General features: G+C 35.9%; 2 long non-coding RNA genes across 2 annotated transcripts; one reads left to right on the forward strand and one right to left on the reverse strand.

The window, feature by feature from the left end:
• Positions 1–37941: 37941 nt before the first annotated feature.
• On the reverse strand, positions 37942–103980 carry LOC104008471 (uncharacterized). Its single transcript, XR_683068.5, has 6 exons — positions 103884–103980; positions 91309–91379; positions 89963–90078; positions 88342–88408; positions 39011–39121; positions 37942–38243 (listed from the first exon to the last, which is right to left on the reverse strand). It is a non-coding gene; the product is annotated as an uncharacterized LOC104008471 (long non-coding RNA).
• A 64-nt stretch (positions 103981–104044) lies between these two features.
• On the forward strand, positions 104045–112193 carry LOC107967326 (uncharacterized). Its single transcript, XR_001707671.3, has 5 exons — positions 104045–104755; positions 105922–105979; positions 107895–107992; positions 108547–108608; positions 112079–112193. It is a non-coding gene; the product is annotated as an uncharacterized LOC107967326 (long non-coding RNA).
• The last annotated feature ends 31986 nt before the right edge of the window (positions 112194–144179 follow it).

A 144179-nucleotide genomic window follows, 5' to 3' on the forward strand; every position in this document is an offset into this window, starting at 1 on the left:
TAGGTTTTAAACTAATAATATAATACATTGTAAAGAATTAAAATATACAGGCTCGGGTACCAGTGTTCACTGTGAAACCTTGTACATGTCTTGCACCCTGCGTAAGTGTGTGTATTTGTGATGTGGAAAATAGTAATAATGATGATTACAATTATTATGATTTCACCAAACTTTACATGAATGTTGTAAGAAACAATAAAATTAGAGTAATTGAAAGGATATCAATCACATAAAATATTAGCAAACTGTAGAAAGTATGTAACAATGTTACACCTATTTATTACTGAGACGTGAAGAGTAGAAATCTAAAGTAGTGGTTTAGAGGTATGAAGAATAGAATATGTCAGTCTAGCATACATCCAATTGGAGTTCTATGAGAAAATATGGAGTGACAATATTTGAAGAAATATTACCTAAGAATTTCCAGAACTGATGAAAGATACTAATTATCATATGAAGAGCTATAACAAATCCTAAACAAAAGAAAGAAAAAGAAATCCACCCCTAGACACATGAAGATGAAAATACATAAAATCTTGAAAAATTATTAAAGCAATCAGAGAGGAAACATACATTATTTATATGATTCAGGCTGAAAACTGACTTCATATGGCAATTTTAGAAGCAAAATCTTAGCAGAATAATATCTTCAAATAACTGAAACATAAAACTGTCAACCTCAAATTCCGTACTTATTAGAACTATCTGTTGAGAATGAAAATGTGATATATATGAAAAGCTCTTGACATTTATTCAACCTTACTTCTAGTGTGTCTCCTTGTGGTACAAACTGGAAAAAATTAAATAAAGAATACATTTCCCAGATTCTCTAGTAGCAAGTGTTTCAGATGTGACTTGAGATTAGCCAATCAAGAGCACATACACACGCTATAAAAGGTACAAATGAGGTTCGGACTTGACCTTTTCCTCTTCTGTTGATTTTTGGTAAATTTAATTGTGGAGCCATTGTATTTTGGTTTTACATTTTCAATTTTTGTATTTTCCCTAGTGGTTTGATTGTTTCTGTAGAAAAAGTAGTAGAACTTTCCTTTGATTCCTAGCATAATAGAAGGTAATCAGCAACATTTGAGGGAATTCATATTTTGCTAAAATGATTCAGCAAGAATAGTGTGAACCTGGAGTCAACAGTTATAGTGACCATTTCCAGATCTGTGAACAATAATTACAGTTATATATTTCTGGAATCAGTCTTGTCCTCTGGTTGTAGTAGTCATTCCTGGAAGTCCAGTTGAAAGCACATTCTTCCAAGGCATCTTATAAGCACATATTTCCCTACAGTAAGTCCCTTTCTCCTTAAAAATAAAAAAAAGAACAACAACAACAAAAAAAAAACCTCAAGTGTGTTCTATTATTTGTCGTGGAGAGAATCAAGACTGAAGAATAATGTACAGAGTATCAGTTAGCTGTAGGAAAAATTCAAGAAGTTTAATCAACATATAACTGCAGCCTCTGAAAAAACAGAAGACAGACTGGGCAGAAAAGGCATTGGGATAAATGTCAAAATATTACAAACTTGATAAAAACTATAAATATAGTTTACACACTGAGCCAAGAAACTCAATGAACAGGAAGCAAATAATAATAAAGAAAACTATGGCCAGGTGCGGTGGCTCACGCCTGTAATCCCAGCACTTTGGGTGGCTGAGGCAGGTAGATCACGAGGTCAGGAGATCGAGACCATCCTGGCTAACATGGTGAAACCCTGTCTCTACTAAAAATATAAAAAATTAGCCAGGTGTGGTGGCGTGCGCCTGTAGTCCCAGCTACTCGGCAGGCTGAGGCAGGAGAATGGCGTGAACCCAGGAGGCGGAGGTTGCAGTGAGTCAAGATCGTGCCACTGCACTTCACCCTGTGCAACAGAGCGAGACTCCATCTCAAAAAATAAAAAATAAAAAATAAAAAAATAAAGAAAACTATATCAAATCATATAATTATCAAACTGCTTAAAAATCAGTGATAAGAAGATTCTCTTAAAAGCTGCCAGAATAAAGAGACACGTTATTTACAGAAGAGCAAAGATGACAATGACAGAAGATTTCCTTTTGGAAATGACAGAATCCAGAAGAGAGTTGAACAACATCTTTAGAATCAGGAAGAAAAGAAAATTTGGCCAAGAAATCTATAAACAATTAAAATAGCTTTCAAACTGAAATGATAAAAGGATTTGTAAGGCATTGAAAATTTGAAATAATTTGTCATCAATAAACATTTACTAAAAAAATTATAAACCAAGGTTTTCAACATAAAAAATATGAAACTACATGGGAAGAATCATCTATATAAAAGATAAAGAACACTAGACTATTTTAATTTTATGTATAGATATAAAATATATGTTTATTTTTTTATTTTGAAATAACTATAAATTTACAGGAAGCTGTGAAAGATGTACAAGAAGATATTACGTTTCCCATTGATCATCCCTCATCTCCATAATTATAATCTCCTAGTTTTGTCGCTTAAAAATGTAACATAAATGGAATCACATATTGTATGGCTTTTTGAGATATTTTTCTAACCTTTGTTTTCAAACAATAAAACTTAATTGAAGTTTATGTAAATTGTCATATGCATGAACAGTTTGTTCCTTTTTATTGCTGAGTAGTATTCCGTATTATGGAATTGTGATTATTAAGTTTACGTGTCAAATTGACTGGCCATAGGGTTCCCACATTAAATGTTTTTCTTTTTAGTGTTTCTATGATGGTGTTTCCAGATGAGATTAGAATTTGAATTGTTGAACTTAATAAAATAGATTGTCCTCCCAATGTGAGCAGGCATCATCCAATTCATTGAGAACCTAAATAGAACAAAAGATGAAGAAATAAATAAAGCACTCCTTTTTGTTCTCTGATTTCAGACTTTGACTCAATTATACCACCAACTTTTCCAGATCTCCAGCTTGTAGAGGGAAGATTATAGGACTTCTGATCTCCCATAATCATCATAATCATGTGATCCAATTCTTCATAATAAATTTCTCTCTAAATCTCTCTCTTTCTCTCTTCGTGTGTGTGTGGTTGTGTGTGTATGTATAAAATATATCCTACTAATTCTATTTATTTGAAGAACCCCAAATAATACAAGGTGCACTACCATTTGTTTAACAACTCACATAATGGTGGACATTCGGGTAAGTTTTCAGTGTTGGGTTATTTATCAATAGACCTGCTATGAACATTTACATATAAGTTTCTGTGGGAATATATGTTTTTATTTTTCTGGGTTAAATGTCAAACAGTACAATTTCTGAGTCATATTCTAAATCCATTTGTAGTTTTAAAATAATTGTTAATTTTTTTCTAGACTGGATATGCTATTTTGCATTCACACCAAAAATGTGAGCGATTTGGTTTCTCCAGATTATTGCAAGCATTTGCTGTTATCACTATTTCACATTTTAACTATGCTGATAGGTGTGTAGTGATATATCACTTTGGTTTTAATTTTCATTTCCTCAATAGCTAATAAGGCTGAACACCTTTTCATGTAATTATTTTTAATCTGTATATTATTTTTTAGAGTAATTAACAAAACTGAAAAGTTTTATTAAAAATTATAACAAAATAAGCAAACTTTGAGTGAAACTAATCAAGCAAAATTGTAGAAGGCAAAACCTTAGAGAAATAAAAATAAAACGTTGACACAGCTATAAATAAATACAAAAGACCTAAAAAAGAAAGAGAATAATAAAATTTAAAAGTTTGTGCTACTTAATAGGAAAACTTAGACATTACAAACAATTTTCTAGGAAGCAATTACAACTAATCAGACTCAAGAAGAAAAGAAAATATGAATAGGTTCAGTAAAAACAAAACCATACAATGGGGATACTACTTCACATTCACTAGTATAATCAGAAACAAATAATCAGATAATAATGTGTTTGTGAGGAAGTGCCAAAATTAGAACCCTCATACACTGCTGGTTGGGAATATATAATTGTACAGCTGCTTTAGAAGACAATTTGAGAATTGTTAAAACAGTAAAATATAAGGTTTTCATATAATCCAGAAATTCTATTCCTAGGTATAATCACTAGAGAAATGAAGGTACATGCAGAAGCTTGTACATGAATGCTTTTAACAGCATTATTTATTATGGCCAAAAAGTGCAAACAATCCAAATGTTCATCAATCAATCTGTATATTATTTTCAGTAAAATGCCTATGTCTTTTTCCCACTGTCTATTCAGTTTATTTAACTTTTAATTGAATTTTTTTATGTTCTAGATACAAGGCCTTTGTCAGATATATATTTGCCAATACTTTCTCCCAGTCAATATGTGGTTTATAATCCTCTTAGAGACGTTCACACAGCAGAAGTTGTTAAATTTAATCAAGTCCAAGGTATATATTTTCTCTTTCATGGATTATATTTTGGTGTCATCTGAAGGATTCTTCATCCAATTCTAGGTCCTAAAGAATTTTTTCCTATGTTTTCATAAAAGTGTAGATTTATGCTTTATATTTAAATCCATAGTTCAACATGAGTTAATTTTTGTAAAAGAGTGAGGTTTAAGTAAAGGATTATTGTTTGTTTTGTTTCTCTTTTTCTATTTTTTTGGTTTTAATGATTTTTTGTGTTGTTGTTGTTGCCTATAGATGCCAAATTGCTAGAGCAACAGGTGTTGAAAAGACTATCCTGTCTCCATTGAGTTGGCTTTGTACCTTTTTGAGAAATTAATTAGGAATATTTTACGGCTCTATTTGTTTTCTTTTCTTTCTTTTTTTTATTGTTATTTTTTGACAGAGTCTCACTCTGTTACCCAGGCTGGAATGCAGTGGGGCAATCTAGGCTCACTGCAACCTCCACCTGCTGGGTTCATGCCATTCTCCTGCCTCAGCCTCCTGAGTAGCTGGTACTACAGGTGCACGCCACCATGCCCAGCTAATTTTTTGTGTTTTTAGTAGAGCTGGGGTTTCACTGTTAGTCAGGATGGTCTTGATCTCCTGACCTTGTGATCCACTTTCCTCGGCCTCCCAAAGTGCTGAGATTACAGACATGAGCCACTGCATCCAGCCTGTTTTCTTATTATTTTATTTTTTTTGCAAATAAAATTTCATAAAACAAAAAATAATAAAAAATTATGAGATTTTTAATACATGTAAAGATAAAATGTGTGATAAAATGCTCAAAGATAAGGAGAAAAAATAAAAATATTTTGTTGAAAAATAATTTTTACATAACATGGTAAAATATTGACATAAGGATTATACTGTGAGAAGTATAATCTATACATCATGAAGAAGCTGTTAAAATTTAAATACAAAATTATCGCTATTAAGTCAACAAAACAGATGAAAAGGGAATAAACAAAACATAGCTATCTAAATAAATAGCAAAATAAAATGTAAAATTGACAGGAAAGTGGAATACAAATAATAATATGGTAGATTTAAGCCACTTATATCAATGATTATATTAAATGTAAATAGTCTACACAATCCAGTTAAAAGGCAATTATTTTCAGATTAGATAAAAATGCAGGACCAACTCTGTACAACCTAAAAGAAATCTGTTGAAATATAAAGACATAAATATGTCAAAAGTAAAAAGGTAGTACAAGGTATATCACACTGTCATAAATAAAAATGGGTAGAGGCTATATTTATATCAAAGTGTATTTTGGAGTAAAGAATATTACCAGAGAAAAGAACACTCATTTTAACATTAAACAAGCCTATTAATTAAGAGGACAAACAATTCTAAATATTTTTGCATTTAATAATAGAGGTTCAAATGCTGAAACGAAGTGTGAATAAAGTGCTAGACTAGAAACATTCAAAACAGTGATGGCAAAACAATTCTCCTCATGATAAATAGAAGTAGACAGAAACTTTGTAGAATACACAAAACTGAAAAAACATGATTAACCAACTTTACATAATTGACATTTACAGGGCACTTCACACAGCAGTAGTAAAACATATATTCTTTTCAAGTACCACAAAATATTTGCCATCCTTGGCCATAGAACAACTAACATTTAATTTTAAAGGAGTCAGTGCATACTCAATATGCTTTTTGACCAAAATGAAATACAGTTAGAAATTCATTACAGAAATACATCTATTAGGGCTGGGCACGGTGGCTCACGCCTGTAGTCCCAGCATTTTCGGAGGCCGAGGCGGGTGGATCACGAGGTCAGGAGATCGAGACCATCCTGGCTAACACGGTGAAACCCTGTCTCTACTAAAAATACAAAAAAATTAGCCAGGCGTGGTGGCGGGCGCCTGTAGTCCCAGCTACTTGGGAGGCTGAGGTAGGAGAATGGCGTGAACCCAGGAGGCGGAGCTTGCAGTGAGCCAAGATGGCGCCACTGCACTCCAGCCTGGGCAACAAGGCAAGACTCTGTCTCAAAAAAAAAAAAAAGAAAGAAAAGAAAAGAAATACATCTATTAAAACTTCAACTATTTGGAATCCAAATTAGACATTTCTATATAAAAAATAAAAAGAGAGATAGGCAGTACTGTGAAGTAAATGCAAAGGAATACAAAACAAAATTAAATATGTAGTTATAGATCTATCTTGGGTTCAGATGACTTCACTGAAAAATTTTACCAAATATTTCTGAAAGAAATAATAATTGGACACAAGCTCCTTCCAAAAATTAAAGATGAATGGATGTTATTCATTCATTCTCTGAGGCAAGCACTATGTTAACATTAAAATAAGACAAAGACAGTACGATAAAAAAATCTACTGACTAGTATCACTCAATAACATAGATGTAAACGTTTTTAACAAAATTTTAGAAAATCAAATCAATATAACAATATTTAAAAGCAATAACTCATCATGACGAAGTGTGACTTATTCTAGGTATGCAAGGTTAAACATCCAAAAACAAATTAATGTTATATATCATATTAGTAGACAAAACAAGAACAAATATTAATTATTTTATGAAAAACAAAATGAGTATTTATAAAAAACCTAAAATTCTGTAGAAAGCTGAAACTGGATCCCTTCCTTACACCTTATACAAAAATCAATTCGAGATGGATTAAAGACGTAAACGTCAGACCTAAAACCACAAAAACCCTAGAAGAAAACCTAGGCATTACCATTCAGGACATAGGCATGGGCAAGGACTTCATGTCTAAAACACCAAAAGCAATGGAAACAAAAGCCAAAATTGACAAATGGGAGCTCATTAAACTAAAGAGCTTCTGCACAGCAAAAGAAACTACCATCAGAGTGAACAGGCAACCTACAAAATGGGAGAAAATTTTCACAACCTACTCATCTGACAAAGGGCTAATATCCAGAATCTACAATGAACTCAAACAAATTTACAAGAAAAAAACAAACAACCCCATCAAAAAGTGGGCAAAGGACATGAACAGACACTTCTCAAAAGAAGACATTTATGCAGCCAAAAAACACATGAAAAAATGCTCACCATCACTGGCCATCAGAGAAATGCAACTCAAAACCACAATGAGATACCATCTCACACCAGTTAGAATGGCAATCATTAAAAAGTCAGGAAACAACAGGTGCTAGAGAGGATGTGGAGAAATAGGAACACTTTTACACTGTTGGTGGGACTGTAAACTAGTTCAACCATTGTGGAAGTCAGTGTGGCGATTCCTCAGGGATCTAGAACTAGAAATACCATTTGACCCAGCCATCCCATTACTGGGTATATACCCAAAGGACTATAAATCATGCTGCTATAAAGACACATGCACACGTATGTTTATTGCAGCATTATTCACAATAGCAAAGACTTGGAACCAAGCCAAATGTCCAACAATGATAGACTGGATTAAGAAAATGTGGCACATATACACCATGGAATACTATGCAGCCATAAAAAATGATGAGTTCATGTCCTTTGTAGGGACATGGATGAAATTGGAAATCATCATTCTCAGTAAACTATCGCAAGAACAAAAAACCAAACACCGCATATTCTCACTCATAGGTGGGAATTGAACAATGAGAACACATGGACACAGGAAGGGGAACATCACACTCTGAGGACTGTTGTGGGGTGGGGGGAGGGTGGAGGGATAGCATCGGGAGATATACCTAATGCTAGATGATGAGTTACTGGGTGCAGCGCACCAGCATGGCACATGTATACATATGTAACTAACCTGCACATTGTGCATATGTACCCTAAAACTTAAAGTAAAATAATAATAATAAATTTAAAAAAATTCTAAAAGCACAACCGAGTAAAATAAATAAATAAATAAAAAACAAACAAAAACAAACAAATAAAAAAAAAAACCTAAAATTCATCTCTGATTTAAAAAGAAACTCTTATCAAAATGGAGGGATAAAACAGTAGAACTATACAGCCTGATAAAGAGAATCTTTTAAAAGTCTATAATTAATATCATACTTGATAGGTAAAGATAAAATATTTTGCACCTAAGACTATAAAAAAGTAAATATACCCTCACTATATCCAGTCAGCATAGTTGGGGTTGTAGCCAGTGTAATAAAGCAAGAAAAAAAAGTGTAAAATAAATCTATGTTGAAAAATAAGAAAGATTTCTATCAAGATGGGATTATAACCTGTGAAGAAATTTCACACAATTTACTGAATAGCTCCTAAACATAATAAATGAATTTAGGGAGGCTGCAGAATATACAAAAATAAGAGAAATAATAAGTTACTGACATTAACAAACACATGACAATTACATTAGCATCTAAATTCAAGAATATTTTGAAGAAAATCTGACAAAACACTTCCAAAACACAGAAGACCACAAAACATTGCTTAGTGAAATTAAAGAAGACATAAATAACTATATACACATATTTATTATTAAATAACCAGCTAATTTAATATCATTAAAGCATCAGTCCCCCCAGACAAATTTTCTACAGATTCAATGCAATTCCAATCAAAATCTCAGTAGTATATTTTGTAGAAATTAATAAGGTGATTATAAAAATGATATGGCCTTTCAAAGGACATAGAATATCCAAAACAACCTTGAAAAAAAATTGAAGTATTTACATTACCTGGTTTTAACGCTTATGATAAGCTGCAATAATCAATAAAATATTTCATTAAATATTTCAATTAAATATTAATTGAATTAAATAAATAATTATTTAATTAAATATTTCATTAAAGATTTCATAATCTGGATTATTGCAGCTTATCATAAGCCTTAAAATCAGGTAATGTAGTAATATCTTGATTATTGTAACATCATAAGCCTTAAAACCAGGTAAAATCGACTCACTTCACTTTTAAGGACGCATAGACTGAAAATGATGGAATGAAAAAAGATATTTCAAATAAATTGAAACCAAAAGAGAGGAAAGCTGGCTACATTTATGTCAGACAAAATATCCTTTAAGTCAAAAACTGTAAAAAGAGACAATTAGGGCATTTTATAATGATAAAGGGGTCAATTTATTAAGAGGCTTTAACAATTATAAATATACATATACCCAATAATAGAGATTCTAAATATATTTTTAAAATTTAAGGACTCTGAAGGGAGAGAAAGATTGCAACACAATAATAGTGGGGAATTTAATACCTCATTTTCAACAATGAACATATCATTAGAACAGAAAATTAAGAAAACTGTGGACTTGAACTACACTTTAAATGGAACTAACAGACATATGAAGAACTTTCCATCCACAAACAACAGAATATCTGTTTTTCTCAAGTATACATGAAACCTTCTTTGGGCTAGATCATATGTTAGGCCACAAAACAAATCTGATTAAATTTAAGAGAATTCAAATTATATCAACTATATTTTCTGACCACAATGATACAAAACTAGAAATCAGTAATAACAACAACAAAAAACCTTTAAAAAATCACAAATATGTGGAAATTAAGCCACATGCTTCTGTACAATGATGGGTCAAAAAAATGAAAAGGAAAATTTTTAAAAATATCTTAAGACAAATGGAAATACAGTATACCAAAACTTATGGGATGCAGCAAAAGCAATTCCAAGAGGGTCATATAAAGCAACCAATGCTTATTAAAAAAAAGTTCAAATAAACAACCTAATGTTAGATCTCAAGGAACTAGAAAAACAAGGAACAAACTAAAGCTAAAGTTAGCAAATTGAAGAAAATAATAAAGATCAGAGTAGAAACAAATGAAATAGAGACAAGAAAGACAAATTAAAATTCAATGAAATAAAAGTTTTTTGAAAAGATGAACAAAAATCAACAATAGTTAGCTAAACTAACTGAGAAAAAAGAAAGAAGTCTTAAATAAATAAAATAAGAAAAAAGAGGAGAAATGACAAATGATACAATAGAAACAGAAAAAGATTACTATGAAAAATTACATGCCAACAAGTTGTATAACCTAGATGAAATGAATAAATTCCTAGACACCAAAAACCTACCCAAACTAAATCATGAAAGAATAGAAAATCCAATCAGGCCAATAATGAGTCAAGACATTGAATCAGTGATGATAATTTATTCTATCAAATAAATTCTCAGTGGCTGGGTTGCGGTGGCTCATGCCTGTATCCTAGCACTTTAGAAAGCCAAGGCAGGTGGATCACTTGAGGCCAACAAGACCAGCCTTGCCAATATGGCAAAACTCTGTCTCCGCTGAAAATACAAAGATTAACTGGGCATGGTGGCATACGCCTGTAATCCCAGCTACTCAGAAGGCTGAGGCACAAGAATCATTTGAACCTGGGAGGTGGAGGCCACAGTGAGCCGCGATCATGCCACTACACTCCAGCCTGGGCATCAGAGAGACTCCATCTCAAAACAAAACAAAACAAATATTCCCAGGGCCTGACGGTTTCACTGCTGAATTCTATCAAACATTTAAAGAGGAAATAATACAAATTCTTCTCAAACTCTTTCAAAACATTGAAGAAGAGGAAATACTTCCAAACTCTTTTTTGAGGTCAGTATTATCCTGGCACCAATGCCAGAAAAAAAGACATTAAAAGAAAAGAAAATTGGAGGCCAACACCCTTGAGGAACATAGATGTAACAATCCTCAACAAAATAAAAGTAAACCAAATTTAACAATACATTACAAGGATAGTCAAAATGATCAAGCAAGATTTATCCCTGAGATGTAAGAATGGTTCAAGATATTCAAATGAGTAAACGTAATAGGTTATATTAACAGAATAAATAACAAAAAACACGTGATCATGTCATTAAACACAGAAAAAGTATTGTCAATATTCAACATCTTTTCATGATGTAAACTCTCTCAAAATTAGGTAATCATGTAATGTGTCTCAACACAATAAAGACCATATATGAGAAGCTCACAGCTAACACTATACTCCATGGGGCAAAATTGAAAACCTTTCCTCCAATATCTGGAACAAGGCAAGGATGTCTACTCTCATCAATTCTATTCAACATAGTACTGGAAGTTCTTGCCAGAGTACTTAGACAAGAGAAAGAAAGAAAAGACATCTAAGTAGGAAAGGAAGAATAACGTTTTCACTATTTCTTGATGACATGATTTTACACATGAAAAATCCTACAGATGTCACCAAAAAACTGAACTACTAAATGAATAAAGTTGCAAGATACAAAATCAATACATAAAAATCAGTAATGTTCTATACACAAACAAACAATTTGGGGAAAAAGCCAAGAGAACAATCCCATTTACAATAGCTCAAAATAAATGAAATGCCTAAGAATAAATTTAATCAAGGAGGTAAAAGATCTGAACACTGGAAACCATAAGATATTGATAAAAAATATTGGAGAAGATATATATTAATGAACAGCTGCCCCATGTTCATGGATTAGAAAATATAATATTGTTAAAATGATTATACTACCTGCTATAGGTTGATTTGTTTGATGTGTCAAACCTTATGTTGAAATTTGATCCCCAATGTTGGAGGTGGGGCCTAATGGGAAATGTTTGGATCATGGGGAGAGATCTATCATGACTGGGCTAGTTCCACATTTGTGGTAATAAGTGAATCCTCACTCTATTCATTCCCACAAGAGCTGGCTGTTAGAAAAGAAACTGACAAATCCTCTCTCTCTTTCTCATTTCTTCTCTCAACCTGTGATCTCTGCACATACTGGCTGCCCTTCCCCTCCATTTCTGCCATGAGTGGAAGCAACTTGAGGACCACACCAGATATAGATACTGACACCATATTTCTTGTATAGCCTGCAGTATCATGAGCCACCTAAGCCTATTTTCTTTTTAAATTGATCCTTTATATCAACATAAATGGACTAAGACAGACAATTGGTACTGAGGAGGAAGTTGTGGCTATAAAGTTACCTGAAAATGTGGAAGTAGCTTTGGAACTGGTAATAGGCAAAATTTAGAATAATTTTTCAGGCTCAGAAGAAGACAGGAAGATGGGGGAAAGTTTGAAACTTCCTAAAGACTACTTAAGTGGTTGTTACCAAAATGCTGATAGAAATCTACACTGTAAAGGGCATGCTGAGGAGATCTCAGATGAAATGAGCAACTTATTGGGAAACGGTGAAAAGGTCACCCTTATTACACTGTAGCAAAGAAATTCACTACATTGTTTTCATGCCCTGGGAATTTGTGGAAAGCTAAATTTAGCAGTGATGACATAAGGTATCTGTCAGAAAAATATTTCTAAGGAACAAAGTGTTCAAGAAGTTGCATAGCTGCTTTTAACTGCTCATGGTCAGATATGGGAGCAAAGGAATGATCTGAAATTGAAATTTATAATTAAAAGGGAAGCAGAGAATAAAAATTTGCAAAATTCCAGCCTGGCCATGTGGTAGAAAAGAACAGAGGTTTTCAGGAGGAATCCAAAGGTGCTGCGGAGAAACCACTTGCTAGGGAGATTTTTCAGAATGGCTGTTATCAAAATCGTGAAAGATAACAAGTGTTGGTGAGGGTGATAACCCTCATATACTGTAGGTGGGAATGTAAATTAGTATAGCTATTCAGGAAAACAGTATGGAGATTCACCAAAGAAATGAACAAATAAAATTACCATATGATCCAGTAATTCCACTTTTGGGTATATATCGAAAGGATTTGAAATCAGTATGGTGAAGAGAAATCTACACACTAATGTTTCTTGCTGTATTATCCAAAATAGCTAAGTTATGGAATCAACCTAAGTGTCCATCAACAGATAAATGGATAAAGAAAATGTGGTGGCTGGGCATGTTGGCTCATGCCTGTAATTCCCGCACTTTAAGAGGCCAAGGTGGGCAGATAGCTTGAGCTCAGGAGTTCAAGACCAGCCTGGCAACATAGTGAAACCTCATCTCTACAAAAAATTTAAAAAATAAAAAACTTAGTCGGTTGTGGTGGTGTGTGCCTATAGTCCCCACTAAATGGGAGGCTAAGGTGGGAGGATTGCTTTAGTTTAGGAGGTGGAGGTTGCAGTGAGCCGAGATTGTGACACTCAACTCCACCCTTGGTGACAGAGTGAAACCCTGTCTCAAAAAAAAAAAAAAAAATGTGGTACGTGTACACAACAAAATACGATACAGACTTAAAGAGGAAGTTATGTAATTTGCCACAACATAGAATAACCCAAATAAGCCAGGCGCAGAGACAAATACCATATGTTCTCACTTACATATGGAATCTAAAACAATCAAATTCATAGAAGCAAAGAACAGAATGGTGATTATCAGAGGCTGGGGAGTGGGGTAATGGGAAGACAATAGTTAAAGGATACAATGTTTTAGATAGGAGAAATAAATGACAAGTGTTTAAGGTGCCATATATATTAATTAACTTCAATTATTTCAAATTGTATACATATATCAGAGCATCACTTTGTACCCCATGAATTTTTACAAGCATAATTTATCAATAGTCAATAGAAAATAATTAATTAAATATCAGTGTAAAAATAAAACATTTAGATAAAAATTCAGTGAATCTGTTTTTGGAAAATACTTTTAATACAAAACAAAAACACAAACTATCAAATAAAGAACAATAAGTTAGACTTTTTCACAATTGAATCTCTTGATCTCCAAAAGTCACTCTTGTAAATAAACTAAAAGTAATTATTTGTAAAATATATATCCAACAAATGATCTGTAGCTAGAATATATCAATAACTCATAGCCCAATGATAAGCAATCAACTATTTTTAAAGGGTAATTATTTAAAAAGATATTTTACCAAAATAATGTGCAGATGATGAGTAAAGCCATGAAACAGTAATTAACATCATTTTTCATAGGCAAATGCTAATTAAAATTGCAATGAGATATCACTACATACCAATTAGAATGGCTACAATTAAAAATACTTACCCTATCATGTCTGTTGAGGTTATGCCACAAATGACTCTTATCCCCTGTTGAGAGAAATGTACAAAGAAAATAAATTTGGAAACACTTTAGGAATTTATTAAAAAGACAAAAATAAAGTACCATTTGACCCAGTTAGTTATTCAATTACTAAGTTTCTACACAAGATAAATGCAAGTATATATTCACATAAAGATGTGTACACAAATGTTCATAGCAGCATTTTTTAAAATAATATTTCCAAACTGGAAACAAGTCAAATATCAATCAACAGGTGGATGAAAAAACAAGTCATGGTATACCCATATATTGGAATACTACTCAGCAACAAAAATGAAAAACAATGTATTTATACACAAAACAATATGGGTGAATCTCAAAATAATATGCTGAGTGAAAAAAGCCAGATAAAAACAAACTACTGCCTTCCTGATTAAATTTGCGTATAAAATTACAGGGAATAAATCTGTATGGAAATTCTAGAAACTACAGTGACAGAATGCACATTAATAACATTGCATATGACAGAGAGAAAGAAGGAAATTCAACAGGGCACAAGAAAATTTGAGGGGATGTCATGTAAATTTTCTTGATTTTGGTTTTAGTTTCATGGATATATACATGTGTCAAAATTCAACAAAAAATATATACACACACACATACACTTACACACATATACATACATACATATGTCAAAACTCAACAAATTATACACACACACACATATACTTACACACATATATGCATCTGCCAATAAATTGTAAGTGCACTTTTAAAAATTAGAACATAAACCGTATGCTTTCTATATAAGATACACAATTCAAAAATAGAAAACAAAACATCTCAAAATCAAAATAATGAGAATATATACAATGCAAACACCAATAAAAATGATCATATTATATAAAGCAAACACTATTTTGAGGTGACAAATATTAACGGAGATAAAACATTCCATAATAGCTAAAGTGTCAATTCAACAGAGAAATATAACAATACTAAATTTATAGGTTTTATAATACAGTTTTAAATCATATGATGTCAAGCTAACAGAGCTAAAAGTGAAAATAAAATAACCCACAATTAATTTTGAGATTTGAACATAGCTTTGTGAGAAACTGCTAGAAAAAGTTGACCAAAAATCAATAAAGAATGGAAGATCTGTAAAACTTCACAGTAACATTTTTCTCAAGTGCATGTGAAAGATTTCCCAAACCATCTGTTGAGCCATAAAACAAGTATCTGTAATTATCCAAGGTGATATCATGTGTTTTGTTTTATGATCACAATTAAATTTCAGTGAAACTCAATAATAACATTATAACTAGACAAACTCTGAATCCTGGACATTAAGAAAGTTACTTCTAGATACTTACTGGGTCAAAGAAAATTATCAAAATGAAAATTTGAGAATATTTTTCAAGGAGTTACAATAGTGTTATCGCATGCCAAATGTGTGCAATTCAGCTACTACGGTGTTCAGAGGAAAATGTATATACTAAACAACAAGATAGTTTGATAAGCAATGAGCTAAACTTCTTTCCAAAAAGCTGGCAAAGAACATTGAATTAAATCCAAAGCAAGTAAAATGATGTAACCAAGAAATAGAAAACATTAAGTAAGAAAAAATCCACCAAATGAGAAGCTTATGTTTTTAAACATAAATTGATAAACACCCAACTAAACTAATTAAGGGGAAAAAGTAAAGAATGGACCGATAATATAAGAAATGCAAATGTTGCCATTATTTCATATTCCACACATGTTAAAAGGTTAAAAGAGGCTTATCATTAATAATTCCATGCCAATAAACCTGACAATTTGAAAAACACAGCTTATCAAAATTGATATTAAAAAAGCCAAAATTTGAGTAGCTCTCTACTTACTAATATATTAAATTAATTCAAACCTTCCCATTGAGACAGCTCCAAGAGCAGATGGTCTCACTGGTAAAATTTTTCAAACATTTAAGGAATAAGACAATCTTCCACAAACTTTTCCAGAGAATAAAAAATGTTAAAGTGCCTCAATACACATTTTATGACCTGGCATAACTAGGTATCAAAAACCGTAAGGAATATTGCAAGAAAGGAAATTTACAGATCAGTATCTCCCAAGAATAAGGACACAAAAACCCACAATGTAATATAAATTATTATAATATTTGGTTAAATAAATATTGTATCTTATTAGCATTAAGTAAAAATTATGTCAATAAGCAAATGTTCATTCCAGGAGCATAAAATACCAATTAAAACTGAAAACTCATGAATACTATGCGCCATGTTAACAGAATAAAGAGCAAAAAATTATATCAGTATCTCAATAAGTGTAGAACAACCATTTGATAAATTCCAATATCTATTCATTAAATAACAACAAGGAATATTGTCAGAAAACCAGGAATAGAATGTTTTCAGTCTAGTAAAATGTATATGCAAAAAAAGCAATAGACAAACAGTAAAAACTCTCAGAAAAAAAAATACAATAAAACATTGAATGTTTTCTTTTGCAGGATAAAAACAAGATAAAAATGCCCATTACCTCCAATTCTATTAAACATATTATTAGAGATAATGTAGTAAATGTCAGTGCAATAGAGAAAATGTAATAAGGCAACAAAATAAAATATATGAGAAAGTCCAGGCATGGTTGCTAACACGTGTAATCCCAGCACTTTGGGAGGCCGAGGCGGGTGGATCCCTTGAGGTCAGGAATTCAAGACCAGCCTGGCCAACATGGTGAAACCCCATCTCCACTAAAACTAACAATAAAAAAGTTAGTCGGGTGTGGTGGCATGCACCTGTAATCTCAGCTACTAGGGAGGCTGAGACATGAGAATCACTTGAACCCGGGAAGCAGAGGTTGCTGTCAGCCAAGATCACACCACTGTCCTCCAGCCTGGACAACAGAGCAAGACTCTGTCTCAAAAAAATATATATGAGAAAGAAATAAAAATTACTATTATTTACAGATGACATATTTATGCACACAAAAAACAAAATGAATCTGAAAATAAACTGTTAGAAATAATAAAGATTACTGAATAAAATGCTAATATAGAGAAATCAATTGCATTTCTAGAGATTAGTACCACACAATTGTTTATACATTTTACAGGCATTATTTTCAATAGTACAAAAGATATGAAAATCTCAGGATAAATTTAGAGAAGGAATATATCATATACCCTGTTCATGAATTGGAAGACATAATATTATGAAGAGTCAATTTTCCCCAATTTTATTTATAAATAAATCTAATGCAATCTTAATTAAATCTCGCCAGGACCTTAAGCAAAAATGTATCACTAATTTTAATGATTAGCAGTGAAAATGACCTAGGATAACCAAGATGATCTTAGAAAAGGAGTGCAAAGCTAAAAGACTTACAGTATTAAATATCAAGAATTATTTTAACACTAAAATGTCTAAAACAGTGTGGTATCCATGCGAAAATCTAATGGAACAGAATAAGCAGCCCAGACACAGATACATATACAACAACACTTGATTTTGAACCTAGATGCCACTGAAATTTGGCATGGAAAGGATAGTCCTTTAATCAGCACTTCTTGCTCCACTGGATATTCTATTAAAAAATGAACTTTTTGGCTTCTACTTTACAGCATACAGAAAAATTAATTACATATAGACTAGAACACAAATTGGGAGGTGAATTGTGGCAGGAAGTTAAACTGCAAACTTTAAAGAAACAGGTAAAAATCATGTTTATGCTAAAATTTCAAGGAAAAGTGTTGATTCTTGTTTTTTCAAAATTCATAATCCCTAATAACATGTAAATAGGCATTACATTTAACATAGGTTTCTCAGAATCTGTATTTACTACATATACCTTTATTAACATGCTAACATAGAAAATCATTCCTTGACACAATGGCCCAAGAATGAAACTCAAAAAATGGGAATGAAAACACCCTTATTTTCAACATACTGAAATTTGTATGTTTTTTTAACAGTAAATTTTTAATGTATGTTTCCTTGGGCAATATCTTTAAGCCTAAGAAATTTAATTTCATCTGATTACACTTTAAGGAGGAAGATATCCAGTTTTTGTGTTTTATCTTTTAGTTGTAAAACTTTTATAGTCTTAACATAGGAGGACAGAAAGAAAAGAGGAGAGTAGATGAGTGAATGAAGGCAGGAAAGAAAGAAGAAAAAGGAGAAATAAATAAAGGGAGAGAGAGAGGGTGAGAAAAAATTGTTAAGTAGTAGAGTTCCTCTTAGGATAAAAGAATAGTTTGTATTTAAGAATCCACTTTACTGGTTATATTTATTAATTCAGATAAGGCCCTTTGTGAATAGTTTTTGTACAATGTGACCAGAAATTATTTAATTAAGTTAAAATAAATTGAATAATTTTATGACGAACTAGAAGGAAACACACAGAAAATTGAGGCATTATAAAGAACTATGAGAAACTAAGAAGGAATTTTAAAGCTGGGGCAATTTTACTTTCTATTTAATTTTTTATTTGTATATTTTCTTTTTTAAGTTGACATATAACCGTTGTACATATTTTGGGTGTACATATAATATTTTGGTATCTGTATACAATGTGTAATTATCAAATCAGGGTAATTGGAGTATCCATCACCTCAAAGATTTCTTTCCTTTGTGTTGGGAACATGACAAGGCTTTTCTTATAGTTATTTTGAAATATACCATAAAGTATTATTAACTACAAATTTCTTTTTTTTTTTTTTTGAGACGGAGTCTCGCTCTGTCGCCCAGGCTGGAATGCAGTGGCGCGATCTCGGCTCACTGCAAGCTCCGCCTCCCGGGTTCATGCCATTCTCCTGCCTCAGCCTCCCCAGTAGCTGGGACTACAGGCTCCCGCCACCACGCCCGGCTAATTTTTTTTTTGTATTTTTTAGTGGAGACGGGGTTTCACCGTGTTAGCCAGAATGGTTTGGATCTCCTGACCTCGTGATCTTCCCACCTTGGCCTCCCAAAGTGCTGGAATTACAGGTGTGAGCCACCTTGCCCGGCCTATTAACTACAATTTCCCTACTGTACTATCAAATAGCAGAACTTCTTCCTTCTAACTGTATTTTTGTAGCCCTAACCAGCTTCTCTTTGTCATGCCCCCTTGCTGGTTGTGTTGACACACAACTTGCATGAGGTCTTCAGTAAAGTTTCGTATACCCACAGATGTCCTGTTCGACTAGTATTTGGAGAAAATCAAGGGAAAAGAGAAGAATACCATGCCTCACTGGTGCATGGCTGAGAGAAGGGAAAAAAATGGAATTCAGATAGGCAGGTCATTGAGAAGAGAAGTGAGGAGCTAATATAAACATGTGGAAAACTTGCAAAAATCTATGGAAGATCACTACTTTCACAGGATGAGGGGTAAGGAAGTTCAAACCAATTTTCTTTAAATATCAAAGGACTGAGTGACCTTTGATACTTTAGTTGCAATATAACTAGAAGGTAGAATAAAGAGTAGAAGCAAATGACCTCTAAGGCCTCAACTAACTTCGAAATGCTTTGATTCTAAGAGAAGCATATGACTGTTTAGCAATATATCAAAGACTTGCCAGTGTGACTGTGGTTTGGGCCAATTATTACATTTATTTATGGTTTGGGAACTTCATTTAGGGCTTGAGGTACAAGACTGAAATAACTCAAGTTCAAAGAAATAACAATGACATTGACATTTCACACGATCAGCAAGTCTTTCAGGGAGTTACAGAATGGCAACATTTAGAAGTAAGGGATTAGTAGAGAAAACTGTCCCCAAAGCCTCACTACAGAGTAAATCAAACCTGACCTGCTGGCCCAATGTTGCTGTCACATCAGGAGAGAGACCAAACCACTAAAAATGGCAAATGCAGCAAATCCCTTATTGCTTCTTTAGGGTAAAATAGAAAGAGAGATAAATAAAAAGCCTAAACCAAGCCATTCTGCAAGTTCTTAAAACTGGGAGGCCCTAGATTCTGCCAGTTTTTCGATTGGATTACCCAAGATAGTTTGTAGTTAATTATCAAATGCAAAAATCAATGTCTGCTTATTAACTCTGAACAAAGAAGTTTTAAGTGTTTGTCATAAAACTCTGAGTCTAGTTATCTGAATCAAAAGTCCAATGATATGCAAAAGGAGTCACTCATGCTTAGCTCTTTACATGCTGACATTTTGAGACAGCAGAGAGAGGCACTATATTAACCATGATGCTAATATGAATAACAGAGGGACTTCTCAGTCGCAACACATTGACGTATCCATAGTGCCCTTATGAACATCATTCTATGATTATAGAGGACTGACTTGGTTGGGCAAGATCATATATAACATATGAAAAGGAAAATGTATATTTGTCATTAGAATCACTACTTGAACTCCAGGGAAGTGCCAATAATTAAAAACCAGAAGGTATCATACCCTATGACAGACATATTTTATTGTGAAGAAGGTAAACACCTTGCTTATAATTTCTGTTTCTGCATTGCAAACTATAGATTATACAGTAGGATGAAATGCATAAAGCTAAGGTTTAGGAAATTCAGGCTCCATTTCTAGTTAGGCCACTAACTAGCTGGGTGACATTCAGCAAGTCACTTCATCTCTTTGGCTTACACTTTCCAACCTGTAAAAAGAAAGAGGTAAATTTTGTGACCTCCCTTCCAGATGACAAGGTTTAATGTTAATTTGCTACTTTTTCTTCATCTCTACATTTATAATATAGAATTCCATTTTGAATAATCAGAGGAGATACTTTCCTGGGTCTAAAGACCTAAGGCATATCTAATCATTCATTTACGTCTCACAGAAACATGTATATCTCTCTTTTTCCAACTTTAAATGCCCCACTGTACTCATTGAACTTGAAGGAGTGTTCCCACTGAGCTCTGTGTGAAAAGAAACTGCCATCACATGAATATTTACTCGTCCACATTAAACTAGACATGAAAATATTCCAACCACTCCACTCATCCTATTAATATTCCAGCCTGATGGATATGGAAGAATCACTGACTCATGATCTCTTTCCCAGCTGGTCTCTGCAGAAAGAACTGGAACAATGTGTACATACATTTCGCTTATTAATTACATAACTGGATATTTCAAGATTACTCTGACCCTCTGCAGAGCAAGATAAACACTGTAATAAAAGATTTCTATATGGAGAGGTTACTCTAATTTTTCAAGATCCAAGGATTTATAAGTTAGTCTTTTAAATTGCAAGAGACAGAATACCACCTTCTAGTTGCCTCAGAAATGAGAGTAAGGATGCAAGAACATTTTAGCTCTTATATATGAAAAATTATATGAGTTTCATTTAACTTTGTGCAAGTTATCCTATTTTCATCCCACTCCCCATGCATTTTCCACCTTTCTTCAGCCTTCTCCATGGCACTGGAGGATGATTTCTGTTAATTGCCTCACTGACTTCCTTGAAGTTGAGTGATGACAAAGGGAGGTACCAGCTAGAGACTGAAGAGCTAACTGAGAAAAATACCAGAGCATTTCCTTTCAACTCTCTCCATTCTTCAGGGCTGTGTCCACCTCTCTAGCACTATCTGACACACCCACAAGACACATCATGACTATTGCAGCTTTTATTGAGCTGGAATAGCACTATTTCTTTCCCTGGTTCCTTCAGTTCCAGAGATGGTAACAACTTTTCATTTTCTCTAGACTTTGAGTGTCTCATCCTTTCTTATTTATTACTTTTTTTTTTTTTTTTTTTTTTTCTGAGATGGAGTTTCGCTCTTGTTCCCCGGGCTGGAGTGCAATGGCGTGATCTCGGCTCACTGCAACCTCCGCCTCCTGGGTTCAAGCGATTCTCCTGCTTCAGTCTTCTGAGTAGCTGGGATTACAGGCACGGAATTTTGCTAGTCCTTTCATAAATAATTGTACCATTAAAATATGCTTTTTTTTTGTATAAACTGTCTGAAGTGAATTCTGCAGGCCTTGGCTGACATAAGCTAAGGTCTAGAGTTCAAACTATGTTACAAAGACCTACTCTCTATTGCTCAGGTTTATGCTCTTTCATCGTGGCTCGGGTGGAAGCAAGATAGTTACTAGTAACTCAAGACATACACCCTTCCATGTTGGTGTCTAGAAAAAGAACATTTTTTTCCAGAAATTTGAACAGGAATATTGAAGGAGCACTCATTAGGCCAACTGGGGGCATATGGCCATGTCTCAACCAATGTTGTGGCCAGGGAAATGAGAAGCAACTGGTCAAACAAAAATCCTTTCCATATCCCCAGAAATATGGGGTGGAGTCAACAGCAGCCAAAGTCCTTCGACTGAGAGCAGGAGAGATGGATTCCAAGAGTACTCTCTCTGTGTCATTTGGGGAAAAAAAAGGAAAGTAGATAAAGTGGCCACAAATTATTAATTCATTTAGTTGGGACCATGAAGGCAGAGCTTGAAAAAAAAAATGTGTTGTCCATTATTTGAGCTCACCCTACTTCTTCTTTAGGTCCCAGATCTACCTTTAGTTTACTTTCTATCTCTTGGGTCCCCATATAATTAGGATGCCATAATTGGGTCACTGCTTCCACCGATGAAATATTTTCATAATCCTTTTTCATATGATGTTAGGAAAACTCCGTCAATTTTCACTTAAAATTTTTCTGTATTTAATTTTATTAAAATTAACATACTCTCAGGATAAAGTCCAAGGATCTTGCCATGATGCAGAAGACTATACTGAATCCAATTCCCTTCCTATTCTATGATCTCATTTTGCATCAAGATATCCTCATTGCTCTCTCTGTTAAAACTTCATTGAAGTATTTTAATTTCTGTAACACACTAAGCTTGCTTCTTCCTCAGGGATTTTGCATTTCCTGCTACCTCCCCCTGGAAGGCTCCTTCCCACATGTTCACAGGCTGATTCGTTCTGATCATTTGGGTCCCAGCTCAAACGTTATCTCCTAACTGAGACTGTCTTACACCCTCTCACTTTTTCTTAATCCATTTTTCTATTTTATGGCACTGCCATAAAATTTATCTTTGTTAAAAATTACCTTATTAATTTGTTACTTTTCTCTCTCTTGCCAGATTGTCTACTCCTCCTGTCTGACACATGGGAGGCGCTTAGTAAACATTAATTGAATGAATAACCATGGTAACAAAGCAATGCAAAGAAATCATATCTTTTTACTCAAAAGGAATGGCACAATTTTAGATACTAGAGGAAAGGAGGTTGGGGGAAGGTCCCTTGACATCCAAGACATCTATGTTTTATTAGATATATTATTGAAATATATAAGAAAATAAAGTTTTAGAAATACAATGATAAAAACATATTTAATGGTGCTTAAAATAGGTTTGGCAAGTATTTTTATTTCTTTCCCAATTAGGTAAAGAAATTGGATAGTGGGAGTAGAGACCATATTGATAGGGTAGAAACATAATTGTCAGCTGCCAACATTGGCAAATACTGTTGTCCTTAATAGACACACACTGTCTAGTGAATTGGAAATTGATTCAGAAATGGGCTGCAAGATGTCTATTGCAGACCACCTGTCTTCAGATTTTCATATTTTTAGTGCCAACCACTCCTTCCCCACATGCAACACTGAGAAATAGTGAAGATTTAACAGAGATTGATAATTATTATGAAATGGAGGTATACATGAGAACAGAAGGCTGAAATAAATATGGTGTTTTTGTAAATACTGTGTTGCAATACGAACAATATGTAGTAATGCATAATTGAAAGTCTTGGATAAGTATAGCAGCACTCGCTTGATTAGGTTAAGATTAGCTTGGCTGAAATTCTGTCTCCACTTTCTGCTTGACATTGGAAAAATCTCTTTGCTCTTCTGAGCCTCACTTTTCTCATCATAAAAATAGTAGTAAGAAATAAAATGCCTAAAATATTATACATGTATTATTGTGAGGGACCAATGTTATAGCCCATGTAAAAAAATTTAGCATACTGTCTCATACAGACAGTAAGCTCTCAATAAATGTTGGCTGTTATTAATACAATGATCACTATTGCATTCATTAATTACTCTGAGAATGCAAGGGAGTTATCAATATCTATTTTCAAAGCCAAAATTTCTCCCACTTTAGGATTTATTCCTAAGTATATTATTATCTACCTAAAAGAAATATCAAAAAATGAAGATTTTTTAATAAGTACAAATATTACTAGTGTTTATATTTGTACATCTTAGAAAGAGTTTATCTCTTTGAAATTCAGTTTCATTATTCGCAAATTATAAAAGTAAGAAAAATATAAATCTCTCAGGGTAATTAAGATGATTAAGTGAACTAATAATTATAAAAGAGACTTCGCAGGGTGGATATGTAGCAAACACTCAGTAAATGGCCATTAATATTACTATTATTACACATTAAGATTAATTTTTATGTGGGGCTTTTTAGTATTTGTGACAAATTTTGTAATTCCTTTTATCAGTATGAGGCGACTGAGACTCGGAAGCTAAAGACTCACTTAGGTAGAAGCTAGAAAAATAGCATCTTGACCTTAGATCTTTTCAGGTCAATAGCTTTCTTCTTTCCACCACACCTTGTCACTTCTGATGTTTGGTTTGTATTTAAAGTCTCTAGCATAATAAAGAAAAATGGATCTATTATCTTTCTATGGCTTCATTAGAAGACAAAAGCAAAGGAGTATACTTACAAGTATTGCTAGTATAACTCAGATACAGTTCCTGAGTTCAAAACTTAATAAGTCTAAATTTATTCAGCAGAAAAAGAAATTCTGCAAAATCCAACTGCAAAACGACTTCTAAGTAGTAGACTTTGGTCCATTTCCCATCTCTGAATACAAATGCTCCAGGACTCAAAAGTGGTAAAACACATCCCCCGCAGTCGGGTGGATATGCCAGATCTCTGAATTCCTAATTCAAACAGCGGTGGCATACATTTTAGGGAAGCCCTTGACATAAAGTCATATTTTATATGAGCCAGAACTAATATTTTTAAGCTGAAGGAAATGCCATTTTTACTAGTTCTTTGCAACACAAGTCATTCTCCTTTACCTGGCTTATGGTGCCCCCTGTCCTTTTAAATGTAAGTTGCTTTACATCATCTTCTGCATCTTCTGTAAACCACTTTCCTTTTCAGTACCTATCATTCTCTTTCGAAGTTCCATATATTTGTACACATTGTTCCCAGTGCTGGGAAAGTTCCATTCTCCCAATCTCAGTTCTCATTTTCCATTCCACACCCTCCCATATGGCATAGCACCACCGTTTAGAATATTGGCTCTTCTTGCCTCTATGAAGTCTTCCCCCAGGGCCTGTTATCTCTTCCACCACAGAGTTCATCAGAGTATGGCTCCTTGAATATGATCCTATTTTTTATTTATACCATCCAATATTGTTTTTAATCTGCCCATGAAATATTTGCAGAAGCTTACTGTCTCAGGAACTATCCCAAAGACTCACAGAGTGAACATATCAAATACATTCACTGCCCTCATGGTTCTGCCGAAATAGTGATTATTTTTAACTACTGATCTCTCCTGGATGTATCATGGGTACCATGAAAGCAGAGTGTATCTCATTCATCATCAAACCCATAGTGGCTAGCACAAGGTCTGGCACGCATCAGTTGCTGATTAAATATTTGCTGAATCATAGTGGTTAACAACCTGAATTCTGTATTATCATAAATATTTGTGATTCAGAGTCAGACAATTCAGTCTAAGATTTGACTTCAGCTTCTTCTCTGCAGATTCCCAAAGGACTGGTTTCTTACATTAGAGGCAACTGAATCTGCCCTTCAGCACAATTTGTTGACTTTGAGAAGTTATTCCCCAAGTATTGTACCAAGTTTTGCTTAACAAGGTGCCAGAGGTGCTGGAATCATTGCAGACAATATTTACTCGCATGCTCATGGCCCTTGCAGCTAGGGAAGGCTGGGAGGACATACAGGGAACATTACAGATAAGGACAGCCTAGTTAATATTATAAAAGAAGCAGGGATAAAGCTCCTGTTTCAGAAAGTGTCTTGGCACGAGCTTTCCCTTTGCAAAAGGCAATTGAAAATGGGCAAAGAAATCTTTTAATTTTCTGATTGTCTTCATAATTTGACTAGAGTATCTTCACTTGTGGTGAAATCTGAATCCATTCTGATCCTGTCCTCTCTGGCTCTTACTGTGACTGTATCTTTGAACACATATATTATATAACTTATACAACAAGTACAAATAATACAACTTATTTATTTAATCAACTAGATAAATAGGTTTACCAAGAACCTACTACATGCCAAAGCCTATGATAGACACAGAGAGTATAAGGAAAAATAAGACATAGTTACAAATTCACCAATATTTGCTGTTTTCAGAATACAGGGCAGAAAAACATAGTATCAATATAATAGGTGCCATCTTAAAGGTTTAAACACATGCTGGGAAATCCAAGAGGAGTCAGCAATTGAGTATTGTCCATGAATACAGGCAAACATCCAGAGGAGGTGACACTGAGCTGCGATTTGAAAAATGAGGGAAGAGTAATTGGAAACATCTCCACAATAACCTCTTCACTTTTTCCCTGCCTCCATTCCCACACACTTTCATCAGTTACCACACAGCTGCCCAAATGATCTTTTATAATGAAAAATGGATCATACCGCCCACCTGCTTTTCAACCCACTTAGAATAAAATCCAAACTCCTCACCATGGCCCACACTCTCTTGACACTTGTCTACCTCTGATATCACATCACATAAAATTCACTCCTCACTAAAGATACTCCAGAAATAATATGTTCTGTCTGTCCCTGGGACAAGCCAAGCTCAATTTTATTTCTGTACCTTTACACAGGCTGTCTCTTCTGCCTGAAACTTTTAGCCCACGCCACCCCCGGTGTGCATGGTTGACATATTTTTGTCATTTAGTTCTCAGCACAAAAATTGCTGTTCAGAGAGGCTTTTTCTAAATGCCCAATATGAATGAAGTGGACTATTCACTTCCAACGTATCACTTTTTATCCTGTTGTTGTTTTTTTTAAGTGAGAATTCAAGCACCAGGAAATAAGATTCATGCATTCAATCTGTCTTGGACATTGTCTTATTCCCGACTCACAGAATATTTCCTGGTACACAGTAAGCACTCTTAATGTTCTTACATGATTGATTTCTCATCTGTCATCTATTTCATGATGATGTATATATTATAATTCTTACGAGGATACCTTACTGAACATATTTGGGAGTCTTTAGGAGACTCCAAACTTTTCCTATATATTTGCTTAAGCTACCATAACAAGGGACCACAGACAGGGTGCCTTAAAGCACAGAACTTTATTTTCTCACAATTCTGGAGGCAAAATATACAAGGTCATGATTTCAGCAGGATTAGTTCATCCCAAGGCTTCTCTCTTTGGCTTGTAGATGGCTGCCTTTTGCTGGTACCTTCATACAGTCTTCTCCCTGTGTGTGTACACAGCCATCCCTCCACATCTGTGAGATCTATATCCACACATTCAATCAACTGCAGATCAAAATGTTCAAAAAAGATAACAAATAACAATAAAATAATATGTAAGTTTTACAAAGAAATAGCAATGCAACAAAAAAACTATACAACAATATAATACAAATAAAAAACTACAGTATAACAACTATCACATTTACATTGTATTAGGTATTATAAGTAATCTAGAAATGTACAAGAAGATATGGATAGGTTATATGCAAATACTATGCCATTTTATAAAAGGAACTTGAGCATCTGTGGATTTCTCAGAGGGTCCTGAAACCACAGCCCCATGGATACCAAGAAATGACTGTATTTGTTCCCTAATCCCATCTTTCTATAAGGATACAAGTCATATAGGATTTGGGCTCACTCTAAAGCTTCCATCAATCTTAGTCACCTCTTTAAAGATCTTATCTCCAAATACAGTCATATACTGAGATGAGACGTCAATATATGAATTTTGGGGGTCCACAATTGAGCCCACAAGGCCATATAATATGTCACTATGAATCTACTAGAAAATATAGAGTTCATTATATAAAATAATTTATAATCCATAAAACTTTCCTGATTTAGACCATGGGTCTTGATTTGTTCTTTATTTCAGCAAACGCTGGTATAATATGATACTGATATGCTTAAGCCCATGTAATGGAGACACAAAATACAGTAACTCAAGAAAGATACATGTTTATTTTTCTCTCAGTTCAGACATAAGTGGCTATTCTATGGCAAGTGGGCAGTTTTCCTTCAGGAGGTTGTCCAGGAACACAGTTCCCTTCTAACTTGTTATCCACTATTCACTAAGGTGGTTTTCTCATGTCTGCATGGCTGAATCTACCCCCACTAGTACAACTTTCTCCTTTAGACCAAGAGAAAGGGCTAGAGAAGAAATGGTGAACAAGCAGTTTTCTTTTCAGGACATGGACTTGAAGTTAAGCCCTTCACTTCCTCTCACATTCCATGGAATTAATTTACTCATATCATCATACCATTTGCAAAGAAAGCTTGGAAATGCAGTCTCAATCTGGTTGAGTATGAGATCTGTCACATGATTATACCATATGTGGTGGTTGAGAAGTTCTAGTACTAAAAGAAAGAAGAAGGAACAGATATTGGGGAACAATTTCTGCTACAAGAATGGATATTGAGGGACAATTAATCTCTGCCAAATTAATTAGATTTTTAACTATATCCAAAATACTTGCAGCAGTATTTTGGACAGAGAGTAGCATAAGACATGGTCTTTTCCACTTATGTAACATTCTTATTTAAAAGTGTAAGATTAGCTCAATCTGTTATAATTATCATTGGAACCTGAGATTATTTTTATACCAAGTTTGACAAAAATTCCATTCACCATGGTCATATTTTTTTTATCATCCTAGCATTACCTATGATAAAAACTTAAGTCAAAATATTTTGCATAATTTCATGCTGTTTTATACAAGCAGAAACATAACAGAAAGGCACAATAAATAAAACTATAAATAAAACAATAATATATAAAAAATAAATAAAACAATTAAATAAATAAAGGCAAAATAAAGTAAAAATAGAGGCATCTATATGACACAGTTTTGGAAGGGCCCTCACCTGTGTAAGCATCAGCCAATGAACAAAAGAACAACCATAGGCAAGGTACTTAATGCTTCCAAATCTCTGTTTTCATATTGCTACACTTAGAATAATACTTACCTTGAGGGTTCTTCTAAAGGCTTAGGCTAATGTGTGAAAATCAACCTGCAGAACTCAATAAACAGAAATACAATTTGGTGGTTTTCTTTACTTAAGAACATGGTTTCTAGATAAGATTATCTGATATTTGTTAATCATTTGTGACATCAGGTAATACTCTTAAACTCCCTAAGTCTCAGTTTTCTCAACTTTAGAACAAAAATAACAATAGCACCAGATTGACAGTAGTGTTACTGTCAGATTTGAGTAAAACAATGCATGTAAACTGCCTATCAAGGTGCTTGGTGCATCCTAAGTGTTTAGTCAATATCATTGCCATGATTTTTTCTCTGCTGAATATTGTGGCTTAGGTCATTAGACAAGAGTCTTCCTCCAACCCCATCTAAGGCCCTGGTTCTTTATCAATTGTCTGCGCTGCTGCTGAGTAAAAAGTGAAGATACACAGCACATCTGTTTCCCATTTAAGAGGGCTTCAGGCTGGGTGCTTTAAAGATTAAACTGCATTATTGTCATTATCCATGTGAAGACTTCTGTTCATGGTGAAGCTATTCATACTTAGAGTGGAAAATTACAACTTCCAAAATTGTCTCCCCAGGGGAAATCTAATGGGTATTTTTTTTTAATGTCTTTTGTAAATGATTGCTATCAAATGAAGAATTCTGATTAAGGTCATTGAAACTTTTTAACAGATAGTGAGAGGAAAATCATTGGGCATATTCCTAGTCACATTCATTCCCCCATTACCCTTTGACCCATTAATTCAACAGGACTATTTAGCTGCCCTTTTTATGTTAATGGAAACACAAAAAAGTTGGAAAATTTCTGACTAAAATTTTAATTGCCCATTTGAGGCAATTAACATTTTACCATCAAGTAATTGCCCATTTGAGGACAATAAGTTCAAGTCATAAGAATAAACACCAGGGGACACCATTTAGTTCTAGGAAGATTCAGAATTGACATCACTCCTTCTCGCAAGACTTATTATTTTCTAATATAGAAGACATGTTATTGGAATATATCCCAAGAACACACTCTTTTCAAGCACTAGGAGATAAAAACCTTTCTTGCATAACACTACCTATATGCTAGTCATTACCATGTCAGTTCTAAAAGTCACATTGGAACCAGTTAAAATAATTATTTAAGAAAAAACTAAATCAACTTAATTTGCCACCTGTATGGGAGCCTGTGTGTTCCATCAGTTGACTAGACAAACAGGTAGCTTGCATAGCCTAAGGAAGGAAAAAAATCAATCTTCTAAGAGTAAAGCTAGTGTCAAAGTAACAGGTATCCTTGAAGCTTGATTTAAGATCAGTGAATTACAAACATTTGTTGTGGTGGAATGAAACCATAACAGAAAAAGTTCTCCTTGACACGGAGGTACTTACTACTTAACAATTAGAAAATCAGATCTTGTCACATTCTGAATTTGTTGATTTCCTCATCATTAGATTCAAGTTAAGACGATTGTGGTAGGAAAACTACATGAAGATGTTTACTTCTTTCTGCATCCCACCAGGAGGCATATATGCTAGGGTTTTCCCACTATCAATGATGCAAAGACTGAGAACTTGATAAATACGCCAAGTGAATCATTTTATATGAAGGTAAATTCTTCTTTGGAATTATTAGGTAAACTGTGGAGAGATACTTTGAGACCATGTTAATATCCTGCTCCCTAAAAGTATTTCAGAGACAGGGGAAATACTTTCTAGTATCCTTTGATAATGCTTGTCTATATCAGTTACTGCATTGGCTGTCAGAAAATGGTGACTTTGTAATTTTATCATTCCTTTATTCAACCGGACTTGTTGATTTTGGCTTACACATATTGAGGATCTTCTAAATTTGCTTTGTTATGGGGCAGCTCACAGAAAAAATTCAGCAAAATTAGAACTGAAAGTTCTAATCATCTTTCAAAAGCTTACAGTACTAAAGTTCCCAACCCTTCTTGTATCTCTCTTTACTATTTCTGCTATTCTTATTTTGTTCTGATTTATTCCATGCCTTTCCATTCTGCCTCAAAACCTTTTTGAAAGAAATTTATATAAGAAAATACTTATTTCTGGAATCTGAATAATGTCTTTCTGCTCTTGAATGGCCAGAAAGGGAGAGAAGAAGGGCTTTTTATGACTGTGTCAGAGATTCTTAAACTATATTAAAGAACTAGCAACATGCTTTCAGAAGAGGTTTTCTGCTTATACACAAACAAAGAGGAGGGCAAGATTAAAGAAATTAAAAATTCTGAAGAAACACACATTACACTGATTTCCAGTCAATGGGACCTGGGTCTGGCATTTGTCAATTTTATACATAAACCAAGTACTACTGGCTTTGTGATTTGTTTAAATACATATCATCTTTAGGAGTAGATATGTCATTTCCTTTCAAAAGGTTGTAAGAAAAGGAGCAGTACGGAGAACTTACTTGAAAATGCAATTCAAAATGTATATTCTTTTTTAATTACTCAGTGTATTATTTGAAAAAAAAAGGACAACAGCTCTCATCATTCATCCATAGGTCTGTGAATCTTTTCTCAAAATAAGTTTGCCATTTTTTGCCAGCAAAATGCATTCAGTTCCAGGCAAGTGGTTCCACATTAACGTGCCATTTCTGTTAGATGTTAAGCCAAATTGTTACACACTCCAAGAATGATTTTGTGAAGCACTTGTGTGAAGCTTTCCAATTGTGCTTCTTTAAAATAGTTCAACAAACTCCCTGGGAGAAGGTTGAGAAAGCTCTTTACCAATTGGCCAACCACAATTATTCTCTAACCCAGAAGTCTCGTCTGTTGACCAAATGGTTGAGTGGTTTACAGGAGAATGTCAATAGGACCAAACATTTTGACCATCCTGAATGGCTTGCATCTTAAGCCTTTAATCAAAGCAGCTATTCATTCATTTTAGAGCAACATATCTATAAGAGCAGCAGTGAGATATTGAACTCTTACTTATTGTTCCCATACTGAGCTGAAATGCTGAGGCATAGATATGGAAGGCACCACAGATACTAGGCACATAAATGCCACTTCACCTGCCAGATGGATAACCCTGAATGCCTTTTGCAAGACATCTCAAATCTCTTCACTCAGTGCACAGGCTTCACGTGGTTATACAGTATAGCACCACAGATATTCAGGGCCAACAACTCTATGAAAGGCATGAAAATGCTTTGCCTCCCAGAAGATGTTAGGCTCCAAGAGGTTTGTAAATTGAGACTTATCTGAATGTTCACTTCAAATCAGAGAGGAACAATTTTTTTTTTTCAAAAATTGTTGATCTGAAACTTGTACAATAAAAATAATATAAAGCTTATATGTTGATCGGTGTCATTGTATTGCAACTCCCTACTATGCTTCACCTCTCTGAGAGGTGTACAAATTCCTAGACAGTGGTAATAATGGGGAAACCCACAACCACACTGTAACTTCTCTCACTTTCTCTTTTCTTTGTCTCTCTTTCACTCAACTTTGCAAGCAAACTTGATATGGTAAAAATAATAGTGGGAGTTAGAATTTGAATAATTTACCATTATTGCTCAAATCTTGGGTAAGCTATTTTCTCAATATACTTTCATTGGTAAAATTAAGTCAGTTGTTTCCACATTGTATGTTTTTTGATGATTGAGGATAAAAACATGAAAGACACCAGATACAGACTCAAAGTCAATATGATACTGACAGTTTGATAGAAAACAATCTCTGAAACATAACCCACAGAAGCCTCCCTCATCAACCACCAGATTTCTAATTGCTATTCACTTATTCATCCATCAACATATACTGAGTACTTGTTATGTGACAGGCATTGTGTTAAGAGAAACATAGTCCTAATTCTGAAAAAAAGGCATTCCTTAATGACCAGCATGGACAAGTACAAGGATGACTGCCATTTTGTGGAGCTATAGATAATGAAAGCAGTATTTTAAGAGTTGATTTCAGCTTTCTATATGAAGTTCACAGTTATATCATAAATTGTCTTTATAAGAATACTTTAAAAATGATTTAAGAACTTAGAAGCCAAACATCTAAATCCAAGACCTTTTCTTTTCCTGCTCTCCACTCATTAAATTGCATGAACTTGAAATAGTTATCTAACATCTTAGTTTTATCTAATTTTGAACTTTATAACATAAATGAAATAATATGCAATGTGCAACTTTAGCTTCTTTTGCTTAACACAGTTTTTTAGATATTCTTATTGTTTTTATAAATTAGTAGTTCATTATTTTTCATTGCTGGCTAGTATTCTATGAATGTAGAATTATTTATGTATGCATTTTCTTATTTATGAGTATTCAGATTGTTTAAATTGAGGGTATAAATGAATAAAGTTGCTATGATTATTCATATACAAGTCTTTTTGAAGAAATATGTTTTTATTTCCCTTTGATAAATAAGATTGAAATAACTGGCTCTTAGGATATGTGTATGTTCAACTTCATAAAAAACTGCAAAACTGTAAAAAAAAAAAAGAAATAGTTATCTAACATCTTTTACATCATTTCTTCATCTGTGATATGAGGTAATAATTGCATTTATTGGTTCATTAAGATAATTTAAGATAATACCACTAGAACAGTTTGTGGCATGTTTAAATCCTTGACATGTGGTAGCTATTGTTAGAAAGCCACTAACACATATATTAAAAAAATTATTTAATGTCTTTTATCTTGGAATTCATTCGGTTATGGTAATCTAATAGGACAAATAATACAGTTATGAATCCCAAATTTATAGAACTTTGATTCTTGGAAGAAGAGAAAAGCAGATAACAGGATTTTAAGAGATCATCTAGCCATTTTATTGTGCAGATAATAAAACCAAAGCCAAGAGAGATATAAATAGTAGTTTTGAAAGCTACTGTGCACATACCTCATACTTTTTGAAGTACTTTAAATATTTTAATCACAATAAGTCTACAGCATATTTACTGTTAGCATTTTCATTTTACCAGTAAAGAAACTAAGTAACAGAGTTTTCAAGTCAATTACCCCAGGTCACATGGCTAATAAGCAGCAGAGATGGAAATCTGATTTGGACAGTCTGGCTTTAAGAGCCAAGTATTTAGCCAGTAGGGCACACTGCCTTTTAATGTAGAGGACTTGCCTAAGGGTAATAATCATCAACACTTATGACAAATGAAGAGCTAGATGAAAGTATATCAGATTCAGAGCAATATGGCATCACCACAGCACACACCCCCTAATTTGTATTTAAGTACTTCTTACAGAGAAAGCAATTTGAATTTCAAACTCCTTTAAGAGTTTCTAAATATCAGATCACCATTCAGAAAGTCCAACTTAATATCTGCATTAATAATCAGGCACCAAATAAAAAAAATTACTCTAAATCAAAATGCCTAGTCTTTTTAAACAAGATCAGAAATTATCTGAACTGAATTTACTCCATAATAATTTTTTCAAAATACCTAAACTCTTTATCACTTCTTAAAATTGTATTGTCACACTCATGCTTATCAGGTTCACAGAGCAAGAAATATTTTATTTTTATTGCTATTAAAGTAAGTAGCATACTTTTCTGTTAGTCATCAGGAAATTATTGTCCATAAAAGTTTCCTAGGAGAAAAAATAATTAAAATTCTTCTTCCTCTGAGAATCCATATTTACTACTACTTGGGTGTATTAGTCAGCTTATAATAGATAAATGGAAAAGCAGCAGTGACAAACATCCCTAAATTTCGTACACTGAAAATGTGTTTCTTTCTCAAATAAACCTCAGAGATTAGCTAGAGTTCTGTTCTACTCAGAATCTAAGCTGATAATGCTTCCATATTTTTGTAGTTACTGTATCTGCAAAAAGACTTTAGTGGTCACAACAGCAGGGGAAGAGAGAATTGGAGGGCCACCTACTGGCTCTTTTGTCCTCTTGCCTATATATGAAACACATAGATTCTGTGCACAGTTTACTCACAAAAGCTAGCACTTTTCCCTGCCTAATTGCAAGGGTGTGGGAAACTGTAATACTACTTCAGAAATGCAGAAGGAAAAAGCATAAGATTTGAGTAAGCACTATAAGTCTATACCACAATGAATCTGTACATACTTCTTGCTGGACAGATAAGGATATAGAATGACTGATGTTAAACCTTCCATCGCAATGCAACTGTTACTACTATTATTACTAAAGCTGCTATACTACTCATATACCATATAGAAAGCAAGTATTATGTGCTAAGTACTATGTTAGCAAATTTTATAGAATATCTAATTTCACAAAACAAGGCCATGAACTATTATTATTTCCAGCTAACAAATAAGAAATCTGAAGTTTAGAAAGTTTAGCATCTTGTTCAGGATCCCACAGATAAGAAGTGATGGAAATACTTTGTTTGCATATAGTTCATTATGACTTCAAAATATTTGCTATTTCCACAGTGAAATAAATTTAAGAGAGCAGGCTGGGAATTCAAAGCAAAGTATATTAGGTAAATCTTCTATGTGCTAAACAGAAGAAGGAAGCATCTCTCTGCATTGAGGAATGTACTACTGTATTAGGTAATTAAGGCTTATACAGAAGTAACTATTCTTTGATATTTTTTTCATTGATGACAACCACATTGCTACTGTATTTAGGTTTTATGCACCAGCCAAAGTGTTAGAGCCTATCTGTCTAACATCTGAAATGTTTACTCAAACCCTACAAAGTAGGTATTTTTATTCCCTTGTTATGGATGAGAAAAGAGACCCAGAGAATTCAGGTGACTCGAACTAGACTACACATTATACATAGAAGATCTGAGATTTGAATTTATATGCTTTTGGCACAGAATTCACGTTTTGAACTATGTTAGATCAATTTCACCTGCTAAACTTCTCAACATTCAAGGCTTAGCTAAAGCATTACTTGCCCTGTGAGTCATAGTAGAAACCCCAGTTACAGGTAGGAATGTTCTCTGCCCCACCTTCCAAAAATACTGAGTGAAAGCCACTATGGTAGCCATTATCACATTCTATTGTTACTGTCTATTTACATCACTATCTTACAGACAGACCGCAGACACTGTGAAGTAAGCCTAGGCAAATGAGGTGCTTGTTGTTAGCCTTAAAAAGAGGTGGGAGGATTTTCACAGAGGTCCCCTTGTCCCAGGAAAGCCTCAAAAGATACCAGCCTCAAATTAAATGGACCATTCTATACTTTGGTAGCAGGTAAACTTCAAGCCACTTATGCAGTACCCGCTTTTCTGAACTGGCATAGCGAGTGTCTGGAGTCAAGGACTTGAAGTGTGAACCATCAGCAGAGCTCAACAATGCTCAATTAGTAAACATATATTGAGTGTGCATTTACTATTGTAGGACCTATGCTAGGCACCGGCAATGCAACACTAAATAAGACAGGCATGGTCTATGGCTTCATAGAACTCATTTTTGTGGGAGTTTAGATAACCAACCAGAAAGCAAATTATCAAAACAAAATTTGTGGTACGTAGTGCTTTGCAGAGAAGTTCACAACAGTGGCTCATGCCTGTAATCCCAGCACTTTGGGAGGCCGAGACGGGTGGACCACGAGGTCAGGAGATCAAGACCATCCTGGCTAACATGGTGAAACCCCATCTCTACTAAAAATACAAAAAATCAGCCAGGCGTGTTGGCGGGCGCCTGTAGTCCCAGCTACTCGGGAGGCTGAGGCAGGAGAATGGCGTGAACTCGGGAGGCGGAGCTTGCAGTGAGCCGAGATTGCGCCACTGCACTGTAGCCTGGGGGACAGAGCGAGACTCGGTCTCAAAAAATAAATAAATAAATAAAATAAAATAACAATGATAAATAAATATAAAATGATAGATAATAGAAAATAGGGAGATAGCTAGCTAGACAGCTGGATAGATAAACTCAAACAGGGTTATATGACGAAGTGGATAAAGAAGGCCACGTTGTATAGTGCAGCCAAGGAAGACCTTTCTAAAAAGATGACAGTTAAGCAAATACCTGAATAATAAAAAAGAGCTAAGTAGATAAGATACAGGGTAAAAATATACAAGGAATATATGTTTTTACATACTTTTGCACTCAAGGTGGAAGATAGTCCTCAAGGTGGAAGATCAGATATATCTGACAACTCCCATGTATAACTGCAACCCTCAATTTCCCCCTGAATTCCAGATGGCACATGGACATTACTACCTGGATATCTAATACAAATGTCAACTTAAAAAAATGATTTTCCCCAAATTTTTGTTCCCCAATATTGGCAAATAAGACCACAATTCACCTACTTGTTATTGCCAAAAGTCTTAATCATTATTTCTGGGGTAGAATCAAAAATCCTGTAGGATCTAACCTCAAAAGATTTCCCTGATCCAACGACTTCTCAACACCTTCATCTCCACCCAATCACACTACCATCATTTTCCACCTGGACAATAGCAAATTCCATATATTGTCTTTCTGATTCTACTCTTTCATTCTGTCATTTTATTTTCTGTTCAGCAGCCAGAGAGTTTGCATCCATTTTCTGCACAAAATATCCATTGCTTCCCTCCATCAGTTAGAATTAAATTTTGAATTTTTACCAAAGACTTGGGGTTGGAGTGAATGGGAAGATATTGGTTAAGGGTATGAAGTTGAAGATAAACAGGAAGAATAAAATGGTAAGTACTGAAAGTGAAAAAAAAAAAAAATCCTTACCATGAGCTGGTCTCTCACTCCCTTTATACCTGTTTTCTTACCTCTCCCTTTATCTGTCACTCTGCTCCAGTAACTGTGACTTCTCTTGCTGTTCCCTAAACAAAGCACGAATATTCTTGTCCCAGAATCTTTGTACTAGATCTCAAGACATACGAAGGGATAGCAAATGCTATTGTGTCCATTCTTCCATCTTCAGCATCTCTCTCTGGAATATAAAAGTTCTCAATAAATATTTGCTGAAAAAATATTTGCTCTGTTGCCCAGGCTGGAGTACAGTGGCGCCATCTCAACTCACTGCAACCTCTGCCTCCCAGGTTCAAGTGTTTCTCCTGCCTCAGCCTCCTGAGTAGCTGGGATTATAGGGGCACACCACCATGCCCGGCTGCTTTTTGTATTTTTAGTAGAGACGGGGTTTCACCGTGTTGTTCAGGCTGATATTGAACTCCTGACCTCAGGTGTTCCACCTGCCTCGGCCTCCCAAAGTGCTGGGATTAGAGGCATGAGCCACCGCGCCCAGCCCCTCTTTCTTTTCTCTACTGAAAAAGTCTTGGTTTTCCTGGCTACTTGAGTGAACTAATCAATTTCATTCCATTCAAACAGTTGAACATTATATTTAACATCCTCCTAAACACAAATAACTGATAGAAGGACACATATGTTGCCTATTTTAACTGCAATAAAGTATATAAGTGCCAGAAGGAGTCACTGAACAGAGCCTGATGTAAGAATTAGGTTTATTACAGTTATTTCCTGCACTAAGAAGACACACGGACCTAAGAATGACAAAGACTAGAGTTCAACGTTCAGCCTTGTCTTTGGCTGGGTGACATTAGTTATATAACCTAAACCTCAGTGACACTCTCCGAACCTCAGTGTCTTCATCTCTAAAACAAGAATACTAAAAACCACTACTAAACTTTGCTATGACTAGTAAAATAAAATAGGATACAGAAAGAACATGCAACAGAGTACTTCTTTTTCTGCTCCCAGTGAAGAGTCAAAGAGATCAGCCTTAACTATTGAGTACTTGCTTAAAGGACAAACCACCACCTGTTGTGCTTCTGCTTCATGAACTTCTATCTCCTGCTGACAAACCATAGAAACAGTGAGATATTAATTCATTACAACCATTGGAGAATTATGATATCAGAAGGCAAAGCAATAAACTACAAATGTTATGCCAACATTTGGTGCTGAGACTAGACTCCCTGCCAGTTCAGAGAGGTTGCTTAATAGGAGCATACTTCATAAGGAACCTGAATGTTTGTTTGCTTTTGAGAATCAGAGAGCCCAGGTTCTAGTCTGTTAGCTTTCCGTAGTAATGATTTTTCCTGTTTTCAAATAAAAATGCCAAGCTGAGTGGCTGGTTTCCCCTTTGGGCTATAATGAAGCAGCTTTTGAGAGTTCCAGAGGCCACATTTTCAGAAGGAAGCTGCAAAAGGGTGTCCTACAGCTTTAAGAGGAACCCAAACAAAGCCAATTAGAATAGCTTTCTGTAACCTTTCCAGACCTTCCTAATTCATTTTCTTAACAAGCATCAAATTTACTTACATGTAAAATCTGGTCACGTCTACTTCAGCAATAATGAAAAATGGTTTGGTTGGACAGTTACAAATATTTATTGGACAGAACTAAATGTCTTTCAAGATTATCAGGTGTTGCCAGTGTTTATGCCCAGAGAAGATGTAATCATTTTGTTTTCATCACCTGTTGCTTTTTAATTTCCTCTCTCATTGAGAATCCTATTGCCACAGAAACAATAACATCACTGTCTATATGTGTATATACAAACTGCACAGGAGCTTTGGTGCTGGGACAAGATATGCTAAAATAATAAAGAAAAGCAGATTATGCCTTCCAAAGGCTTTGAAAATACTGAAAATGATATGTTATCAGTGGCCACATTTACACAGTGAAGATCATGAGAAGAAAAGAATTATAAATTTTCTGAAATTTATTTGATTATCTTTCAAGGATAAACTAAAATAATCTAATAAAATTATCATTACTATTTAGCTTATTATGGATTACACCAAAGACATATCTAACTGAAGAGGGATGCAGACTCAAAAGAACCTGGGTCCAAGATTCAAGATGTTGACCACAAAATTGCTATGGGAATTAGGCTGTTTGGTTGTTTGTTGTTTTCTATGAGCTCCAATCTCCTCAGTTGGAAAATGCGGTAGGAAATACTTATTCCCAGGGTTCTATGAAATGTCACATGAAATCACTGAGATGGAAGCTCTGTGAATATTGCAAATTAGAGTGCAAAATATTGGTTATTATTGTATATTTTACAGTAATATATATTTAATAAAAAACAAATCTGTGCAGAAGACCAGTGGGGATTTGGAGCCCCTCTGCTGCTTGAAAAAATAGTTTCACATTGTGTTTGTTTTCTAGAGCTTATACTAGTAAGGTGGTTTTTTGTTTGTTTGTTTGTTTGTTTGTGTTTTTTTGAGATGGAGTCTCTGCCACCCAGACTGGAGTGCAATGACATGATCTCAGCTCACTGCAACCTCCGCCTCCAGGGTTCAAGCGATTCTCCTGCCTTAGCCTCCCAAGTAGCTGTGATTACAGGTGCCCATCACCACACCCGGCTATTTTTCGTATTTTTAATAAAGAGCAGGTTTCGCCATGTTGACCAGGCTGGTCTCAAACTCCTGACTTCTGGTGATCCACCCACCTTGGCCTCCCAAAGTGCTGAGATCACAGGTGCAAGCCACTGCACCCAGCCCATACTACTAAGTTTTAATCCTGTCAGGGACATATGGCTCTTCACATAAGTAGGAAACATTATCCTAAAGTAGCCTTGGATGAAGCCAAGCTCAAGAGGCCAAACCTGAGTAGGAAAATCCAATCGCATATTGTCCCTTAGAGTTTACAGTCCTGAATACATCTGAAAATAGGAATCAAAGACCCTCCCACCCCCACCTGCCCTAAGGAAAACTGACTAATTACCATAGAATAATGTAACTTCTCATCCCTTCCAGAGTGTGCTGGTGCTGAAAGGGCAATCAATGGACTAGGGAGATCTGCAGGGCTACAGCTGTGTCTCTGGGGCTTCTTTGACAAAGAGCATGATGCAGGGACCTATAATCCAACCTCAGATTTGAAAGAGTAATTTGTATCTAAGCAAAAAAATATTTAGTGGGAGGAAACACATACTATGTGAGCTGGTTTTCTAACCCTTTGTGAGTACAGACTAACACGTACTATGACCATGGAAGGTTGGTTTGCTTGCTTGCTTTCTTGTTTACTGTCCACTAAGACTGAGACCTTTCCTTCAAAAACAAAGGCAGGAAATTCTCAAGAAATCTTTCTCTAACCTCTGCATTCCCTAACCCATCTTTGGTTAGGTACTTCTTCTCTAGCCCACATCTAAGTTACTATTTTCTATTGATTTTTCTCTCATCTCCACTGAACTCCTGGTTCCTTGAGGGCACAGGTGGAATCTATTCAGTTCCTGTTGTTACTATAGTGCTGAAGAAGCTGCTGGTCTATATAAAGCATTCAGTAAGTATTCTGGAAGAATTAAAAACACATAGGAATCTGCTGGAAAGAAGTATTTAATACAACCTTTGAAGTTTTCAGAAATGTGATTTTATTATGTTATTGATCAGAACAGGATGATGTGAGATATTCTTTCCCTTTCAAAAACAGACAGCCAAAAACAAGAAAACAACAAAATTCCTCTTACCATTTTAGAAAGGGAATCAGATACCGCGAATCAGATTCTAGCACCTCAGGAATTCAGTCACATGTCTTAAGTAGTAACTGTCTCGACTTTGTTGTTTCTGTCACACCATCTTTCTAAAGTAATTGCTAGCAGTATCTTTCTAAATGAAAATGTCTGTGGAGAAGTAAAAATGATGTTAAAAATATGATCTTTGCCAGAGTGAAAGAAAAGAAGATAAAATTTGTTCATACCATAAATGGATGTACGGGTGGATAGATGGATAAATGAACCATTGAGAATAATTCAAGCAGGAAAAATAAAAAAAAAATATTGCAATGAACAGGAAGATGATCCATCCCCATACATACACACATGCATGTATACATGCATGCATATACCTATTATATATGTGTTTACAAATATAATTATGTATAGTATACACACATATAAAATAAAGGAGAGACATGGAGCAATATTTAGACTTAAGTTACATGTTCTAATATTTAGTGGGAAAGCTTAGCGCCTATTCTGATAGGTTGAAATGAATGGTTTCCATGGTATTCAGATGCCATTTGAGGTCAGGAGAGCAAGAGATATTTGCATTTATTCTATGCAGTACAGAATAAATTATCTGTGTCCCTATGGTGTTCTCAAAATAGGAATATATAGGGTTGAGGGCAATAGAAGCACTCTATCATTATCTAGGTTGTCCTATGAAGAACATTTTGGTAAGCCAGGATAGAGTCCAGGTCTAGAGGTTCTATCCTTTCTTCTGGGTATATACACAAATATCAATACATTACAACAATCAAGGGGAATAAATGGACATCAGAAGAAAAAAAGAAAGCTGGACAGTTAGCCTTTGTGAAAGACAGGTATAAGTTGGGCACATGCAAAAAAATACAAATATCTTCACATAGATATGGTGACTATATATTCGGATATACCTGAGATAATCCCAGTTTCAATTGTTGCTCACTATAATTTTTAATCGTGCTTCTTTTCCTTTTAAAGGTGTCTTGGTTTAGATGATAAAGACCAAATTTATAGATCATCTTATTACCCAGGACACATGCATGGAAAAGGAAAATGAGCCAGAAGATTTTAATTTTAACATAGACAACCACCCTTCTGGTCAATAAATGTGTCAAAGATTTGCCTAGATTTTATTTTCTTTTTATTAGGAATAGCTGCAAAGGAGATAGAAGAATGCTCAAGAATCTCTATCCCCTTGGCCTATTCCAATGTACACCTAAAATTTTAAATTCCTCTAAAATTTTAATTCCTTTACAAGTTTGCTTAGTGCATATGTACAACTATATAGAGAGAGTGACAGAGATTGTGTGTTATGTATATATACTAGATGTGTGTGTGTCTATATATATATATATATATATAGACACACACTCATGTCTACACACACACACACATATACCAGTCCTATATATATAAAGTTTATTCACTCTAGATATGGTACTTTTCCATTCCATACCCTTCATTTCTATCCTTATTTGTTGTGTGAATGAACTGTTTTTCTTCCCTCCTTTATCATAGGGGAAATGTAGAGATAATACAGAAACACTAATGGCAACATTTTTAAATTTTCTACTATAAGCCAGTCATGGATAGTTACATGTACATACATTATCCCTGCTATGGTCTGAATGTTGTATACTTCCAAAATTCATGTGTTAAAATCTAATCCACAATGTGTTGGTATTCAGAGCTGGGGCCTTCAAAAGGTGACTAGGTCATGAGGGTAAAGCCCTGGCAAATAGGATTAATGCCCTTATAAAAGAGACCAGCGGGAGCGTGGCCACCACCCCCAACCATGTGAAGACACAAGAAGAGACCATCTATCTACAAGGAATGGGCCCTCACCAGCCCCTCAACCTCTGGATCCTTGATCTCGGAGTTCTCAGCCTCCAGAACTGCTATTAATTGAGCATTAAATTGCTATTGTTTACAAATTGCCTAGTCTAAGGTATTTTGTTATAGCAGGCTGAAGGAACTGTGACAGTCTCTTTGATCTGCTTAGCAAAAGGAAGGAGGCAAGAAGTCAAAGAAGAAAGTAGGAGAGGTAACAATGGGGGCAGGGGGTTGGAATGGTGTGAAGCAGAGGTCATGAGCCAGCAAGGCAGGTGGCCCTATAGAAGCTGAAAAAGGCATGGAAACAGATTTTCCCCGAGAGCCTCCACGAGGAACCAGCCCTACCAACACTTTGTTCTTAGTTCAGAGAAACTGATTTTAAACTTTTGGGCTCTAGAACTTTAAGAAAATGAGTTTGTTAAAATAAACAATTTTACAGGATTTTCTATATAATTCCCATAGATATCTAGGGAAATGCATAGGATTAAAAGACTCCTGTGATTGTATCAGCCTTACTCAGATGATCCAGAAGAATGTTTCCACATCAAAATTTTTAAAGTAATCACATCCAAGTCCCTCATGCCATGTAAGGTAACATTCCTAGGTTCTTGAAAATAGAATGTGGATATTGTTTGGTGGACAATTCTTCAGCCTACTGCACCACATATACTGTACTTCATTTGCTGTCTCCGTGGTTTGCACTTTACCTGTAGTGTGAGTTGCTGTTTCTCAACATCCTCCTCAATACCCAAATAATCATAAATGTATATTTTTGATAAACTAGATGAAAAACCGCCTCTCATATTTTTATCTTATTTCCAGTAAGTTTGAATATTTTTCATACATTTATTGAACTATTTTTTAGCCCTTCTGTGTATTTCTTGTTTAAATAACTTGTGCTTTTCTATTGAGCTGTTTGCTATTATTTATTTGCACTACATGTTCTAAATACCAATGTTTTGCCTGTTAAAGGTTTGCAAATATGTTATCCAAAATTGAGTAATCGAATCTGTAAATCCTTTCTTTCATGCTCTACGCTTTCTGCTTGTTATTCAATGAATGCTTTCATATCTGAAGTCAAACATAAGTTCTGTTCCAAATCTTTCTAAAAGTTTATAAGGTTCTGGCTTCTTTGTTTGTCTCATTTTCCGTGCTCTGATTTTTAACCCATCTGAAATATATGTATTTTTCTCATATGTAAAGTAAGTACCAATTTAATTATTTTTCCAAAATTGAAAGCCAAATTTCCTAGCACCAGTATTTAAATATACCTGTTCCCCTTTAAACTGTTGGATTGCTGCCATTATATAGCAAGTTTCCTGATACATGTTGGTTCTCAGTTCTCTACTTTGTTCCAAATGGAGTCTATTATTGTATCAGCACTACACTGATTTCATTCACATATGTCAGCATTTGGGGGTGGAGGGTATTAGGGAGTAGTTTCTACATCTTTTATATCATACTACTAATTATGAAATTGAAATTACATATCTGTTTAGTGATATTGTTTTCTGCTTGATCAGGTTCCCAAGGAGTGTGTGTTTAATCCCTCACTGTATCTGTTAATTTATCTTCATGTGTCCCGTATTTGTTTCTTTAGGTTTATTTGATCTTATATTAAGTTTCAGATCATTTTGATGATAAACTAGGCATTCCTTTTGTCAGTATAAAATATTGTTCCTTGTGCAAATACATTTCCTTTTAGTTTTATTTTATCTATTATTAATATTGCTATAGCATATTTGTTTGGGTTATAATTTTGCTGGCATATTCCTCTCTACCCTTTATTTCCAATGCATTTGGGTTATATTGTTTTCATATTTTCTTCCAAATTACTTCCTTATTCTTTCTCTGAACTTCTTCTACATAACTTCCATTATTTCACATTGGCTGGCACATATTTGGCATTTCAGCTATGCACAATGAGAGAGAAAATAGAAAATAGATGATCATTATGTAAGTATCTATTAATACACAGAAGGAACCTAGTTTTGTTTGGAGACAGATCAGGATGTAAGAATACAACCTTTCACCATGTTTTTTCATTAGTTAATTTCAGCTAATATGATATGTTAGGATGACACATTCCCCTTCATTCTCCTCTCCACGGGCTTTCCTCCCAATTCTTAGTTCACAGAAGAGGGAGATGTGAGCCTTACCAGGCTTGGTAGCAGATACATGCATGTCAGTGTAATCACTTCCCAGTTTTATAATCCTGTGTATGGTATTTAAACACTCTAAGTCTTAGTTCCATCATTGCTCAACTGGAATTGCTCCCCACTATTTCAGGATATTGCTCTCCAGATTAAATGAAATGCCATCTTTAAAATACCTCATAAGGCTCATGAGGCACAAGGCATGAAGTTGATGCTCTCTGTAGCACCTTCTACGTAGTGGATACTAATGAAATGCATGTGAAATGATGTGAAATTATGTTGGGTTACTTGGAAAGAAAAGTTATTTCCATGTTTCTAAAGGCATGTAACACTTATCTAATATTAATTACATAAACATCTTAGACTTCTTTTGTAGTCTAACCTTCATCCCCAGGGAATAAGTTTAACAAACATAAATCTCTGCAGTCAGATCAAAGGTCTAATAAAATAAATCACACAGATCTGTTTTTCTCAAGTAACAGAGCTAATATCATAAAGGCATCATTTCTCAAAAGAAAGAAAAAAAGACGCTGAATTGATTTAGGATCTCTCTGTCAGTGCTACCCCAGCACATCATCAACAAATCTCTCTTACAAAACACTAACTTGTTTTCTATGTCATTCACAGAAATATCCCATAGGGAAAAACAGTAAGAGCGATAGAAATACAACATTATTAGGGGAGTCAGACCATAGGCCTTCCTTTCTCTTTCTTTTTCTCCCTCTCTTTTCTTACATTCCTGTTAACACTCATGCTTGCCAAGATTCCTTGTTAGAATGGGTATAGAAAATTGGTAAGTTTCAGCACCAAGGTAGTGGTGGAAAACTTAAAATTTACAGACAATGGAGAGAAAGTAACTCTGAAACATTTCTTAGGTTATTTATCAGGACCAATGACTGGCAAAACTACACACTCCACAACATGTATTTTTCAACACTCTTACACCTCCCTTCTGAGAACTTCCTTCTCACCATTTGACACATTCCCCATCAGAGCTAAGATTCTCTTGTTCACAGCACAAGTTCTGAAGTCAAGAAACTTGGACTTGAAAGAAATGAAAAACATGGCTTTTATACAAACATATAGTGAGCACATGTCAAAGGTTTATTTAACTCATAAATAGGGTGAGTAGCAGAATATTGTAAAGCTTGCTCGAAGGAGACTTAGAGAAAATAAGGAAATACAGACACTGAAAAACATTGCTGAAGTAAGATTACTGCAGAGATTACATGTGCATGATGCGCAAGTTTGTTACATAGGAAACGAGTGCCACGGTCGTTTGCTGCACAGATCAACCCATCCCCTAGTTATTAAACCCAGGATGCATTAGCTATTCTTCCCGATACTCTCCCTGCCTCCCCCCGAACAGGCCCCAGTGTGTGTTGCTTCCCCACCCCACCATGCATCCACATGTTCTCACCGTTCAGCTTGCACTTATAAGTGAGAAAATGTGGAGTTTGGTTTTCTGTTCCTGTGTTAGTTTGCTAAGGATAATGGCTTCCAGCTCCATCCACATCCATGCAAAGGACATGATCTCATTCCTTTTTATGGCTGCATAGTATTCTACTGTGTATATGTATCACATTTTCTTCATCCAGTTTATCATTGATGGGCATTTGGGTTGATTCCATGTCTTTGTTATTGTAAGTATTGCTGCAATGAACATACACATGCATGCCAGACCTTAAAATAAAAGTTGAAAAAAAAAAAGTCAAAAATAACAGATGTTGGTTAGATTGTGGGAAAAAAAAGGGAATGCTTATATAGAGCTGGTAGGAATGTAAAGTAGTTCAGCCCCTGTGGAAGGCAGTTTGGAGATTTCTCAAAGAACTTAAAACAGAACTATCACTCAAAGCAACACCCCATTACTGGGTATGTACCCAAAGGAATATAAATCATTCTACCAAAAAGACATACACATTCAATTTTCATCACAGCACTATTCACAATAGCAAAGACATGGAATCATCCTAGATGCCCACTGACAGTGAAGTGGATAAATAAAATGTGGTACATATACACCATGGAATACTATGCAGCCATTAAAAATAAAATTACGTCCTTTGCAGCAACATGGATACAGCTGGAGGCCATTATCCTAAGTGAGTTAATGCAGAAACAGAAAACCAAATACCATACATTCTCACTTATAAGTGGGAGCAGTACACAAGGACACAAAGATGTGAACAATAAACACCAGAGCTTACTTGAGGGGGAGGATGGAAGGAGGGTAAGGGTTGAAAAACTACCTACTGGATACTATGCTCACCACCTGGGTGACAAAGTCGTTTGTACACCAAACTCCAACAACGTGGATTTACTCATTTAACAAACCTGCACATGTACCTACTGAACCTAAAAAAAAGTTGGAAAAAAAATACTACAGGGAGAATAAATCCATAACTTTTACAGTTATCATTTCTACTGAACAGAAGTAATTTGCATGCCTACCAGAAAAATGCATCTCAAAACATATAATTTTACAGAGCCATGGTTCTAATCAATAGAAAATAGTATGTCAATCAAAAGTGCATTAAGCTAGAGAACTAAGTAATCCTTAAGCAGACCAGTTAGACAATACTCCAGTAAAATTTTGAAAAGACATAGAGTCATCCTTTAGTGCATTTTTCCTCATTTTAGATAATATTTCTTAACAGTACAAAATATTTGTCAAAGTTCTTTAATGTTGTTATGCTTTTCCAGATATTCATTATTACTGTAATTTCTACTACTACTATCAACACAATCATTAATTATTTTGAGGGAGCTTATATGCCCAGAAGCCTTTGGAAATGTATTATTTCTTTCATTAGCTTTTTCCCCTTATTTTTTGTTCTAAGTGGTTCAAATAGAGATGAGGAAAAACTTCGAATGTTTTCTGAAGCTTTTAACCTAAAAAGGAAATATGCAAGAAAATAAAAGGGTAGAATATGTTCTGCAAGAGTTATGTACATTATGAGGATACAATAAAGCTAGCAACTTTATATAATTTTGCCCAAAGGAGACAAAAAACCTCCATGGATAAAATCTTACTTCGGATGTATACCCAGGCAGCCAATGGGCAGAAGAATAAGACTTTGAGCTAAAGAATTATACATATACAATTGTAGCTGAAAAAACCCATAACCCACACTTACATAACTGAAAAGAGTTTATTGTGGCTAAAACACAGAAGGTATGGGGAAAAGTGATAAGAGATGAGAGTGGCAAGGTAAGATATCATTAACTTGCAAAGTTTTCTAGTTTTAAATCATGGAAGTTGCAAACAAGTGGACATATTCGCATTATAAGCAAGAGACTGAACTGGGGGCCAAGGTACCTCGATTCTATTTTTATTTTATTTATTTATTTATTTTTGAGATGGAGTTTTTCACTCTTGTCTCCCAGGCTGGAGTGCAATGGCAGGATCTCAGCTCACCACAACCTCTGCCTCCCAGGTTCAAGCGATTCTCCTGCCTCAGCCTCCAGAGTAGCTGGGATTACAGGCACCCGCCAACATGCCCAGTCAATTTGTGTATTTTTTCTTTTAGTAGAGATGGTGTTTCACCATGTTGGTCAGGCTAGTCTCGAACTCCTGACCTCAGGTGTTCCACCCACCTTGGCGTCCCAAAGTGCTGGGATTACAGGCATGAGCCACCTAGATTCTAAAACCTGTTCAGCCAATAGCTGAATTTCAAAATTTTTTCAAAGTTATTTCAAAACTTAGATTTTCTTTCTCAGCCTCTATTTTCTATCTGTAAAATGAGGGTTGCTGGACCACATGAGCTAAATCCCATAAATTGAACAATGCTTATAACATGCTGAGTGCCCTTGGGGTCAAACCTTTGAAAGTGAGGGAAAAGGAGTAACAGTGGGCAGAGGGAGTAGTTGAGCCTAACGTAGAATGCAGAGAAGTCTCAGCCAACTCCATTAGAAGCTCTGGAGCTAGAATGGCCCTTCAGAGTAGTCCCGAGTTGGGTGGCCACTTGGGCTACTCCAGGACTTTGGACAAGGTGGCTCTATAAGTGATTCAATCCTTGAAGGAACTGACAGTGAAGGCTATTGGCCAACAGCACTCTCAACACTGGGAAAAGAAGTCACTGGAGGGAGGCCTGGGTCACACATCACAGTATCCACCCCAAAGAAGCTTATGATTAATCACATTCTGTCCTGCTATTTATCTTCCCCTTCTTCTCCCTACCTCAACACTGTTTTACCTATGTAAAATTATTTACAGATCCTCAAACACGACATGAAAGCATTTTTTTTTAACAACCTCCAGCATTACCATCCTGACCTACTACTTCTGTGTTCTCAACTTAGGGATCACTTTCTTCTGAATGCTTTCCAGGACATCCTGGTATTGTCCAAGTTTCTTACTCTGTGCTCACTATTGGCCATTAGTCATTCTTTCTTCATGCATCTGACTACCCTTATAAATGGAACCAACTTGAAAGTATTTAATGGGTCTTCTTATATCTAACACATATGAGGTACATATAGTAAATACCAGATGCATCTTTGTTGAAAACAAACAGAAAAGTAAATGAATGCATGAATTTCAGAGATAGTAAATTAAAATGACAATGCAAGTACATCAATCTAAAAATCTGAGAAACAATCGGAAAAATTAAAAGCTAAATCCAATACCTCATGTTCTTACTTATAAGAAGGAACTTAATGGTGAGAACACGTGGACACATAGAGGGGAAGAACATATTCTGGGGCCTGTCAGAGGTTGGAGGTTGGGAGGACGGGGAGGATCAGGAAAAATAACTAATGTATACTAGGCTTAAGACTCGGGTGATGAAATAATCTGTATAGCAAACCCCCATGACACAAGTTTATCTATATAGCAAACCTGCACTTGTACCCCTAACTTAAAACAAAAGTTAAAAAAAGAAAAATATATATAATTTATAGTGGCTTATGTTAAAAAATTAAAAATTGTAACGTTACCAATAACAGAAAAAAACAGGGTTGAGACAGAAACAGAAGCTAAATTTCTCTGAATATATCTTGTTTTGATAGATTCAACTTGAACTAAATAGTTACATAATTATAAAACAAAATACAAACTTTGTAAAACTACAAAAAACAAAATTAAAACAAATTATGAAAAGAGAAAATACCAATTTGACATAGGAGCTTTTTTCGTCATGAAATGTTCTGCATAAAGTGCCCAGGAGTGCATCTGCATTAGCAGAAGCCTGCGGGAGAGGCGCGGAGCTGTCTATGACTCACGGTTGTTTCCCTAACTGCGTTTCTTAGTGTTATCTTCTAATTTTGAGGTTTGATTTCTACTACCCCTTGGTTATTGGTCTCTTTTGTCTTCAGACTTCAAAGAAAAGAAGAAAAAACAAGAACCTCCATGCATGTGTACACTGTTGCACAACCTATAAGCAGCAATTTTAAATCAATATTCTTGGCAAAGCTGTTAAAATGCCTTCATTCCTGGTTCTTCAGGTATTCTAATCGTTTATTTCCTGGATTTTTTTTTTTTTTTTTTTAGATGGAGTCTCTCTCTATCGTCCAGGCTGGAGTGCAGTGGCAAAGTCTCGGCTCACTGCAAGCTCCGCCTCCCGGGTTGACGTCATTCTCCTGCCTCAGCCTCCCGAGTAGCTGGGACTACAGGCGCCCACCACCACGCCCAGCTAATTTTTTGTATTTTCAGTAGAGGTGGGGTTTCACCGTGTTAGCCAGGATGGTCTCCATCTCCTGACCTCGTAATCCACCCGCCACAGCCTCCCAAAGTGCTGGGATTACAGGTGTGAGCCACCATACCTGGCCTTTACTGGATATTTTAAATGGCATTTCATATAACTTATCTTTAAATCAAATGCTTTTACATTTTTTAATCCATTTTATCATTAAAATAGTCCAGGGTGGGATATATCGGAGTCAATATTTTTCACATAAATTACAGGAGACTCAGAGAGGCCGCAGAGTTGCTTAAAGTCACACAGTTAGGTAGAATCTGCTCCCAAACCCAGTTGTTTGAATTCTACCCTGCGTCCCCTTTATATTACCGTAGCTGAAGTGAGAATCTTACCATATTGTCTCTAATACCAACATTAGAGACATATTTATTTGGTACTTACAGGTCTTGGTGCTCTAAGAAATAAAAGACGAATATTCCTAAGAAGGGAATATGTGTCTAATGATGTAAAAGTAGAAAAGCAGCAGCAACTATTGCCTAGTGATTTAAAGTTGCCATCTCCTTTACTTTTTCAAAAACCCCAGTATACACATTCCTTTTACAGACAAAGAAATCAAGGCTCAGAGCGGTTGAACTACTTGCTTAAGATCCACAACCAATTATGGAAAAATTATGATTGGAACTCAATTATTTCCGGCTCCAAAACCTCTTGTCTTTTTATTATACATTCATTTACCCTCCAGGTTTCAGACTTTCATCCTCCTTCACACTTAGAAAATAGCATCAACAAGTTTAAATCAGTCCAAATTGCTCTGGTCCCTTGTGGGAACTGAAGTTCACACCCCCACCTGCAATTCTGAGTGAGACTGCTAGATCCAGAGCTATGCATCATTTAAGATCATTAGTGTAAAATCAATAGCTGCAGGAAATAATTGTAAGTATCCCTGTGACCTTGCCCCCTGTGATACTTCATCTTTGAAGGTTATTTAATTAAAGTCCAAGCAAGATGGGTTAGCTCTGGAGTGTTACGTAAAGTGGAATTGACATGACCCAACAGGGAAACGGCCTTCACTACTAGCCTTGCAATGTGTGGCTCAGGAAGAGAAGGTCTCAAAATATTTGGAGCCAGAAGACCTAAGATTCTGTGAAGGATCACTGCCTTGTAGCTGATTAGATTGTCTCTGACATTATAAGACATAAGCTGTGTACCATACGTAGGCAGTTATTTAGTAAATATCTACGGAAATGCTACTGTATGCTAAATTTTCATGCTGTAATGAAGCTGAATATAATATCAACCCTAATTAGCCTCCAGGAGATCATATTTGAATGGAGGCAAATGTCCAATAACTATCTTAGTTGGTTCATGCTGCTGTAACAAAATGCTATAGCCTAGGGGACTTACACAAAATACATTGATGTCTCACAGTTCCGGAGGCTGAAAGTTCAAAATCAGGGTGCCAGCATGATTGGGTTCTGGGAGGGTTATCTTCCAGATTGCAGATTGTTGAATTCCTCTTGTATCCTCGCATAGCAGAAAGAAGGCTCTCTGGGACCCCCTGTAAAGGGCCACACACTAATCTCATTTACGATGGGGTCGCCCTTATTACCTAATTACCTGTAAAAGACCCCACCTCCTAATACTATCATATTGGGATTAGATGTCAACATTTGAATTTTGGGAGGAAACAAATATTTCACTTTGTAGCCCAATGTCTTCTGGTGTATGATATCTGCATAGACATAATTGCAGTATATACCTTTCAACAATCTAGATTCTGTCAAATCTTGTAAACATTTTAAGAGGGGGTAAATTTGAATACAATTGACCCTTGAACAACACAGGTTTGAACTTCATGGGTCCACTTCTATATGTGGATTTCCTTTTGCCTCTGCCACCCCTGAGACATCATTTTCTTCCTCCTTTTAAGCCTACTCAACATAAAGACAATGAGGATGAATGATCTTTATAATGATTTGCTTCCACCTAATAAATAGTAAATATATTTTCTCTTCCTTATGACTTGTTAAATATCATTTTCTTTTCTCTAGCTTACTTTATTGTAAGAATACAGTATATAGTATACATAGCATACAATATATGTGTTAATTGACTGTTTATATTATAGGCTTCTGGTCAACAGGGGAGTTAAAATTGATCCATAGATTTTCAACTATGTGTGGGTCAGCACCTGTACCCACTGCATTGTTCGAGAGTCAACTGTGTTTTTGTTCCATGTTGATACAGGAGCTAGAAAGAAATTACTTAGGCAGTTATTGAGGGTAAAAGAGTCCTCAGTAAGACTTTCCTTTTAATAAAAAGCAGCCCCCAAATCATTTCTTTTCTAACAATGATCAGCCTGAAAAATCAAGCTGCAGACATAGATAAGCAAGCTGGACACTTGCATAGGTAAATGCCGGCAGCTGTGCCAGTAGAAAAAGGCTACCTGGGGCCAGGCATATTCAACATGGAGGCTCCATCTTTCCTTTTCTTTGTCAAGCACATGTGCATTAAAGAAGCAGGCAACATGGCACCGGCCAGGTGGAGAACCCATCTGCATAGTAAAAGATTAGGGTGGATCGGCCAGCTTCTTTGCGTGCAGAGTAAATGGCACACCCTGTCCAACCAATCCTTTGCCCCCTGTGTAAATCAGACACCACCTCATCAAGCTCATCTATAAAGCCCTGTGCATTTCACCACAGAATCAGAAGACCCACTCGGGAGCCCCTCTCTCTCTGCAGGAAAAAGACCTTCTCTCTTTTTCCTATTAAACCTCTGCTCTTAACCTCACTGCTTGTGTGTCCACATCCTTGATTTCCTTGGCATGAGGCAACAATCCTCATGTGTTACCCCAGATGAATGATGCCACTTCAATGTCACCTCCCTTTGGAATTCAGACCACAGCCTGAATCTCCACGAGAGCATCTCCAATTCCCAGACTGCTGGGGTTCACACTTCCCTTGACAATGCTTGCTTTGCTTCCAATACTTGCAGGCTATTATCTACCCCTAAATTAATGCTGCTTCTATTTTGTAGTAAGAGCATACTTAACTACTTGGCACCAAACATAACCTCAGAACTCACTTTATTTTAGGTCACAAATCAGTAAAAACATCCATTTATTCATTATTTCAACACATATTTGTTAAGAATCGACAGTTGTTCTTTTATTAATGAATAATTATTTTATAATCATATTAAAATATTTTTCTTACCATAATTAATTCTGATTTTATCTAATTCATATAACAGACATTTTTAGTGTACACACTAAGTGCTATGTAGTATTTAAAATGCCATGGATACAACCATAAATGAAACAGTTTATTTGCCCTGAGGAACTTACATTCCATTTGGAGAGGCAAACTAAAGAAATAAAAAGCAAACAAATCAATAATTAAATCTACTTTTATAGTTCTATGAAAAAATACAGGTAAATTAATTGGATACACAGTGTCTGGGGTGGGTATGAATATTCTCATTGATTGGGTGACCCTGAAAGAATACTACTAGAATATGAGAGTTGAGATTCATATTTTACTAAAATATTTACTGAAGACATAGCAAAAACAAACTTTAACCCGGAAACTAGGTATGGCTCTTCTCAAGTCTATAGCCCCAACCCAGCTCAAAGTGTGTACCTCTGTAATAGAGATCTGTGCTTATATTTTGTACTGTCAACTGGGTTCATTTAGGACTTTCATTTCCTAAAAGTCTTTTCTTGTATGACTCTGAGTTATGATTAAAGCAAGCACTTACATTCTGAAGGTCTTAGATAGAATGTAAAGAATAGATAAAATGTCTTCTCTGCTTCTTCCCTCACCAAGTCCCACTGTCTTTCCTGATTGTTGACCTTGGGTAACAACAACATCTCCAGACTATTGTACAGTTAGGAAGAAGCTTTCCAGAGGTATCTCCATGGGCTTCCCCTTGGTGATCCCACCTGGCAGTTGGATGTGCTTGATGTCTTAGACTTCCCTACAAGTTCTAATGTATTCAACCATGTGTTTTAAGAGAAATACTCAGGGGCATTTTTAAATTGTCTTCCTACTTCTTTTCTAGACATGAGTCTTCCTATTTCTCCCACAATTCTGTACTTTCTAACTCCTTTTAAAAATATCGTATACCATTCCCGGGCAAGATGGTCGAATAGGAAGAGTTCTGGTCTGCAGCTCCCAACAAGACCAGTACAGAAGGTGGGTGATTTCTGCATTTCCAACTGAGGTAGCTGGCTCGTCTCATTGGGACTGGTTAGACAGTGGGTGTAGCCCAAGGAAAGAGAGCAGACCAGGGTGGGGTGTCACCTCACCCGGAACGTGCAAGAGGTCAGGGAACTCCCTCCCCTAGCCAAGGGAAACCATCAGTGAGGGATGGTGCTATCCAGCCCAGATACTACGCTTTTCCCACTGCCTTCACAACCTGCAGACCAGGAGATTCCCTCGGGTGACTATACCACCAGGGCCCTGGGTTTCAAGCACAAAACTGGGCAGCCATTTCGGCAGACACCCAGCTACCTGCAGAGTTTTTTTTCATACCCCAGTGGCACCTGGAATACCAGCAAGACAGAACCATTCACTCCCCTTGCTCAGCAGATCCCCCTCAACAAAGCCCAACAAGCTAAGATCCACTGGCTTGAAATTCTTGCTGCCATCACAGCAGTCTGAAGTCAACCTGAGATGCTTGAGCTTGGTGAGGGGAGGGGGTGTTCACCATTACTGAGGCCTGAGTAGGCGGTTTTCTCTCACAGTGTAAACAAAGCTGCCAGGAAGTTTGGACTGGGCAGAGTCCACTGCAGGGCCACAAAGCCACTGTAGCCAAACTGTCTCTCTAGATTCCTCCTCTCTAGGCAGGGCATCTCTGAAAGAAAGGCAGCAGCCCCAGTCAGAGGCTTATAAATAAAACTCCCATCTCCCTGGGACAGAGCACCTGGGGGAAGGGGTGGCTGTGGGTGCAGCTTCAGCAGACTTAAACGTTCCTGCCTGCCAGCTCTGAAGAGAGCAATGGATCTCCTCGCACAGTGCTCAAGCTCTGCTAAGGGACAGATTGCCTCAAGTGGGTTCCTGACCCCTGTGCCTTCTATTAGGGGAGATACTTCCAAGCAGGGGTCAACAGACACCTCATACAGGAGAGCTCTGGCTGGCATCTGGCAGGTGCCAGAGGAAGGAACAGGCAGCAATCTTTGCTGTTCTGCAGCCTCTGCTGGTGATACCCAGGCAAACAGGGTCTGGAATGGACCTCCAGCAAACACCAGCAGACCTGCAACAGAGGGGCCTGACTGTTAGAAGGTAAACTAACAAACAGAAAGCAATAGCATCAACATCAACAAAAAGACGACCACACAAAAACCCCATCCGAAGGTCATCAACATCAAAGACCAAAGGTAGATAAATTCACAAAGATGAGGAAAAACCAGCGCAAAAAGTCTGAAAGTTCCCAAAACCAGAATGCCTCTTCTCCTCCAAAGGATCAGAACTCCTTGCCAGCAAGGGAACAAAACTGGATGGAGAATGAGTTTGGCAAATTGACAGAAGTAGGCTTCAGAAGGTGGGTAATAACAAACTCCTCCAAGCTAAAAGAGCATGTTCTAACCCAATACAAGCAAGCTGAGAACCTTGATAAAAGGTTACAGGAACTGCTAACTAGAATAACCAGTTTAGAGAGAAACATAAATGACCTGATGGAGCTGAAAAACACAGCACAAGAACTTCGTGAAGCATACACAAGTATCAATAGCCGAATTGATCAAGTAGAAGAAAGGATATGAGAGATTGAAGATCAACTTAATGAAATAAAGCATGAAGACAAGATTAAAGAAAAAAAATGAAAAGGAATGAACAAAGCCTCCATGAAATATGGGACTATGTGAAAAGACCAAACCTACATTTGATTGGTGTACCTGAAAGTGACGGGGAGAATGGAACCAAGTTGGAAAACACTCTTCAGGATATTATCCAGGAGAACTTCCCCAACCTAGTAAGACAGACCAACATTCAAATTCAGGAAATACAGAATATGTCACAAAGATACTCCTTGAGAAGAGCAACCCCAAGACACATAATTGTCAGACTCACCAAGGTTGAAATGAAGGAAAAAATGTTAAGGGCAGCCAGAGAGAAAGGTTGGGTTACCCACAAAGGGAAGCCCATCAGACTAACAGTGGATCTCTTGGCAGAAACCCTATGAGCCAGAAGACAATGAGGGTTAACATTCAACATTTGTAAAAGAATTTTCACCCAGAATTTCATATCCAGCCAAACTAAGCTTCATAAGTGAAGGAGAAATAAAATCCATTACAGACAAGCAAATGCTGAGGGATTTTGTCACCACCAGGCCTGCCTTACAAGAGCTCCTGTAGGAAGCACTAAACGTGGAAAGGAAAAACCAGTACCAGCCACTGCAAAAACATGCCAAAATATAAAAACCATTGACAATATGAAGAAACTGCATCAACTAATGGGGAAAATAACCAGCTAGCATCATAATGACGGGATCAAATTCAAACATAACCATATTCACCTTAAATGTAAATGGGCTAAATGCCCCAGTTAAAGACACAGACTGGCAAATTGGATAGAGTCAAGACCCATCACTGTGCTGTATTCAGGAAACCCATCTCACATGCAAAGACACATATAGGCTCAAAATAAAGGGATGGAGGAATATTTACCAAGCAAATGGAAAGCAAAAAAAAAAAAAAAAAAAAAAAAGCAGGAGTTGCAATCCTAGTCTCTGATGAACAGACTTTAAACCAACAAAGATCAAAAAAGACAAAGAAAGACATTATATAATGGTAAAGGGATGAATGCAACTAGAAGAGTTAACTATTCTAATATATATGCACCCAATACTAAAGCACCCAGATTCGTAAAGCAAGTTCTTAGAGACCTACAAAGAGATTTAGACTCCCACACAATAATAGTGGGTGACTTTAACACCCCACTGTCAGTATTAGACAAATCAATGAGAAAGAAAATTAACAAGGATATTCAGGATTAGAACTCAGCTCTGGACCAAGTAGACCTAGTAGACATCTACGGAACTCTCAACCCCAAATCAACAGAATATACATTCTTCTCAGCATCAGAATATACATTCTTCTCAGCACCACATACCATTTATTCTAAAATTGACCACATAATCGGAAGTAAAACACTCTTCAACAAATGCAAAACATGGAAATAATAACAAACAGCCTCTCAGACCACAGTGCAATCAAATTAGAACCTCACTCACAACCGCGCAACTACATGGAAACTGAACAACCTGCTCCTGAATGACTACTGGTTAAATGATGAAATTCAGGCAGAAATAAATAAGTTCTTTGAAATCAATGAAAACAAAGACATAATGTAGGTGAATCTCTGGGACACAGCTAAAGCAGTGTTTAGAGGGAAATTTATAGCAGTAAATGCCCACAGGAGAAAGTGGGAAAGATCTAAAATTGACACCCTAACATCACAATTAAAAGAACTAGAGAAGCAAGAGCAAACACATTCAAAAGCTAGCAGAAGACAAGAAATAACTAAGATCAGAGCAGAACTGAAAGAGATAGAGACATGAAAAATCCTTCAGAAACCAATGAATCCAGCAGCTGGTTTTTCGAAAATATTAACAAAATAGATAGACCGCTAGCCAGAATAATAAAGAAGAAAAGAGAGAAGAATCAAATAGACACAGTAAAATATGATAAAGAGGATATCACCACTGACCCCACAGAAATACAAACTACCATCAGATAATACTAAAACACCTCTATGCAAATAAGCTAGAAAATCTAGAAGAACTGGATAAATTCCTGGACACATACACCCTCCTAAGACTAACCCAGGAAGAAGTCAAATCCCTGAATAGAACAATAACAAGTTCTGAAATTGAGGCAGTAATTAATAGCCTACCAACAAAAAGAAGCCCAGGACCAGATGGATTCACAGCCAAATTCTACCAGAGGTACAAAGAGGAGCTGGTACCATTCCTTCTAAAACTATTCCAAACAATTGAAAAAAGGGACTCCTCCCTAATTCATTTTAAGAGGCCAGCATCATCCTGATATCAAAACATGGCAGAGACACAACAAAAAAAAGAAAATTTCAGGCCAATATACCTGATGAACATTGATCCAAAAATCCTCAATAAAATACTGACAAACTGAATCCAGCAGCACATTAAAAAGCTTATCCACCACAATCAAGTCGGCTTTATCCCTGAGATGCAAGTCTGGTTCAACATATACAAATCAATCAACAAAATCCATCACATAAACAGAACCAATGACAAAAACCACATGATTATCTCAATAGATGCAGAAAAGGCCTTTGATAAAATCAGTACCCCTTCAGGCTAAAAACACTCAATAAACTAGGTATTGATGGAAGGTAACTCAAAATAATAAGAGCTATTTATGACAAACCCACAGCCAATATCATACTAAATGGGCAAAAGCTGGAAGCATTCACTTTGAAAACCGGCACAAGAAATAGATGCCCTTTCTCACCACTCCTATTCAACATAGTATTGGAAGTTCTGGCCAGGGCAATCAGGCAAGAGAAAGAAATAAAGCGTATTCAAATAAGAAGAGAGGAAGTCACATTATCTCTGTTTGCAGATAACGTGATTGTATATTTAGAAAACCCCATCATCTCAGCCCAAAAACTCCTTAAGCTAATAAGCAACTTCAGCAAAGTCTCAGGATACAAACTCAATGTGCAAACATCACAAGCATTCCTATACACCCATAAGAGATAAACAGAGAGCCAAATAATGGTAAACTCCCATTCACAATTGCTTCAAAGAGAACAAAATACCTAGGAATACAACTTACAAGGGATGTGAAGGACCTCTTCAAGGAGAACTACAAACCACTGCTCAAGGAAATAAGAGAGGACACAAACAAATGGAAAAACATTCCATGCTCATGGATAGAAAGAATCAATATCATGAAAATGGCCATACTGCCCAAAGTAATTTATTCAGTACAGAGGTCTCTGAAATAACACCATGCATCTACAACCTTCTGATATTTGACAAACCTAACAAAAGCAAGCAGTGGAGAAAGGATTCCTTATTTAATAAAGGGTGTTAGGAAAACTGGCCAGCCATATGCAGAAAACTGAAACTGGACCCCTTCCTTACACCTTATACAAATATTAACTCAAGATGGATTAAAGATTTAGATGTAAGACCTAAAACCATAAAAACCCTAGAAGAAAACCTAGGCCATACCATTCAGGACATAGACATGGGCAAAGACTTCATGAATAAAACACCAAAAGCAATGGCAACAAAAGCCAAAACTGACAAATGTGATCTAATTAAACTAAAGAGCTTCTGCCCAGCAAAAGAAACTATCACCAGAGTCAACAGGCAACCTGCAAAATGGGAGAAAATTTTTGCAATCTATCCATTTGACAAAGGGCTAATATCGAGAATCTACAAGGAACTTAAATAAATTTACAAGAAAAAACAACCCCATCAAAAAGCCGACAAAGGATATAAACAGACACTTTTCAAAAGAAGACATTTATGCGGCCAAAAAACATGAAACAATGCTTATCATCACTGGCCATTAGAGAAACGCAAATCAAAACCACAATGAGATACCATCTCACACCAATTAGAATGGCAATCATTAAAAAGTCAGGAAACAACACATGCTGGAGAGGATGTGGAGAAATAGGAATGCTTTTACACTGTTGGTGGGAGTGTAAATTAGCTCAAGCATTGTGGAAGACAGTGTGGCAACTCCTCAAGGATCTAGAATTAGAAATACCATTTGACCCAGCAATCCCATTACTGGGTATATACCCAAAGGATTATAAATCATTCTACTACAAAGACACATGCACATGTATGTTTATTGCAGCATTGTTCACAGTAGCAAAGACTTGGAACCAACCCAAGTGGTCATCAATGATAGACTGGATTAAGAAAATGTGGCCCATATACACCATGGAATACTGTGCAGCCATAAAGAAGAATAAGTTCATGTCCTTTGCAGGGACATGGATGAAGCTGTGAACCATCATTCTCAGCAAACTAGCACAGGAACAGAAAACCAAACACCACATGTTCTCACTCATAAGTAGTAGTTGAACAATAAGAACACATGGACATAGGGAGGGGAACATCACACAGTGGGGCCTGTCAGGGGGGTGGAGGACACACTGAGGGACAGCATTAAGAGAAATAACTAATGTAGATGACTAGTTGATGGGTGCAGCAAACCACCATGGCACATGTATACCTATGTAACAAGCCTGCATGTTCTGCACATGTATTGCAGAACTTAAGGTATTTTATATATATATATATATATATATATATATATATATATCTTATACCATAACATTTACAGTACTTCTGTTTCTCTGAAGGATAATTATACTGATCCTGAAAGTGATTCCAAAGAATATAATCTTAAGAATGGAAATCCACAGTTGGTTCTCTGATGGGCTAGAGTTAAAGACACTAATAACATGTTTGCCAGTAATAAATGGAGTGTTGGTAGTTCATAGCATGCAATGGAAGAACTGTCATTTAAATTATTCACCTGTAGTTATCTGGAATCAGATGTGTATAAAAGACAAAGCTTTGTCAGACTACAAAACAATTCAGTAGAAATAAAAAGTTATACAACTTATGAAGCTGGTTGGTTAATTTACAAGTGTGCTTATGCATATAGAAAAAATGATGAACACAGGTTTAAATTCTCAGCTCAAGTTTTTGTTTGTTTGTTTGTTTGTTTTCAGAAGCTAGAAAGTTGTTATTACTGGAAGGAGGGACTTTGGGAAGAGTAGAGTAAGAACCTCTATACGTTTTCCTCTATAGAAGCAAAAAGAAAACTGGCAAAGTTGTTCAAATCAACTTTTTTAGAACTCTGGAAATTAACCAAAGAATTTCAACAATCTGAGGAGCATTTATCTAAGAAAACTGACTAATTTCAGTAAGAAGAGTGGAGATTTGTGTCATTTTAACCTGGTTGACTCCCATGCCCCACTCTGTAACACCATGGTAAGTCTTTGAAACAGGAGTAACCCCCAGTGTTGGACATGTGGCCTAGAGAGAACTATTTGTATTTAGGGTCAAATTCCTCATAAATGACTTGGGCCATCTCCTTGGTAATGACTGAGCTCTTGCTCTGGGTTCACATGAGATCTGATCATTTAAAAGTATGTGGCACCCATCCTTACTATCTCTCACTTGCTCCTGCTTTCACCATGTGGCATGCCTGTTCCTTCTCCTTCACCTTCTGCCATGATAGTAAGCTTCCTGAGGCCTTCCCTGGAAGCCAAGTAAATGCCTGCACCATACTTCCTGTAAGTTCCTGAAGAACTGTAAGCCAATTAAATGTATTTTCTTTATGAATTATCCAGTCTTAGGTATTTCTTTATAGCAGTCAAAGAACAGCCTAATACAGAAAATTGGTACCAGAAGAAGGATATTGTTATAAATATACCTGAAGATGGGGAAGGAAAGTTGGAACTTGGTAATGGGCAGAAGTTGGAAAAGTTTGGAGGGCTCAGAAGTCAAAGAGATGTGGGAGAGTTTGAACTTCCTAGAGACGGATAATATGGCTGTGACCAAAATTCTAACAGTGATATGGACAGTGAAGTCCAGGCTGCTGAAGTCTCAGATGGAAATGAGAAATTTATTGGGAACTGGAGCAAAGGTCACATGTATTATGCCTTAGCAAAGAGCTGGGCTGTATTCTGTTCATGCCCTAGGGATCTGTGGAAGCTTGAACTTCAGAGTGTTGATTTAGGATATCTGGTGGAAGAAATTTCTAAGAAACAAAGCATTCAAGATGTGGCGTGTTTGCTTTTAAGAGCCTAGCCTCAAATGTGGAAGCAAATAAATGACTTAAAGTTGGAATGCATATTTAAAAGAGAAGCAGGATGTACAAGTTTGGAAATTTGCAGCCTGGCCATGTGGCAGAGACAGAAAAAGCTTTCTCAGGAGAGGAATTCAAGCAGGCTATGGAGCAAACACTTGCTAAAGATATTTGCCTAACTAAAAGAGACCCAAGTGCTAATATCTGAGAAAATAGGCAAAAGACCTCAAAGTCATTACAGAGATCTAAAAGGCAGCCCCTCCTATTACAGGCCCTGAGGCCTAGGAAGACAGGTACCACTCAAGGTACCACTGTTCTGCACAGTCTTGGGACACTGGTTGCTGCATCCTGGCCATCCCAACTCCACCTGTGGCTCAAAGGGGTCCAGCTACAATTTGAGTGGCTACTCCAGCTCCAGAGGGGGCAAACTGTGAGGCTTGATGGTTTCCACACGTGTTAAGCCTGTGAGCACACAGAATGCAACAGGAAAAAGGCTTGGCAGCCCCCAATCAGGTCTCCAAAGATGTATGAGAAATCCTGGGTGCCCAGGCAGAAGCCTGCTGCAGGTTGGAACCCTCACAGAGAACCTCTACTAGGCCAGTGCCAAGGGGAAATGTAGGGTTGGAGCTTCCACACAGAGTCTCAGTAAGGTACTGTCTAGTGGAGCTGTGGGAAGGGGCCACTGTCCTCTAGACCCCAGAACGGTAGATCCACTGGCAGCTTGCACCCTCTGCCTGGAAAAGCCACAAGCACTCAACAATCTGTGAGAGTAGTCACAGGAGCTGAAACCTACAAAGACACAGAGGTGGAGCAACCCAAGTCTGTGGGAGTCCACCCCATGTAGCAGTGCACCTTGGATGAACAAGATGGAGTCAAAGATTATTTTGGATCTTTAATATTTAATGGTTGCCCTGCTGGGTTTTGAACTTTCATGGGTACTATAGCCCCTTTCTCTTGGGCAATTTTTCACTTTTGGAATGAGAATGCTTACCCAATGCCTATACCTCCCTGTTGTATCTTGTTTTTGTTTTACAGGCTTATAAGTGAAAGAAACTCATTTCAAATGAGAAACTGGGCTTTGGACTTTTAATTAAATTTTATTTAGTTAAAAACTTTGAGGTAATTCTGGAATGAGTTAACACTTTCAGGGACTATTGGGAAGGTGTGATTGTATTTTGCCATGTGAGAATATGAGATGCTGGGACAGGGGGTGAGGGGGTGTTCAGAATGATATAGCTTGAATATTTGTCCCTGCCCTAATAGCATTCTTCTCTCTCTCTCTCTCTCTTTTTTTTTTTTTTTTTTTTTTTTTGAGATGGAGTCTTGCTCTGTCACCCAAGCTGGGGTGCAATGGCATGATCTCGGCTCACTGCAACCTCCACCTCCCAGGTTCAAATGATTCTCCTGCCTCAGCCTTCTGAGTAGCTGGGATTATAGGCATGCACCACCACACCTAGCTAATTTTTTGTATTTTTAGTAAAAACAGGGTTTCACCATGTTGGCCAGGCTGGTCTCAAACTCCAGACCTCCGGTGATCTGCCTGCCTTAGCCTCCCAAAGTACTGGGATTACAGGCATGAGTCACTGCACCTGGCCCAAATCTGATGTTAAAATGTAATCCCCAGTGTTGGGGGTGAGATCAGGCGGGAGGTGTTTGAATCATGGGATTCATTGTTCATGAATGGCTTGGCCCAACCCCTTGGTGATTTGTGAGCTCTCACTCTCTCTCTGAGTTCACATGAGATCTGGTTGCTTAAAAGTGTGTGGCAACACCCCCTCCTCACCCTCTCTCACTTTCCCCTGCTTTCACCATGTGACAGGCCTGCACCCCCTTTCCTTTCTGCCTAATTTTAAGCTTCCTGAGGCTCCCTAGAAGCTGAGCAGATGCCAGCACCATTCTTCCTGTGAAATCTACAGAATTGTCATCCAATTAAACCTCTTTTCTTTATAAATTACTCAGTCTCAGATATTTCTTTACAGCAATGCAAGAATGGTTTAATACAGAGTACAAGATTTGTATACTGAAAATCACAAAACATGACTAAGGGAAATTAAGGATCTAAGTGAATTGAGAAACATACAATACTCATGTACTGGAATACTCAATATTGCTAAGATGAAAATTATTCCTAAATTTATCTAAATATCAAAAAATCCCTATCAAGACTCCACTAGGCTTTTTCATAAATGATAAGCAGATATTAAAATTTATATGGAAATGTAAGGCACCAGGCTACCGACATCAAGGCAGTATGGTACTGGCCTAAGAATGTACATATTTTTCAATGAAAGAGATGTGAGTCCAGAAATAAATCCATATATTCATAGTTAATATATAATTGACAAAGGTTTATGGTAATTCTTGAGAAAAAGATATTTTCAAAAAATGACCTCTCACGGTCCAAAGATTTCATTAAAATACTCAAATATTTTTAAAGAAAGAAATCTACCTATCCTTTGGAAAGGCTTATCAAGACAGAAGTCAGAAGTCAGGGATGTGGAATGATAGAATGGAATGAGGTTCATGGCTTACATTCCCCATAAACTTTCTTTAATTCTCCAATATTTTTGTAATGAGAAATGTAGATTGGTGTGTGAACGATGTGGTATATTAAGTGCTCAGACTTGAATTAGACTGCCTTATTTCAAAATTCAGCTCAGTATTTACTTAGGTCTGTGACTTTTGGCCAAATCACCTACCTTTTAACTGACTCAATTTATCTTTTTAATGGGAATAGTAATATTACTTACCTCTCAGAATTGCCATATGAATTAAATTTGATAACGTAATTAGAGTGCTTAGCATAGATCCTTTTGTATGGTAAATTCTCAATAAATATTTGCTTTGAAAAATTAAAAAGGAAAATAAACCCAAGATACATAACCTAGATAAAGAAGAAATAAGGAGACACATAAAATAATGTATTATACCTACAGATGTGAACACCAACCACTTACCCCACCAAAGCATAACCAAAAAAAGGAGAAAATCCAGAGGGCTCTAGGGAGGTGGAGACAGAGACAAAGATACAGAGAGAGACAGAGATTTCTACATAAGTTATGGCTAACATATCTGTTCTAAACAGTCTCCTAAGGGATGCTGGAACAGCATCAGAAATTTCACTCAAGAAAAGAGGAAAGGCCAGGTGCAGTGGCTCATGCCCGTAATCCCAGCATTTTGGGAGGCTAAGGCAGGCAGATCACATGAGATTAGGAGCTCGAGACCAGCCTGGCCAACATGGCAAAACCCCGTCTCTACTAATAAATACAAAAAATAAAAAAATAAAAAAACAGCCAGGCATGGTGGTGCATGCCTATAGTCCCAGCTACTCGGGAGGCTGAGGCAGGAGGATTGCTTGAACTCGGGAGGCCAAGGTTGCAGTGAGCCAAGATCACGTCACTGCACTCTAGCCTGGGCGATAGAGTGAGACTTCATCTCAAGGAAAAGAAAAAAAAATGAGGAAAGGAAAAATCAGGGATAGTTCAGTGCTGGTATGTGTGGAAATGCAGCAGTAAGCAAGAAACACTAAATCATGCTGAAGGAACTAGTGAATTGTATTACAGTTTATTCTTAATTATAGCCATGTCTAAGTTGAGATCAAAACTCTGCAATTCAAACCAGATCCACTTTGGAAACATTTCTCTTCACTATAGGACATTTAGCCTTCTGAGAGATTGTTACCTGAGGAAAGAGTTAACAGTGATTAAAGCAGTTTTTCCATTCAAAAGGACATGAAGCACTTCAGACAGGAGAAGAAGGGCTGATTCCACTGGAAAAGGAAGCTTGGTGAAATACGGAGTTCAAGGTCCTCTGCTTCACAGGAATCTATCCACATAATCTCATCCCAGTTTTCAGGGATCAAGAAGCAACAGGACTGCGGGATGGGATAGAAAAGAATTGAAGAGGAAAACAGGTCCCATGAAACCACTGTCTGTCCAGAAAAGTAGAGGGCTGACACTGTGAAGTCAGAGCATACTTCTCCTAGGTTTCTGGGTACCTAAGGAAACCAATGAGCCAAGACACTTAAGGCACTGAAGCCTTCCCTCCTCCCAGTAGTTTGTTGTTACTAGCCAAAAATAGCATAGCAAAACAAAAATAAAAGTGCCCACCTTTATTTAGCTAAATCTCCTTGTTGCCACAGAAATTACTTCACTCTTGCCATTCTCATGCTGTCAAAGGCTATCAAATATCCCTCTCTGAATGTAGAAGGGAATAAACTAGACAGAATGTAGGACTGGAATAGCCACATTGTAGAACATAGAGTTAGCATAGTGGAAAGGGAAAGAATCCTGTTTTTAAATTTTTTTTAATTGTCTTTGAGCTGCGCAGTTAGCCTCTTAACATATGCAATGTAGACTTCAGAACAGCTTACCAAAATGGGAATTTGAGCACGCAAGACGGCCCAGAAAAAGAAGAAGTGATATGCAGAGAAGTTCTAGGTGAAGATAGAAAGTGGAGCCCTGAGATACTCCTATAGCTCATATTTTATGAGGAACAGGTGTTATGATTTGGGGCCTAGAATTGTAGCCTAAGAACTAGTGTCTGGAAAACTGAGGTTTAAACTCGGGAAACATGAGGGTAAGAGGAAATAAATGTTAGGTTCCTGCACACAAGGAAAGGAAGGTGGCAGGAAGGTAATTGGGGATCCTGATGGCGCTTTAAAACGTTTGTCATTTTTGCCTGGAAAGTAAATAAAGATGATTTTCAAACTTCCCTGCAAATGAGGTAAAGCCTGTGGCTGTTCTCTCAGAGGGGGTCCAGTGTTCCTAGGCTGAAGGTATTTACAGTAAAGGTGCATAATCAGGTGTCATAGTCATTAGCAGGTGCCCCAGAATTCTTTATACATGACTAGAATGGGGGATAGAAGTGGACAAAGATACAGGATCATGAAATGGTAAAAAAAAACAAAAACAGAAACAAAAAAACACAAAAAAAAACCCTACTGTTCAACATATGATTAAAAAAAAATGTGGATTCACCAGAAAAAAATTGATGAAACTGTATTTTAACATTGGCTGATGACTAGTGCCTTTTACAGTGGGTTTGGCATCATTTAAACAAAATATGTGTCAATCAGTCAGAATGGTATATATGGATAAATATCTATTATCACTTTGGATTTTTAATTTCTAATATGTATTCCATAAGACATAATCTAAAGATTTGCAATCACCTTGTATCCATTTCATGTTATTAGATGTTGCCATAGATTTTCCTCTAGATTAAAATTGACAACAGATTGCGTGAGCCCAGGAGTTTGAAACCAGCCTGGGCAATATAGTGAGACCTCCTCTCTACTAAAAATAAAAAGGTTAGCTGGGCATACTGGTGAATGCCTGTAGTCCCAGCTACTTAGGAGGCTGAAGCTGAAGGATCCCTTGAGCCCATGAGGTTGAGGCTGCAGTGAGCCATGATCATGCCAATGCATTCCAGCCTGGGTGACACAGTGAGACTCTGTCTCAAAATAAAATAAAATAAATAGGTCAGGAGTTCAAGACCAGCCTGATCGATATAGTGAAACCTCGTCTCTACTAAAAATACAAAAATTAGCTGGGCATGGTGGTGTAGCCCCAGATATTCAGGAGGCTGAGACAGGAGAATTGCTTGAACCCCAGAGGCAGAGGTTGCAGTGAGCTGAGATCATGTCACTGCACTCCAGCCTGGGCAATAGAGCAAGACTCTGTCTCAAAAAAAAATCATCAAGTGTCTTCTCTGATGACAATGGAATAAAACTAGAAATCAATAAGAGGAATTTTAGAAACTATACAAACACTTGGAAATTAAACAGTATGGTCCAGAATGACCAGTGGATCAATGAAGAAATTAAGAAGAAAACTTTAAAATTTATCAAAACCAATGTTAATGGAAACACAACATACCAAAACCTATGGAATACAATGAAAAGGGTACCAAGAAAGAAGTTTATAGCTATAAGTGCCTACTGCAAACAAGAAGAAAAACTTCAAATAAACAACCTAACAATGCCTCATAAATAACTGGAAAAGTGGGAGTATAGCAAACACAAAGTTAGTAGAAAAGAAATAATAAAGACCAGAAGAGAAATAAGTGAAATTGAAATGAAGGAAACAATACAAATGATCAAGGAATCAAAAAGCTGGTCTTTTGAAAAGATAAACAAAGCCAGACTACCTAAAAAAAGAAGCCAGAAGACCCAAATAAATAAAATCAGACATGAAATGAGACATTACAACTGATACTACATATGTACAAAGGATCATTAGAGATTATCATGAGCACCTATATGCCAATAAGTTGGAAAATCTAGAAGGAGTGGATAAATTCCTAGACACATACAACCTACCAATATTGAATCATGAAGAAATCCAAAATCTGAAAAGACCAATAACATGTAACAAAATAGAAGCCAAAATAAAAAGTCTCCTCTCAAAGAAAAGACGAGGAACTGAAGGATTCACTGCTGAATTTTTCAAATATTTAATGAAGAACTAATACAAATCCTACTCAAACTATTCTAACGAGGCAGAAAGAATACTTCCAAACTCATTATATCAGACAAGTCCCACCCTGATACCAAAACCAGACAAAGACACATCAAAAAAAAAAAAAAACTACGGTTCAATATCTGATGATTATTGATGCAAAAATCCTCAATAAAATACTAGCAAGACAAATGCAACAACACATTAAGAAGGTCATTCATCATGACCAAGTGGGATTTATCCCAGGGATGCAAGGATGGTTTGACATATGTAAATCAACCAAGGTGATATATCATATCAACCTAATGAAGGACAAAAACCATATGATTATTTCAATTGTTGCTGAAAAAGCATTTGATAAAATTCAATATCATTTTATTATTAAAAATTCCCCAAAAACTGGGTATAGAAGGAACATACCTCAACACAATAAAAGCCATATATGACAGATCCACAGCTAGTATCATACTGAATGGGGGAAAACTAAAAGTCTTTCTTCTAAGATCTGGAACACAATAAGGCTGCCCACTTCCACCACTGTTATTCAACATAATACTGAAAGTCCTTGCTACAGAAATCAGACAAGAGAAAAAAATAAAAGACATTCAAATTGTAAAGGAAGAGGTCAAATCATCCTTGTTTGCAGATGATATAATCTTACATTTTGAAAAACCAAAGACTCCACCAAAAAACTACTAGAACTGAACTGTTAGAACAAATTCTGTAAAGTTGCAGGATATAAAACTGACATACAAAAAGCAGTAGTATTTCTACATGCCAACAGTGAATAATCTGAAAAATAAATCAAGAATGTAATGTAATTTACAATAGTAGTCCCAGCTACTCAGGAGGCTGAAGCTGAAGGATCCCTTGAGCCCATGAGGTTGAGGCTGCAGTGAGCCATGATCATGCCACTGCATTCCAGCCTGGGTGACGCAGTGAGACTCTGTCTCAAAATAAAATAAAATAAATAGGTCAGGAGTTCTATTTGGATCTATTCTGGATCTTTTGTGGTTCCATATAACATATAGAATTTTATAAACTTTTAGAATCAAATAAAATTAAATACCTAAGAATTAAATTAACCAATGTAATGAAAAATCTCTACAATGAAAACTGTAAAACACTGATGCAAGCATTTGAAGAGGGCACAAAAATTGGAAAGATACTGCATGTTTATGGATTGGAATAATCAATATTGTTAAAACGTCCATACTACCCAAAGTTCAATCCCTATCAAAATACAAATGACATTCTTCACAGAAAAAAAAATTCTAAAAGTTATATGGAACCACAAAAGATCCAGAATAGCCAAAACTATCCTAAGCAAAAACAACAAAACTGGAGGAATCACATTACCTGACTTCTAATTATACTACAGAGCTACAGAAACCAAAACAGCATAAAAACTGGCATAAAAACAGATACACAGAGCCATGGAACAGAATAGAGAACCCAGAAACAAATCCCTAGATCTACAGTGAATTCAATTTCAACAAAGGTGCCAAGAACATACATTGGGGAAAGGACCGTCCCCTTCAATTAATGAAGCAGGGAAAACTGGATACGCATAAGCAGAAGAATAAAACTAGAACCGTATCTCTTGCCATATATAAAAATCAAATCAAAATGGATTAAAGACTTACATCTAAGACCTCAAACTATTAAGTTGGTGCAAAAGTAATTGAGTGGGTTTTTTTTTTTTTGCCACTAAAAGTAACTGCAAAAACTGTGATTGCTTTTACACCAACTAATATAAAACTACTGCAAGAAAACATTGGATAAAATATCCAGGACATTGGAGTGGACGAAAATTTCTTGAGTAATACCCCATAGGCACAGGCAACCAAAGTAAAAATGTACAAATGAGATCATATCCAGTTAAAAGCCTGCACAGCAAAGGAAACAATCAACAGAGTGAAGAGACAACCCACAGAATAGGAGAAAATACTTATAAACTATCCTTCTGACAAAATATTAATAATCAGAATATGGAAGTCGAACAAATAACTCTATAGGAAAAAATCTAATGCTCTGATTTTTAAAATGGGCAAAATACACGAATAGATATTTTTCAAATGAAAACATACAAATGGCAAACAGGTATATGAAAAGGTGCTCCACATCCTTGATAATTAGAGAAATGTAGATCAAAACTAAAATGGCATAGTATCCCACCCTAGTTAAAATGGTTTTTGTTTATCTAAACGACAGGAAATAACAAATGCTAGTGAGGATGTGGAGAAAAAAGAACCGTCATACACTGATGTTCAAATGTAAATCAGCACAACCACTTAGAGAACCGTTTGGAGGTTCCTCAAAAAACTAAAAATTGAGCTAATAAATGATCCGTTAATTCCACTGCTAGGTATATACCCAAAAGAAAGAAAACCAATATATCAAAGGAATATCTGCCCTCTTGTGTTTATTGCAGCACCATTCATAATAGCCAGATGTGGAAGTAACCTAAGTGTCTGTCAATAGTCGAATGAATAAATAAAATGTGGTATATGCCATCTCACGCCAGTTAGAATGGCGATTATGAAAAAGTCAGGAAGCAACATATGCTGGAGAACATGAGGAGAAATAGGAACACTTTTACACTGTTGGTGGGAGTGTAAATTAGTTCAACCATTGTGGAAGACAGTGTGGTGATTCCTCAAGGATCTAGAACCAGAAACACCATTTGATCCAGCAATCCCATTACTGGGTATTTACCCAAAGGATTATAAATTATTCTACTATAAAGACACATGGACACGTATGGTTATTGCAGCAATATTCACAATAACCAAGACTTGGAACCAACCCAAATGCCCATCAAGGATAGACTGGATAAAGAAAATGTGGCACATATATACCATGGAATACTACGCAGCCATAAAAAAGAACGAGTTCATGTCCTTGCAGGGACATGGATGAAGCTGGAAACCATCATTCTCAGCAAACTAACACAGGAACAGAAAACCAAACACCACATGCTCTCACTCATAAGTGGGAGTTGAACAATGAGAACACATGGACACAGGGAAGAGAACATCACATACCTGGGCTCGTTGGGGGCTGGGGGACAAGTGGAGGGATAGCATTAGGAGAAATACCTAATGTGGATGATGGTTTGATGGGTGCAGCAAACCACCATGGCACAGGTATACCTATGTAACAAACATGCACATTCTGCACATGTATCCCAGAACTTAAAGTATAATAATAATAATAATAAAAGAAAATGTGATATATATACACAATGGAGTACTACTCAGCCACAAAGATGGAAGAAGGTCCTTTCATTAGAAAAAAACATAAATGGAACTGAATGGTTTATTTAAGTGAAATAAACCAGGGACAGAAAGACCAACTTTGCATGTTCTCACTTATTTGTGGAAGCTAAAAATTAAAACAATTGAAATCATTGAGATAGAAAGGAGAATGATGGTTACCAGAGGCTGGAAAGGGTAGTGAGGAGATGGGGGAAGTGGAGATTGTTAATGGGTACAAATAATAGCTAGAAAAAACGAATAAGATCTAGTATTTAATAGCACACCAGGGTGATTACAGTAAATAATAACTTAAATGTACAATTTAACTAAAAGAGTATAATTGGAGTATTTGTAACCCAAAGGATAAATGCTCGAGGTGATGGATTGCCCATTTACCATGATGTGATTATTACACATTGTATGCCTGTATCAAAATATCCCATATACCCCATAAATATATACCCATATTATGTACACACGAAAATTAAAAATAAAAAAAATCCACCTATAATTCATAATTAGAATTAGCTAATAGTGTGCTTCATAACTGCAAGATTTCTCTCATTCTTTTTGTTGTAATTTTAATATCTATTTTCCATAGCATACAGGCCTTCTACAAATATCTGAATGACTGGATAAATGAACAAAATGATGAATACATTATAAGTGTACAAGTTAATATTTTGTATATTTTGTTTTATACTACATTTTCACATATTATTTCTTTTCCTTTTATATTTTTTCTTTATGTTTTCTTTTTTATTTATTTATTTATTTTTTTTGAGACTGAATCTGACTCTGTCACCCAGGCTGGAGTGCAGTGGCGTGGTCTTGGCTCACTGCACTCCAGCCTGGGGGGCTCTGCCCCCCGACTTCAAGCAATTCTCCTGCCTCAGCCTCCTGAGTAGCTGGGATTATAGGTGCCTGCCACTGCACCTGGCTAATTTTTGTATTTTTAGTAGATATGGAGTTTCACCATCTTGGCCAGGCTGGTCTTGAACTGCTGACCTTGTGATCCACCCGCCTTGGCCTCCTGAAGTGCTGGGATTACAGACATGAACCACTGAGCCAGGCGTGTATTTTTTCTTTTTTATATGATTGCAAGTATACCATGTATACACTATTGATTAATTCCTTTTTATTTATCATTTCTAAATTATCATGTCTGTAAACTATAAAATATCAATTAAAATTGCTGTATAGTATTCCACTGTGTGATTGATTAATTTATCTTGCCAGTATTATCTCTTTAGATATTGAGGCTGCTTTCCATTATTTTTATTATAACTAGCACAACCAGCAATATCTTTATTCAGAACCACAAGCATATTTGATACATGGCATAATAACATTATGAACTTATTCCTATCCTCAAATACTTATCTTTACACCCCACCGGCAAAAACACATTTGCTAAGTTTTTCAAAAAATTTTTTTTGTGTGAAAAATGTTTGTGGGCTTAGATTTTGCTACAAAGAGCATTTAATTTTATTCTTGTTGTTTTGAGAAAAATATTCAATGATTTATGCATTATTAACATACTGCACATTGTATTGGATTAAAATGTTCAGAGCCCATTTACATGCTCTGTATGCTGCTCTAAGGTTGAAATTTAGACAAAGCTTTTCCCATATTCCTGGCTGACTTTCAGGGAGAAAATTGCTTGACTAGGTGAGAAGCAAGGTACAAGGCAGGTATTATTCCAGTTGATACAGTTTATACGTGTATCAGTGTGCTAATTTGCCAAGGAAGGAATAAATTTTGGACATTCTTCCCACCAACAAAATTTTTTAGAAACTTATTCTTACTCACAGATTTTTATGCTGTATATAATAAAACACTCTCCATTGCAGAGACTTCCTCACTTTATGAACTGATTATGCCACACAGAGGTTTCCCAGGCAGCATCTGTTGCTACGACTATTTGCTCTTTATCCAAACATTGGCTTAACATTTGAACCCACAGGCTGAGTTTAAATATGTTGGATTAGTTATAGGCCACATGCTTTTGTATTTTATTATGTTATTAGATAAAATTACAGATACATGAATTGCTAACCAATTTTGCTTTTGTAATACAATGGACTGGTATGGAAACGCAAGTAAAAAATAGTGGAAAAATTATGTTATAAATCTAAAAAAAGAGGCTGATAAATCTCATGAAGAAATGCAAACTGAGAAAACCTAATTGTGATACAACCCATGGCTTTCTTGTAACACATTACATGGTTTTTTGAAGACTTACTTTACTTATCTGTCTCTCCCACTTAAGATAATCTCCTTGAGGACAATAGTTTTGTATATTACATTTCTATATAAGCATAACTTAGCCCAAGTGTCATAAAAGATATTTAATAAATTTAGGCCTATCAAATAAGTATAATATAAACCAACACCAATGTTGTGACACAATTAGTTTTGAAAGAGAACAGATGACATTGTAGGTATAAACATCAGTTTGGTGGATAACTCAGATGGGGCCATTATACGATCACGCAGAGTAATGAAGTTATGCAGGTAAATCTCCTTAAAAGCAGCAAACATCCTTTACCTTTTTATTTTAAAAAATTAAACAGAAAATTAAATGCAGCAACATATATTAATTACTATATTGAGTACAAAGTTAAACAGCCACTAAATCATGAAGTGCAAAAAGTTTTTCCTATAATTGTAAACCCATCCACGTTAAGCAAATGTTGGATTTTAATTTGTAATCAAGCTCCAGAATACATTCTTTAATTAAATAAAAACCCTCCTTTAATGCAAAGTTAAATTTTCAAATTTAAGCCACCAAAATTAAGAAAAAAATCAAAGCTAAGCTTCTTGTGAGAGCACGGAGTACATAATAAACAATGAGCAAATAACATCTTATATTAGATGCATATAATGTAAGCAAATATTGTTGTAAGCAGCTTAGTGTCTGTCTACATTTAACAACTTTGTTGCTTTCATTTTCAAGATTAAGTCCCTTCCATGACTAATGCTTTTTGATAGATATTTTCTTTTTATTTTTTCTTTTTTTGTGGAGGTGGTGGGTGGGGTGGAATTTAAGGCTAGTTGTACTTCATTGGGGGTAGAGTTTGAAAATCTTATTTTCAAACTAAACCTCTCTAAAGAGTGCCTGCCTCCATTTTGTACCTTTATAGCAGTACAGTAAAGCCATTCACCTGCCCCCCAGCTTTCAAAGAAAGCATTTGCATATCCTACTTCTGTTCTTGCTTGTGTCCTAGTTCCTTTGTTTTTTTTTGAGATAAGTCTTGCTCTTGTCCCCCAGGCTTGAGTGCAATGGCTGGATCTTGGCTCACTGCAACTTCCACCTCCAGATTCAAATGATTCTCCTGCCTCTGACTCCCAAGTAGCTGGGATTAAGGCGCCCCCATGCCCAGCTAATTTTTGTATTTTTAGTAGATACGGGGTTTCACCATGTTGGCCAGGCTGGTCTGGAACTCCTGACCTCGGGTGATCTGCCCACCTCGGCCTCCCAAAGTGATGGAATTACAGGCATGAGCCACCGAGCCAGGACCCTAGTTCCTCTTATTTTGAGGCCACTTTTCTTTCTCATCTTCTCTTTCATTTCTCTGTCTCAGATTAACTTGCACTTTAAACTTTGGCCTTCTAGCCCAATCAATCCTCAACTGCCACAGGGTCACTTTGGGCATGAATCTGATTCCCAGTATTTTTCTTGGACTTTATTGATGCTTCAACAGACGAAGAGCAGAAATGAACTTGCAAAACTGTACAAATTTCAATAGAAAGCATTGTTTTTGTTGTTGTTGATCTTACCTAGTTTTATAGTAAGTCCCGAAGTCCCAGAAGTTTAGCATTTAAATCTTTGAATCATTACCTTTAAAAAAAAAAAGATCATTAACAGATATCAAGGCATCTGAAATCAAAACTAGGCTTGCAAAACTGATACCAAGCACCATTAGAGATCAGTACTACCACTTGTTTGCCTTTAAAAAAATGTGGGGTCACTCAGTAATGAATTTAGCTCCCCTTTAGTAGGATGCTAAATGAATACTGCCAGTAATTGTATAAAATTAAGACTTTATACTGGCTCCATTCAATCCCAGGAATGGATAATGAAATACATAAAGGTCTTGCAATTACTCCAGGAGAGGATGCTTTTAGAATATGGTCTTCCTCTAATAAAACTCATCCCTAACTCAAGCTCATTTACATTGTTGTTTGTGAGTATCCCTCATTAGAATCGCCCTTACTCAAAGTATCTTTCCTGTTTGTTCAGTGTTCAGTGTTCCTGGGGGGAAAAAATCTCACACCTTAGCAGTGTTAAGTTTAGTTGCCAAAAACCATGTCTCGAATACAAAATTTTTATAAAGGCTGCTGTTACGAAAAGCATGAGGGGCTTTGCAAGGGATGAGAACACCGGGACTAAATCCTACTTGACCACTTGTTAGCTGCAAAGTGTGGGCAAGTCAATTTACCTCTTATAGTCTCAGAGTCCTTGTTTCTAAACTGGACATAAAAATGATTTCTCAAATATTTAGGACTACATGTGCAATTTAAATGAATGCATATAGTGTAGTTGGCAGGCATAAGAGCTGACAGATACCAGAATCTTCAAATGGTAAATAGTAGCTCTTATTGGCTGAGTACTTATAACAGTGGCTCTGCAGCTGAGCTGCTTTGAAAAAAAAAGCAATATTTATTCATGTTTTACATTTAAACATTGAGTGAATGAGTAGATTTTTAAATTTTTTAATTTTTTACCCCTGATTGTTTTATCTTTCTAAAACATTAAGTACTTGGCACATTTTTTTCAAATGAGTATTTGAATATGAGGAAAATACACAGAACAACAAAGCAATCATAACCAAACAATTTCTCCTCCTAAACGCCCATGTTAACAAGTTTAGTTTTTATTCTATTAGCTTAATTAGTTTTTTTTCTTAGAATGGTAAGATAGCAGAGTGATGAGAAGTATAAAATCTTGAACCACGTTGCACTGGTGGTCTACTAAGTTGTAAGACTTTAGGCAAATCACCTTAGCTCTTTTGTTGCAGGTTCTTCACAGGTTAAATTGATACTATGGTAGTATCTCTTCACAGCGATTTTGATATAAATTAATCAATATTTTTAAAGATATTACAACAAAACTTAATTATAAAATAAATAGCTAACCAAAGCAAATGGATAGGATGGATTTAATATGCTAGAACTGTGTTAGTATTTTATGTGCTGCATTGCCTAGAAATTAAGATTTTCCTTGAAATTAAGATTTTCAAGCAGAAAAGATTGGGGAAGAAAAGAAGAGAAACTCATCAGAAACTAAAGCCTTCAACAGTATCTCTCGTAGGTTATGTTAACAGGCATGGGACGTACTAAAAAGAAACTGTATATCCTGGATGTAGATATACAAACTGTATTCAGTTGGCTCAAATGCAGACCTGGAGATCTGAAGTCACATTAATCCCTGCCTGGAGGGCTTTAATTTATTCCCATATTTCCCAGTTGATGTTTCTGTCAAGAACAGCTCTTTTTGGGCCAAACCTGGGTGTCTGCCAGGGCTGGAGGCTTTTACACCCCACATAGATGTAGAGGGCAAAGTTTGGAGATATAACAACATCTAGAGAAGGGTTTCTCAACCATAGCTCTAATGACATTTAGGGCCAGATAATTTTACATTATGGGCATTTGTCCTGTGCATTGTGAGATGTTTAGCAGCATCTCTGGCCTCTACCTACTGGATGCTAGTAACACCTCTCTCCCCTAGTTTAGGACAGCATACAAATTTGTCTAAACATTATCAAATGTCATCGGGGAGATAAAATTTCACCCAGTGGAGAACTGCTGCTCTAGAGATAAGATAACTATAAGAAACTACAAATTATTGGCTATAAATAACCTCATTGTCTCTATATGAAAACCTTAAATAGAGTATCACCAAAAAGAACACCACAAAGAATTAAAACATTAACACAACCTAAACAAATAATGTAGAAGCTGAGAATGAAGCATGGTTTGATATCAAGAAATCTGTTTATCAAGACATAATGTGGTTGGTAGGTGCCAAGAATTAAAGAACTTAATCATATCTCAATTTCTTCCAGAAAGGTATTTTTTTAAAGCTCAAAAATTATTTTAAATAAAAGATACATACAAGAATAATAAATAGTGGGGTATTTTTTAAACACGTGAAAATAATCTTTTAAAATATGTTTACCAATTCAACAAATATGTTAATATCTATACTATTTTATTTACTATATGTGTGGTCAAAATATAGCGAGTTTTAGAAAACATAGAAGTCCCTCCTTTTAGGGAGCTTACATTCTAGATGTGCTTGTAGAGTAGAGAAAATAAATACGCAAAATGATTAAAAACATGAGGGGAAAGAAAGCTCTTAGATAGAGTCGTCAAGGAATGAGCCTTAACAAAGTGGCATTTTAGCGAAAACCTGAGGAATAAAGAACATGCAGCCGCAAGGAGAGCCTGGAGATAAGCATTAGGGGAATTGATGAAAGCTGAGATATTAAAGCTGAAAAGGGCTTAGAACCACAACAAAGGAAACAGAGTAGTTGAGTGTGTGAGCAAAGGAAAGGCAAAGCACAATAAGACCAGAGGGGCAAACAGACACCAAGTATTGATGAGAGATTGGATTTTATTCTAAGTGCAGTGGAAAGCAGTGTTAAGGTTTAAGTGGGAAGATGGCAGAATACGATTTCCATTTTTAAAAGAGTCCCCTGCTGTGTGACAAATGGAATTGAGCAGAGGCAACAGTAGGAGCAGAGAAATCAGTATTTAGAAATCAGTGCTATAGTAGCTTATGCTTAACATGATTGTGCCTTGGTGTGGAGAGTGGAGATGGAGTTGGGGGAAAGTGAATAGATTTGAGATATTTTGAAGACAGAACTGATAGAGCTTGCAAATTGTGTGGAAGGAAAGCATCAAGACTCTATTACATTATTGGCTTAAGCAACTGGAGAAATAATGATACTGTTTGGTGATATGCAAGACAGAGAGTGATTTTTAGGAGAAGCAGGGGCCACAGATCAAAGTTTCAGTAACAGCAGGGAGACAGTTGCATACATGAACATGAATATGCAAGCTCAGGGGAGAAGTCATAACATGAGGTAAGGCATTTGGGGGTCACTAAAAAATTAGTATTTTTTTTTTTTTTGAGACAGAGTCTTGCTCTGTCTCCCAGGCTGAAGTGCAATGGCATCATCTCAGCTCATCCCTAGTAGCTAGGATTACAGATGCGTGCCACCATGGCCAGCTAATTTTATTTGTATTTTTCATAGAGATGGGGTTTTGCCATGTTAACCGGGTTATTCTCAAATTCCTGACCTCAAGTAATCCACCCACCTCAGCCTCCCAAAGTGTTGGGATTACAGGCATGAGCCAGTGCGCCCAGCCAAAAATAAGTAGTATTTAAAACCATGGGAAACAACTTGAACAGCCAAATAGATATGACAGAGAAAGGGAAGGAGGAGGATCCCAAACTTGGCCCCGGTGTTCTAAACACAAGAGATTGAGTAGGGAAGATGGAGTAAATGAAAGTAAAAGTTGCAACAAGAGGGTTAATAAAACCAAAATGAAAATTGTTTCAAAAAGGCGAAGCATGCTGAATATGCTGATGTGTTAAGTAAGTCTAAGACTCAGGATTGTTCCTTAGTCTTGATAACATCCAGGTCATTGGTGACTGTGACATGAGTTTGGTAGAATAGTGGGAGAGGGAGCCAGAATGAAATGGGTTAAAGAGGCAGAAAAGGGCAGAAAAAAAGGCAAAACTTAAGGCAAGATATGTTCTCAAATGAGGTTTTGCTTTGTTTTCAACAGGAATGATACTAGACCATGTTGTTTTGTCGGTGGTGGTAATTTATGGAGAGAGAGGAGGGCAAGGAGAATAAAACAGTAAAAGAGAAAATGAATAAATAAGTTTTCTGCAGAGGCAAATTACTTGCTCAAAGAAAATACACTGGGATCCAGTATACTAATGGATTTATTGACCTTAGAGAGGAGCAGGGTTCTGTCATTTTAATGAGAAAATATGGATAAAGATGTAGGTGCATTTGTAGATGTGATGAAGGTAAAACAAGGGAACACCAGTCAGATGGTCTCTATTTTTTCAAAGTAACAGGAAGGAAGGTCGTCAGCTAAGAACAAGTGGGTAAGGGGTCTGTGAGAGGTTTCAGGAAAGAAAAGAAGTTATGAGCGAAAATCCAAAATTATACTGAGTTGTGAAACTGTAGGATTTTTACATTACATGGTAAAGAAGAATAGCCACAATTTAAGAGACATTGGAAAGAAGGAAATTGATAAAGCTCTATTTGCAGATTGAAGTGTTTGTACACTGAGATCCAAGAAATTTCCTATTAATGGCAACTCATTAAAGTGGCTGGTTAGAGAATACAAACGTAAGTCTCAGCAGCATTTATAGATATCGGCAATAATTTCTTAAAAAATAAAATGGACAATTACCACTTTCTCATATTATATCTGTATTTAATATCATGGCTAAGCTATACTTTGAACTATCGATCCATGCATTTTTTTTGTGTAATTTTCTTCCTTCGGATCTTTCAGTGGTATCTTGAAGGCCCCTTTTCTTCTCCCCTTATGTCTGCTGAGAAAAACACTGGAGAGGTCACAGACCCAAGAGCCAGCAGGAAAGATTCAGATGATTAGAAAGAAAATGAACTGTGAATTGCTCATATATCCTCCCCTGTGAAAAAGTCTTCAACACTCTGGACAACTGTAAGCCCCTGTAAATGGAAGGATGGCAAACTTGTACTCCTTGGAGTCGGAAAAGAGGGGGCAAATATAGAATATTGTTCCATAGCCAAGAAACAACTGGACTTAACTAATTAGAAACGCCACCCCTGCTGCATATGTTTACTTGTTTATTGTCACTTTAACAATTCCCTAATGATAGTCAATAAGCTATTTGCAATATTACTGTAAGGCACATTCTTTGTATGTGTCTTTGATTTCATGCATACTGTGCCTTTTTGGTTGATCCTCAGAATAAGGCCACCACTAATTTTTACCACCACCAGCAATGACTGGCAACTTGTTGTCAAATTGGCAGAACTTTTTGGCTATTTTCTTTCATAACCTTCCAATGAGATTATGTGGCATATGTAACTACTATATTTTGTAATTTGTTTGTATTTGTTTCTACATGTGGCCCTGTTGATGCCCAATTATTTTAAGGAAAGGAGAGAGGTGTTTAAAATGCATTAATATGCCAATTTTCTGGTGTTATTGAAATCGTCACCTAAATCTACTCCAAAGTTGTTCAGGACTCTCTCACTTTAGAGACACTTAACCAAGTTAGTCCAGGGTCAGCTGACCAATTCCCATTTTCCTTCCTTTGCTGGTTTTGTTTTGAGTGTCTAGGGGTTGCCTTAGGCTGGGTAGTTGGTCTCTCTAGTTTCAATATCAACTCTAGGTGTGATCCACTAGAGAGCTTTACATTCTGCATAGAAAGCTTGTTTCTCGCAGTAAATTTGCACTTAAGTGTCTCCATGGTTCTCAAAGGGGAACCCAGGGGAAGCTGCTTTTGTCTCCAAGTCATCTTGTCCCAGACATGATACAAGATGTGAGTTGTCTGCACATCTCTGTTGCTCCATTAGCCAGATCCCTTCTGCTTTCTATGTTCTAGTCATTCTTCAAATGGTCTCAGCAACAATTTATCATTTTTTAGTGCTCTTCACCAAAGAAGAGCACTAAAGTCTTTTAAACTTTGACGTCCTTATTTTTAATTTACAATATTTCGACTATTTCTTATTCATAGAAATCTGTTATTGTTTCAAATGCCTTGAGTCCTTCTAAGGATAAATAATTTAATTAAAGGTAAAGTTTTCCATCATTTATTTAAGGCTACCTTGAACATTACTTCTGGTTGTTGTGTGTTTTTTCTTTGGTGTTGCTCTTCCTTACACATTAAGTGAGTTTTGGATATCCATTTATTCCTGTGGTTGAAATACATGAAAATTCCTGTTCACCTGCTGAGACTACGTGTTCTAGGTATTGAGAAGGCATCAATACATTAGAGCAGGCATGAGAGAAAATCACTTCGCAGAGCATCCCCTAGTTTCCTGGCTTGAGGGTTCACTGGGGAATGGCTGTCTTTGCAACTTTAAACAGAAGCCTAAAGCCTGCAAAGAAGCCTTTGCCTTCTGCCTCCCTCGGCTATATGTGTGTTGCTTTAGTGATTCTGATTCTTTCTGCATCCCAGCAGTCATGCTGGGAGTCCTCCCCAGGCAGATACATTACTGTTTTCCAGACCATTTTAATACAATCACAGAAGGCAGAAAGAGGAAGCATAGGAAATGTACTAGGGCAAGGGAGGCTGAGCCGCTTTTCTTAATCATTCATTATACTGTGTACATCATGCTACAATGTTTTTATTCATCTCATTTAATCCTCTCAGCAGCTTTTCAAGATAGTTATTCAGCATTTTGTGGGTAAAGAAAATGAGAGATACAGATCAAATAATTGATAGGTTCAAAGGGAGACAAAAAGTCCGCATTTAATTTTAATTTTAATTTTTAGACCAGTCTTTTGCCTTAGGAAGTAGTAATATGGTTTACTTTAACCACACTTAGGTAGACTTCCTCAAACCCAATAACCATCCTTTTATTACTCTTTAGGTTTAGAAAAACCTTTGCTAAATTTTCTCCAGTTTCCAGCTTGGGAAGCTGTGGCTCAGTCAGATATATCATAATAGGTCATATTCCAATAGCAAGGGAAAGTCATTCATTTTGTAAATTAGAAGGTATTTTTCAACACAGATCATATATTTTAGTTAGGTGTCTTCATCCCCAGCAGCAGCAGAATGTGCATGATATGATTGAGACATTGGCCATATCAGTAGCTGTCACAATTTATATTGATTGTACTAGCTAGGCTGCGTCCTCTTTTCCCCTCACCACCCCTAATATATCCCTCTGGACTCATTCTCTGGAAATAATAATGAAAACCAATCATTAATTATGAGTACAACCTCAAAAATTTTAGAAGTTACCTGGCAAGAGAAGAGGAGTTTATAAGAAGGCAGATATAAACATCTAAGATAATAGGTTGGAGAGATGGAATGATCAGGTTAAAAGGGCCTGAATTTGGGAATCACTTGGTTTTTGAAGTCTGGGACCCAGCTGGATGAAAGGCATGTTGTCTTCAACAGTACTTACTGATAAATATCTATGGGATATTGTTATGGGGATAAAAAGATTTTAGAGGGGCAGCATAAGATAAAAGACTGTCTCTAGTTTTGTTTTTGCCATTAACTAACTCCTCTTCTCCAGCCACCTACCCTCTTTTTGTGTAAAACAAAGCAGTTGCCCTAATTTTAAGGGTCCTTCTAACTTTAAGAGACTATGAATCTGACATGTATCCCACAAGCTAGAGTGCAAGGTTATCTACAGGAAAAGAGGAGGAGAGCAACCAGACAGCACATTTAAGTGCCAGGAGGGCAAGAGAATAAATGTCTCACAAACCAAAGGAAGGAATAAAGCTCATGCCCAGCCTCTTCTAAGGTTTATGTGAGCAAAGGATTTTAGAAGTCCTTTGCAAACTGGGAAGTTCTATATAAACGTGAGAGCTGATTTTCTTTTTTGGTAGTCATTTACAGATCTCCTTATCTGTGCCAGCCACTTTTTTAGGCACCAAAAATGCTAAAGACTCTTGCTTAGCAATGTAGAAAGCAGTCTTTATTGTGGGCAGGGAACATTTTTGCAGATAATATGACTTCACAGAGCATTTCCAATTAAAAGTTGGGTACAAAACAGAGATTTTTGGGTGATTGCCTTGGGGTAAGGCTTGAAAGGATAAGTCATAGGGAACTCCTGTCATAAAGACCATGAGCTGTCTGCTGTAACCCAGCAGCCTGAGGGCTGAAGAGAGTGGTTCTAATAGGTGGATGAAATTATAGTCACTGCCTTCCAAAATATCTTATTCTATTTCCATAATAAGCTAGAATATAAATGAGTTATGTTGAAAGGTAATAAATAAAAATGTGAAGGCTTACTTCTGAGTGTATGAAAAACTTGGCTCTCCTTTACAAATCACTGGGATTCCAAAGCACCAGACAAATCCCATCACCAATGACTTCTATTGATGCACTGGAGAGGGATGAGTCATAAAATGCACAGAGTAGAGGGAGGACAGACAGCAAGCAAATAGTCTCATCGATAAATGCACGCAGTCCTTTGTTCTAATGCTGAAGGAGTAGAACATAGTTCAGTGACAGAGTTGAATAAGAAAGTCCTAATTTAGATTGGGTGGCCAATATGAAGAGGCAAGTTTTAAACTGAGTCAGAAAGAGTGAGTAGGAGTAGCCAACCGCAGACTTGAGAGCCAAGAGTAGCAGCATGGAGGAAAAAAGCCAGGGCATAAAAGAACCGGGCACATATGAGCAGGCTTCATCTTCAGAAATCCTATTCATCTAACCTGGGAAATGCCAGAGACCACTAGGAAAGCCTCCATAAAGTTACTTTTTTGTTTTTCAGCTGCTTCCTAGTCAACAAATCTTTTGTATATCAATGAACTCATCATTAAAATAAAAACAAGAACAACAACAACAAAAGGCTCCCAAATTTAGGAAGGTGACATAAGAATAGTAGCCCACTGTTCCATTATTGCTCAAAGTACTTTACCTGTTACCTTATTTATAGAAACTCTCCCATATTTATGCTCAAAGCTATATTTGCTCAACTAGTAGAAAATCTCAAATAAGACCAAGAATTAGGAAGTTTGTACCATTCTGTCTAAGACAAGGTCCCTTTGCTACATAAAGTCCCCTGGATGGACAGAAAGTTGAACCTTTAGCATTAGTGTCTACCACCTATTCTGTCTGCCTTTCTGGTTGTTCTCTTCTGTTTTAGTAGTTTCCTAGAGTTGTTGTATTATGTTTATACATAACAGATGTATGTAATCTGTGTATTATGTTTACATAATTACTTGTTACATAATTATGTAACACATTCTAATAAAATTAGAGGCTTACAACAACAGAAATTTATTTTTTCATAGTTCTGGACATCAGAAATCCAAAATCAGTTTCAATGTGTCATATCAAGGTATTAGTAGGACTGTACTTCTTCAGAGGTGCTAGGGGAGAAGCTGTTTCCTAGCCTCTTTCAGCTTCTAGTGGCTGCCAGTGGATTTGTCAGTGGCTGCTTCACTGCAATCTCTGCCTGTGTGGTCACAGTGCATTTTCCTCTCACATTGAAGATTGCATTTAAAGTCATCCTGGATAATACAGTATAATCGCCGTATCTCAAGGTGCTTAACCTAATGGCATCTGCAAAGACCCATTCTTTAAAAATCATTCTATTATAAAGACACATGCATGCATATGTTCATTGCAAGACTATTTACAATAGCAAAGATATGGAATCAACCTAAATACTCATCAGTGATAGACTGGATGAAGAAAATATGATACATATACTCATGGAATACTATGCAGCCGTAACAAAGAATGAGATCATGTCCTTTGCAGGGATATGGATGGAGCTGGAGGCCATTATCCTTAGCAAACTAACACAAGAATAAAAAAAACCCCAAAGACTGCATGTTTTCACTTAAAAGTGGAAGCTAAGTGATGAGAATACATGGACACATAGAGGGCAACAAAACACACTGAGGCCTATCAGAGGGTGGAGGATGGAAGGAGGAAGAGGATCAGGAAGAATAAGTAATGTGTACTAGGCATAATACCTGGGTGATGAAATTAGCTGTACAACAAACTCATATGACACAAGTTTACCTATGTAACAAATCTGCACGTGTACCCCTCAGGTTAAAAGTTAGAAAATATAAAAAATAAAAGTGAAAATTTTAAAAATAGTTAATGCATAACAGATGCATATAGTTTTGGGGTACATGTGAAAATTTAAAACATCCATATCATCTGTAAAGATCAAATCAGTGTACTTGAGATATCCATTACCTTAAATGTTTGTCTTTATGCTAGAAACATTTAAATTATTCTCTTCTAGCTATTTTGAAATGTATAATACATTACCATAAACTATTGTCATCCAACTGATCTATCTAACACTAGGTTTCATTTCTCCTATCAACCCATATATGCATACCAATTAATCAAAGACCTTTTCATGTACCTTTTTAAAAATTTGGTTTTGACATTTAATAACTGTATATATGTATAAAGTATAGTGTGATGTTTTAATACATGAATACATTGTGTAAAAACCAGAGTGTTTGAGATATCTATTACCTCATACATTAATCATTTCTTTATGGGGAAAACATTCAAAATCTTCTCTTCTAGCTATTTTGAAATACACAATACAGTATAATCACAAACTACAGTCATACTACTCTGCAGTGAAACACCAGAATTTATTCCTCCTATCTCACTGGAACCTTGTTCTCCTTGGCCAATCTTGCCTTATTCCTTCTTTCCCCCCATCCTCCCCAGTCTCTGACAACCACTATTCTACTCTCAACTTCAATGAGAGCAGCTTCTTCTGATTTCACATATAAGCAAGATCATGTGATATTTGTCTATGTTCCTGGCACATTTCACTTAAAATAATATCCTCCAGTTCATCCATGTTGCCACAAATACAGAATTTTTTTATGGCTTAATAGTATTCCATTGTGTATATATACAACATTTTCTTTATCCATTGATCTGTTAGACACTTAGGTTGATTATATATGTTTTTTGTAATATATATATGGCTTTTGTAAATAGCGCTGCAATAAACATGAGAATGCAGATATCTCTCAGACATACTAATTCCATCTCTTCGGCTATATACCTAGAAGTGAGGTTGTTGAATCATCATGGTAGTTCTACATTTAACTTTTTGAAGAACCTCAAAAAAATACCTTTTTTACTTATAAATTAGCATTTCCAGTTTCTAGCCATTAGGTTCTGATATCTTTGGGTGATATTTTTCTGTCCATGACACTCTCCCTCCCACATTACTCTATTGCTCTACTGCCTAGAGGTGTCAGTTCATGGTCATACATTGCAAAATTCTCCAGGGCCTTGACTTTTTTTAGGCTACTACATATCTCTTCTAAGCCTCCAGGGCTCTCCTCCCTCCCCATAGTATGAAAATAATTTTGTTTCACACTTTCTCTTTTTTTACAGGGTGTTCTTACAGAAGAGCTTCTAGGGCTCCTAATTAGAGAGCTTTTTCCTTTATACCAGAGACCTGCCCATGTGAGATGAGTCACGGAGACAAGAAGGAATCCAAGCTGGATCTAGAATTACTAATCCCCCTATCATCCACGTTCCATTCCTAAATCAGGGATCATTCTGCTATAATGTATTGTTTCACATAATGATTTTCATATAGCTGTGTGTTTGTCTTTCCCAGTGCCAGGCTTTGTTCAGTCCCTCGATTCACTAGAAATATATAAGAGTAGAGAAATCCTATTTGCCAGTAGAGTCACTTACCTTCTTATACTGGAGAGAGATTATTCCCCTTATCCCCTGCCCCACCACACACACATACAATGGAGTGCTGTTACAAGAAAAATAAAGTGGGTCATAAGTGAAAAAACATCACATAGAAATTCCACACTAAAGACCATTTGGTGAAAGCACTATGCTAGGTATGTTATGTTTGGCTACATCCTCTCACTTATTTTTTCTGGGGTTAATTAGATTGTTTTGGTTGCAAAAAATTAAGAGTTACTCCAGTAACCCAAGCAATGAATATTTATTGAATGGTAACAAATACTTTACAGCTAAATTACTGCAGGCATCTTGTAGAAATAATCAAGACCTTAGCTGTGCTTCCAGGCCACATCAAAATGAAGATGGTTACACAGCTCTAAGCCTATAAAATCGTAAGAAAATCACAAGAAAAGATGCATAATCAGAATTATAAAAATAATAAACAGGAAAGGATGTATAGTAAAAAGTTAAAGAGAAAAACCTAGCTTAGCAACTGAAAGGTTAGTCTGTATTCTATATATATATATCTTTTGACCTCACTGGCTCTTCTTTACCTGCATAGAAAGAGTTTGCCAATGCCCACTCTGGTGCTCTGTCATTATCCCAAGTAAGCTATTCATTACGTATCTTGGCACATCTACTTGTGGCCCTTCTACCAATCTCCTAACTATCTTTATATATTTCAAGATATAATTCCTCCAGGAAGAGGATTGATCCACCAAGTGTCCATTGGACTGGTTGGGCAGAGCTTTCTTTACAGCTCACCCCCATGGACCTGCAGACTGACATTCTTTGGGGCAAGTGTCCATTTGTGGACCAATCAGCTATGGATGGTGAGGCCACGTGGTACTGGCCGGCATCATAGATGATTGTAGATGATTAAATTGAAAACCATAACAAATTGGAGATGGGAACCTCATAGAAGGTGAATTTGAGCGTGGAAGATATGTAAGACTTAGCCTATGGAGGACACCTACTTGCTCAGAGACCATGGAAATGAGCCCCATATCATTGGCATTTGAGCTTAGTGCAAAGCTTTCTTTCCCTCTCAGAATGACAGCAGGAGAGCTCGGTTATATAACGGATGTATCTGGAGACTAGTAACCATGCACACACAGTCTGACCCTGCCTGGAATGAGATCCCCAAAGAGACAACTAGGTAATGTGTTAAACCTTTAACACGAGCCAAGGGCTGAGTCAGCACTGAGGTAGCCACTCTCCTTGGCGCTGTTAGATACACATGGCAAGACTTCATTCTCATCATGTTTATGGCTCCAGCATTGCCTAAGGGAGTTATAAAAGCTAGTAGCGGCCTGTGTAATTTTTTCCGGCATGGCTAAGAGAAAATCCTTGAACTTGGAGACTGATCTCTGGGTATAAAGTGGTAATGGGCGATCATTCACACCTTTCCTTCCCAGCTGCATTAAATAACACTTTGGTATTCAGCCATAATTCACAATCTGCAGCGGCTGTGTCAGAGGGAAGGGGGATGTTCATTCACTGTTTGACTGCAATTTCAAACACAAATGCAGTGAAGAATAGTCTTGCTGAGCCTACAGAAATTATTATTCTAGATGCAGCTTTTTTAATTTGTGCAAATTTTGGATCCTGTACTTACAGAAAAAAAGGAAAAAAGTGGCTGTGACCAGGGAGATGGTTGCATCTTCGAGTAGTGGGGATAAGGCACAATTTTCCTTTAATGAGGTGATTTTTTTTCTGCTGAAGTCTTGAACTCTGAAAAAGAAAATTGTGTTTGAACATATAAAAGGAACGCAGATGGAATGTCCTCAGTGAGGTGTTAAAACACAAAATCATTCCATTTCAGGGAGACATAACACATAAATTTGCAATCCCAAATGATGGCAATGTCTCTGGGGGTGGGTGGGACTGCTGTCCTTGTGAAATGCCCATCCTGTCCCTGAACGCTTGGGCTCAGGAGCACTAGACATTCAAGTTCATGGCAGAGAAGACATGACCCTCCTGTACATTTCCAGAGCAGCCCCTTCTAATAAGCCACATAAGGTAAAGGAAGAGAAAGCAGAGGTCTGTGAGATAGAGGAATGGATAAAGAATGTTCTTTCCTTGGCTTCTTGGAGCTAAATTGAGAACAAGTGAAAAACCATTAATGTCTGATATGCATGGAGGCAGTATAATACAGTTTAATATTAATTATTATTATTATAGATTTCACAGTCAGGTAGGCTTTGATTTGAATTCCAGTCTCTCATTTCCTAGCGGAAAGACCTCAGACAAGTCACATTAGTTGTCCCAATTTTGGTTCCTTCAACTGTCAGAGAATGATATTAATACGTACAAGGTGCTATGATAATTAAATTGGGTAGTGTCTGTAAAGCACTTAGCATAGTGCCTAAAAAAATGAACGTGACCTAGCTCAGCATGAGCTGACTCCTGCCTTTCCTGCCGGCCTCATCTGAACCAATTTCCTAATTTGTCTCTACCCTTATGACACCCTGGCCTTATTTTTTTGTTTCTCAAATGCTTCCGGCTTTTTCTAGTTTATGAACCATTGACTGTAAGGTCTCTACTGCATAGTCTCCCAGTCTCTAACACTTCTGTTGCCAGTGTAATGTTTTTCAGCATTTACTTTCACCTCTTAAATGAGGTTCCTCAAATAAATACATCAGTCTTTCTTTACACAGAATATGTGAGATTGTGATTATGTGTGTGTTTTGTTTTTTCTTAGCACCTTGCAGTTTTCTGCCACTGCATTTATTATAGTTTTAGTTAAATGTATATTATATAAATTATCTTTTAAAATGTTAGCATCTTGTGTTGAACTGAAAGCTTTATGAAGGAAAAAAACCTGTGTGGTCTTATTCACCAGTTACCTCCAGCCCCTGTCACAGTAACTAGTACCCAGGAGTTATTAAACCTTGTGGATTAAGTGATAATTCCATTCCCTGAATGTGAATCACAGAAAGAAAATCAGTGATCATTACCTACCTGGAAGGATGAGACGGCATCTGTGCAGCAAATGGGAAATATTTTCTGGGTCCAGACAAGCGATCATGGTCCTCCAAAGAACAGAATTGCATCTCTGTTTTCCTTTTCCTTCTTCTATTTCTCAATGTGTAGTGTCTTAGTTTGAGCTGCTTTAACAAATAGTCACAGACTGGGTAGTTTCAACAACAGAAATGTAATTTCTCACAGTTGTGGAGGCTGGAAGTCCAAGATAAAGGTGCCAGCAGATCCGGCGTCTGTTGCAGGCTGGCTTCCTGGTTTGCAAATGCCCATCTTCTCATTGTGGCCTCACATGGCAGCGAGCAGAGACAAAGAGCATCTTCTCCTGTCTCTTCTTATGAGGACCTAATCTAATTCATTAGTGTTCCACGTTCATTAATGAATTAACTCCCAAAGTCCCCACCTCCTAATACCAGCACATTGGGGGTTAGCATTTCAATATATGAATTTCGGGGGGACACAAATATTCAATGCATAACATATACCCAACACAAGAGAGTCCATCAGAATGCACGAGCCCTTTACAGATAGGCCAGTTCTCCTGACAGAACTCGCACATATTTCTCAGCCCAATTTTGATTGTACTCATTGATTTGGTAAGACATGGTCCAAAGGGTTTTCAGGAAGATTCAACATATCTGATAATGTGGCTATGTTCCCAAGTAGATATTTTAATTTCAGGACCATATTTAACTGTGAAATTTAGCTTCCTCAATGCCAAAAGGTAGTTCATACAACTTGACAAAAATCAGCCACAAAGACTCAAACTCCTGGTGTATACACATTCTACTATTATATGATTCTCTTGGAAGAGAGGTGTGTTTTCTTGTTTCTGGGTCTCCAGGGCCTGAAACACTACCTAATATATGCTGGCACTTCATACATTTGTTGAATGAGTGAATGAATTGCTCAAACATAAGCTGATAACCCACATTGCAAGTATATATGGGAAACAAATTTATTGAGTGTCTGTTGCAGATATGTTTCATTTAGTAACTTATTTATTTCATACAACAATCTTATTGAAATGTAGCCCCTATTTACAGATAAAAATTCTGACCAAATCTGTCTTTTATTAAGCACAACACAGAGCTGGTCCCAGACTTCACGGAGTGTAAGAAAGATAATTACAGTGCTGCCTGGGGAGCTCTAACGTAGAAATTATATTGAGAAACTCTCTGTAAAAGAATATAGGAGTCCGTGAAAGAACACTTAAAATCTCCATGGACAAGATACAATTTTTGAAAGAAGTAATTTTATTCTGAACCCAAAATAATGAGAAGCAAATACTCAGATGACAAGCAGTAGATGAGATTTCCAGAAACAGAAAACAGCTAATGTGAATGCTTATCTTAGAGGTTTGATTGGCAAACCTGAGAAAGACACAGAATGTTGGTGGGGATGGAAGGTAGAGCTTACGTGAGGAGCTGTGAGAGATTAGGCTGGCAGGGACTGGACTCACAGCAGTCCCATAATCCTAAGGTACAGAAGAACTATTACAAGCTTTTGAGCCAGGAAAGTACAAATATATATATATATATATATATATATATATATATATATATACATTTTTAATTTTCACAAAATTATATTCTGTTATAGCATTGAAGATGGATTGAGGAAGGGTACAACTGCAAGAAGTAAGTGAGGGCCAGAAACAAAGGATTCCTCAGTAAGAAATAAGGGTGGTCCACAATAAAGAACGTAAATTATCTGGGATGGGGGATAGGGATATATTTTGGAATATTCAGAAAAGAATCAACACCTTGTGTAGTGGGTATTATGTCTAATTTATAGATACAAGATTCTAAGGTAAATGGAGGAAAATTGATGTGTCTGAGAACAGAGGGGGATCTCAAGACCAGGTAGTCCCCAGAGCTTAACTCTTCTCACCATGTGAAACCATCTCCCAGTAGCCTAATGACCCAGATCTGTGAACTCTGTCATCTCCAACAGAGACCACCATTATCCACAACACAGCTTGAACCTTCTCTGTATGGCAATCACACCACCTTCTGTTTCTTCCCCTTAAATACTGGCTGTTGTGCAAAGCACTTCAAATTATTAAATGCAAATTATCTTAGAAAATCGATTTCAGGATGCTTAGCCAGAGACTTTATTAAGCAGTTATTGATTGAAAGCAGAAAAGTTAACATGCAAATCAAATCTAGATTACCGGAGTCTCTCTCACACACATCTTCTAATACAGACAGGATGCTGCTACTTAAAAAACAAACAAAAATGTTCCTTGTTGGCACCTCAGAAGCAAGCACCTCTTTGCTTATTTGTTTCTCTCCTTGACAAAAATAAACAAATCTTTAAAAACATAATGAGTCAGGACATTCTCTCTGTGGTAAATAAGGGACTCCAGAAGGCCCCTGTTGAGGGTCATTACCCCTTTGGGGCCCCCTGGGAAGCATTCAGTAAATAATTGCTTCCCCACCTTACATGGACACCCCAGTGTTCTAAGCATGGGCCAGGGCCAGAGAGTAACTTCTAAACTGGGAGGATTTGGCTGATTAACTTTCCATTAAATGTTTCCCAACTCCATGCTGAAACTTCAGGGATCAAGCTGAGAGCGGAGAAAAAAGTAACAATCTGAATGCTTGGCTGGTAATTAACATCACCAGGTGACAAATCAATACTACCTGGCTGTTCCCATAAACAATGATAACAGGGAGGACTAGACTTCCAGCCTTTAGCCTCCTGGCTATTTTTCTGTGGCTCTATTGCTTTAAAGACAAAAGGTGAAACAGGGCCGGGTGGTATTTCTTCAGCTGTAGGTGGTATTGAGGTCTAAAAATGCAAACAGGTATTTCAAAGAAAAGAGTTTTGGCTGAAAAGTAAATACGATATAACCTGGAATGTTGAACAAAAATGTGAATTTAGGTGAGCGGTTTTTCAATGTTAACATATATAAGAATAACTAGATGATTTATTTATAAAGTAGATTTCAGAAATTAAGTTTCAGGAGTATTCATAAGTTTTCCAGGAGATTTTGGTGTGGGTAGGTCACAAATTACATGTGAAGAATCATGTTAAATACACAACTGTTTCATTTATTAGGTAGTTTTATCCAAAAAACTTAACAAGTATTTGTTTCTTAACAACTTATAGCTCTCTGAAAAAGTAATGCATATAATTTCCAAGAAAAATTGATGTTCTTCTTTCTTAAATGACCACAAGTGGTGATTGCTAATGGGAGGTATGCACGTGTGGGGCACTGCCCACCTTTTCAAAGCTTGCAATGAGGTCAGACACTGCCCTCCTCATTTCCTGTTTCACATTGAAACATGGGGTTTCATTTTTATCCCAGCAACTGCTGAAAACTCAGCTTCCCAAAGATATGACAGCATTGAAGCGAATGTAAAGCAAACTAGCAATTCACACTGTGCCTGTCAGAAATGAGTATCACTTGGTTTTCCTAACAAGTTAAAATGTCCCAGTGTGTCCCTGGAATTTGGTGTAGCATCTCAATGTGCCTCAGCACACACCTTGGGAATCATGGGTGTAAGCAGCAGTAAAACCAGGCAGATTAGATGGGCTCTGACCCCCAGGGCCTATGTTAATTGGCAGATAATGGGCAGTTGAATGGAAGTTTGAGAATGAGGGATTGCCCATCCTTTTGGAAATAGAAGATGCTTTTTAATTTCAGGGCAAATGGTCTCTAGCATTCTAACTTTAGGCTTCTCAGTAAGCCTAACTGGAAGAATTTGTTACTAAATGGTATGGTTTTGTTAAGCCTAAAGAACTTTTAATTTAGAAATGCTATTTCTTTTCTGCATACCTACTGCGATGACTCAGGAAAAGAGTAAAATACATACATTAGCTTATTTAATCTGCCCAACACATCTATGAAATATCGTTAGCCCTATTTTCTAGTTGAGGAAGCTAGAAATCAAATTGGCTAAGATACTTACCCAATATCCTACAGAGAGTAAATACTGCAGTGAGTCCCAGAACCCATGTCTGACTCAAAAGCCCAAACTCTTTCCTCTATAAGCAAGGGCTTCAATTTTGAGAGAGAGCTACTTCTCAGGTGCCCACTAGGTAGATCTGGAAGGTTCAGTTTGAGATTCCAATAAATTCCAGGTATAGATAACTCCCCTCTGACACCCAGATTTTTTTTTTAGTTAAGTTATTTGAGTAAATCATGTTATCACCTTATCTTATTGGGATTTAGTTCTTTTATCTACTTATGTTTACATAAAATAATGTTATCTGTGTTATTCTGTCAACCCAGTTCACTTAAAATCATCAGATTTTCATTGAGCCTTAAAAATGTCTCAAGCACTAAACTATGGGTGACAAATATATGGATTAGAAATTCTCTACACACTGGATGCTAAAAACTGTGTGTGTGTGTGTGTGTGTGTGTGTGTGTGTGTATGAGATAGATATATATATATATATATATATATATATATATATATATAATTGGAGACACAAAAGGAGATGCAGTTTCATTGTGCCGGGATCAATAAAAGGGGATTTTTTTTTGTCCTATTTTGTAACTTATACTAAAACAGACACCACTCCTCATATCTTCTGTGCTTCTACTAATTTACTACTCATGCAAACAGTTTTTAGCACCTAGTGTGTAGAGAATTTCTAATCCATATATTTGTCACCCATAGTTTAGAGCTTGAGACATTTTTAAGGCTCAATTAAAACCTGATGATTTTAAGTGAACTGGTTTAACATTAGAATAACACAGATAGCATTATTTTAGGTAAACATAAGTAGATAAAGGAACTAAGTCTCAAAGAGATAAGGTGATAACATGATTTACTCAAGTGACATAACTAAAAAGCTGAACAATTTTTTGAGAACCATTTATAGCCATTAACTGTTCTTTTTCCCCTATTTTTAAAAATTTGTTTTCAGAGCGTTAACTATGTGTAAGTGGTTGAAGGAAACATAGAATCCATAAAAACTCTTACCTAAACATAATGCTCTAACCTAACTAAAGGTTAAAGAATCTAAGGAAACCTTGTGTTTAGTACGACTAAAAACACACAAAAGTACTGATATTCATAGATTTTTAGGGCCTACAATTGTCCTTAATATTATTCAATATTAAATACTCGTATTAGCTACTGTTATTATTAAAGAGTATTTAAATCTCTAACTAGAAATATATAGATGTTATTTGTATAGATAATGACATAGATATGCACACAGATATATATATCGAGTTAAAAACTGTCAGTGTTTTCTCTTCGCATTCTGGGATTTCCCTAATATTTTAGTCATATTGATATGTCAACTTCCAAGGCAGGAAAAAGCAAGGAAGCAATTATTTTAATTATTTTCTGTTAGCTTTCTGATCCCAATTACTAAAGAATGGTATTAACCTGAAGTATTTATTTATTCGTGTGTGTGTGTGTATTTATATATATATATATATAAAATATAAGTATATATATTTACATATACCACTGTTCAATTGATATGTATATATTGAACCGTGGTTTACAGAGAGTGGGGAGGAAGGGGAAGAAGCATTGATTTTGTTTTGGTAATTTTCATTTCAATTCCCATTTCATTATTAAGCAGAAAAACGTGCACATTAAGCTGAAAACATGAGTGACATAATTCTCTTTAGTACTACAGAGGTTTACATTTTAACATTTACTTGACTGTGTTTATGCTCCATGGATAAATGGGTGAGTGGTTAAGAGAGCACATACAGAAATTAAAAAAAAAAATATTATGGTATCTTCAAACCAGAGAAGGAGAAAACATTTAATTACAGAGTGAAATTGATGCTGTTTTGATAGCTGAGAGTACAATCTTCTACCTCCAAATTATATTAATTAGAAGGTGGAGGTTTTCAGCCCCTATTACACACTCAGCATGGTGCTTGGGTTGGGGGTTCAGTAATAAACAAGAAAGATTCAATTTCTTGGCATTTGCGGCATCACTTAGTTTTGTACAATCCTCACAGCAGCCTCTGTAGGTAGATCTTGTCTTCTTCATTTTACAAATGTGCAAACCAAATTCAAGGAGGTGAAGTAATTTGTCTATGATCACATATGTAGGAAGTGTTGGAGTCGTAACATGAACTGAAGCCTTTTTTATTTTGAAGTCTAATTATTTTCGCTATACTTGGATTCCTCTCAGTCCAGACATATTAAAGATAAACAACTAATTACTTATTAATTGCTTCTCAATCTTTTTTCAACTTAGACTGGTTTCATAGATAATTTTACACTCTCTAGAAAACATGATAATCTTAACTTTGAATATAGTCTAATATTACATATGATAATGGTAATCACTCATTTCAGAAACCAAAGGATTCCCTCTAACTTTTTACATCTCAGGTTTATCACCATTAGGCTTGCAAAAGTAATTAGGAAGAATCACCATGTTCCATTTATACCCCCATTTCAAACAATTAATGGCGTAGAGCTGTTGTATTAGTACGTTCTCACATTGCTATAAATAACTGCCTGAGACTGGGTAATTTATAAAGAAGAAGAGGTTTAATTGACTCACAGTTCCACAGGCTGTATAGAAAGCATGGCTGGGGAGGCCTCAGGAAACTTACAATCATTGCGGAAGGCCAAGGGAAAGCAGGCAAGTCTCATTCTCACATGGCGGGAAATGAAGGAAGAGAGAGAGAGAAGGGGAAGGTGCTACACACTTTTAAACAACCAGATCTCATAAGAACTCACTCCTTATCACGAGAACAGCAAAGCGGAAATCTGCCATCATGATCTGATCATCTTGCATCAGGCCCCTCCTCCAACACTGGGAATTAGAATTCAACATGAGATTTGGGCAGAGACACAAATACAAACCATATCAACTGTCTTTTCTAAATTCTGTCCCCTGATCGACTACTTCATCCTCATCATGGAAGCTTATTAAAAAATGAAGATTCTGGCCAGGCACGGTGGCTCACACCTATAATCCCAGCACTTTGGGAGGCCGAGGTGGGTGGATCGCCTGAGTTAAGTAGTTCCAGACCATCCTGTGCAACATGGTGAAACTTCGTCTCTATCAAAAACACAAAAACTAGCCAGATGTGGTGGTGCGTGCCTGCAATTCCAGCTACTCAGAAGGCTGAGGCACAAGAATCATTTAAGCCCAGGAGGCAGAGGTTGCAGTGAGCCGAGATCATGCCACTACACTCCAGCCTGGGTGACAGAGTGAGACCCTGTCTAAAATAAAATAAAATAAAAATAAAATAAAGTAAAATGAGATTTTCTACCCTCTATTGAATTAGCATTTCTAGGAGATTAAAAAAAAAAAAGCCTGAGGAGTCTGATTTTAATCCATTTGCCTAGGTCATTTCAGTCTAAAACCACTATGAGAACTACTTCTATATGAAATACTACACTATACATGGAGTAGAAGTATATCTCATGCCCTTTATTACTAAAGCTGATTATTAAAAGGTCAAAACCTCAACTGGAATAGTAGCAAGTTCAGTACTGTTCTTTTAGAGGGGACTGGACTTCTCACCACTGTTGTTGAGAAAACAAACCAAAAAATCAAAAAATAAAGATTTATGCAAAATGGATTCTATTCCTAGGACAAAACAGGGAAAGTCCTGGACTATAATTGTTTTACTGATTTGTTATTGCTTCTGTTTCTCTTCCTGCCACATCATTGCCATTAAAAGTCAGTCTTTGGCCAGGTGCAGTGGCTCACGCCTGTAATCCCAGCACTTTGGGAGGCTGAGGCGGGAGGATCACCTGAGATCAGGAGCTCAAGGCCAGCCTGGCCAACATGGCAAAACCACATCTCTACTAAAAGTACAAAAATTAGCTGGGCATGGTGGCAGGCACCTGTAATCCCAGCTACTCAAAAGGCTGATGCATGAGAATTGTTTGAACCCGGGAGGCGGAGGTTGCAGTGAACCGAGATCCCGGTAATGCACTCCAGCCTGGGTGACAAGAGTGAGACTCCATCTCAAAAACAAACAGACAAACAAACAAAATGTCAGTCTTTTTAGATTAGACCTCCTGAACATTGAAGAAAAGTGATGTCAATCATTTGAGACTGAGCATGGAAATCTGCTCAGTACTTCAACTCCAATTTTCATCCTCAACACAGCTATCCACCTAAGTCTCCCTAGGAGTTATGTCCAATGTGGCCTCCATATCCTGCCCTCAATTCAAAAGCAAAGTAGTGCCTTCTACTCCCTTTCTCAGTCAAGAGAGCTTGACGGCTTCCAGTGGACATAGACCTCTGAATTAAGACACGCCCATTTGTGAAAAGTTCCCAGTATGTCCTCTACCTTATCTCTGGAAACTTTTCATTCTTTATTACAAAGGATGATTATACTATTCCTTCTTTCCAATAGAGCTTAATTGTCTTTTAAAAGGTCGAGACTTTAAAACCACTAAAGATGTTTTCCTGAGAGGGTCATTCATGCCGGGTCTGCAATACAATTCACTCTTCCTAGGATCACCAAATGAATCTCTGAGTCTTCTTAAAAATAATAAAAGTAACAGCAGAAATTCATGTTAGGGCTTTGTAGCATGGATATAAATGCATGCATTCCTTATTACTGACATCATGGTCTCCATTTTTTTCAATTACTATGTTCCCCATGTCAAGATGAAACAAAGGAGAAAAAGCTGCTTTTTAAGAATGTACACTAATTCCCTCCTAAATCATTGTGCTAAAATATCAAAAGGAATTATAGCTGTCTGCGCTAGAGATGTATGAAGTGATGTGTCCACACCTTTTCAGTTCCTGTTAGGAATCAAAACAAGTGTTTCTAAACCACTTTCTCTTTGCTCCGTAGAACACAAATTCTAGAGGATGATAATATGTTTTACACACACAACACACTTTCCTCCATCAAGTGTTATAGAAAACAACCAGTACAACAAAATATTTTACTGCAGATTCCATAAATCAATCTGAATCTTCAGAAAAAAATTGTAATTTTATAGTTTTCCTCAAGCTAAATTCATGGAACCATTTTTCCACTGTATATCTTGAATGACTGACATTTTACAAAGTTCACCCTAGGAAATGTTAATTCCAGCCAACTTCTGTTATTCTTCATTCAGTCAACCAATTTTGAATACCAGCAATGTTATCAGCAATCCTATGAGAAATGGTGTAGGAATGGAAAAGTGTCTAGGAAGGAAAGGAAAACAATACACAATATGATAAACATTATCTTACTTGTCATACACTACGATATAATAACACTAATAGTTATCGTAACTACCTCATATGCATTCTCATTTAACTCTTTCCAATGTTTTCTGAACTCCAGCAACCGTGCAGAGCACATAGAAGTCACAATAGAAATATGAAGTCATTCACCGACACTTTTTCCTTCCTTGCATAAGAATATGTTTTAAAAATCTGTATCTATGAATACACAAATACAGTATCATAGTCATGCAAAAAGGTATCATATTATACATATTATGACTGTGTGTTTTAAGTGCAATATGTTTTTTCTTTTAGATATACCATCCCCATAATAGATACCGCATGTTAGGCTTATATACCATAGTTTTTTCCATGATCATATGATTACATACATATGCCTGTACATCTTTAAAGCCTGTAGACACAGCTGGAATTCTCATTTAAGAAACATCAGTGGGCCAGGCACGGTAGCTCACACTTGTAATCCCAGCATTTTGGGAGGCCGAGACGGGATGATCACGAGGTCAGGAGATTGAGACCATCCTGGCTAACGGAGTGAAACCTCGTCTCTACTAAAAATATAAAAAATTCGCCGGGTGTGGTGGCACATGCCTGTAGTCCCAGCTACTTGAAAGGCTGAGGCAGGAGAATTGCTTGAACTCAGGAGGCAGAGGTTGCAGTGAGCCTAGATCGCGCCACTGCACTCCAGCCTGGGTGATAGAGTGAGACCCCATCTCAAAAAATAAAAAAAATAAAAAAAAAGAAACCTCAGTGATCTTGATTTCAGAAGACATTCTATAGAAACCTAAAATATCTAGGACATCAAGCTGAAAAGGGACTCAGAAGAGTTCTGCCATGGATATGAATAAGTTTTAATGAAATTTGATCAATTTTTTTTTACATGTTCATTTTTAGGTATGAATAAAGTTATATAAGATAAGCTTCGATACTTAGTAGAATCTAAATGAGCACTTCAAATGAGAGTTAATTTTTTAAGTTATAAAAAAGTCTTCCAGTTCAAGACCAGCCTGGGCAATATGGTTAAACCCCATCTCTACAAAAACTACAAAAATTAGATGGGCATGCTGGTGCATGCCTGTGGTCCAAGCTACTCGAGAGGCTGAAATAGGAGGATTGCTCGAGCCCAGGAAATGAAGGTTGCAGTGAGCCATGATTGCACCACTGCACTCCACACTGGGTGACAAAGCAGGACCCTGTCCCCCTCCACCCCCCAGTGAAAACCTTCTGTTATGGTTTAATCTCAGCATGTTTTCTTATATGAAATGATAGTGGGTTTTGCAATCAATGATACCTTAGGTTCAATAAAACATAGTACATAAACACATATGCATACATATGAATTTTTTATCTTTTTTATGAAAATAGAATCATAGTTTATATAGTTTAATATTACATTGTTTTTCTCAATGCTATCTTATGGAAATTTCTCCAAATCTAAATAATATATCTCAAATTAATCTATTTTATTGGCTAAATATTTCCCAATGAATTCATTATTGCATTCCTCTATTGATAGGCATTCACTTTATTCTTGCTTTGTTTCCACTATAAACAATGGTATAATAAATATGCTTATAAATGTGTCTTTACATACTGTAGATTTGTTTATTTGCAATAGATTTACAGAAATGGGATTGTTGGGTCAAGATGAGTATGGCTATAGTTTGAATATGTGCCCTCCAAAATCAGGTATTGCCAATGTGTTAATATTAAAAGCTGGTGCCTGTAAGAGGTCATGGTTGTTCCTCCTTCATTGATGGGATTAAAACCCTTATAAGCCCCACATAGCATTAGGCTATCGTTTGCCCTTCTGCATTTTGCCATGTGAAGACACAGTGTTCCTACCCTCCAGAGGATAAAGTGTCAAGGCAGCATCCTGGAAGCAGAGAATGAGCCCTCACCAGGCAACCAAACCTGCTGGTATTAATACATTGATCTGGGACTTCCCAACCACCAGAACCGTGGGAAAATAAATTTATATTCTTTATAAGTGACTCAGTCTGAGGTGTTCTGTTATAACAGCACAAATTGACTAAGACATGTATCCAATATAAAATCTGATAGACCTTGCCAGTTTGCTTTTCTGAAGGATGAAAAGACTCTAACTTATTTTAGCAGTGTGTGAAAATATTTTTTCTTACAATCATAACAGAAATAGATATTATGATTCTTTTTGAAGTTGGCTATACTTTAACTGATTTTTGAATACCTTGTCTATATTTATATGTCATTAGGTTTTTTTTAAGGATTTTCCTATTGATATATTTTATCTATTTTTCTATTTGGCTATCTTTTTGTCAGTTTATAGGAACTATTTGTATATGATAGGTAAAATATTTTTGTTATCAGAAATATATTTGTTCCAAATCTTTGACTACTGTCTTTATATCTGAAAATTTTTCCTCATTAAATTATTCTTAATTTTTCATCTTTATCTTTGATCTTATTACTCCAGAGTATGCAGATTTGGTTAATTTCTACTAGATTTTCTTGCAAGTTTTTTGTTGCTCTTTTGTTCTTTTAATTTTTTATTCCTTTTGGAATTTATTTTGTATACATTAAAACCGATGTTGAATTTTATTTTTATCCAGTATGTCATCACCACTTACTAAATATTGCATCCTATCCCACTTATTTGATTGGACTCTTAATTTTACATATACTACCTTCTTATATACACAGATACATGATCTGAATTATCTTTCAGGTTCCGGTGACATGTTGATCTATCCCTCTACCAATAGCACATTGACTATCACAAGGCTTGATAATGTATCAATAGCTAGATGACAAATATCTCTCACTAATCTTTTATTTTCCCCCCAACTCTTTCTCTTACCTATTCTCAGACATTTATTCTGCTATGTAAGCTTTAAGAAATTTTCTTCCAACCCTTTTTAGCAGCCGTCACTGTTTAAAGAAGGAAGAAGGAAGAATTTAACCTAATATTAGTGAGATAATGTATATAAAGTAACATACTTTGTGAATGGCAGAGGGAATATTTTATCCAGCCCAATCTGATAGATCTGATTGTAAAATAATTAGCATTACACCCAATTCTACCTACGTGGTTTCCTTTGATGCTTACCAAAGACTTGTAGCTATAGTTTTCTATTTTTACAGATAAGGAAGTGAGACGACTAAAAGGGGAACTAATTTGCTTAAGACTGTGCATGTCATTTTTAGGCATATTTCCTTATTCTTTTTATTTTTTATTTTTTAAGACAGAGTCTTGCTCTGTTGCCAGGCTGGAGTGCAGTGGTGTGATCTTGGCTCACCGCAACCTCCACCTCCTGGTTTCAAGTGATTCTCCAGCCTCAGCCTCCCAAGTAGCTGGGAATACACGCGTGCACCACCACACCCAGCTAATTTTTGTCTAAGTACCTGTCTAAATACCAAAATACCTTTATCCTCAGCATGAAAATGCCTGTGCACTTTGCAGAAATCAGTCTAAGCAGCTCTGGACATGAAAGTGAAGCAAAGTGGGTGTGATCATCTGAGGAAAAAAAAAATCTGCATTCAGTGTGCAACATCACAATCAGTAGGGCATTCTGTTGCCAGTAACCTGGATACTGAGCCTGGTTTTGACCAACGGCAAATTTTCGGAACTCCTGACAATGCAGCAGGAATCACAAGCCTTTTGCATCAAATCCTGTGATTCAGGTCTTAAAACCTGAACTTGACTGCCTCCCCATGGGAGTCACAAGTTCAGAACTACTGGCTTTTGTAAAATTAGATCAATGAAAACCTTGATACAATCCTTGTCCACATCTTCAAAACCAGAAGACTTCATATTCCAGTTTGCCCAGAATAGTCCAGGTTTATGTCTATTGTCCAAGTTTGCTTAATAAGAAAGTCCCTTTACTCTCAAAATTATCTCAGCATGGATAATACATTATATGGTCATGCTATGCAGAAAGAGACAATGTGAGACATGGCATATGTAGTAGTACAGAGCTGAACAAGCTCACAGGGTAAGGTTTACAGGGTTATTAGCAGAGAGCCAGAGGGCAAAGACTCCAGGAAAAAGCAGCCATCACTTGTTATATGTTATTGCTATCTTAAAGAACCATCTGGTCAGGTGAGGTGGCTAAAGCCTGTAATCACAGCACTTTGGGAGGCTAAGGCAGGCAGATCACTTGAGGCCAGAGTTCAAGATCAGCCTGATCAACATGACAAAACCCCATCTCTTTGCCTGCTGCCATCCATGTAAGATGTGACTTGCTCTTTCTTGCCTTCCACCATGATTATGAGGCTTCTGCAGCCATGTGGAACTGTAAGTACAATTAAACCTAGTTCTTTTGTAAATTACCTAGTCTCAGGTATGTCTTTATCAGCAGCATGAAAATGAACTAATATAACACTCAACCTCTCTTTTCTGTCTATATGAAGTCACCTATTATCAATATTTTATATAAATAAAAACATACAATATGTGATATTTTGTACACATATACATATTTATAATATAAATAAAGCACATATATAAAGTGCATATATAATTTATATTTCTTTCCATATATATAAAAATACAAAAAAACACATTTTTTGTGTTTATCCATTGATCGACATTTGGGTTTTTCTACCTTTGGTTATTATGAATAGCAGTGTTACGAATATTGATGTGAAATTATTTGTTTTCAGTTTTGGGAGGGTATATATACCTACCTAGGATTGAAATAGCTGTGTCATATGGTAACTCTATGTTTAAATTTTTTAGGTGATTGCTGAACCATGTTCTACAGTGGATATCATGTTACATTCCCACCAGCAATGTACAACTGTTCTGATTTCACCCTATCCTTGCCAACACTTTTTTTTTTCATTTTTTAAAATTCTACTAGGTGTGAAGTGCTATCCATTGTGAATTTTCTATATCTGGGATTTTGTAATCTGTAAATAGAGATAGTTTTACCTCTTCCTTTTTAATTTGGACATTATTTATTTATTTTTGCTAATTGCTCCACTGAGAACTTCCAGTACAGTGTTAAACAGAAGGATCAAAGTTAGCATTCTAACTTTTCTTTCTCCTGATGTTAGCGGGAGAGCTTTCAGTCTTTAACCATTGAATATGATTGTGGTTGTTGATTCTTCATAAATGACTTTTATCAGGTTGAGGAAGTTATCTCTACTCCCAGTTTGTTGAGCATTTTATCATAAAAGTCTGATGGATTTTGTTATATGTCCTTTCTCATAAATAAGATTCTGGGTAAAACAAAATAAAAAATGAAAAGAGTAATGAATGATTGATCAGGAAAACTAAAATTAAAGGATGAGTTGATTTATAATTAGATAGACGAGAAATGAGAATTACTTTAGATGTAGAAGGAACAACATGATCAAACCCTCATAGGCCTATGTAAGCATGATATAAGAATAGTAGGTGACTTTAGCTGCTTTTCAGTAACTCCCTACATTATGTTTGAAAACAATTCTATGTAGGTGTTCCAACAGCCCCAGCTGAGATCTCAGATAACAGTCAGTGTCAATTGTTAAGCAGGTGAGTAAAGAAGTTTTCATGATGATTTCTGACCAAGCCATAATCTCTTAACTGTATGATGCTGATTAAGAACCACCTGACTGAAATCAGTAAATCCCCAAACCTATCAGAGATAAATAAAGAAATGATTGTTTTTGCTTTAAGCTGCTGAGTTTGGGGGCATTCTATCACACAGTAGTAGATAAATGAAAAACAGAAACAAAACAAAAACTCCATTATCATACTGTAGAAGTAAGGCTGGATTATGGAGAGAGAAGTAAATTTCATACAAGGCTTGAGTACATCTGTTTATAAATTCAAGTTATTCATTCACTAGGCATTTTATCTAACATGCACAAGGCCAAGTCACAGACACTAAAAAAACAAACATGAGTACAAAATAGTCCCTGCTTCAGAGACAGTCAGTACCCAAGGAGGAGAACAGACCGTACCAAAGGCAAGGAATAGTAAAAGAGCATGTGTCCTACAAGAATGGTGGTGCATGCTCAATGTCATGGGAGCACAAAGGAGGAAGTGAGATTCTATGTAGAGACAAGAAAAGGAAGAGATTTTCAAAATAAAAGGAGGAATTCATTTTGAAATGTGGAAAATAGGGAGGAGAATTTCCAGTAAAAAGGAACAACATGTATATATACAAGTACATAAGTGTTAAATTATGTGGTTTATCCAGGGCCTGTAAGAAGTCAATCATGGCTCCTGGCTAACATGGTGAAACCCCGTCTCTACTGAAAATGCAAAAAATTAGCCGGGCGTGGTGGCCGGCGCCTGTAATCCTAGCTACTCGGGAGGCTGAGGCAGGAGCATGGCATGAACCTGGGAGGCAGAGGTTGCAATGAGCAGAGATCGCGCCACTGCACTTCAGCCCCTGGGCGACAGTGTGAGACTCTGCCTCAAAAAAGAAAAAAAAAAAAAAAGAGAAGTCAAACATGGCTTGAGTATTGGGGACAGGGAGGGGTGACAAGAAATAGTGCAAGATGAAGTGAGTGACATTTTAAAGTAATTCGGGCTCTAATCTGTACTCTGAAGGAAGACAATCACTAAGATGAATATTAGCATAATATATTATACAAAGATAAAAAGACATCCTGATGACTTCAGATTTTTTTCAGGAGAAAAGGGGTTTTCTCATCAGAACCACTATAAGCTATACTGTCTTTCTTAGCAAACAGTACAGAAAATACAGTCTAGTCACCGTAAGAGCCCTTTGGAAAGGGATTGGTCATTTAAATTAAGTCATAATATGCACGTAAAATTTAACGGATGATATCAAATGGTATCTCTTCTAACTTCCCTCTTCCCTTTTCTGACTATATTTCTCTTTACTACTACTATACACACAAAACCTCCAATTAAATAAGAATTATTCATATATCCTTCCATAACAACTTCCTTGCAAAGAAGAATAAAATGATAATCACAAATACAACTAAAAAGTGCTATCAAGTGAAGGCATTAGTGCACCTCTATGATCCAATCACCACATTAACACTTGGAGACATAGTTCCAAGCCTTCCCAAAGTATCTTTTTTCTCTGATTATGACAGAGCTCTTGATCATCCTTCTTGGCAGCCTTCTTTCACTGCAAATCAAAAATTATGATGACCCTTTGGAATATACTGTTCAAATTTTAAAATGTCAGCTTAAATATCTCACTGAAGCTTGTGAACCCCTAGCAAAGAATAGGAATGTAGCTTCCAAATAAACAACTGATTTGCTTGGATGGTGTCCAAAAAGGGTGATAAGTGTCCCCTTGAAAGGGTGCATTGGAATTACATTACCCTGGGTCTATATAAAATATTATTACTAACATATTCTGCATGCATGTTTACTATTAATAATACTATTAAATAATAATAGCTATGTGCCTGATGATGATCTTAGCATTTTTGTTGATTAAGTCATTTAATCTCCACAGTCAGCATTATAAGACAGTTATCTCTCATTTGGGATGCTCACTCTTGGAACCCAGCCACCATGTTGTGAGAAAGCTCAGGCCACATGCAGAGGCCACATGTGAGTATTTCAGCCAACAGCTCCAGCTAAGCCCCCAGCCAGCAAACAATGTCAACTTCAGGCATGTGTACCAATGAGCCTTCAGATACTAGCATCTCAGCCTTGGAGTTCTGCAGCTGAGACCCTAGAAACCATGGAGCATCCCTCCTGTGCCCTGTATAAATTCCTGACCCACAGAAACTGTGAGAATGGTATGGTAATTTATAATGCAAAAACAGATAACTAATAGAGTAATAAAGTAGGTAACTAATATTTCCACATTGCAGATGAGGAAACACTGCTGTAACTATTTCTTACAGTGTCTGTTTTCTCCAATAAGCTTCATTAGGCCAAAGACCAAGTCTTATTCATCTTTGTATTGTTTGCCCTAAGCACTGGTCCTGGCACTAATAGCAAGCAATGAACATTTGTTCAATAAAAGGAGAATGAGAACTGTAGTTAGAGAGTAGAAAGAGCCATTCTCCTAAGTGAACTTATCCTTTCTTTACCCAGTTCTCCCTGAGGACAGTCATTATTCACATAAGCAAGCAAACTAAACTATTCATTTATTACAGAAAATGAAGCCTGTGAAAATTGAATAAAGGAGGTGAATCACAATCTGGAGCTGACTTAAGAGGTATTTTTGAAGGAAGACTGTTGAACCTAAAGTATCTTTCCACAAGCTACTGAGACAAAGGAATCTTCTTTTTTCCTAATATTATTTTTAGCAATGGCAGTCTTCTAAACCAATAGATGGCAATGCCAGCTAGTAATGAAAGAGCCCAGAGACCAGAATCCTTCCTATCTTTAAACTTTAATTTATTATACATTGTCTCCCTCAGATGCTGTGGCCTGCTCCCTGGTTTTATGTACAAATAGCAGAGAAACACCTATAAGCCTCTAGCAATTCTTTCAGTTCCTTTTCTGTGTCTGTGCTTCCCTTGGAAGGATTCTGTGTGTGCTTTGCATCCAGTGGGGTGTTACTGTAATGCTTTGTAACAGAATCTGCCCTTGCACTACTGGCACCATTTGGCAAAAAGGGCTAGGAATTGAAGTCCCCCTGAGGTATCCCATAGACAATGACTGATGGATGTAAGCTTATGAAGCTCAGCTCTTCTTGACTTAGGAAAAATTCTTCAGAGTGATTTACATTCCAGAACTCCCCTTCAGGATCCATTTGAGGCCAGAACTTATGATTTTCTTCCTTGCCCAGCTTACCCTAGTATCTTAAAGGTTTGTCCTGGGTGTATGATTTTTTTAAAATAAATCAATTGTCACAAATCCTAATCATAGAGTCTGCTTCTGGAAAACTAACTTCAAGCAAAAGTGTATCAGCAACTTTTTTGAGAAAAAGAAGTAAGATCCTGTTAACAAATGATCATAAAGGAGGGCACTATTTTAACTCCCTTAGCTATTATTTAACTTCCCAATTGTATTCAAATTTCCCTAGAGTATTACAACAATGTGCAAAAAACAGGGATCCACCAGGCACAAAGAAAATAGAGAATAGTGACTTCAGTATCAGTGAGAAGTAATGATGACTTTATGACGTTAGCTGTCATCTTAGGTGCAAGTTTTATGAGAGCTCACATATTCAAATGTGTCAAATTATACACACACACACACACACACACAGCATATCACAATTTTCTCCTAGTTTAACACTCTTTTTATGTCCAACAATTTCCATTACCACAACTCACATTCCATAATACCCAATCAGGATATCAAGAGATAGTTGGGAGGAGGCAGCTTACAGGTAAAACATGTCCTCCTAGGATGAAGACATTTGTTCTTGGTTGTATGATTTACATCCTCATTTTCTCCTTGTGAACCTTCCAACATTTTCTTGACAACAATGCCAATTGGCACTGCTGAATTCCAAACACATAAGAGTATTTCCAATAATTTTGGATCTGAGTTATATAAATATTGTGTTGTACATAGGTAAAGAGAAAACTATATTTTTTGCCCAAATCACATAAAAGGTCTGTAACCCATCTGAAAGTAATACAAAGTATAGGCAGCTTTCCTTTTCTATGCCAAGAAAATATGAATGTGAAACTAGGTAAAAGCAAAAGATGTGTACTTACTGCTTGAGCAAGACTCACAACTGTTAACCTTAACTCTGCTGGAATATTCTCCTTTGTAAACCTACCTAACAAGATACTTCAGCTGTGAAGTAATAGGTTATCATAACTCAACAACATACTTATTCTACCTGTCATACAATGATAGATGTGTCACCTCCACATAATTTTGTTTGACACAAGGACTGTTGTGGCCTAATAATCACCACTCAAAATATAGTCAAATCTTATCAGGGTAAGGGGTAAGTATCAATTTTACTACAAGCCAGACACTTTGCCAATACTGCTGATCCTATGATAAACGGATTAAGTAAGGGTCATTGGGAAGGGCAGAGAAAGACCAACTTTGACCACAGGGTTGACCCCATCCATCAAGTTCAAACCTTAGATATAATAAAATCTAAGTTAAAATTGCAATCTCTAGGGCATGGTATAAAATAATATTCAGTCTGGAGAACTGTACAGGAAAGTCTGGTTTGGGTGGAAGCTGGGTGATCTACAGAGTGCCGCACTGGGGTTTTAAGCAGCAAATCTTGGTATTGAATAAGAATCAAAATTATCATTTGATAGTAATTCATGTGAGAGTAATCAAACCCAGAATATGAGTCCCTGGAAAAGAAGCTAACATAGATAAGATGATGGATTCAGATTCAGAAACAGCTTGCAGATTATTGAATAAAAATCAGGCAGCAGAGACCCACGGATGTTGACTAATATGGCACACAGTGAAATTAGTAAAGAGACTGCAGTGCAATTCTCCACTGTGTTAAGGATTGATATAGTGAACCCCTCTCTGCTTTCACCCAGGCAAGTGATGCCAGGGTAGAGACTTTTGAAGTATGTACAGATCCCACTGGTCATGAGGAAGAGGTGGCAGTGCCCAACTGTACAGGATTCTAATAGGTTCTAGCATCTTCTTCCTCCTTCTCCTTCTCCTCTTCCTCCTCCTCCTCTTCTTCTCCTTCTTTTCATCCCCCCCAATGATGATGATCATCATCAACATTTATTGAGCTCTTGCCATGTGCCAAGTACTGTTGTAAACACTTCGCATATAATAACTCATTTAATCTTTACAACATTGATACCAGAAAGGTGGTGTACAGACCCAATTTTACAGAAAAGGAAGCTAAAGCACAGAGTTCTTATATAATTTGCTCTAGTTTCCAGGATAGTTAAGGGTGGTTCCAAAAGTTAAACTCAGGCAGGTATTAGAGCCCCACAGTCTAGGAAAATACATCCCAGTGGCCAGTGATTTCTATACTAGCAAGTACTGTTATGCGTGGCAGACTGTGTCTTATATTCAAAGGAATTGCCTTTGAATTTGCAGAAAGAAATTCAGGTGTCTCTCTTAAATCTCATTTTAAACTATCATTTCTAAAATTCCCCTAAGATTCATCTACTCCGCAGGTAGCTCTTCATCCTCTGAAATCCTTTATTGATTATTTGAGACTTACTGTTTATACTGAATCACTAGTTCTCACTGTATTTGTTTGCCTTGTAAGCCTGTGCTAAATTATTTTTGAAGAAAGATATTAGAGGTACTGCATATATAGAGCCTGGCATACAGCCAGCACTTAATAGAATCCTGTTGACAGATTAATTGCAGATTTGATAAAACAGGGATTTTCCCACAATGGGATATATTGCCAAGAAGATGCCATCAAATCCCCTTTCAAGAGATATTTATAAATAAGATTCATTTTCAGCCACTTCAGGTCATTTACTGAGTTCCTACTAGAAGTGAAAGGAATGGCCTCCAAAATTCCCTTCTAAGTGTGTGATTTGTTAACACTGGGAACTGTCTTTCTAAACTCCCATATCCCTTTCCTTCAAGGTATTTACAACAATGAGACTCAATAATCCTGCCCTTATCCATAATATAATGTTTTGGAAAGATCATAAGCTTTGGGATTAGTCAGTTTGGGATATTCATTTTTAGTCTATAATGTAAAATCTTGGAAAACGTGATCAGTTTTTACCTCTCTAAGCTGCTGTTTTTTTTTTTTTTCACTTGCAGAATGAATTCAATGACAGCTACCTCATAGGTCTGTTCTAAAAAAAATTGTAAAATTGTGTAAGTTAACACAGTGTCTGTAAAACCATAAACACTCAACAGATTTTAGTGCTCTTTAATTTCTTCTAACTTAATCTTTGATAAAAAGATATTCCCATAAGTTATTATGTTTCAGTAGAGAATGGCCATTTGTCATGGGTTAGTTTGTGAATATGCATGAATATATATATAAGATTGTTACACCACAAAGCTCAAATTAATTAGAAGATAGATAAACTCTAGATATCAACCCTGGGGATGGCTACAATCTGATAACACAAAAAAGTAATCCATATAGCACTTCTAAATAATAAAAAAATTACTAGCATTTAGATAATAAATTGTTTGTTTCCAGAAAGTGAGTGGCTATAATACGATGGCCGTCCATTGCAGAGCTCAGAGAGACAAGGACTCCCCAAGCAGTTGCCAAAGCTATAAAAAGAAAATGTTAACAACTGGAAAGATTTTAACATTTATATAAATCAGTGTGGTAGCAAATAACATAAACAGCAAAATAACTAATAAAAATGTAGTTCATTATTTCTATACCAGAATATCTCAGCTTTGAAACGTTACAGAGGGAGACAAAGAATAACATGAAATTGACATATTAACATTGGTATTAGTAAGGGGTTGTATCATTTGGGACTGGGAAAGAGTGCTGAAAGAGGTATCAAAAGATGATTTCAAACCAGGACACGGTTCAGAGATACATGAGAGATCAGAACTAAGACAAACTTATAATCATGAGCCATTCCAGAGTAAGACATATTTTTAATCTCTCTACAGAGTTAAGATCCTTAAAAAACCACTTTAGTTTGTTAAAGATAGAAATTTTAACAAAAGGTGTAGTCAATGTCTTGGTTTCCAGAATGGCCTGATTCCAAAGTTAATCAGTGGCTTTTATTAATACAGCCCTAAATTATACTTGACCTTTTGTGGGTGGTAAAAGAATTTGTCATCATAAAATATAAACCAAATATATGCAATGATTTTTGTGAGCATGCACACACACATACTCACTCACAATTTAGTTCCAATATAGTAACCTGTGGGGGAAAAATTACTTTAATATTATAAAATCCACAAAGCAAATAAGTCAATTCAGGATTAACTGACTTCTTAGACTAGGGCAGAATTCCAAACACTTTTATGTTAGAAAAATCAACTCCCAGGAAATGAATGTCGTCAGTAACTAACAGTAAATATGAATGATCTCCACATATAACAGATCATAAATGCCGGAAATATTTATACATATTTAAAATACATGAATGCTTCTCTTTTGGTGACTGTATAAATGAAATTCACTTAAACTTTTGCATTTGTGATGCTTCTTGAGTTAGTGTTTAATAGCAATTATAAATTTAACTTTGTATACACAGACAAATTATACAATCAAAGTTTAAATTAATTTTCATTAATAAAAACAATATAGTGCATTGAGAATATCCAACTGCATTCAATTGCATTTGATTTAGCCACTAAAATTCATCTGAAATAAGCAGTAATTTAATGTCTGCAATATTAATTCTAAATTCAAATGATACACTAATTACAGACTTTTCAGACAGCTAATTACTTCAGTTGGAAATACAGAATTACTTTCATTTATTAGACACTTGTTTAACTTAGAGCATTACACATTTTAGATGCTATTTTTCCTTTTGCATAATGACCCTCTACGGTTCATGGGTCAAAGACTATGAATTAACATATAATTACTTCAGCTATAACTACTTGACACCATTCATGGGAAATAGTTAAGTAAACAGGACATCTAGATCCACATTGCGACTACTTGCAGAAAATTTTAGTTTCTCTGGAATAGGAAACCATGCCATCATCAACTTATTGCACCCATCAGTATCTACCACATAATATGTGCTCTCTATACGCAGTAAATGGAACCATGGATATTATTCTTGGGAGAATTTGGTACGTACTAGTTCATACACACTTTCCTACCTGTAAAACATTAAGCCGTTTTTCAACCAATAAACATGTGTCTTAGTGGTGGGACTGAGGGACTTGGAAAGAAAAGACATTGCTAAATATGGTGAGAAACTGAATATATAAATAGACAATGATCAGATTGTATAGGATGGTGTAAAAGTCATTATGATTTTTGCCATTAAAAGTAATGACTTTTGCACCAACCTGTATAAAAATTCAAACTCTGACCCACAATTGGCATTAATCTGCCTAAAAACTCAACCCATTATCTTCAGTAACCAGCCCAGGAAGCTAGCCTACCATCTAAAGGAAATACTTATAAGAAGTCAGACCACTGTCTCTAACAAGAAATCCAGAAAGCCAAATGATAGCCCCTGTAATGATTGGGCCCCAGTGATCAATACTTGATTAATAACTGACAGCTTCCCTAATTTTTGTTCCTACTTCCAACATAAGACTAACAGCTTCTCCAGACTAACAGCTTCCAATCAGAGCACACCTGAAGGCTTCTTTTCTTTTGATGATTAAGCTTTCCCACTCCTATACCTGCTTTTGAGGCTCTAAAATCAAGTGATAGTGGCCACCTCCCTCACTATGGCAAGTTTTGAATAAGTAGCATTTTTTGTTCTCATTTGAGTGGCTGTTGTTTACTTCCTCAGTGAAAAAAATTCTGGATGGTGAGTTTATGAATAATTTTTTGAAAATTTTATTCTGTATATTACAAATGTTCTAGTGAGTTTGCTTACTCAATGTTTAACATAAAGAAGTGATACGAACTATAGGCAATAGATTTAGACTAAGTTCCACCTTTACAGTCTGTGTGGTCTCTGACAAGTAATCTAACTTCTCCATAACACAATTTGTACGACTGAAAGATGAGAATAATCCATGCAACCATCCTTTTGGGTTATCACAAATATTAAAAGAGAAAATATATGTTATAACTTATAACTGTATCAATGAGTGGAAGTACTGTGAACCATTCACATCATTTGTAATATACAGAATAGTGAATGAGTAAACTCCTAGAACATTTGTAATATACAGAATAATACAATTTAATACAGTTTTATAATCAGAAACTGTGTTATTTAGCCAAATAGAGAAAATATATCCTTTATATTAACATGTTTACATACTCCGGGTTCAGGTGGGTATAGACAGGGGTGGAAGTTCAGGAGACATCTTGGGGAAACACTTGGGAAGACTGTGTGTTATAGCTCCCCAGATAGAATATTATCCTGCGTTATTGGGAACCACCGTGAAATGCTGCATGTGTTAATCTGAAATGGCGGAGCTCAGAACATGCTACCCCAAAATATGATGCATTTTATGAAACAGCAGAAGCAGAAAATTCTCTCTGATCTCTAGCCTTCTGTCTTGAAGCAAGCCGTGAAAGAATTCTCTGACCTTCCTCTAAGGTAAGTCACGTGACTCTCATTCCAGCAAACCCTTCGCAACACTAGAGAAAGGGAATGTGGCACAAGTACACTAAGAATTGGAATAAACAGGCTTTGCTCATACTTCTGTAAGACTGACCATAAAAATACAGAGATTTTTCTGTTCATTGAGTCTTCATTTTTTAAAATATTCCCATGTCACATAAAACTTACATTAAATAAATGGCTGTGCTTTTCTCTTGTTAATTTGTCTTAGTTATAAAGGTCTCAGCCCTGAACCTCACAATGGGTGAGAAATCTTTTCTCCCCTGCAGTACTTTTCTTTCTTACTCAAGAATAAACATGACCAGAGCTCTGATTATCTTCCAACTCTTGACATCCAAGTTTTGAAACGTCCTTTGTAAAGAACTGCTAATTTCTGGCAACCAATTGCTGACAATCTAAAGACATTAGTAACGTTACTGATTTCAGTGTATATGAAGGCTACATATACCTTCAACATGATGATCTTTTATTGCCGTGAGAACATATCTTTTTATCATCCCTTCCCATGAAATAAATAAACCCAGCAATAAAGTGATATGGAAAGAAAAACAGCTCTTAAGATTGATTGTAATGTGACAAGGACCTGAATATGTTTATGTATATTTAATTTCATAACAATGCAATAAAATAGGACTATTATTTCTCCCATTTTCAAATTAAGAAACTGAGACCTAAATGGGTAAGTAACTTGTTCAAGATGTAATGTTTAATACTGTCTTAATTTACACAGGTTTATTCCAAAGGTCACACTCTGAATTATCAGTCATAATTTTTCCCAGTCCGTCCCTGAAAAGAAAACACACACATGCACACAGAGACATGATTATAAAACACGGGTCAAGTACTAACAAGAGGAATAAATTGATCATGTTATATCTTGTAGTCTAATATTCATATTGCCTCTCACATATCTGGGTTTGGTAAGGAATTCATTCACCCATATCTAAGAGGTTAGGATTACCAGTCTTAAGAAGCAAATAAATAAATTATATTTCAAACAGAGTTTAACATATGAAAAGTGATTTGCTTATTGAAAATTTGAGAGGGGGCTTGTTACTTCCCTCATTTTCTAATATGTACCTTGTGAATTGTATAATATACAGGCACTCAATGTTTAACATAAAGAAGTGATAAGAACTATAGGCAATAGATTTAGACTACTAAGTTCCACCTTTACAGGCTGTGTGGTCTCTGACAAGTAATTTAACTTCTCCATGACACAATTTGTACAACTGAAAGATGGGAATAATCCAGGCAGCCATCCTTTTGGGTTATCACAAATATTAAAAGAGATAATATATGTCATAACTTATAACTGTATCAATGAGTGGAAGTACCTTGATCCATTCACATCAAAATTTCTCTATTTCAAACAACATAAAAGTTTGAAAAAAAATGCCAAGATGGCATATCATTAATTGATAGAGTTTATGCTCTTTCAGAGACTCTTTTAGAAACCAGCTAAATAGGTTTTCAAACATACAATACCATTATGAGAGATGAGGAGAAAGAGAAGAGGAGGGTAAATGAAGAAGGAATAAAGAGAGTGGAGAAGAGAATAGAGTAGAAAGAAAGAAAGAAAGAAGGCCAACATACACACTATTAATTGTTTTATTTTCTATTTATAAAGCAGAACCCTGCAACCCTTTATCTTTCCTGATAATCTTTAAAAACTCTCCCAATAATTCACTTTTCAGTAGTTTTCCACTTGTTTCTAAGTACCTCAGAGCAGGGAGAAGCAGTTGATTTCCTGATGTAATTATAAGCTGTATTTTAATTAGATTAGTGATAACCAATGCATTTTAAGTTTCTGACTTTGTTGCTTAGGTAGAATACTAATTGAAAACAAAATGGTTAGAAGCAGGCAAATCAGGTTACAGGTTGAACTGACACCATGCTGTCTGTCCTCAGTAAATAATCAAAAAGGAATAACAAAGTCTTTCCTGATCCTGTTCTCTGCTTCTTGTTTTCTCCTACGTTGTAAACTAGAAAAAGATATTTAGTGTAGGACACTGTATTTCTTCAGTATAGGTAATGTATGAACATGAACTATAGTACAGTGGATGAGACAAGAGAGAAAGAATGAAAAAAAATATGAGTGTGACAGAAAGAGTGAGAGAGTGAGGCAGAGAGAAAGAGAGGGTAAGAAGATAGAGCCAAAGCCAGAAGCAGAGGCAGACAGACACAGAGACAGGGACACATACTGGCTCAGCTGAGGATTCTACTTACTTATTCTATTATGGAAGTTTATCAACATTTTTAATAGAAAAGGTAGTATGTGAGTTTTTTATTCTCATCTATATTAACATCAACAATTCTATCCACAAACCAATCCTATTCTGGTCCTATCAGAACTTCTCTCTCATTCACAATGTTTATCATTTGTTGTGACCTTAAAATTTTTGATTTACCTAAATAATATTTTTCTCATTAATTTGAGCACACGATGTGTCTATTTTGTTTTGTGTCCTTTACACTTATTTTGCTTCTATAGTGCCAGGCTATGTGCATCCCGTCTTCATATATGTTATCTAATACTGTAGCAGGACAAGCAGCAGACAAGTACCCCTCAGACACCGAGTTGTGGAAGGAAAGGGCTTTATTCAGCTGGGAGCATCGGCAAGACTCAAGTCTCCAAAAACCGAGCTCCCCTAGTGAGCAATTCCTGTTCCTTTTAAGGGCTTACAACTCTAAGGGGGTCTGCATGAGAGGGTCGTGATCAATTAAGCAAGCAGTGGGTACATGACTGGGGGCTGCATGCACTGGTAATCAGAACAGAAAAGAACCGGACAGGGATTTTCACAGTGCTTTTCCATACAATGTCTGGAATCTATAGTTAACATAACCACTTAGGTCGGGGTCAGTCTTTAACTACCAGGCCCAGGGTGTGGCAACAGGCTGTCTGCCTGTGGATTTCATTTCTGCCTTTTAGTTTTGACTTCTTCTTTCTTTGGAGGCAGAAATTGGGCATAAGAAAATATGAGGTGTGGTCTCCTCCCTTATTCCAGGCATGTGCTCAATAAATGCCATAAGAATGTCCTGAGTGAATGAAAGGGTGAATGCGTGGACAGATAATTTGTTTACTTCCTAAACAAAGCTTTTCACATAAGAATTTTTTTAAATTAGCTAATGAGCACCTAATGTATGCTAGGCTCTTGGGAAAAAAAGAATGAACACAATACAATTTTGTTTCTACTCTGTTTAACAAACAGTGATGCAGACTTATTATTTGCCAGTTATTGTTCTACATGCTTTCCAAATATTAACCAATTTAATCCTTTTAACAAGCCTATTATGTAAGTACAATTATATACAGAAACACAGACTCAGAGTAGTTAAGTGATTTGCCTAGGACTATTCAGCTAATAAGAATTTGAATTGAGATTCAAACACAGGTATGCAGGAATATGAAATGTAACTTATTTTTCTTGGATTTTGCTACTCAGACTATAAAAAATATGCATACACAACACACATTTCTGACTTTTTTGTTTAATTATCTTCTTTTTAAACTCATTAATATCCTTGTATACTCATAGGTATTCATCACGTGTGCACGGCACAATAGGTAAAATGTATCCGAGAAAACACCAAATATTTAGAAGTTAAACAAACACATTCTAGTAATTAAAGGATCAAAGAAAAATTTGCAAGGAAAATTAAGGGAGGTTATGAATGATAAAAGCATATCAAAATTTTGGAGATGAGCTAAAAAAACTTAAATGAAATATATAGCTTCGAATGCTAACACGAGAAAAGACAAAATGTCAGTGACCTAAGTTTTCACTTTAATATGTGGGAAAATAAAAAAGCAATATGAAAGAAAGAAAGATGAGAGCAGAGTTCAGCATAATAAACAGAGGAAAACAACAGAGAAAATTTAGTGTCAAAAGTTAGTTGTTACAAAAATAAACAAAATTGATAAACCTCTAGCAAAACAAATAAAGGGACACAATATATAAATATCAGCCATGAAAGAGAGATCATTACTAGATTGTACAGACACTAAAAATATTCTAAGATAATATTACTTGTAACTCTATGCAAAAAAACATTACACCTGCGTAGCTCAGACAAATTTTTTGAGAAACATCACTGGCCAAAACTGATAGGCAAAACAGAAAATTTGAATAGTCCTCTGAATGTGAGTTTCATTTCGACAACTCCAAAACAGGTAAAACAATAAACCCAGATCATTTTACTGCTAGGATGTATCAAACATTAAAGAAGAAATAACATCAGTCTTAAAAAACTCTGTCATGAAACATAAAAGAAGGAAATACTTCCAAACTCATTATGTAAAGTCACATAAAATTGGTACCAAACTACATGACAGAAAAGAACACTATAGATTTACATTCCATTACTTATGGTCTAGCGATATTCCTAGTAAACAGCAATATTCTTAGTAAAAAATATTTTTAAAAGCTAGAATAGAATGGAAATTCATCTATCTGATGAAGGATATCTACAACAAACTTAGATAATATCAACTTAGTGTTGAAATCCTAAAATATTTTCTCTAAAATCTAGAATAAGGCATTTCTATTCAGTATTACACTGGATGATCTCGTCTTTGTAATATGACAAAAAAACAGAAGTAGCTGAAAAAATACAGCAAAGAGACAATTAAAACTGTCTTTACTTGCAGAAAATATAAATTTTTATATAGAATATCCTTAAAAATTTACTAATGTTAAATAAACAACAGGAAAAATTAACAGAGTTGAAGTTGATTATTTACAAAGATCAACAAAATTGATTAACCCGTCACTAGGCATGTCAAGAAAATGACACCATATATTAATATCAGGCATGAAAGAGTGGGTATTACATAGATTGTATAGACATTAAAAAGATACTGAGAAAATAAAATTGAAGATTAAGTTAACAAGTTTGCAGACACAAAGTTAATGTACAGAATCAATCATTATTTTATATGCTAGCAGCAAAGAATTGGAAAACAAAATATAATTCCATATACAATAATCTCAAAAAAGAGAATATTTAAAAAACAATTTTCACAAAAATGTTTGGACCTACACGGGAAACTATAAAATTTTGCTGAGAGCAAAAAAAGCACAATTTATGGAGATTTACATAATATTCATGAATTAGAAGACTCAACATTATTAATGTAGATTCTACTAATTCCAATTGTTTTTTTTTGGAAAAGATTACAAATTGAATATAAAAGCTATATAGGCATGCAAAGTGCAAAGAATATCATAAGCAATATTGAAAAAGATGAACAAAATTGAAGAAATTATACTATATGATTTCAAAACTTACTTTAAAGTTATCACAAACAATATGGCATTGGGCATATAAATCAATAGATTTGAATATAAATTTCAAACATAGACCTACATATATACATCCATTGTTTTAAATGAAGGCACTAAAACAAAATATAATATGGGAATAACTGAGTATTTGTTTTTAAAAAAATAAATCTTGACTCCTACCTCATACAACAGTCTTTCTTTATTCACGGGGAATATTCCGAGACCCTCAGTGGATGCCTGAAACCATGGTTAGTACCGAACAATATACATATTTTTTTCCTATACATACATATCTATGAAAAAGTTTAATTTTTAAAATCAGGCCTAGTAAGAGATTAACAAAATAATAATAAAATAAATTATATAATATGCTATAATAAAAGTTATGTTAATGTGCCCCTCCTCAAAATATCTTATTGCATGTAATATTTTCAGATCACAGTTGACCCTGTATAACTAAAACCACAGAAAGCAAAACCATACATAGGGATGAACTAATGTATACAAAAGTGAGTTAGAGATGGATAAAAGATCCACATGTAAAATAAATAATATAGAGCTTTTAAAATAAAACATAAGGAAATGTCTTCACAACTTGGGACTAGGCAAAAACAGGTCACTTAAAGCAATAACCATACAATAACAAACCGATAAATTAGACTTCATCAAAAATAAGCATTTTTCCATCTAGGGCATAATTAAGAAAATTAATAAATAAGCCACATACTGGGAGAATATATTTGCAAAATATGTGTGTCACTAAATCTGATATCTGGAAATACCTCCTATGACTCAAAATTAAAAGACAAACAACTCAGAAATAGATGACATATGTGAGTAAGCATTTCACAAGAAAAATATAAATAAATGAAAAATATCTCAACCTCATTAGACTCTTGGGAAATGCGATTAAAACCATAATGTGATACTACTATCATATTTGAATTGAGATTCAAACACAGGTATGCAGGAAGTATTTCACGTTTGGATTTTGCTACTCAGACTATAAAAAAACAAGCATACACAACACACATTTCTGACATTTTTGTTTAATTATCTTCTAAATTTCTAAATTTAGAAGAGTGACAAAACCAAAAGCTGGAAAGGATATGGAGCAACTCGAAGTCTTACAAACAGTTGGTGCAGATGTAAAATGGTGTAACTACTTTGGAAGAAGTTGTCCTGCAAGTTCTTATAAAACTATGCACATATTAATCCTGTGACCCAGCAATTCTACACATATGCCTCTATAAAAAATATATCAAAATATATGCTTAACAAAAACTGGACAAGAATGTTTCAGGCAGATTTATTCATAATAAGCCAGAATTAGAAATAGCTCAAGTGTCCATATATGGGCAAATGCATTTTTATTTTTTTATTTTATTTTTTTGAGATGGAGTCTCGCTCTGTCACCCAAGCTGGAGTGCAGTGGGGGCGATCTCGGCTCACTGCAAGCTCCGCCTCCCAGATTCAGGCCATTCTCCTGCCTCAGCCTTCTGAGTAGCTGGGACTACAGGAGCCCGCCACCATGCCCGGCTAATTTTTTGTATTTTTTTAGTAGAGATGGGGTTTCACCGTGTTAGCCAGGATGGTCTCGATCTCCTGACCTTGTGATCCACCCACCTTGGCCTCCCACAAATGCATTTTTAAAAAAGTTTGTTATACTTATACAATGGAATAATATGAAGCCTTACAAAAGAAAGAGAGGCCATTAGAAAATACTAATACAAACAAAATATCAATAATCCATCTCATAATATGATACTGAATGGAAAAAACCTTACACTAAGGACTACATAATATCTTTGATATTCATACACAATACAGTGGCTGTTGGAGCCTTTTGTCTATAGCTTCTTGCATTTCTGCACATTTGGGAACAAAGAGAACCAAATAACACAAATAAGATGTTTACGATACTTGTTGTGCCTTGAACAATAAAAATCTTTTTCTCTAACTCAGGAATCATGTGTCTCTAACCAGCATCCCTGAAACTGTGGCAGGTTAAATTGTTAGCTTGCCAGTATTGGCAAAAATTTCGGACTTTTCACAGTTTTGACCGTAGCAACATCTGGCTAATTAAATTTAAATTTTTATTAAATGTAATTTATAATTCAAGTACTCAGAACTACCAGCCACCTTTCAAGTGCTCAATACCCACACGTGGCTAGTAGCTACTATATTAGAGAGTGTACTTATAGAACATTTGCATCATTGCAGACAGTTTGGTTGCACAGAGGTGTTTTCAACAGCAAAAACTGTAGCGGAAAGAAGTCAAGAGCGGCTGCTGTGCTGCTGGGGCCAGGAAAACACATGGGCATGAAGGGGTTTCCTGGGTGGATGGTAATGTTCTAAGATATCTTGATAAATATTTAGTTTACACACATATATTCAGTTGTCAAAACTTCTTCGTGAATATACATCTAAAATTTGTGTATTTAATTTTATGTAAATTTTACAGCTACAAATTTGTAAACAGATGTTGAACTAGTTAATAATTTAAATGCTAAATGAATATATTTACGCCTGTAATTTATGTTAGTGAGGAGTGTAGTGATGTCTGCAGTCCACTGTGAAGTTAATCAATAAAATAGGATAGGTTGATAGATACATTCGTATGTACAGAGTTTAATAGTTGGATCTGTGATAAAACAAGTGTAGGAAAATATTGATAGTAATTTTGGGTGGCATATATGCAGGTGTTTATGTGTAAAAAGTATTTCAACTTTGATATATGTTTAAATATTTTAATAATAAATGAAAAAAGCTTATTTAAAATAGCAACAGAAAATATGTAACCACTTTAGAAATAAATCTAAAATGATTTTGTGCAAAGAAAAATTTTTATTTGGAATACACTAAACTTCGTTAAAAGACATAGCACAAAATATAAGCAAGTAGATTGTATCAGGAAGATGGTGATTCTCCTGAATTATCCATAATTTTAATAAGAATTTAAAAATCTAGAAGTTTTTCTATAAAATATAATAAGCTGAGACTAAAACACAAGTGGAAAATAAATCACTTATAATAATAATTTTAGCATAGCATGTATTAAGTCCTCACTGTATTCCAAGCCTTCTCTGAGAAATTATATTTAGATAGATGATAGATAGGTAGATAGACAAAATAAAAGGCACATGACAACCCTATGAGTAAGATATTGTTATTTCTGCTAATTTTACACCCTTAAGCATGCATTGGTAAGCAGCAATTTCTCATCTAGGGAAATTCACACATCTCAGAAAATATAAGTAATAATAGTTAATGTAGTATTATTTATGATACTCATTAAATGAAAACAATTTATAAATTTTATATTATAGTAGATAAATAAAACATAATTGTAATTTAGTTATACAGTGCAATACTTTGAATCATTATAAAAGGAATAAAATTAAAATAGAGGTACCAAACTAGATAATTCTCGAAAACATAATGCGAACTTGAAAATGAAAGCATACGGCAAAAGGACAAGCATAGTATGATGCTATTAATGCACATTATTTTTTGAAACACACAAAGCAATATTATAGTTTTAAAAGTAGGCTACCCATGTTCAAATATCAGCACCATCACTTAATAGCAAGGTGAAAACATCAGCAAAAATACAGAATAGGCATTTCAAGCACGCATCCCCTCATAGAAACATCGCTTTGGACAACCATCCACAAAAATATCTTCACCAAAGCTAGGGAATGTAGATGAGATTACAGCACCTGAACGAAGCACAAAAATCAGAAAAGATGTATTGAACAGAGTTGGAAGGACAGCTTTATATTACCTGTATTTCCCCTCCCCCAGGCCCATATAGCATGGCATGAAGCGGTAACTAACACATGGGGAAGGAGAGTGAAGTGAGCATCATGGTGGATCCCAGCACTCCCACACCAGTGAACCCCAGACGTAGGCCAACCTGAATGGTCCCAGGGTCCAGGTTGGACTATGTAGACCTAGTTTCCTGGCTTGCCTTAGCACTAAGGCAGTCTCCATGGATCCAGGCTCCAGGGCTGCTCAGAACCAGGCTGGCTCCCATACCACCATGCTCTGAATCCACCCTTGCAGACCCAGATGTCCACCCCAATCCCCAGCTTGCCCCCACTTCTCCAGCCACGAGGCCAATTCCAATGTACTCGGGCTTTAGGCCAGCCCCTGTGGACTCAGGTTCAAAGCCTATCCCCATACATTCAGGTTCCAGGCCCACCTCCATGCATTCAAGTTCCAGGCCAGCCCACTCAAGAACTCCAGTAACATGCTCTCCCATTTACTCTGCAAACTGGTTTACCCAGAATTTGTTGATATGTTGACAATTGAATGCCTTTTCCTGCTGAAAGTGGTTTATAAAAACAAGAAAACGTGGTTACTTCCTCAAATGTGCAGACACCAACACAAGGCTACAAGGATCACAAACATGACGCAACCAAAAAACGCAAAATGAAGCACGATAACTAACCCTAAATAGTGGGAAATCTACAAACCACCTGACAATTCAAAATAATTGTCTTGAAGAAACTCGGTATGCTACAAGAAAACACAGATAGAACACTAAATAAAATGAGGAAATGAATACATGAACAAAATGAGAAGTTTAACAATGAGACATAAACAATAATAAAGAACTAAACAGGAATTGTAAAGTTGAGGAAAACGATAACTGAACTGAAAAATTCGATTTAGAACTTAAAGAGCAGACTTGCTCAAGCAGACGAAAGAATCAGAAAGCTTAAAGACAGTTTATTTGAAATTATCCAATCAGAATAACAGAAGAAAAAAATAATAAAGTAGAGTGTAAAAAGCCTGTGGGAATGATGGGAAACCATCAAGCAAACCAACTTATGTGAATTCCAGAAAAAGTGAAAAGGCCAGATAGCTTCTTTATAAAAACAATAATAGTTGAAAAATTCTAAAATCTGGAGACGGACAAAACATCCAGATCAGATATATGCAAAGGATCCCAAATAGACTAAAAATAAAGAGATACTCAAGACATATTATAATCAAATTCTCTAAAGTCCAAGGCAAAATAATAATTTTTAAATCAAAAAGAGAAAGAGCAATTTGTCATACAAGGGAACTTCCATGAAAGTATAAGCACATTTCTCAGCAAAAACTTCGCAGTTTTGGAGAGAGAGATATGATATATTCAAAGTGAAGTGCTGAAAGAAAAAAAAATACTGCCAACCAAGATTACTATATGCATCAAACTTGTCCTTCAGAAATAAAGTAGAGCATGCATTTTTCCAGACAAACCCAAGATGTAGGAGTTTATTATCACTAGACCTATCTTATAAGAAATGCTAATGAGAGTTCTTCAACTTGAAATAAAAGGACAATAATTAACAATATGAAAACATGAGAGTAAAAACTAACTGTAAAGATAAAAGTATAGTCAAAGTCAGAACACTCTAATACTATAATGGTGGTGTTTAAGCCAATTTTAACTCTAGTATAAGAGTCAGAAGACAAAATTATTAAAAATAACTACAGCTAAAATAATTTGTTAAGGAGTACATAATATAAAAATATGTAAATGTTGTAGTATGCAAATATGTAAAAATATGTAAATGATATCAATAACAAAATATGCGGAGGAAAAAAGTAATAGTGTAGAGTTTTGTATGTGGCTAAAATAAAGCTATTATCAGCTTAACATTGACTGATATCAAATGGTTTATGTAAGTCCCATGATAACCCATAAAGAAAAAAACCTGTAATTGATACATGCAAGAGAAAGGGATTGTTAATCAAAGTCTACCACTACAGAAAATCGTCAAATCACAAATGAAAACAAGAGAACAAAAAGGAAAAAAATAACCTAGAAAACATTGAACGATTAACCAAATGGCAATAATAGAGACTTATTTATCAATAATTACTTTAAAGGGATACAATTCTTCTATCAAAAGACATAGCATTTTTATTAGGCTGTTGCTGCACTCTATAAGGAAATATCTGAGATTGGGTATTTATTATGACTTTATACAAAAACTTAAATTTAATTGGTTTATGGTTCTGCAGGCTGTACAGGAAGCATAGCAGCATCTGCTTCTGGGGAGACTTCAAGAAGGCAATGGAGGAAGAGGCACATCACATGGCAAGAATGAGAGCAAGAGAGTGTCGTAGGGGAGGTACCACACTTTTAAATGACCTAACTTTGTGTGAATTAAGAGTGAGAGCTTACTTATCACCAAAGGGATGTCCCAAGTCATTCATGAGGGATCTACCCCTATAACACAGTCACCTCCCACCAGGGCTCACCTCCAACACTGGGGATTACATTTCAACATGAGATTCTGGCAGGGATAAATATCTAAACTATATCAGCATTGCTGAATGGATTAAAAAGAAGACGATCCATATGCTTCCTATAAGAGATTCACTTTAATTTTTAGTATACACATAGGCTAAAAGTAAAGGGATGAAAAATACTTGTTCCATGCATATGGCAAACAAAAGGGATCAGAGGAGGTTATATGTATATCAGACAAAACAAATTTGTATTCAAAAACTGTCATAAAAGACAAAGAGGGTCATTATATAATTATAGAGGGATCAATTCATCAAGAGGATATAACAACTATAAATATATTCATGCACTCAATATTGGAGCACCTAAATATATAAAGCAAATTTTAAAAGAAATAGAAGGCTGGGCATGGTGGCTCACGCCTGTAATCCTAGCACTTTGGAAGGCCGAGGCAGGAGGATTGCCTGAGCTCAGGAGTTCAAGACCAGCCTGGGCAACATGGTGAAACCCTGTCTCTACTAAAATACAAAAAATTAGCTGGGCATGGTGGGGTGCACCTGTAGTCCCAGCTACTCAGGAGGCTGAGGCAAGAGAATTGCTTGAACCCAGGAGGCTGAGGTTGCAGTGAGCCGAGATCATGCCACTGCACTCCAGCCTGGGCGACAGAGCCAGACTCCATCTCTAAAAAAAAAAAGAAAAGAAATAGAAAAAAACAGCCATCAATACATCAATAACTAAAGACTTCAAAATTTCACTTTCAACAATGACTAGATCATAAAGAAAGAAATTCATAAGAAAACAGTAAATCTGATAAACATAATAGAACAAAAGTATCATAACAGACATATACAGAGCATTATGTACAATAGCAGCAGAATACACATTCTAAGTGCTGAATGATCATTCTCCAGAATAGATAAGCCACAAAATAATTCTTAACAAAATTTAAAAGACTGTATTTCTATCAAGTATCTTTTTCAACTACAATAATATAAAACTAGAAATAACAGGGGGAAAATTGGGAAATTCACGTGTACGTAAAATTTAAAAAACACGCCTCTGAAGAATCAATGGGTCAAAGAAAAAATGAAATGAAAAATATCTTGATATAAAGAAAAATGAAAACACATAATATCCAAAACTTATAGGATGCAACAAAAACAGTTCTGACAGGGAAGTTTATAGCAATAGGCATATTCTTAAGAAAAAAGAAAGCTCTCTAATAACTTAACTTTACACATTAAGGAAGAAGAAAAAGACAAAAGAAACTAAGCCCATATTTGGTAGAAGGAAGGAAATGATAAAGATTAGAGCAGAAATAAGTGACAAAGGGACTACAAAAAAATAGAAAGTCAATTTAAATAAGAGTTTATGAAAAGATAAACAAAATTGCTAAATTTTTAGGGAGACTAAGAAAAAAAGAGAAAACAGACAAATATAAATGAAGAATTAGACATTAAAACTGATACCATAAAAACATAAATAATCAAAAATTTATCATGTCTGGGCATGGTGGCTCATGGCTGTAATCCCAGCACTTTGGGAGGCCAAGACAGGCAGATCACTTGAACTCAGAGGTCCGACACCAGCCTGGGAGACACAGCAAAATCCTGTCTCTCCTAAAACTAAAAAAAGTAGCCAGGTGTAGTGGCACACGCCTGTCCTCTCAGCTACTTGGGAGGCTGAGGCACAAGAATCACTTGAACCCAGGAGGCAGAGGTTACAGTGAGCTGAGGTTGTACCACTGCACTCCAGCCTGGGTGACAGAATGAGAATGAGACCTTGTCTCAAAAAAAAAATATGTATATATATTTATATATATATATATATATATATAGAGAGAGAGAGAGAGAGAGAGAGAGAACATTTACATCACCAAGTTAAATAACTTAGAAAAAAATGAATAAATTCCTAGAAACAAGCAAACTACCAAGATTGAGTCATGCAGAAATTGAAAATCTGAACAGATCATTAATGAGTAAGGAAGTTGACTCAGTAATCAAAAACCTACCAACAAAAGGAAACCCAGGACCTGATAGCTTCACTGCTGAATTCTACCAAACATTTAAAAAAGAATGAAGGGCAATCCTCAAACACTTTCAAAAATTGAAAGGGCAGGAACACATCCAAACTCATTTTCTGAGGCCAGAATTACCTTAATACCAAACCAGATAAGTACACTACAAGAAAAGAAAATTACAGACTAATACCCTGACAAACACAGATGTAAAAATCTTCAGCAAAATAATAGCAAATTAAATTGAACAGCCTGTTAAAAGGATCATTTGCCACGATTGAGTAGTGTATATCCCTGGGATACAGGGATGTTTCAATACATACAAATCAATTAGTATGATTAGACCATATTAACAATGAAAAAATAAAAATCTTATGATTATGTCAGTAGATGTAGAAAAAGCATTTGAAAAAATTCCACACTCTTTTTTTTTAAGTCTTAACCAATTAGGTATAGGGAGAATATATCTCAACATAATAAAGGACATATACGACAAGCTTACAGCATGCTCGACAATGGATTGGAAACAAGACAAGTATGCTCATTCTTACCACTTCTATTCAGCATAGCGTTGGAAGTCCTAGCCAGAGAAACAGGCAAGCAAAAATAATAAAAGTATTCAAACAAGAAACCAAGAAGTAAAATTGTCTCTGTTTGTAAATGACATGATCTTACATATAGAAAACTCTAAAGAATCAAAAACTGTTAGAGCTAATAAACAAATTCAGTAAAGTTGCAGGATACAAAATCAGCATACAAAAATAAGTCATGTTTCCGTATGTCAACAATGAGCTCTCAAGAAAAAAATTAAGAAAATAATTACATTTTGAAAAAGCATTGAAATATTCTTAGGAATAAATTTACCAAGGTGGTAAAAGAAGTATACTCTGAAATCTACAAAGCATTAATGAAATAAATTAAATAAAATACAAATAAATGGAAAGCTGTCTGTGTTCATGGATTAGGAGAATCAATATTGCTAAAATATCATTACTATCAAAAGCAATCTACAGGTTCAATACAATCTGTACTAAAATTACAATAACATTTTTCACAAAAAAATGCTAAAATTTGAATGGAACCACAAAAATGCCCAAATAGCCAAAGAAATATTGAATAAAAAAGAACAAAGCTAGAGGCATCACACTATTTGATTTCAAATTATACCATAGAGATATTATAAACAAAATATTATGGCACTGGCATAACAACAGCCATGTCAACCAATGGGACAGAATACAGAGCCCAGAAATAAATCCTCGTACATTTGCAGTTGATTGATTTTCAACAAAGGTGCCAAGAACAAACAATAGGCAAATGATAATTTTTTTAACAAATTGTATTGAAAAAATTGAATATCCACACACACAAGAATAAACTTGGATCCTTAGCTCATACCACATAGAAAAATCAACTCAAAATAATTTAAAGACTTAAACATAAGACCTGAAACTGTAAAGCTACTAGAAGAAAGCAGGGGAAAGTTTTTGACATCAGTCTGGACAATGATTTTTTTAATATAATCTCAAAAGCACAGTCAACAGAGTAAAAATGACAAATGAGATTGCATCAAATTGAAAAGCTTCTGCACAGTAAAAGAAACAATCAACAGAGTAAAGAGACAACATACAAAATGGGAGAAAAATTTGCAAACCACATATATGATAAGGGATTGATATCCAAGATATATAAGGACCTCAAAAACTAAATAGTAAGAAAATAAATAACCCTATTACAAATGAGGTGTATTAGGATTCTCTAGAGGGACAGAACTAATAAGATATAGATAGATAGATAGATAGATAGATAGATAGATAGATAGATGATAGATAGATAGATAGATAGATAGATAATAGATAGATAGGAGTTTATGAAGTATTAACTTACACGATCACAAGGTCCCACAATCGGCTGTCTGCAAGCTTGAGGAGCAAGGAGAGCCAGTCCAAGTCTGAAAACTGGAGAACTTGTAGTCTGATGTTCGAGGGCAGGAAGCATCCAGCACAGGAGAAAGGTGCAGGCTGGGAGGCTAGGCCAGTATAGCCTTTTCACGTTTTTCTGCCTGCTTCATATTTGCTGGCAGCTGATTAGATTGTGCTCACCAGATTAAGGGTGGGTCTGTCTTCCCCAGCCCACTGACTCAAATGTTAATGTGTTTTGCAACACCCTCACAGACACACCCAGGATTGATACTTCGCATCCTTCAATCCAATCAAGTTGACAGTATTAACCATCACATAAGGCAAAGGACCTAGATAAACATTTCTCCAAAGAAGTCATACAAATGTCCAACATGTATACAAAAAAATGCTCAACATCACTAATTATCAGGGAAGCGCAAATCAAAACCACAATGAGACATTATCTCACACCTGTTAATAGCTTTAATTTAAAAAGAGAGTAATAAGTTTGGGGAGTATGCAGAGAAAGGGAAACCCTGATGCACTGTTGGGAAAAAGATAAATTGATATAGCTATTATAAAAAATAGTATATAATTTTTTCAAAAAAATAGAATGTCTCCTGTAATCCCAGCAATTTGGGGGCTGGGGCAGGTGGATTGCTTGAGCTCAGGAGTTCAAAACCAGCCTGGGCAACATGGCGAAATCTTTTCTCTAAAAAAAATACGAACAAAATTAGCTGGGCATGATGGTGCGTGCCTATAGTCCCAGCTACTAGGGAGGCTGAGGTGGGAAGATTGCTTTAGCCTGGGAGGTTGAGGCTCAGTAAGCCGTGGTCATGTCACTGCACTCCAGCCTGGGTGACAGAGAAAGACCTTGTCTCAAAAAATAAATACAAAATGAAAAAATAAAAATAGAACTACCACATGATCCAACAATCCCACTTCTGGGTATATATCCAAGGGAAATAAAATCAGAATCTCAGAGAGATATCTGTATTCCAATGACACTGCAGCATTATTCAAGATATAATATAGAATCAAGCTGAGTGTCCACTGACAGATGAATGGATAAAGAAAATGTGATACATATATATGAGATATATATACATAAAGGAATATATATAAAATGTTATATATGTAATATATATAGAAAATATTATTATATATAATGGAATATATATATATCACGTATATATCACATTTTCTTTATCCATTCATTATATTAATATATATAATGGAATTTATTTCAGCCTTAAAAAATAAGAACATTTTGACGTTTTTAAAAACATGGGTGCACTTTGAAGAACATTACACTAAGTGAACTAGTCAGGTACAGATAGACAAATACTGCATGATATATATACATAAAGAAATATATATAAAATGTTATATATATGTAATGTATATAGAAAACGTTATATATAATGGAATATATATCACATATATGTGATATATATAATAATATGTGATATATAATGGAAAATATATATCACATATATATCACATTTTCTTTATCCATTCATTATGTTAATATATATGATGGAATTTATTTCAACCTTAACAAATAAGAACATTTTGTCATTTTTAAAAACATGGGTGCACTTTGAAGAACATTATGCTAAATGAACTAGTCAGGTACAGATAGACAAATACTGCATGACATATATACATAAAGAAATATATATAAAATGTTATATATATGTAATATATATAGAAAATGTTATATATAATGGAATATATATCACATATATAATGGAATATATATATCACATTTATGTGATATATATAATAATATGTGATGTATAATGGAAAATATATATCACATACATATCACATTTGCTTTACCCATTCATTGTGTTTATATATATGATGGAATTTATTTCGGCCTTAAAAAATAAGAACATTTTGTCATTTTTAAAAATATGGGTGCACTTTGAAGAACATTACGCTAAGTGAACTTGTCAGGCACAGACAGAGAAATACTGCATGATCTCACTTATGTGTGTGCGTGTTGAACTCATAGAAACATGGAGTAGAATGGTGGTTGTCAGAGAGTGGGTGCTGGGGAAAATGGGAAGATGTTGCTCAAAGGTACAAAGTTTCAGTTATGCACAATGAACAAGTTCTGTAATATAATGCACACCCTGGTAACTGTAGTTAACACTGCATTGTATTCTTGAAATTTTCTGAGAGTAGATTTTAAATGTTCTCAACACACACCAAAAAAGTGGTAAACATGTGAGGAGAAGGATATGTTAATTAGCTTGACTGAAGTAATTATTCCACAATGTATATGTATATCAAAACATTATATTGTATACCTTAAATACGTGCAATTTGTATTTGCCAATTATACCTCAATAAAGCTAAAAAATAACTGGGTGCCTTTGCTCGATTTACTTTACCTTTACATGCATACCTCTGTATGGGGAACAATTAAAGATCCTTATATGCCAGGGAAAGCCTCATTGTTCTCCTGTTTTCCCAGTAACTTGTTCTTTGCTGATGTTTTTCCTCTCAAAAGGGCTCTGATTTAGTTGATTCACACACAATTTTGCCCACCTAACAAAGCGAGATTGATTTACTTGGAATGGATCTCGGAAAAAAATACAGGCTTTCTAATGCTTTTCTCTGGTTTGACTGGTGTAGCCACCCTGCCCTGCTGTAAGCAGAACTGATTGAAAATTGCAGCCTTCCTCTTTTGCAAGGTTATCACTTGGAAGCTGAATCATGGAGTGTAGAGAATACATGCTCCTGGCCGACTGGTTAAATGAGTAGTGTGTGTCACTTCACTTCAGAAAATCAGTTCAGCAACTTCTCAGACGGGAGTGGGGCCTTGATCCACATCCCCACTCTTACAATGGCGACTAGAGCACTAGAAAATGGCACCAATGGGGCTACATGGGGCCATGTGAAAAATCGAACTTAGAATCATCAAACAGAATTTATTTCCCTTTCCATGTATTCTTTTCAGGTTGGATGTTTAGACTTAATATTAAATTGAACATTCAAAGCAGAAATTATGTCCTTTCCTTTTTTTTTTTTTTTGAAAGGGAGTCTCACTCTGTCGCCCAGGCTGGAATGCAGTGGTGTGATCTTGGCTCACTGCAAGCTCTGCCTACCGGGTTCAAGCGATTCTCTTGCCTCAGCTCCCGAGTAGAGAAGCTGGGACTACAGGCACATGCCACCACGCCTGGCTAATGATTTTTGTATTTTCAGTAGAGACAGGGTTTCCCTGTGTTAGCCCGGATGGCCTCGATCTCCTGACCTCATGATCTGCCCACCTCGGCCTCCCAAAGTGCTGGGATTACAGGCGTGAGCCACCGTGCCCGGCCACTATGTCACTTTTAAAAAGCACATTATGGCATAATGGCAAGGTCATCACTTTAAGTTAAAAAAAAAAAAAAAAAACCCTAGGTTCTAATTTTTAATTAATTATTTTTATTACTTTAATTTGGGGAAGTTACTTAATTCCTCCAAATTTTAATTTCTTTATCTGATACTGAAGCTAATAATGCCATCATTAGGGGTATGCTTTGGAAAGATATCTGTCTCAATCACTTGACACCTACTAGTTGTTCTATATGTGGCAATTCATTTAACTATATTTCCCATAATTGTCTAACTATGAACCTTTGCTCTCGGTATTCTGTAGATCATGATGCCTCCTAATGTATTAGTTTGCTAGGGCTGCCATAGCAAGACCTCAGACCATGTGGCATGTGGCTTAAACAATAGAAAGTTATTTTCTTACAGTTCTACAGCCTAGAATCCAGAATCAAGGTGTTGGCAGAGTTTGTTTTTCTGAGGTCTCTCTCCTTGTCCTGCGGATGCCTGCCTCTTGTAGGGTCCTCACATGGCCATTTCTCTGTGTACACACATCCTTGGTGTCCCTTCATCTTCTTGTAAGGACATCCATCATAATGAATTAAGGTCCCACTCATGACTTCATGTCACCTTAAGTAATTTTTTAAAGTATCTATTCCAAATACAGTCAAAGTGGGGGTTAGGGCTTCAACATATGATTTTGGGGGAATTCAGTCCATAACCCATGTTGGTCAAACTGCTCATATCAATAAAGATGGCTCGGCCGGGCACGGTGGCTCACGCCTGTAATCCCAGCACTTTGGGAGGTCGAGGCGCGTGGATCACGATGTCAGGAGTTCAAGACCAGCCTGGCCAAGATGGTGAAACCCCGTCTGTACTAAAAATACAAAAATTAGCAGGGTGCAGTGGCAGGCACCTGTAATCCCGGCTACTTGGGAGGCTGAGACAGGAGAATCGCTTGAACTCGGTGGTGGGGAGGTTGCAGTGAGCCAAGATCACGCCACTGTACTCCAGCCTGGGCGACAGGGTGAGACTGTCTCAAAAAAAAGGATGGCTCAACTTTCACTTTTAGAGATTCTTCCACATGTTCCTGAGTAACATCTGATCTTGAGACAGAGCTTATTTCTAGTTCTAGTTTATTATTAATGCCCTGTTTCCAAGGCTCTTTTGGTTAATATGGCTTTAGTCTGTATACTCTTAAAAAAATTTAGGTGATTGATTGAAACCAGCGGATTAAAAACTGTTCCCCATGTCCAAGGCAATGAAATACCATTTGGATGCTATTAGTGATACTGTCTTCTTTAACAAATGTACAGGTTATTTTTACTTTCTCAGGGAATTTTTGATGAACATGAAATATTCATAGAGGACAGACAATATTTAAATGACATCGTTAAATAATTAAAAATGTGAAGATCTCCACTGGGGATTACCACATTAAGGCTGAGAATACATTGTCATTACCACACTCAATTTCTGAGATTTTGGAATAAAAGGAACTTCTGAGTAATTTCTCTATGCTATTATTAAGGGAATGGAAATTTACCTTTAGAGATACTTAAACTTTGCATTTAATTTTCAGCAAAATTATAATTAAGATATTCTTGAATAAATTTAGAAACTTAAAAATCAAGTGCACTATGTAACCAATAAGGAATACACCAAAGGTTAGCACTTCCAAATATTCGTATGTCTAAAGCTACAAAAAAAGCCTTTGCGTATCCAAAGGACTGAGTTTAATCTCAGCCATGATACTTGTTGTCAGACACATATTCTATTTGTTTCTTTTTTTAACTAATGCAGAACTGGTTTATGGCTATGTCTGCTTGTGCATAGCAAGGTAACAGAAAGGAAGATGGCAAGAAAATATTTTTGAGAACTTGTTTATCTAAGTAGTCTCAATAAGTGTATGAAGTAGACATAACTTTATTTTACTGTTTAAGAAAATGAAGTTAGAAATGATTAAGTGAATTTACTATGGTCACACAAATAGTCAATGGCAAAGACAGTTATTTAAACCCAAGCCTAATCATAAGTTTTATTACCTTTTCTGAAAATAATGATATCATATCATGATTTCTTCTGAGGTTGCTGTAAAGTTGGTTGAAACAATGGAAGTTAAGGTACTCTGAAAATTATATAGACATTCACAAATGAGTTTTGTATTACTGTTTATTATTTCCAAAATATTGCAGGTATTTTTCTAACCATTTATTGACTACAAGCATCAAACTTACAATACATTTTAAGTATAAGTTAATCATTAAGTATAAATTTCCATTGTTTTGCAAGCTATCATCAATGTCAAGAAAAAGGGAATAGGGGCCGGGAGCAGTGGCTCACGCCTGTAATCCCAGCACTCTGGGAGGCCAAGACGGGTGGATCACTTGAGGTCAGGAGTTCAAGTCCAGCCTGACAAACATGGTGAAACCCCATCTCTACTAAAAAAAAAAAAAAAAAAAAAAAAAAACCACAAAATTAACCAGGCGTGGTGGCACACGCCTATAATCCCAGCTAGTTGGGAGGCAGAAGCAGGAAAAATTGCTTGAACCTGGGAGACTGAGGTTGCAGAGAGCCGAGATCGCACCATTGCACTCCAGTCTGGGCAATAAGAGGGAAGCTCCGTCTCAAAAAAAAAGGGAATAGGAACATAGAACCATTAATATAAGTGAAATGAATGGTGTTTATTAATAGTTTGATGTGTACTCAGCAATATGCTTAAGGCTGTGAAGGATCACAAAAGCTACTTAAACAATATATAATATGCACTTTCTCCCTTTTAAACTTAAACTATAAAGAAAATTTCTGAAATATAATTGTTATAATATAAAAGGAACAGCAACAACATTTATCATGTGGCAGGAAATACTCTAAGCACAGCCTGTCTGACCTTACACATATATACACAACCATAAAGTCATAGGAAAAAACTTTCCTGACTGCTTCAATTTCCTACCAACCACTTTTCCTTTCAAAATTGTATCATTGTGTTCCACATCAACAAATCCAGCAGCTTTGCTCCTCATTGCTCTCTGAAATATTAATTACTGAGAACTTCATTTTTGAAATTTCGACCTCTTTTGAATGTCATGACATAACATCATCTGAGCTTTCTCCCATCTCTTTGATACTGTCTGTTCCCATTTTACCCCCTTTCTTTTTCATTTAACCTAGTGTATAGACATACACCAAGAATCTGTTTTAACATAATCCAGCCACTTCCATGATTTCAGTTAGTATCTCCTCAGGTAAAGTGAAGAGTTTTAAAGGCAAATGAAGGCAATATAGTGATATACTGTTTTATCAAATATTTATTGCACATTTACTATTTGATAGTTCCTGTTTTATATGATGGTAACACAACAAAAATGAGCAGAAATGCATGCACTCATAGAACCTTATTTCTTAGTGATGAAAGGGAAAATGAGCTTCTTCTCTGAAAAGATAATTTTTCTAGTAAAAAGAAAAACAAAAAAGAAGGGTAATAAAAATTTTATGGCAGAGGAAAACAGGTATTAAAATTGTGCATTTAAAAATATCAAAAATGATCATTTCAGCTTACATTTTTCAATGCCATGCTCATAAAAAGCAAAAAAAAAAATGGACTTTTAAAGTATTATGTTAAGACACAAGTAAAAGAAAATTCGATGAAACAGTGACTTAATCCAGTCTAGTAGGACTTTTTTTATTTCTTACATAAAAAAACACATAAATACTCCTGATCTTGCAGGAAAAGGCTTCAACTTTTCCCCATTCAGTATGATGTTAGCTGTGAATTTGTCATATATGGCCTTTGTTGTTTTGAGGTATATACATTCTATGCCTAATTTGTTAAAAAGGGATGTGAAATGTTGTCAAATACTTTTTCTGTGTCTATTGAAATGATCATATAGCTTTCATTTCTCTCTTTTTTTAATGTAGTATATTGCTAGAATTGTATATTAGTATAGCCAGAATATGGAAACCAGTAGGCAAGTTGCTCAAAAAATTAAAAAGAGAACTATCATATAATCCAACAATCACATTACTGGGTATATATGCAAAGAAAATGAAAACAGTATGTCGAATTACAGAACTATTTGCATTATTTGCACTATTTATAATAGCCAAGACATGGAATCAACCCAAGTGTTCAGCAACAGATGAATGGATAAAGAAAATATGGTACATGCAATGAAATTCTATTCATTCATATAAAATGGAATCCTGTCAATTGAGACAACATGGATGGACCTGGATGACATCACATTAAGTGTAGTAAGCCAGACACAGAAAGACAAACACTACATGATCTCATTCATATGCTGAACCTAAAAAAACTCTTTAAATAGTTAATATCATGAGAGTGGAGAGTAAAACAGTGGTTACTAGAGACTGGGGAGAGGAAGGAGGGCAGGGAGAGTTCAGTCAACTTGAATGAAGCTACGATTACATAAGAAGAATAAGTTCTGGTGTTCTATTGTACAGTAGGACAATGATGGTTAACAGTAAGGTATTCTACATTACAAAATAGCCAGAAGAGAAGTTTTTGAATGTTCTCATCACGAAAAAATGATAAATACATGAGGTGATAAATATGCCCTGATTTGATCATTCTACAATATACATGTGTCAAAACATCCAACTGTATCCCTTAAACAAGTATAATTATAATGTGTCAACTAAAAATAAATTGTTTTATATATTATATAAATGAACTTCATATATATATATATATATATATATATATATATACAGACACACATTTGAGAAACAAAAATTTCTGAGATACACAGATAAAGACACATTTACTGGCTAACACTATCAGGGACTTAGATATTGTCTGTATTTTCATTCATTCATTTTTACCATTGCAAGGGTATATACTATCAGCATGTTTTATGACGGCTGATGTTGACTTTGATCATCTGGCTGAAGTAGTGTTATCATTTGTCTGCACCATAAAGTTACTTTAGTTTCCCCCTTTCCCATACTGTACTCTTTGGAAAAAAGTCACTATGCACAGTCCATATTTAAGAGTTGGGATTTAGCTCCCTCTTCCTGAGTGCGAAGAACCTACATAATTTATTTAGAATTATTCTGCACAGATTTGTTGACACATTTCAATGTGTTTTTTTGTTTGTTTATTTATTTAAGCACTTCTATATTTTCTTGTACTACAAGATGCTCCAGGCTCAGATTGTACATTGCCTATCCTAGTCAAAGAATCAGATATTTCTCTAACAAGCCCTGGGTCCTTTCACTAGTGCATAGTGTTAGAAACAAGATCTGTGTTCTAGAAATGATCATTGCTACTGAGGTGTAATTTCTTTTAGGACCCCCTCAGCAGACAGTACAAATAAATGCATGTCATACTAACCCATGTATATATACATATTTAAAAATATTTCTATATCTAAATATACACATTTATATGATGGTGAACATCAGTTCTTAGCAATGTCTCTAGGTCTAACCTATTACCACATGTGTTATTCTAGCTTCCTCCTCCCACTGTGTGCAAATTCCCACTCTTACAGTGAGAAGTCTGGCTCCCAGCATTCACCATGTATTTACTTAATTGTTCAATTCCAGTATACGCATAGAGAAATATCAGAATTCTTAACCCCTATGCCCAAGGAAAGTAACTTTATCAGCCACAGTACAGTAACGATGTGTAATTCCTTTGGCCTTTGTGATTACAGGCCATAATGTTTAATTTTCTATGTCAATTTGGCAGGGCCACAGTACCCAGCTATGTGATTAAATGTTATTTCTGTGTATGTCTGAAAGGGTGCTTCTGGAAGGCATTAGCATTTGAATTGGGGGACATTGTCAAGGAGGTTGCCATCTCCAATGTGGGTGGGCATCATCCAACCTCTTGAGAGCTCAAAAAAAAAAAAAAAAAAGATAAAACCAATTCAATTTTCCTTTTTTGCCAGACTCATTGAGCTAAGATATTGGCCCCTGTCCTTGGACTGGGACTTACACCATTGACACTCCTGATTCGAAGGCCTTCAGACTCTAACTGGAATTTACACCACTGGCTTTCCTGGGTCTTGAGCTTGTATACAGCAGATTGTGGGATTTCTCAGCCTCGTGTGAGCAAATACCTTATAATAAATCTCAGTGCAAAAATCCTCAACAAAACACTTGCAAACTAAATCCAGCAGCATATCAAAAAGTTTACCCACCACAATCAAGTTGTATTCATCCCCACGAAGCAAGATTGGTTCAACATATGCATATCAATAAATGTGATTTATCACATAAACAGAAACAATGACAAAAACCATGATTACCTCAATAGATTCAGAAAAGGCTTCTGATAAAATTCAACATCACTTCATGTTAAAAACTCTCAATAAACTAAGTATTAAAGGACTATATCTTAAGATAATGAGAGCCATATATGCAAAATCCACAGCCAGCATCATACTGAATGGGCAAAAGCTAGAAGCATTCCCCCTGAAAACTGTCACAAGACAAGGTTGCCCTCTCTCACCACTCTTATTCTTTTTTTTTTTTTTAAGTTTTGAGATTTTTTTTTTATTATTATACTTTAAGTTCTAAGGTACATGTGCACAACGTGCAGGTTTGTTACATATGTATACATGTGCCATGTTGGTGTGCTGCACCCATTAACTCGTGATTTACATTAGTTATATCTCCTAATGCTATCCCGTCCCCCTCCCCCCACCCCAAGACAGGCCCCAGTGTGTGGTGTTCTCCACCCTGTGTCCAAGTGTTCTCATTGCTCAATTCCCACCTATAAGTGAGAACATGCAGTGTTTGGTTTTCTGTCCTTGCAATAGTTTGCTGAGAATGATGGCTTCCAGCTTCATCCATGTCCCTACAAAGGACATGAACTCATCCTTTTTTATGGCTGCATAGTATTCCATGGTGTATGTGTGCCACATTTTCTTAATCCAGTCTATCATCGATAGACATTTGGGTTGGTTCCAAGTCTTTGCTATTGTGAATAGTGCTGCAATAAACATATGTGTGCACATGTCTTTATAGCAGCATGATTTATAATCCTTTGGGTATATACCCAGTAATGGGATGGCTGGGTCAAATGGTATTTCTAGTTCTAGATCCTTGAGGAATCACCACACTGTCTTCCACAATGGTTGAACTAGTTTACAGTCCCACCAACAGTGTAAAAGTGTTCCTATTTCTCCACATCCTCTCTAGCACCTGTTGTTTCCTGACTTTTTAATGATCGCCATTCTAACTGGTGTGAGATGGTATCTCACTGTGGTTTTGATTTGCATTTCTCTGATGGCCAGTGATGATGAGCATTTATTCATGTGTCTCTTGGCTGCATAATTGTCTTCTTTTGAGAAGTGTCTGTTCATATCCTTTGCCCACTTTTTGAGGGGGTTGTTTGATTTTTTTCTTGTAAATTTGTCTGAGTTCTTTGTAGATTGTGGATATTAGCCCTTTGTCAGGTGGCTAGATTGCAAAAATTTTCTCCCATTCGGTAGGTTGCCTGTTCATTCTGATGGTAGTTTCTTTCGCTGTGCAGAAGCTCTTTAGTTTAATTAGATCCCATTTCTCAATTTTGGCTTTTGTTGCCATTAATTTTGGTGTTTTAGGCATGAAGTCCTTGCCCATGCCTGTGTCCTGAATGGTATTGCCTAGGTTTTCTTCTAGGGTTTTTATGGTTTTAGGTCTGACATTTATGTCTTTAATCCATCTTGAATTAATTTTTGTACACTCCTATTCAACATAGTATTGCAAGTTCTGGCCAGGGCAATCAGGCAAGAGAAAGAAAGAAAGCGTATTCAAATAGGAAGAGAGGAAGTCAAATCATCTTTGCAGATGACATGATCTTACATCTAGAAAACCCCATCGTTTCAGTCCAAAAACTTATTAAGCTGAGAAGCAACTTCAGCAAAGTCTCAGGATATAAAATCAATGCGCAAAAATTGCTAGCATTTCTATAGCATTTCTCTGCTTGCCAACAACAGGCAAGCAGAGAGCCAAATCATGAATGAACTCCTATTCATAATTGCTACAAAAAAGAATAAAATACCTAGGAATACAGCTAACAAGTGAAGTGAAGGACCTCTTCAAGGAGAGCTATAAACTACTGCTCCAAGAAATCAGAGAGGACACAAACAAATGGAAAACACCTTATGCTCATGGATAGGAAGAATCAATATTGTTAAAATGGCCATACTGCCCAAAGTAATTTATAAATTCAATGCTATTTTCATTAGACTACCATTGGCATTCTTTACAGAATGAAAAAGAAATAAAAATAATAAAAAATAAACTATTTTAAAATTCATATGGAACCATAAAAGAGCCCAAATAGCCAAGACAATTCTAAGCAAAAAGAAGACAGCTGGAGGCATCACACTACCCAACTTCAGACTATACTACAAGACTAACCAAAACAGCATGGTACTGGTACAAAAACAGACACATAGACCAATGGAACAGAATAGAGAACTCAGAAGTAAAACCGCACACCTGATCTTCAACAAACCTGATGAAAACAAGCAATTGGGAAAGGATTCCTTAATAAATTGTGCTGGGAGAACTGGCTAGCCATATGCAGAAAATTGAAACTGGACCCCTTCCTTATACCTTATACAAAAATTAACACAAGATGGATTAAAGACTTAAATGTAAAGGCCAAAACTATAAAATCCCTAGAAGAAAATCTAGGCAATACCATTCAGGACATAGGCACAGGCAAAGATTTCACGAAAAAAATGCCAAAAGCAATTGCAATAAAAACAAAAATTGATAAATGGGATCTAATTAAATGAAAGAGCTTCTGCACAGCAAAAGAAACTATGATCAGAGTGAACAGACAACCTAAAGAATGGGGGAATATTTTTGCCATCTATACTTCTGCCAAATGTCTAATACCCAGAGTCTGCAAGGAACTTAGGCAAATTTTCAAGAAAAAAAACAAACAACCCCATTAAAAAGTGGGTAAAGGACATGAACAGACGCTTCTCAAAAGAAGACATACATGTGGCTAATAAACATATGGAAAAAAGCTCATCATCACTGTTCATTAGAGAAATGCAAGTCAAAACCATAATGAGATATAATCTTATACCTGTCAGAATGGCTATTACCAAAAAGTCAAAAAACAACAGATGCTGTCAAGCTTGCAGAGAAAAAAAGAACACTTTTACACAGTTGGTGGGAGTGTAAATTAGTTTAACCATTATGGAACACAGTGTGGAGATTCCTTAAAGACCTAGAGACAGAAATACCATTTGACTCGACTACTGGGTATATAGCCAAAGAATTATAATTCATTCTGTTATAAAAATGCATGCACATATATGTTAATTGAAATACTATTCACAAAAGTTAAGACATGAAATCAACCTAAATGTCTATCAATGGTAGACTAGATAAAGAAAATGTGGTACATATATAGCATGGGAATACTATGCAGCCTTAAAAAAGAACAAGATCATCCCATTTGCAGGGACATGGATGGAATTGGAAGCCATTATCCTCAGCAAACTAATGCAGGAACAGAAAACCAAATACTGCCTGTTCTCACTTATAAGTGGGAGTTGAATGATGAGAACACATGAATACATGGAGGGAGGGAACAACACACACTGGAGCCTGCCAAAGTGGGCATGGTGAGGGGAGGGAGAGCATCAGGAAGTATAGCTAATGGACGCTGGGCTTAATACGTAGGTGATAGGATGATCTGAGTAGCAAACCACCATGGCACACATTTACCTATGTAACAAACCTGTACATCCTGCACATATATCCCTGAACCTAAAACAAAAGTGGAAGAAAAAAAAAATTATAACAAAGTATAGTTTCACCACCCAAAAGCTCCCTGTTGTTTACCTACTGATCCCTTGTCCTGGACTCTGAAACTCTGATCTTCTTACTGTACCCAA

The sequence above is a fragment of the Pan troglodytes genome, chromosome 9 (assembly GCF_028858775.2).
Source record: "Pan troglodytes isolate AG18354 chromosome 9, NHGRI_mPanTro3-v2.0_pri, whole genome shotgun sequence".
Lineage (NCBI taxonomy): Eukaryota > Metazoa > Chordata > Mammalia > Primates > Hominidae > Pan > Pan troglodytes.